The sequence below is a fragment of the Leuciscus leuciscus genome, assembly GCF_965113295.1.
Source record: "Leuciscus leuciscus genome assembly, chromosome: 16".
NCBI classification, from domain to species: Eukaryota; Metazoa; Chordata; class Actinopteri; order Cypriniformes; family Leuciscidae; genus Leuciscus; species Leuciscus leuciscus.
In genome coordinates, this window is record NC_138740.1 from 27663183 (window position 1) to 27796036 (window position 132854).

The 132854-nt window shown below is 37.3% G+C and overlaps 1 protein-coding gene and 1 long non-coding RNA gene across 2 annotated transcripts; one reads left to right on the forward strand and one right to left on the reverse strand.

The window, feature by feature from the left end:
* The first annotated feature begins 7439 nt into the window (after nt 1-7439).
* sfswap (splicing factor SWAP) lies at nt 7440-94469 on the forward strand. The gene is made up of 18 exons (XM_082140225.1): nt 7440-7796; nt 9532-9695; nt 16822-16953; nt 18987-19066; nt 21183-21408; nt 21807-21910; nt 24826-24976; nt 32975-33248; nt 33333-33506; nt 33635-33728; nt 52878-52962; nt 55091-55327; nt 59899-60083; nt 78894-79201; nt 83844-83990; nt 87107-87271; nt 89051-89123; nt 93764-94469. The coding sequence occupies exons 1-18, from the start codon at nt 7603-7605 to the stop codon at nt 93827-93829; spliced, it is 2859 nt and encodes a 952-aa protein (XP_081996351.1). The 5' UTR covers nt 7440-7602; the 3' UTR covers nt 93830-94469.
* Nucleotides 29162-98739, reverse strand: LOC309477137. Its single transcript, XR_014198542.1, has 2 exons — nt 98613-98739; nt 29162-29936 (listed from the first exon to the last, which is right to left on the reverse strand). It is a non-coding gene; the product is annotated as an uncharacterized lncRNA (long non-coding RNA).
* Between the last annotated feature and the right edge of the window lie 34115 nt (nt 98740-132854).

Below are 132854 nucleotides of genomic sequence, written 5' to 3' on the forward strand. Positions count from 1 at the left end.
CAAGATTCATGGGCTGTGTCTGCAATCTTAAAAATGCTGCATCGGAGGATGTATTGAAAGGAAGGAAGGTATCAAGGATTGTCCAAATCCAACGTTTGCTTGACTTCGTGTCTCCTGAGATACCTTAATTCACTCAAAAAAATTAACTTGGTTGGTTTTACTAAATCATTTTCTTGTTCACTTTACTTAAACACAAGTAACTGCATATAATTAATATTATTAATTATACAATTTCAACAAAAAACCTCGTCTTGTCATCTTTACTTTAGGCATTTTTGTTCAGTCAACAAATCATTGTTCAGTGAAACGCACAAATACAAGAAAACCAAAACGGGATGTCCCTTTGCACACACCGTATGCAAATGCAGCAGCGCGAAAGACAGACGAACATTGAGGAGATCTCGAAATTGGACACTTCATTTGTGAGGTTTGAATTTGCTTGAATCATTTTCCATCCTGATAAATACTGCCAATAAAAGTTTTATTACTTCGAGATGTCAGATTATGTCAGAGAATATTCGCGTTTTTCATTGTAGATGAGCTGAGCTGTGAAAGGCAAACGAACCAGATCGAATGTTTTGGCAACTTTGTAAGGTAGCCTAACTTCGTATTAATATTTTGAAATTACTTGACATCTCGATAAATGCTGTCAAAACATAATTAACTGATGTATAGAAGACCAAATAGTATTTGCACTTCAACGTTATGAGTTTTTGTCGGAGTCTGGAAATGCAGGTTAAGGTTTCTTTTTTCTTTCAGTGCATAAATGTGTGTAACTTGATTATTTTTTTTAAACTTTTGTCATTTCTTTCAGTGGATAAAATGTGTTTAAAGGGATATTTCACCTCTGGAAAGATGAATGTGTATTTAAAATGGGTCATTTATGTAGAAGAAATGTGAAATTATTTTTGAATTTGGAGCTTTCTAGACTGAGAAAAGCCAAAAAAAATATTTTTGGCTTATGTGGATGAAAGACAACAACTCCCAGAATGCACTTGCTTCGCTGCCCTAGGAGGCCACTCCCAAGCCACGCCTACCGGTAAGAGAGCACACAGTTAAACAACAACAAGGCTAGGCTACTAGTGAGTCTCCGTGGACCGTGACGAGTCTGCACGGGATTTCGAGATCGCCCAAAATGTCCGGGATTCGGCTTTTGCGTTCTACAGTCGCCATTCATTATGTTTACTGTGGCGAGCAGGACGAGGCTGAGGGGCGCGGGAGAACGGCGCGAGGCCGGTGGCGTGATTACTGAGACGCACCGATCTCGTATCTCTCACGGAGGAGCGGGAATTTTCTTAGCAATGTTAAAACGCACATCAACCGATCACTTGTTTAGCGTTCATGTAAACACTACATTCAGATTCACCAATCGGAATGAATTCAGTTAGATTGAAACAAAAGGTGTGCATGTAAACACTGAATGGTGACTGCAGAAAGCAAAAGCCAAATCCCGGACATTTTGGACGATCTCGACGGCCGGACATGTCCGGGAAAAAGAGGATGGTAACCCCTACTACTCAGCTTTCTCCACAGAACAAGAGCCTGCTAGCTTAGCTTCCAAAAAAAGATGGCTGACACTGTGTGTACATTCTGTGAGTGAGATCCCACCCTCTATGGGCGGGTTGAAAACATGCGGGACAGCCCCTCCTACTGGCTGTAGTCTTAAGCATCTGGCCAAAAAATCCTCCAATGACGCAAAATGACGATTTTTGCGTCATCGGGAGGATTTTTTTTCCAGACAAAAAATACATAAATCTCTCGTCTCAGGGGGATATCGGGGAAAGCACGGTAATTCGAAAATACTACAGGTTTTCTACTAATACAAAGCTTAATGCTAAATCCTGAAGTATCCCTTTAACTTAGTTATTTTATATATGTAAATATATGTTTATAATTTGCCGTGTCTTGTCATCTTAACTTTAGGTGTTTTTGTTCAGTCAACAAATCATTGTTCAGTGAAACGCACACACACACACACACATAAAACACCAGGATGTCCCTTTGCATACAATGTATGCAAATGCAGCAGCGCCAAAGACACACGTTGAGGAGATGACTACATTGGCGATTTTTTTTTTTGTGACATTGGCGACTTTGTTTAAATCATTTGCCATCCTAAAAAAATAAAAAGGAGTAGACTATATAGTTCCATTGCTTTAAGATGTCAGTTTATGTCATAAGCTGCGGTTACACGAAATTAATTAATTCCTAAGTGACTGTTTCCGCTCTACCTCCGCTGGTGAAGGGCCTAGAGAAGTCCATAAAGAGCACATTATTTGAGAACGCAGCTGTCAAGGCTTTCCAAGGTGTTGCTGCACAGGAGATGACATCAAGATGGGAGTGGGAAACTAAATTCAGAGATGATGGAGAAAATGTATGTATTATTGCAGCAGCCCTTGACCCCAGATTCCGCAAACTAAAATTCCTGCAAGCAGAGGACATTTTAAAAGTTCACCTCAAAGTTCAAGGTCTTGCACTGGAAGAGAAAAGAAGAGAGAGGGAGCAAACACATCAACATCAAGGTGGGGAACAGGATGACTCATCCAGTGCAGATACAACACTTTCAGAGAGGAGGCCAGTTTCTCTGCTGGACACTTTGCTCGGTTCGGATTCAGATGAGCACAGTAACGGTGAAGAAGACACTGGTCACGTCCAAGATCAAGATTCTCACAGTGAAGCAGTGAGGAATGAGATACTTGTGTACTTTGGTGAGCAGGCTATCCCAAAGGATGAAAATCCATTAAAATGGTGGAAATAAAATGAAGCAAGATTTCCACCTTGGCCATGCTGGCAAAGTGTTACTTGTCTATGCCTGCAACTTCAACCCCATCTGAACGCCTTTTCTCAGTTGCCAGCAACATTGTGACTAAAAAAAGAGCAAGCCTGACTTCAGAGCATGTAAACATGCTAACATTCCTCTATTGCAATGCTATTTGAGATCTTGCTAACGTACATTGATATGCAGAATTTTTGTTAGATTATCTGCCTCTTTTTTAATTTAAAAAAAAAAAAATCTGTTACTGAGTGAAGTTATTCAAATTAGTAAGACAGTCCCCCAATTTATTTTGCACTGTTTAGGTTGGGCAGTATTTATGTTGGACTTTGCTCCTTTAAACTAAAGGTAACATTTCAGGTGTTCTTTGCACTGTATTAGGCAGTGCTTATGTTGGACTTTGCTCCTTTAAACTACTTAATGCCTTCATATTAATGTATTTTTTGCACAGTGTTTGGCAGAATTTATGTGGCATTAATGTTGCATCATGCACTAAAGTGTTGTTTGCATTTTAATTCTTGCACTTTATTTTTTATACTGGGAAATTTCAAAGTATTTTTCAGAAAATGAATTAATAAAAGTTTGAAATACTTATGGTAGAAGTTGTACTTATTATTTATTGTAAAGTTTGGCAATGGATAAATCAGCTAATCCAAAAAAGAATCATTAGATTAATCGGAAAAATAATCGTTAGATTAGTCGACTAATCGAAGCAATAATCGATAGATTAATCGACAACAAAAATAATCGTTATATGCGGCCCTAATTCCGATCGATGATTCCGTATGTTATAGTGTTAGCATGAACGCTAAATAAAGTAAGTTAATCAAATTGATGTGCGTGTTTATGTTGCAACTAGTATCAAATCGAAAATGATATTTTCACGTGCGTAGATGGCACAAACCAATCAATCATTACAGTTTCAGAAAGCAAGCGAATTACTAATGGGTTAGAAGTAACGTTATCCATGTAAACGCAGCTAATGACAGGCTCTGCTTTTCTATTACAATATAACGTTATATGTTTATTTTATTTTATTGTAGAGCTGTTGCTGAGCTGTGAAAGGCAGATGCACCCGATTTAATAATTACTTTAGCAATTTAAGGTGATGTAGCTATTTTTAAAATCCTTTGACATCCTTATGACATATTTGACAGTGTTAGCGCAATAAGAATCAAAAGATAACTAGTCCAGTAACCAGGCGCTGTTTGACAGGCTTTTAGTGCCTGTGAGCTTTGCGTGTACGCGCTCAGAAAACCACGTTAGAACAGCGCATCAGCACGTGAATGAAGTGTTTAAAGGTGAACCAAGTAACTTTTTTACCTTAACCGAACAGCTTCGGAGTCATTGGACATATGACTTTTTTTGGGTTGAATGGTGGTCGTCTCGAATTCCCGAATTCCCGAAACTGCATAGCCCTGCTTTAACTGGCAAGGCAAATAATGAACTTTTGTGAACTGCAGTGTGTAACTCTACCTCTGTATTAACATGTGATGTGAATGTACGTCACAGTGTACAGAATGTTGGGACAGAGGCGCCAGGACTGCCACTGATAGAATGCACTGACAGTTGCATGATGCAACGATATTTCTTTAAAAGCAGATCGTGGAGACAATTAAATCGTGATATTGCACACCCCTAATGCTATTCTTTGTTCAAACCGGTAATACTTGTATTAGTGCTGGTTGGACTCTATGGGTTAATAGGTGGTGCTATTTTGTCATTTTCACTGCACAATTGCATGTACAGCATAAGGCAGTTTGATTCTAAACTTTAAGTTGTATTTTTATTTAAACTAATATTAAAATAAAACATTAAATTACACACTTAAGTTAAAATAAAACATTAAATAAAAAATTAAGTACCCGTTCAGTGTGGTGTCAGAATAAAGTGTCTGTGTGGAAAGATAGTGTTTTTCCGCATGTGTCCTGTAGTTAGAATAAACCGAACGAGTGAGCATATATGTGATCTAAAATACATATAAATAAAATATGCGCTCTCCTTTTTTTTTCTCATTTTATTCTTAATATTTAGATATTTTCATTAAGTATCACAAGCAAGTATTATTGTTCGTTATAACGACAATGTTCAATGTCCGAGCTGAAGGTGAACGACCTGAACAACCACCATTGGATGTTGGGATCCTTGATGAAGGAGTGAAAGTGCTTCAGCAGCTAGGAGATGTCACCAAGGCTTGTGCTCTCCTCTTGGCAGTAATATATAGCTTGAATCTGAGCTATCCATCTGATCTCAAGTATACCTTTGAGTTTCTTCAAAAGGTGTTAATGGAACTTGATGTAAGCAAACAAACTCGTGGAATAATTTGTCAATGTTTAGTTCTCATTCCAGTACAATGCTGCTGTTTATATTGTTTTTGTTTTTATGTATAAAAAACATGCCAGTCATAAATATTCCTTTCTATAAGGGTCAAGCTCTGTAGCACTTTGTAGAATTTATTGGGGAAAAAAAGACAAAAAATGACAAGTTTAAGACTTGGTTGAATTGCAAATAAAAAGCTATTTGTTTCTGAAAAATAGTAGTCTGATTATTTAAAGGGATAGTTCACCCAAAAATGAAAATTCTGTCATCATTTACTCACCCTCAAGTTGTTTCAAACCTGTATGAATTTCTTTTTTCTGCTGAACACAAAAGAAGATATTTTGAAAAATGTCTGTAACCAAACAGTTGATGGACACCATTGACTTCCATAGTATTTTTTTTTCCTACTATGGAAGTCATTGGGGTCCATCAACTGTTTGGCTACAGACATTTTTCAAAATATCTTCTTTTGTGTTCAGCAGAAAAAAGAAATTCATAAAGGTTTGAAACAACTTGAGGGTGAGTAAATGATGACAGAATTTTCATTTTTGGGTGAACTATCCCTTTAACGGTTTTCTTGAACACTTGTATGGCAAAGTATTGTAATTACAAAGCAACTGAAATCCTTAAATGTTTATTGCACACTAAATGTTCGTAAATTTAACATAACATTAAGTATATGTAATAGTGACTTTACCAGGATTTCTTTAATTCATACAACATAACATTATGTATATGTAATAGTGACTTTACTAGGATTTCTTTAGTCCATGCAACATTTAAATTGTCAACACAAACAATTTAGTACATGCAACTTACATTTTCTTGTTGTTATTACTGTTGTATTTAAGGAGTTTTTGTCAACTTTACACAAACTTTTTTAGTAAATTCAACTTACATTTTGTTTGTTGCAATTACTTAAAGTTTTTTTTTTTTTAAGTAACAAGTCAACAAGTCAGCTGCCCAGTTTTCAGATGCAGCGCAGCCGTGCTTATGTGGATTAGGAAGCATTTTGACTAATGCCAAGGCATTGAAAGGACAAATCAGCAGTTTCATGACTGAACTATGTATAAATATTAGATGAAAAACTTCAACTAAATAAAAATTAGAAATGTTGCCTAGCCTTGGAAAAAAACTGAAATAACCTCCTGAGACCCAGATTTTTGTTTTTTATGTAGTATTTCTTTTCATGTCATCACATTGTTTAGAGAATAAGAAACAAATTGTAAAAAAATAAATTTAAAAATTATATTTTATTCAAATGTTCTACTATGTCCTCTGGAGTGGACACGAGGACTCAGATGTTTAAAAAATAAAATCACATGAAATGACAACATGTATAGGCAAAACCAATGGGATATCTTTTCATTCACCAACCAATTTTTAGGTTGTATAAAGATGATTTTCAACTATGTTGTAAAATGTTTTAACGTAATGAATTGATAAACCATTTTATTTTATGCAATATGTGGGTAAATGGCCATAAATGGGTTTTCCCATTCAATGTATCAATAATTTGCATATTAATGTATTCTTGGGGCAACATGTAATGAAAAAAGAAGTGTACTAACAAAAGTAATAATTGGCAACATTTTAATAATAATATCTAATATTTCATAGGAATATTGATGTATAATTTCTTTACCTATTCACTTTTTGTGTCTCCCAAAGTGCCGGATAAACATGATTTAGGTCCTGGTGTCCTCTGCATTGGACATGTATGAAACATAGGTATGAAATCAATGCTCAACACTAAATTAATAGGCTTTCAGTCAGTCATTTCTAAAGACCAAGGAGAAGTTGTTGTCCTGGTGAAATCTCCAAACATTTGTAGACAAAATACAACCAGTCAGATGAAATTTAGTTTGAGCTACTGAGTTTGTCCAGCACCTCCTTTGACTGAGGATTTGTTATAAAAAAAAGTCCGTATTTTACACCCCTTTCGTTGAAAGTGTACGTTACTAAAAACAGTGCGCATGAACACACTCATTACATCATAAAGTAAACGACTCAAAAACGGTTACCTGGGCATTATTTTGGTTTTGTTGGATGCCTACTGTTTCTCTTACTTTGCTTCTTTTTTTCGACTTAGCTTCTGTGATGAGCACAAGTTTAGCGTGGGTCAAATATGCGCCTTCATTTTCACTTTAACGTTGACATTTTCGTCTTAAATGGGAATGATATCCATCTTTCCTATTTTAGCGCATACCATTAAAGATATTTAACATATACATGTTAAAATATTATAAAATAACCACATATCATATACAAATGTCTTTACAAACTAAAACGGCAGCACTTCATTCGGTTTAACGAAACAATTTAACGAATCTGCAACTCTGAAACGCAAAGTTCTTCACACGCCATATTTGTTTCAGCAGTGTGTTGATATGTGTTGGAGCAATTGCTAGCTGATATATATTATCCCACTTCTCTCACCTTTAAAGAAATGGTTATACAGTTCTAAAAGTCTATCGCTTATTTTGCGTGTCTAGCGGATATTATCTGGAATGTACCGGCGCGGGGGGAGCAAGAAGGATCATAATAAAGCGGCTAAGGAGCAGAGCGACAGTAGCAAGTATGCGGAGCTGCTGGTGTTCGGCTACGCCTGTAAGCTGTTCCGGGACGATGAGAGGGCCAGCTACCACGAGCAGGGCAAACACCTTATCCCATGGATGGGGGACAAGAACATCATGATCGATAGGTCGGTTAAACAAACCTAATGGGAATCATTACTTAACCAACTTAATGTCTTCCAAAGGGACCTTGGATGTATTGTTGTTTTGCAGCACAGGAGGAGCTGATGGCATTGTGTGATGTTTACATGGCCAAACGTGAATAAAAGGAACTTGACAATGACAGATCTAAGATAACTTGCTTGGATTGTGATTATTTTTTGTAAGCTCAATGCAATGACAGAACTGTCAAATGGATTCAACAAGAACTTTAAACCAGCCTAATATGGTTTGCTGGTCTTAACTGGTTTAAGCTGGTCTTCCAGCATGGCCAATATGGTCATTAGCTGGTCTTCTGGCCAAGCTGGTTCTCAGCTTGTCTCCCAGCCTGCCAGCTAAAAAAGTGCCCAGATGCCTTTAAAACCATCTGAGAGACCAGCTAACCAGCTTAGGCTGGTTTAAGATGTTGTTTTTTCTCTGTAGGGTTAGGAGAAATTTGAAATCCGAGGCAGAGGCCTTGCTCACCTGGCGCCCTCAATTCTATAATTTAAAATATAAAAGTCACATTGACTAGTTAAGTCTAAATGACTATCTATTTAATTATTTGGTGGTTAGAATAATTGAATTAGAAACATAATATGAACCTTTTGTACTGGTCAGGTGAAGCCTCTGCTTCTTAACACTTAGTGAATTTGCTGTGGTCACATTTGTTGCATTTATACGATTAAATGAAAATCACAGCAAATTCACATAAGATAAGCCTGCTACTGTAAATAAGTCCTTGCATTAAGGTGGTTCTCACATATGATGTGATCTATGAATGGAATCCCATTGTATGAATTCTGTCTTTGTGCATAGATCCAAATAAGTCTAACGTTGTTCTTTTGCAGGAAGTACTTTTAACAAGTAGTCAGTCAAATATTGTGTTCTTTATCTGTTTTCTCTCTTCCTCAACACTTTTTCCAGTTCAGCTGCAGACGTTTTAAAAAAAAAAAAACGTGAAAATTGGTAATGAGCCAGGAGTGTGTTGAAACGCAGCGGGTTGCATTGAGCCACCTTAATCTGCATGGATCTGTTTCTTGTTTCCAATGTGTATGTGTGTGTCTCTCTATCACGTAATGCAGAACTTATTTCCTCAGCAATTAAGGCTAAGGGGTCCCTCCAGGCCCCGATTGCCACCTCATCGCCCACTTCTCTCTTTTGCCGAAGAAACTGGAACTGAGAAGTGGAATACAGGAGCGAGCGCAGGAAAATTTCCTCCATATGGGTTCTTACGGATAGGTATTTATGTGCTCGGGCTTGTGTGGATGTACTTCTTTTGCAGTAAATGTAGGAATGATGATGGCAGTTGTCTCAATAAGTCTCAGTTGTCTGACAAGGGTACAAGTTGGAATGGTTTGTTGAACCATGTAAGGTAAGAAGAGAGTTGTTGTTTGCGTTTTATTTTTATCTATTCGCCTGTTTGCGTCTTTTTATGGTTTTAGTGAAGAATTAGATGGATTTAATAAGTTTATCATGCAAGTGCACTCACCTGTTGAGCCGTATGCCCTATGGAGTGCATCATATAGGCCATCTGCCTTTTGCTGCCCAGGCATCTCCTCATGCAAACCTTGTAAGCAAAGTAGAATTTTGAAAGAAAACCATATATGTGAATATACAAACAAAAGGCTTTACTTTTAGGGTTCTCCAGTGTGGTGAGTATTTTGTTGTATGTAATCCAATGTTAAATTCCTCTCACCTTTAACCACATGATTCGTATTGCAGGTACGATGGCCGTGGTCATTTACATGATCTTTCGGAATATGACGCAGGCTCGTGGAATCACGACTACCAGCTGTCTGAGGAGGAGGCCAGGATAGAGGCTCTGTGTGATGAGGAGAGGTACCTGGCCATGCACACCGATCTATTGGAAGAGGAGGCCAGACAAGGTAAAAGCACAGCGATCTATGAGCTCAGTCAATTTTTATGTATAATTCAAAACTGTGAAGTTCATGTCAGCTCGAGTGCAGTGTTGATTTATTTTTACACAGCTTAATGCTTTTTTGTATTTGTAAGTCAGTGGCAACTGGTTTAGGATGCGTTTGGGCATTGTTTACTGTGGTTTATTTGAAACAATCATAGTTTCCTTAAAGCATTTTTCAAAAAGATTTTAATAATTATTTTCAGGTTTCTTCAAAAATATTTTTTGTCAAGAGTATTTTTAAAATTTGAATTTATAAATAATTTATGCACGTTCCATTTAGTTTTTGTTTTATTAATTTACATTTTTTAAATCATTATTTCACGAACACATGTTTCATTAAGCAAATACTACCGGTATACTTACAGTACAAGAGATTCAGAAATTCTTTTTATTAACTCAACCTTTGAAAACTTTGAGGTTGGTAAGATTTCTTTTTATTTTTATATAATTATTTTCTCTCCAAGACTGCTTTTTTTTTTTTTTATCAAATTTGACAATTTAGTGAATGTAGTGAAATATTACTATTTAAAATAACAGTTTTCTATTTGAATATATTTTAAAATGTAATTTATTCCTGGTGGTGGCAAAGCTGTATTTTCAGCATCATTACTCCAGTCTTCAGTGTCACATGATCCTTCAGAAATCATTATAATATGCTGATTTTCTGCTCAAGAAACATTTCTTTATTACTCTGTTTTTCTATTTTTTAAAATGAAATGTGCTATTTATTATGTTTTTTGATGTGCTGAATTCAATAATGACAAATAAAACATCTGATTGACTACTGTTTCCAAAATATTCAAGTTTACATTTTACGCCTGTGTATTGTGTTGATACTATAGTACCTGTCCTGTTTATGCAACACTTTAAAAAAATAAGCAAAAGGGTTATATAAATTAAATTTATCATGAAACAAAAGGCAAAAAACTATTATGTACTAGGCTTGCTGCTGATAGTTGGTGTTACTGGTGTTAGGTTGTGTTCAACCTCACATCGATTACATCACTTGCTAATCGCGGCACCATCCCCACTGTCGTTTAGATTTTTTATAGCAATGCAAATCATTTAGTTCAGGTAGAAAACAGCCACTAAAATTAAAAACTAAACACATCTGCTCAATTCAGCGTGAGCCTGAGCACATATCAACAGAAGGAGTCGGATTTCATTTATCAGCATGGTGTATGCTGTGCTTATTCATTTTGTCAATAAAAGTTATATGTATAATATAAGCATGTTTCGTTTGTCATTGTACTGTTTTGTTGCGTTTTTCGTTAAAATGAATAATGAATCCAGCCACCATTCAAGCAATTGCAGCTAATTTGGAAACAAAGTAAAATGCGCACGGCCACACAGGCATTAATAAGTAATTTAAAAGCAAGGTGGAAAAGAGGGAAACCGAACAAGCTGTAGACCAGTGTAATCAATGTTAAAAAACAGCTGTGCTGCTTTATATTTTAGTGTAAACCGTTTTAACAGTGTAAACCATTTTTTTCAGGACCACAAACTTTGAATGGTAGTGTACACAACTGTTCAAAAGTTTGGGGTCAGTAAGTTTTTGAAAGTCATAAATATTTGCATTCAGCCTGGATGCATTATATTTATCAAAAGTGAGAGTAAAGATTTGTGTTTCAAATGAATGCTGTACTTTTGAACTTTCTATTCATCAAAGAATCCTGAAGTCCTAAATAGTATCAGGGTTTCAACAAATATTAAGCAGCACAACTGTTTTCAACATTGATTATAAGAAATGTTTCTTGAGCAGCAAATGAGTGTATTAGTATGATATCTGAAGGATCATGTGACACTGAAGACTGGAGTAATGATGCCGAAAATGCAGCTTTGTCATCACAGGAATAAATTACATTTTACAATATATAAAAATAGAAAACATTTAAATTGTAATAATATTTCATGATATTGCTGTTTTAACCATTTTTGATCAAATAAATGCAGCCTTGGTGAGACTTCTTTCAAAAACATAAAAAAACACCTTATTGACCTCAAACTTTTGTATGGTAGTATAATTATTTCATAAATATAATAAAAATGTACTCAAATGCTGATAACGGCATAAAAATAAAAAATAAAAAAAACTATTCAGTTCAATACTGAATAGCATTTTCACTAGCGGTTTCAGACTTTTGGACCCCACTTTACCCAATTAAATGCATTTTTTTGTGCTATTTTATTAACTCATAAACTATATACTTTCTCTGTTACCTCTGCAAGTTCTGAAACCATGACATCTTTTATGTTTGTCTTGTCCCTGTGAGTTTTTTTTTCCCATTGGGATGCATATAAAAGTAGAAAAGCATGAAGAGACCATTTTATAGCTGCACTTAAAAAAAAAAAAAAAACGATGACCTTTTCAGTTGGAATTAATTAATCAAACTTTTTTGGGTTAAGTGGACAACCAGCACTCTTCAGTAAATCATGCTTTTCATGGTTTTTGACTTGTGCAGTCAGACTTTAAGTGCATTCCTCTAATATCTTTTTGATTGTATTATGTTTCAAGAATAGTGAAAGGTACTTGGTTAGGATTTGTGTGAAGAGCGTTAAACTGACATGGTTTGTTTTTTAGAATAAGTCAAATAAGTTGTGTTGCAGAATGTGAAAGTGTTCTTGTTGGGTTATACTAGGTCACCAGACTGGCTCCTGGTTTTGTTTTTATGTGTGTGTTTTTTGTTCTGGAATGTTTCATATGTTCAGGAATGTTTCATATGTTCAAGAATGTTGTTCAAAATCAAGTTTGTCACTTGACTACACCCAGCAATTAAACTGTTAATTCAAGTGCATTTTTGTAACACCTAGGGTTGGCTCGATACCACAATTTTGGCTTGGGTACAATGCCAAAATCGAATACCTGGTTACCGATACTAAATCGATACCATAGGTAACAAATAACCAGCATCAAAAGAGAACTGAATTGAAAATAATCTTATTAAGAACACTGTATGACACTGTAAGCCCATTTATCGGTCTCCAATTATACGGGTGAAGGTTTTTGCATGTTACTGTCTTACTGTCTTTTTTCTCATATGTATTACCTCGTTATTTCATCTGACTCCATAAATGAAAAAGGTTTTGATGATATCTGAGATTCATTAAAAGTGAGCGAATGTTTAATTATTCTTTTGAACTCTTTAAGTATATTTTACCCGTTCCAGATTAGGAAACTATGTCACTCAGAGGTCCTTGCGTCTTCTGTTTAACGCTGGTCTCATAATCAAAAGCTTGTCAGTTTTGGTCAACGAACAAAGGTAATTGTTATATACCTGAGATCGGTCACATTCATGTTTACACAATCAAAGATACTTTGGTATAGCCCCCATAGAATTGCATACACTTGAATTTAACTTAACATTTAACTTAACGTTTACTTCAGGCAGAGGTATGGCCACTATTACAGATATAAGTTGACCAACATAACTTCTCTTATAATAGCTTTGGATTGGCCATGCCGTGGTTTCCCACTTACACTAAAGTAACATTAAATTAAAACAGAGGTAAGACACACCCAGATTTAGATTGGTCAAGCAGCACGTTTGCTGTTCTAATTGGAAATTCACTTCTTGTCTTTGCAAACCAAGTACACTTGAATCGGGGCAAAATATTAGTCTTCACTAATCTGACGCAAAACTTGCGGGAACATACAAATCCGTTTAATCTACTTGGGGAAACAATTTCAGAGTCAGTTGAAATTAAATCAAATGTAACAATTTATTATGTCAGGTAAATGTATCATGCCAATTTCATAATCAGTTTAAAGATAATAAATACAAAACATCAAATGCTCTGGAATAAAGAGAAGAGATGCGAACCTGACATTAGAAATTACATGATGCTGAGAGTCTCGGCCCATCAGCATCACAGGCTAATTTGAGCTACAAATCGCCCTGAGCCTCTTGTTGCATTTCTTTATATAGACAGAAACTTTTTTCATATGGAAACATTTGCTAACAATGGGAATATACATTCAGAGTTGACATCTTTTGGGAGCAGGATGCCATTTGCATGGAAGACACACCCTCCTCTGTGTGCGAGTTATTTCTAAACTCTTAAATACCTTATTACCTTTTGGTTTACTTCTTTGGGAATGAGACCTTTGTACCAGTCGCACTGAGACATTTCAAATTATACCAAACGTGTAATACTGAATGATAATTATTGACATTAAACCATATAGATTCTTGGGTAAATTTTGGTGATCTCACCTTGAGAGAGAAGGAATGGGGGAAGATGGAAAGAGATGTAGATTAGGATGATTTTGAGGTGAGACTGGCGTCTCGAATGGTGCACAAGAGTGAGTTCAAATGTTAATTTCCTTCGTTTTCTCAGAGAGTTGCCCTCTCTTCCAGTTCTTCCAGTTTCTCCAGTCTTACAACACTCTGCAGGAACAAATGTGATGCTTGTTTTCAAGCATAAATATAAGAACAACATAATGGCACTTCTCATTGCTCCATTCTATTAAAACTGAAGTGATACAATTAAAATAGTATTTGTTATTATTGAAGTACTATTATTGAATTGTACAAAATGTGCAATCTTCCTACAAAAAGTAGCACGTTACATATGGAACAAGTGGCAGACCTATTAGTTTGCATTTAGCTACAATCCAAGACTTGATGCTCAAATCTATATTGACATACAGTAACCGATTGTTTTCTGTCTGTTGCCATAGTTACCACTGTCAGTCATCACAGTTTCGGATTCAATCCTGCATTTTTAAATAAGGCTGTCATGTCAGAAACTTTGCAATGGGCAGTTTGCAGCATGATGCATGCATATTGCATACAAAAAGCAAGCAAAGAGGGCTCCCAGTACAATCACTGAATCTCAGTGCTCCTAAACCCCTGTTTTAATCGATGAAGCTGACAACACTGCACAGTGAATCTCTTATTTACATTGTGATGTTTTTTTTTTATGTAATGAAATGATTCACAAACTTGCTGAACTCCATGAGCTCGCTCTAAACAAATATACAACGTTTTTTATCTGATGAGCAGCTGGTTTCTCATCAGTTTGGATAACACTGTCATAAAGCGATGAACTTCGGAACAGCAGCGTATCAAGTACCAAAATGAGCAAAGTCATGATATTGTACCATTTGAAATATAATATACTGATATTTTTCAGTACCGGTATGATTAACACAAGACACATCAAATATGTGTTATGAGAAAACAATAAGCTATATATTACTTCAGGATGTACTGAAATATCATCCAAAAATATCATAAAACTTTTTGTATGTGTATGTATAAGCTATTTTCCAAGTGCTTTTCCAAGTCACTTTTTAAAGCTGGAACGATCTTTTTTTATTTTTATCACTTCTGTTGGAATGTTTATAAACATTTTAAGAATGTTGTTTGGTAACTAGTTAGTCTTCGGGCTATGCTGATGAGTCAAGTGGAGCTAATATTATAGCACATTATAATAACTTGGTATATGCATCACAAGATTCAAAAGTCAAAAGTGATGTTCCTTAGCTCAATTCGCAGTTTAACCATCTTTAAACAGAGGTGTGCAGTAAGTGGGAGTGAATTATGATGTCTTTTGCTGATGGTGTTTGCCCTTCGGGGGAGACCTAACCTCATTAAACTTTTATCGATCCGTCTACATTAACATCCTATAAACTGTAATAAAGCATTTTGATTGTTTTAATATTGGACTGTTCTTTTGCTCAATTGCAGTTTTGGTAGTTGTAATTCTGTAGTGAAATCGTTAAAGATGAGAAGAAACTGTGGCTGTTTGGATGTGCAGATTGGGTATGATTGCAGATTGGTATGTTTCTTTGTAGACTGTGTTTCCAGAAGGTCAGTTTAAGGTAAACTTTTGTTTTGGTGAGTGTATTTTAGGCTACATTAAATGCAGCAACAGAGTTGCTTTGCCACTGTCATCAGCACACACCTTGTTTTCTTTCAGCTATGCATGAGAATCAATACAGTTTCTGTGCTGCATTTGCAGTATAAAGTTGCCTATGGATCAGTCTTTCTCAACTCCAGGCCTGGGGAATGTGAAACCAGAATGTTTAGATGTCTCACTAATTAAATCACCCGAAGCAAATCAGTTTCTTTGTGTGTTGAGGGAACGTAACATGGACTGAAGACATGAAACAAAACAAAAACGTTAGGCTACATGATGTCACAAGATGCGACCCTAAAAACATATAATACGCATGCACGTGACGACTTCGTTTTCACAAATTTGCATTTTTGAAGTTTACAAAAGACAATAACAGTATTGTTTTAAAAAACTTGCACTTTAAAACCAGTTTTCAAAAGATTGCATTTTCAGACCCCCAAAACGCCGTTGTCGTGTAAAATTATTCCGTTTTAAGTTTAAAAAAGTGCAATGTAAACGGCCCCTAAATATTATAGTGATGACATTTTTTTTATATGTATAAATATTATAAACGATAGCATTATACATTTAATAAAATGGTTCAGCAAAATGAAAGAACTCATTACAATGCAAGTGAGTGAAAGTTTATTGCAAATTGCCACGTCGCAGTAAAGACGTTTTATAATGTTACAAAAGATTTCTGTTTCAAATAAATGCTGTTCTTCTGAACTTTCTATTCATCAAAAAATCCTGAAAAGAAATGATCATGGTTTTCACAAAAATATCAAGTAGCACAAAAACACACACAAATGTTTCTTGAGCAACAAAGTTGCATATTAGAATGATTTCACACTGAAGTAATGGCTGCTGAAAATTCGGCTTTGCCATCACTTGAAATAAATTAGCCTACATATAATTTTTTATAGAAAATAGTTGTTTTCAAGCCTTTGGTGAGCATAAAAGACTTATTTCAAAAGCATTAAAAATATCTTACCCAACTTTGAACAATGTAAACTAAAAAATTAGATAGCACACCTAAAGATGGAAACGTTTAACTTACTAAACTATTTTCTATCTAAATTAAGGCTAGTCAAATAATGAATTGTTGGATCAGTATTTTAGTCCCAACATTAGAATGTTCAAACTTTGAGGCAATGTGAATCAGCTGTAAAATTGTGGTGAACATTGCAATTAATTCAGAAGTTAAGTTGAGTTTTGTTCATGAGAATCTTTTGTTCTGTTTGCAGAGGAGGAGTATAAAAGGCTGAGCGAAGCTTTGGCCGATGAAGGCACCTACAGCGCAGTGGCCTTCCGTTACAGTGCGGACTACTACGACCCCTCCCAGCCCACTGAGGAAGAGGAGGCCAACAGAGAAGCAGGTGGGATCCGTACAAGTCTAGAAACCGCACAACTTCAAAAACCACATACTTACTTTGAACTGCTGCTTGAAACTGCCTAAGGAGATTCAGTTTCTGTGACAAGTTTCTGTTCTTCTCAGACATACTTTAGCCTACGAACTTCAAAATGCTCCGGGATGAAATGAGGCCATTTCCCTTAGGTCAAATAAGTATGGTTTTTGAGCCTCAAGGCACTGAAAAGCTCAGTTTTTTTAAAGAAAATGAGCATGGCAAGAAGTGGATATGCAAAGACTGTTAATGACCAGCAAGGTCCAGCGGTTCAGCACTAAAGAGTTTTAGCAACACTGCTTTATAAACACTGAAGCCTAGAATTAGTTTGAGTCCTCAAAGCTCGTCTCGAGCGGAAATTTGGTGACAAATGAGATTCTAAAACAAACCGCAATCACCCTTGATGCTTTAGTAATCCTCATTCATACCTGCTTGCAACAGTACTCTGTAGAGAACAAGACACTTGGCCTATTGGCGCACAGTCCTTATCTACGCGCACACACACACACACACACACACACACACACACACACACACACACACACACACACACACACACACACACACACACACACACACACACAGACGGTCAGCTAGTGTCATTGATTTCTCTTTCTCACTGTGACAATGAAGAATTCATCATTTTTGTTGGAGCTGAACTGGAAGCCAGACAGCATCCCCCCCCCCCCTCATCAGAGTAAGATTGTTTGCGATTGTCAGCCTCAGACATCGCGGCCCACAGTCCTTTACCGTCTTGATATTTCCCTCAAAATTGGAAAGTACTTTTTCATTGTCACAAGCTGTAATCTTATCGGCTGGCTTTACACAACTTCCAAAAATAAGGGCCCACAGGATTATTTTATTTTTTTATCAGTTCACTTGGAAATAAAGTCATGTTTACAAGGTAGTAAACAGTGCCTAGTTGCAAGACATTCTAAAGTGAAAGAAAAATGAAAAAATTATTTGTAATTGTAGTGGAAGAATATTACTAGAGGAGTTCTTAACTTAATAAAGTTTTGAGCATCTAGGTGCGGGTTTATAGAACAAGCCCTTGTGAAGGTGAAATAGAGTTGATTTGCCAGTTTAATGGCGTCTTATATTAGAAATATATTAGAATTTTTGTTTAAGGAATTTAGAAGCAAGATAACTTGATATCCATGAGCAGAGCAGTATTTTTTGTTTTGTTTTTTGAGTTATATCTATGAAATTTCCTGTGCTTGTTACTTTTGATGTACATTTTCAGCTAATTCTCCAGTGTTTTGTGTTCAAAGAAATGCCTTGTTTTAATGGCAGTTTATAATAATTATGGTATGATCTAAACATAAAAACAAAAGAAATTGTGTCCAGTCATTTACATGTCGTTCTGATGTTCTCATTGTGCGGGTGGCTCTTGGCCAAACTAATCTGCACTGTTGACCAGACCTTATGCCGTTTACTCAAAGATCTAGCTTTGTGAGACTATGTGAGATGCTTCAATTGCTAGGTTGTCTTTTGTAATCAACAACGTAAAAAAGTTAAGCCCCCATGACAACTGACTATTTGTTGGAAAGGTTTAGAAGGGCTGTTTGATTTGTTAATGTGCCACTTGTAACAACTAAATTTATCTCCCACAATATCTTTGGCTCTTGCACATTATTGCACCAGCAATGTATTTCCATCTCGAGCCTCCATTTCCTTTCACACTGAATTCAGCATAAAATTTTAATTTGGTCTTTACCTGTCCTGGCCAATTCATGGAGGCCGAGGGTTGAAGAGTGCACGGAGGCAGCAGCGGTAAACGGAGATGACGGGGTTTGTGGTCTCTCAGACAGTTTGAGTAACTCAAAATGAAACTTAAAGAGCCTCCAGTTCTTTTAAAGTGCCCTTACTTAAAGAAGCTTCATAGTTGCATCTGTGTGTTTTTTTCCTCCCCCTCTTGCACCTCTGATTATTTTTGCTTCTTCTGCCTTGTCGATCTGATTTTGTGGGTTCATTCTGTTTTTCCCTCCCCTTTGCCCTTCTCTCAGATCAAGAGCAGGCGGAGGAAGAGAGTGAGGAGCCGTTTGTGGCGCCCCCTGGCCTCCTCATCCCTCCAGATGTAGAGCTGGTAAATAAATTATGAACCATACCTATTTTGCAAAGTTTACTTGGGGATTCAGCAATATTAAAATTCTGAGACCAAAATAATTATTTTCTTGTGCCTTTAATAGAAAAATGACCTATGGCTTTTCTGTACTATTATGTCTAAATAAAGTCAAATTCAACAGTAACACCAAAAACTAAAATCAATTTTTGTTAAATGTTATAAGTGAATTTTAGCTTCACAATATTATACTGTACAGCATGAAAATGGATATTCATTTGGAGATTTGCGAAAGATTAAATTTTTTTTTTTTTTTTATGAAGTGTTTTTAAAAATGAACTTTAAGTGATTTTAAATGCTACAAGAAGTGAATTTAGGCATCACAATGTTATAACGTATAGAATGAAATGTATAGATTTGATAAATATTACATATAGTTAGTAAATTAGACATTTTTTACATTAAAATTGGGGAAATATCCAATAAAATTTAGGCTATTAAATACTCAAATTATTTATTTAATTATTTATATAATTATTAAATAATGACGATGCAGATAAATTAAGTAAAATAAAAGTCTAATATTTGCAGATAATCAATATGGAACCAATATTTTGTGCAATCCTACTTATAATCCCCATTACTTTGATTAAATATGTACTTGATTTGATTTTCTGTTGTTGGATGTCTGTTAACTTAAACCGAACGTGTAGCTTTGCACTCGGCAAGAGGCCATTTATGACTATCCAGCAAATAAAGACTTTATTCTGTTCTTTTCTATTCAGAAGATTGTGATTTGATTCGAGCTATAAAGATCTTCCTTTGTATAACCTGTGCGCATGGTGGGATGCTAACGTCTAAATGGGCTTTTATAACTGCAGGATCCCTCGTTTCAAAGCCACATGCAATCACTGATGATTTTTTTACTGTCCTTATAGCTGAAAGAAAGTTGATCCAACCAAATTATTCTTCTATAAAAGCTCTAATGCCCCTCCTTTATCCTCTTAAACCAAGGATTTGCCAGCACTTTCCCACCAAGGCCTACTGGAAACATAGCAACATATATACTTATCCATCCAGTGAGCCACTTGTTGTGAAAACAACAACCCTCACCTGCTCTTTCTTTGTTGGTGGGAGTGATATTCGTCTCAAGGTTGAAATATAAGTGGAAGCCTTCAGTTTCTTAGGCTTGAAAACCCCAATTAGTTTCAAGTCTGCAAGGTTCTTTGACGGAGCCTTGTGAATTATTAATCTTCAGCTGCTCTGATTACCTTGCTTATTGTACAGCACATAGCTTGAAGCAACAAAAGAATCCGATTTTGAAGACAAACGTTGAGTTGTTTATCTTCAAATTAGCAAGTCATTATTTGACTCTCTTGGTCTCTGGGGCTTTGAAAGCAATAGATTCTCTGTTTACCTGGACATTGGAGCCAAAATACAGCCCTTTGAAAAGTTCTCATGCAATATTCATACTTCCCTCTAATGAAGGATGTGTGTCATTTTCACAACTGTGACACTATTGGAACCATTTGTCATTTAAAATATGGCATTGCCATTAATCAGTTCAGCACATGAATATGATTTTGTCTGCAGCTTGAAAGATTTGTGACTATTTTAAATCTGTGTGTGTAGCTGGAAATGAATTAATGACGTCCCTGGTTAGATTCATGAAGCGCCGGCCCACACTCACACATCAATTGTTTGTGTGTTGAACTGCAGTATCTAGAAAATCTTGCGCCTGAAGTCATTGATGATAAATGTTCTTTACCAGTTTTTCCCTATACAAATTTTCTAATTAATCTTTATTTATATATGAAGAGTTCAGATGCAAAAGCCTCTAAATGCCATTTGAAATTTTCTTATAGAATGATAATTTTTATCAAGCATGTATATTTAAGTTCAGTAATTTCACTTAAATGATAATTAATAGGTAATCTTCATTGCCATTTAAGTTAAATTATTGAATTTAAATATACGAGCTTGATAAAAATGATCATTCTATAAGAAAATTTCAGATGGCATTTAGAGGCTTTTGCATCTGAACTCTTCATATATTGTTTTTCATAATGGCATATATTCTCTTATAAGCTTTTTCAGAATTTCAGTCTTGTTTACCCCATTTCTTTGCCATTTCTTTCAGCCTGCGACCACCAAGACGCATGCTATTATTGAGCGCACCGCCAACTTTGTATGCAAGCAAGGGGCCCAATTTGAAATTGTGCTGAAGGCAAAGCAGTCTGGGAACTCCCAGTTTGATTTCCTGCGGTTCGACCACTACCTGAACCCTTACTACAAACACATTTTACGAGCTATGAAGGAGGGGAGATACACACCGGCCTCAGAGGGCAAGCATGACCAGCAACAGGGTACGTTTTTCATGTGTTATAGTTTATTAGGTTGTCCTTTTGTTTTTAAGCATTTGTTGAAGTCAACTAGAAATTCTGACCCCTTATATTTATACACATTGTCCTTTTTTTCCCCACAATTCATTGGTGTGTATCATTATAAACAAACCAGAAAAACCTAACCAACCCCAAAATTTTGAATGGTATATATCACCATTATACAAATGAAATGGGTTGCGTATTCAGTTTGATATTGACTTAAATTAATGAATTTCATTTCTCTGGGTGCATTTCTCTCATTTTGTATATATAAAAAAAATTAACAAGAGTCAATTGTTTTTAAAATAATGAACAGATCTGAACAAATGTGACATTTAAGTCAGTTTAACAACCCAAACAATTGGTCCTTTTTAAAACAGAATCAAAGTCAGATGATTCTGATGATGATGATGGGGATGGAAACTACCTGCACCCGAGTTTGTTTGCATCCAAGAAGTGTTCTCGTCTGGAGGAAATAATCAAGGTATGACTTCAAACATTCCCAATGCTGCTTAGAAATATTAATACATGCTTTTGACATTTTCAGACTGATTATGTACCTTGCACCTTGTATCAAATATTGTAAAATGCGTGTTCATAACTAAAACAGCAATGCCATGTAATTTAGCCCTTTGCTATGCACACTGTGCTTACACACATGTATTTGCACTCAGTTAACCCAGTTAAATAGGTTACCATTATTTTCTAATTTAATTGATAAGTGTTGAAAGCCATACATTTCAAAATTAGTGTCAGATTGCTCTTAAGTTGTTGTATTTTTTGGCAGAACTGGGCCTGATATGAAAGCATCTGACATCAAAGTGTTCCCTTTTTATATATTTGTTCAAATAAGGATATCTCATCAGATGGTTATTGCTTTGAGTTCTTCATTTAATATTCTGTATGTTTAATCTGAGATGCTCTGTCATTTTTAGAGAGAGTGGCACAGAGAGACATTGGAGATAAAAGCTTGTAAAATAAACTGATGTTGTCTGATTTGGTTTCCTAATAGAAGTCTTCAGCTCTTGGTTTGATGGTATAAGTTGGCTTTTCAATCATGAACTTTAACTTTTGCAATACTTGTCTAATTTATTTAAAGGAGCTCACTTATGGTTATTACAGTCAAATACTGCCAGACTTGTCTGAAATTATAAAACTAAGTTTTCTGCTGCTAAAGGAAGAGTGACTGTTGAACATTCATCTCAGGTCTTATGCTTGAGATCCCTCGGTGTGTCATGTTTTTCTGTGGCTTAGTCAACCTGTGTGTTCTGGTTCTTCCAGAATATGGGATTAATGCCACCCACGTCCCACATGTTATGGTGGATTGATAACTTAATAGCAGCTCAGGTAACTAGTCGTCATACATTCTTAGGGGCCGTTTTCATATAAAAAAACGACACAACACCTTATTCAACTGAAAACGTATGCGTTATGGCCATTCATTTACACAACAGCGACATTTTGGGGGCCTGAAAACGCGAACTTTTGAATATTGGATTTATAGTGCAAGTTTTTGAAGACGGTACTGTTTTTGTCTCTGTGTTAACTACAAAATTGTGAATTTGTGAAAACGGTGACACCATGCGCATGCATATTACATGTTTAGTCTATAATAGTGTTTCTTTACAGAGTGGCATTGTCAACTACTGGCCTGGCAGCATAATACAGCGTTTTTTGTCGTTTTTGCGGATTCTGCATGAACAGGGATCATTTTGACAACGTTGTCGTCTGTACGCGAAAAATGCAAAGGAAAAACGTTTCTATTTTAGTACATCATTAATCACGAAAGCAGCATTATTAAGTTTGCAGGGCATTTGAAAAATAATCGATAATAAGTGATAAATTGCACACCTTGCTAAATATTGCTTACTATAATTACATTTATTTAAATGTATGAAATGAAATTACAGTTATATAGAAGTTGTTATTATGTTATATAATGTAATTCACATTAAAAGTTATAACATCTACATTTATTAGGTTTATTATGTTTTTAATTAGTAAGACATTTTACAGCTGTAATGAAATTCCAGGATAGCTATAAATTCAGAAACAGACTTGCTGGAAAAATGATGGCATATGGTGGTTTGTTTATAATTTTCACCTCATTTTAAATTATGCGTCCAAGACTATCACAAATCATTCTCACAATTTCCACAAGACCTCATTTATGTTAGCCAGCTAAATGACTTCCTTGACGTATTTAAATCATCAGAGTTTGCTCTAGGAATGTTCAATCCATCACAGCAAACCAGATGTTTAGTTTTTGTAAGGGATGAAAACATAAGATCAACAAACTTTTTGCCTTCTGTAACTTTGCCTTATAGCTTTACCTTATATATATTATTATAATTTTGCCCTTTCTCTTACATTTTTTTTAGTCTGTATGTTTGGAAATATTAAAAGGCAATTTCGTACACACCTTTTACCCAGAGAGCTCATTTATTGGAAGCTTGAAATATGAGCCTTTGAGGAATCATTTCTGCTTATGTGATCAGTATTCAAGAGCTCACACTTGTAAGATTGCACCTCTAGTGGTGAAAAGTAGTACTGCAGATTCAGCTGAATAAGCTTGTGTTGAAGGAATGGTTCAGGCAAAAATGAAAATTCTGTCATTGTTTAATCACCCTCCTGTTGTTTCTTAAAATATATGTTTGTTATTCAGTGAGCCACAGGCAAGCAAACTGGATTTTTAAGATGTTTTGTCATAGTTCGGTGCAGACATGTGTTGAGACTAGACTGAAAATGCACTGGAAGACAAAAAAGCTGTCTGTATCTGTTGAACAGTACTTAAAAGGTCACCTCCTTAGAGGACAGAAGGGATTCCAGTAAAGTGCGTGTTCAGCACTTTGTCTAAAAAGAAGTGGTCTCGCAGGGTAGGGAAAGGATCCGTTCATGCAGGACTGCAACAAGCAGAAGTGATGACAGCGTTCAAAAGTCTATAAAGCATGGAGTGACATCCAGTGGTAGGAAGTACTGAGGAGAGACGAGTGCAGACTTGAAATCTTTGGGTAATATGGACGTCCCAGTATGTTAAGACATCTTTTTCTTACATTGTTAGACTGGCTACCTTTTACACAATTGGAGCGGTGTCTCACGTGGACAAGGAAAATAATTAAATGCAGTCAAACTCTGCAAGAATTTTGAAAGGATCTGCCACAGAGCCTCCTGAAATAACTACAAAACAATGTGCTCCAGTGAATTGCTTCCAAGGGGAAACGCAAAATACTGGCTAGGTTTATAACCTGATTTGTTGACTTAACTCAAATGTATTGTTACACGCAAATAAATCTTTTCTGTTTTGTTTAAACAGCTTTACACACGTTTTCTGGGTGGGAAATATATACATATTGAGGAAAGTAGCGCACAGCCCATTGACCATGTTTTCATGTGTCATAGCCTCTGCAGGTCATTGATCCAGATCACCCGTTGGCAGCGCTCGTTCGAAAAGCCAAGCAGGAGAATAATGGTGCTGTGGCGATAGCGGCCAAAGCAGAGGAAGAGCATCCGCCGCCGGCAGTAGCAACACAGATGGAATACAGCTCCGACCGTGAGTATGGTGCCACATCAACATCTATGTGGTTAAACAAAAGGAACAGCTAGAAGTTACAAGAGCTTTTGGCTTCACAATTAATGAAAATAAATACAAAATCATGATATGCGTTTATTATGAATAATAATAACTAGGGGGTATAACAATATATCGTGTCACAATATATCGCAATACAAAAATGCAAAATGCAACAATATGTATCGTGGATGGTGACTATCTGTATTGAGTATAGTTCACCCAAAATGAAAATTACTATGTGAGGAAAAAAGTTTTAGTATAAGTACTACATTAAACTACTATATATAATGTTATATAATGTATAATAATGCAATGAGGGAATATTTGTGGTTCCTGACAATGGCAAAATGTCTTATGTTACCAGTAAAAAGTGGCCTTTACATTATTTTAAATATATCTAGTCAGTGACAGAGTGCAAGCATATTCGTTTAAAGTAATTATGTATTTTCAGCTTCAGAATCATAAATATTTTTATTCTAAAGTCATCATTTTACTAAAGTGCTTTATAAAAATATTTATCTGCCTCATATACTGTTAGTCATTTTGGTTGTTCTATTGAAAGAACTGATTTGTGTTTTAACACATGGTGAACATAAATGGGCTTGACATTTTGCAGTGTGCTTAGACTTACAATGCACCATAAAGCTTGACACAAACTGAACCTGCAGCATGATAGAGTTCTGTTTGTCTTTTTGGATGTACTTTGCATGACTCATTCTGATGAAAAAGACGTATTTCCTCTTGAGATGAGCCGTTAATGGAAGTGGACTACAATGCCAGCTCTTTAAAGATTGTGGCAAATCATTAACATCTTGAATTCATTTTAGGATGATCGATTTTCAGGGCATCCTTGAGTGAACATGGCAATGAAGCTGACCTTCCAATGCGAGCAAAGTTCATTAAATGAAGTACTAAAGCAGGCAGACTGCCCTCCTTATCTTCAGTCAATTCTAATTCAACAAATTTACAACTTTAAAGGCAGTTTTTCTTTCACCACTTGAATTGATTCTCACTACATCCTCAGATGTTTGCAGCTGTTGTGCAGTGGATCACAGACATGTCCGCTGTGCATGTGATTTCAATGGCGAAACAAAGGCACTCAAATTGGACTATAAGTTTGTCAGTAATAACATCTGCTCCTAATGAGTGAGTTTTTAAGCAGTCTGATCCACAGATGTGTGCTTTCTGTTCGCGCTGCCAAAATGAGTGCACCTGATGCTCAAAAAGCAACTTTAGAAGCAAACCAAAAAGTAATCAGTGGTCATTTGAAATATCGAATTTGCTTGATATTGCAGCACTTGCTTGCAGTGTAGTACCCGATATGCAGCAATCAAGTCAATACTATGACTTACTATTATAATAATCAACAGGGCACTGACACAAATAAGAGATTTGTGCAATGTGGATAGAATTGCTCATTATAATGGGAAAGGAACATTTTGTTGCATCTGTTTTTGCTATTTAAATCTATTAAAAAACAAATAGCTGTTTTGTTTTTGCTGTTGCCAAGAGGACAGATGTGAAGTTGAAGTTTGATTTTCTGATAAAACGGCAATAAATTAATTTAGCAACACCGTTCTCAGCTTGTTTTGAATGTGCGTGAATGAGCATGATATCAAATGTATTTGAATGTGTATTTTATTTTTATAGTATTATTTTAGTACTACTATATAGGATTGTAGTGTTTATTACTATTTTGAATTAGCTTCAATTGACATTCATTTTTAGATTTATAGTTTTAGTAATTTTTTTATGTGCTTTTGTCATTTGTATTAATATTATTATTATTGATTATTAATTATTTTATATTTAAATCAATTTATATTTATTTTTTATTATTATTATTATTATTATAAGTAATTTTTAGTACTTAAACTTATTTTATTAGTTAGTTGCCAAGGTAGTTAGTTGCCAAGTAGTTAGTTTTATTAGTTAGTTGCCAACATCTCTAATTTTCACAAAAATTTGTTATATATATAATTTGAGTGAAAATTAGAAATGTTGCCTTGGCAACTATATATATGTGTGTGTGTGTGTGTGTATGTATGTATGTATGTATGTATTTTTATTTTTTTATGACAGTTCTATTTCAATTAATTAAGTTTTAGTCGGTTTTAGTTTTAGTTAAAGGGGTAGTTCATTAATTCTTTCTTCTGCTGAACACAAAAGATGATATTTTGAAGAATGTTAGAAGCCAAACAGTTGATGTACCCCATTGACTTCCGTAGTATTTTGTTTCCATACTATGGAAGTCAGTGGGGCCCACCAACTGTTTAGTTACCCTTATTGTTCAGCAGAGGAAGGAATTTCATGCAGGTTTGGAACAACTTGAGGGTGAGTAAATGATGACAGAATATTCATTTTTGGGTGAACTATTCCTTTAACAGTATCAACACTGAATCAGGCATACTTATGTTTACAATTACTTGTGTAATGCTATTTGGTCAAATAAAGCTGCTGCTTGTCTTCGTAATTTGGCTGGGCAGTTCCCAATGTTGAACTGATTATTGGTAGTAGGACAATTATGACCAAAAAAAAAAAGTTTCCCAACTACATACCCAGAGCTTTATCCTCTCACCTGGTCGTACTAAAAAAAAACGGTAGAAACTGCACAGACATATTATGACGGCAAACACCGGCAAATTAATTTTGACCAAAGAGAATAACAGAAAGTTTTTGTCCTCCAGAGTCCCATGGCGTTTAATCTTCCATTCGCTGTTAGCTGGTTCTCTTGCTTTAACTCGCAAAGTTTTAAGGTACTATGGGGAACGAGCAATTCGCCTTTTATTGGAAATAGAAAATGTAGCGCTCAGCTGGTGAAACACTCAAGCTGGGACTTCTGATTTGTCTCAATTAGCTTGACTGAAAGAGCACCACTGGTTTCTTGAGGGAAGTGCCACAGGATTACAGTGCCCGAAGGCGATGCAGTGGGCCAGTTTCTCAAAAGAAAAGCTACTTTGACTGCAAATGTGTATTTTCTAGGATTAACAGCATTACAAAGAGGTTCAGTAGGCTTAACCACAGTCATCCTATAATATTTGTCCAAATGTGAGGGTAATTTTTCCAAGGCTTTGTATCTGAGGTTTGCCGTGTATTTGTCTTGGAGGGATGTTTGGCATTAAATTTGAAGTTTGTTTTAACATTGTTCCCTTTCTTCTCAAATCAAGTTGGAATTAGTTCCCCTGCTTGATCTATTTTAAACTGGTTGCTATCAAGGTCCAACCATGTGGTACGACAAAAGGAGAAAACGTTTTATAAAAACGGATTCCTTTGGTTAACTGGTGGTGGGATGTCATGAGACTCATGGAAGTGCACTCTCAGCGGGATTGAGAGACGTGCACGGGTGGCTGACCTCAAGCCTTCTTGGGAATCCTTATTTACGGCCAGTGGCCACAGCTTAGGCAGACTTCAGATTTATTACGTTACGCACGCCGTTCTGCTCGTTTGTCCCAGAATGCTCTGCTCATTCCCTGCGAGTCACCCTGGCGCCACATCACACGCTGTGCCAGCTTCGCCCTCCCCATTACTCCAGTAAGACATCGCTCTTCTGCTGAAAAGAGCAGGCTATTCTGTCCATTTCACACTGCTAGAACAATTACACTGTCATTTCACTAGGGTTCAGTAGACCTTGTTGTTCCACATCCATTCAGCTTGCATGATTAATGCAGTTTATTAAGTATGTTGACAGTAGGGAGGTGTGACCTTTGAACTGCTCAGTGTCTGCCAAAACTGCAATCCCAGCAGATTACGTTGTCTGTTTTATATAATGAGTCATGATGTGTTGTAAAATGAGTCTTTTTAGTGTTCAGAGTACTTTTCTTTGTGGTTTTACTGTGTCATTGTGTCGGTGGTTAGAACTTGTCAGGAGGAACTGCATAATTAGGTTAATATAGTATTGGTATAGAACACCATACTAAACTACTCTGACATTATTTCCTGTACAGCAAAGGAATTGTTTTATCTGGGTTGTGGTCGTACAGTTGAATGACTCTTCTGAGTCAGTTCTTTGAAATGAATTAAACCACTCACAAATGAGTCACAGATGAACTCACTGGTCTAAAACGGATTACTTTCTCTTTGAATCAGTTGAAATGGTTTTTGAATGAACTGTAATACTGTTTATATACAGTACTGTTCAAAATGTTTGGAGTCTGTAAGATTAAATTTTTTGAAAGATGTTTCTTATTGTCTTATTTATTTAATTAAAAATACAGTAAAAACAGTAATGTTTCCTAGATTAATATATTTCAAATGTAATGCAAATTTAAATTTATTCCTGACATGGCAAAGCTGAATTTTCAGCATCATTTCTCCAGTCATTCTCCATAATTTATCCAGTCTTCTCCAGTCTTCAGTGTCACTTGCTCAAGAATCATTTCTTGCTATTATAAATGTTGAAAACGGTTGATGTTTTTTTTTTTTTATTCACTTCAAGTGTCAGAATCGGTTTATTCTTTGCAAATCCCATCTCATCCCGTTAGGACGTGTCCGTTAACCTCTGTATTACACTACATGCTCAGTTCAATTCTTAGGATTATTCTGGGTTACGGCCTCTCTGAGGTGACTTGTGAGATTCAGAAAAGAATTAATTAAAGAGAACTCACTCAGACTTATTTGCCTGAGTAAGCATAATTTTGTTTGCGTTTGAGACGTGTTCCCTCAGGCATTGAGGATTATGTGTTGATTCTTCAGGCTAATCTTTCTCAAATAGCGCTCGAGTCAAATCCAGCAGCAGATGCCTGACTCTGGATCTTCCACAGCTCTCTACCTCTTAATCTCCACAGGGAGACGTCATAAACGATTAGATCCCATCATTGAAAATGAAGTTTGAGATGGAAGGACCTATTAGTTATGAAATGTGTGAATTCTGCTGTGGTTTAATGGGGCAGTGATGTCATTCAGTTATATGGTTGTGATATATGCCAGCAGCCATATCACCCTGTAGCCCAAGACTGGTTGCCCACTAAAGCTAAGCTGGGCTGAGCCTGGTTAGTACCTGGAAGGGAGACCTCCTGAGAAAACCAGGTTGCTGCTGGAAGAGGTGTTAGTGAGGCCAGCAGGGGGCGCTCACCCTGTGGCCTGTGTGGGTCCTAACACCCCAGTGTAGTGATGGGGACACTATACTGTCAAAGAGCACTGTCCTTTGGATGAGACGTTAAACCGAGGTCCTGACTCTCTGTGGTCATTAAAAATCCCAGGATGTCCTTCGAAAGAGTACGGGTGTAACCCTGGCATCCTGGCCAAATTTGCCCCTTGGCCTCTGTCCATCATGGCCTCCTAATCATCCCTATATACTGATTGGCTTCATCACTGTCTCCTCTTCACTAGTAAGCTGGTGTGTGTTGGGCTTTCTGGCGCAATATGGCTGCTGTCGCATCATCCAGGTGGATGCTGCACAGTGGTGGTGGTTGAGGAGATTCCCCCTTCCATTTTAAGCGCTTTGAGTACCCAGAAAAGCGCTATATAAATGTAACAAATTATTATTGTTTTAATACTCTGATGGAAATAGGCCTGTTAAAATGATTATATAATCGTCTGTGTATGATTATTTGATTTAAATGCCAAAATTTGATCAAAGCGTGACCTTCCAGTTCCAAACACGAATTGCAAAAAAAAGGATTTTTATTTTAATAATTTAAATGTTTATATATGCTTGTGTATTTATGGAAATATTATAGTAAAAAAAAAAAAATTGCAAGCTCAAATTAAGTAACGAGGATTTTGACCAGCGAATTTCAGAGAATTTAGGACCTACGTGTTTTGTCCATCATTAGAATGGCCGCATCTGAGGTAGTAAATGCATTGTGTTACATTTTCATCAACTTATGGGTTATGAAGTTCACTGTAGCTATGTGGGCACTCAGTTTTTTCTGTCATTTTGACTATTAAAGATGAAGTGCTACGCACAGTCTAATTAAATGGTTAGAAAATTCTGTCATTTACTCACCCTCATATCTTTCCAAACCCGTAAGACTTTTGTTAAACTTCGGAAAACAAATAAAGATCTTTTTGATGAAATCTGAGATTTTCTATCCCTCCATTGACAGCCTACGCAACTACCACTTTCAAGCCCCAGAAAGGTAGTACAGACCTCATTAAAGTAATCCATGTGACTACAGTGGTTTAAACTCAATTTTATGAAGCAACACGAATGCTTTGTTTGCGAAAAAACAAAAACATAATTTACCTCTATTTACAAAATTTTAATCTCCAACAACATCTGCTCTCGTCAACAACATGTATGCGTTGTGGTGCTCTCGTGAACACACGTTGAAGTGTTTTACTGACAGTTTGAGGATCCACTGGAGTTTCAAGATTTAGTCACAAGTTTAGTTACATAAAGGGTAACCAATAGTAAGGATTTATATTAATAAAAATGACGAAATCTGGATATACCAGGTTTCCGCCCGACAGCGACAACATATATATATATATATATATATATATATATATATATATATATATATATATATATATATATATTAGTTAATTTTTTACTGTACTGTGTGCTGCTCAAGGGGTATATTTTGCAATAATGACTGGCTGACTTTGCATCATCCCACTTACTACTGTCTAGCATATAAATGGAGATGAAATATGTTTTATAGTATCGTTTTGTAATATTGATCTTAAAATTGTTTCATTAAATTTTATGAGTCACATCTCAAATAAAATGTTGGAGATACATTAGCCACACACATTTCTCGCTCTCTCCTTCGTTCTCTTCTCTTCTCCAATAATCTTGTTTGCTGCTCTTTCTTTTTTCTTTCTCTTGGTCTTTCTGCTATTTTCTGTTTGACTCTTGTGCTCAGTTTCTCTTGCTCCTTTCTCCCCACACTCCCATGCACGTTCAAACATTCACAGTCAGTCATGAAGTAAATGTAGTTGTGTCCAGATTCCCAGCGCCCCTCTCCTCCCTCTCCCCTTCCTCTTTTCAGCTCACTTTGATGTGTGGCTGCAGTCAGACAGAATGCTAAACTCGCTCAAATGAGCAGGACTCTTGGTCTCTTCTAGGTCCTGTTTAGCCCTGACTTCAAGAGTACTCAGGAGATTTAGCGTTGCTTTAATTCCTTTATCTTTAAATTGTCTTTTATTGTTTCTTTTTTAGAATTTCATCGTTGTCAGAGTGCTGCAGGTTCATGTCTTTACCTTTATGAAGTCTAAACACCTCTGTGCACACTTAAAGGAATAGTTCACTCAAAAATGCAAATTTTTTTTCATTTACTTGCACTCATGTTGTTCTAAACCTGTATGAGGGTAAGTAAATAATGACAGATTTTTATTCTTGGGTGAACTAAAGCTTTAAGCCTCTAAAAAATGTGCACATAGCAGATATTTTCTGTATTTGCCTAATAGCACAGTATGGTTGTGTTGTTAACAGAGCTTGAACTCGCGGCTCTGTTTGCATTGCGTTCTTATTAAACTGCTTTGTTTAATGGTTCTTTTTTGCCACAGTAACAGTTGACTGAAGGAAAGGAGCAGCGCTTGACTGTAATTAGGCTTTATTAAGTGTTTTTCAAGAACTGTATGTCTTTACATGCTTGCCATCTCAACATGAGGACAGTCTGATCCTAATTATTTGTGGTAGAGCAGAACAAACGAATGCGATTTTTCTCTTCCGCTCGCTTTTTATCTTCTGCTTGAAAAAGAAATTTAATTATGCGGACAGTGATCTAAACGTAGATTATTTTAATACTTAATTTGCATCAGCAGTTCCCTCCGTGTACTTTCCTTGCCGTATAACCAAAGCAGAAATACTATTAATGACTAATGTTTAATGCAGGGCTCGACAAAATATCACCAAAATGAAGCTCCGTCTTTACATTGCAAATGGGGCAGAGAAAATGAGGCAGATATATAATAATGATTTTAAAAAAAATTGTGGAACTACTGTGTCTTACCGTTCAAAGGTTTAGGGACACTTATTTTACGTACATCATATTTAAGAATTCTGTGTGTTGTGTGTGTGTGTTACAGCCATGTACTATGGCTACTGTATGTTGCCTGATGGTACATATTGCCTTGCACCACCGCCACCTGGGATTGACGCCAGCGCCTATTACACCTCGCTGCCCCCTGCCATGATGTCAGCTCCTCCTGCATCTTGTCCTCCTCCTCCCCCTGGCACCACACCTTTGTTGGAGCCTGTAGCTGTAATCCCATCAGCCCCTGCTGCAGGTCCAGTCACGGTGTCAGCTCCTGCGTCTGCTCCGCTCTCCCAATCTGCTCCTGCCGTCCCTCCAACTTCCAGGTAAGCATCTGTTTTTGCTTTCTGTAGATATTGAAGTATTTAAAAAATCCTGAATGTGTCTTTATTTTTCTTTTCATCCATCAGTTCTCGGCCCCCTCAAACCACTGTCGCCCCGACGGTGGTGGCCGCTGCCGCCCCTGTTGCAGCCATCATTCCTCCGCCTCCTGACATCCAACCTGTCATTGACAAACTAGCCGAGTATGTGGCCAGAAACGGGGTGAAATTTGAGACCAGTGTGCGTGCCAAGAATGACCCACGGTAAGCAATTATGCTCCTGCTTGTTACAGTCATCCCTACAGATACGACGGTCTCACTGCTCCAATTAAATTACTGTAATATGTAATAACTATAAACCACTCTCTGTGTGTGTCTTCTTCACCCTAAAGGTTTGACTTCCTGCAGTCCTGGCACCAGTACAACTCCTATTACGAGTTTAAAAAGCACTACTTCATGCAGAAAGAAGGCCTGAGTGTGCAGGAGGTAGTTTAATCTTTCTTTTTAATTTCTCTTTCCTTTTCTCGCGCACTAGTTTTTATCTCTTTTAAATTCATTTGTAATTACATTGAAATGTATTTGTGTAGCAGATGCAGGTACATTTATTACAGCAACAGCTCCTACTAGCAAACTGTTTTGCATGTATATGCGATGCTTATAACACAATTTTGACATATTTAGCGTCTCAATAACTACTCATTTGGTTTCAGAAATTGATGTTTACCAACTTAAATAATCATGTTTCATAACCTTCAAGGTTTTTAATACTTGGTGGCTCTTCTCCAAGGCCACTTCTGTGGATTCTGCATTGCTTATTCACCCCCGTATATTTCTGTTCATTAATTTCTCACATTTTCAAGGAGAGGGCCTTGATTTGACATTTGCTGACTTGCATCAGTAGAAATATTAAGAAACATCAGTATGCAAAAATGCAGTGCATGGATTTTGAGAGAAATGTAGTGTTTTATCAACTGTTCAAGACGGTAACTTTTGTGAGTGATGGTTTATTGTGCACCGGTAGGATAAAACAATTGTAATATAGATGCAAGAAAAACCCCAGCTTAATGCAGATGAATTATTAGTCAGTGCAGTAGGCAGATTAGCACCTTATGGTCCTCTTTAGTAATGTAGAAACAGTGCGATACAATACTATAATACAATTCAGTTTAATGGTAATTCAATAAGGCAGTTTAGGACAGTGTAAAGGGTGTAATATAAGGGCAATTAGTAAACAATAGAGGGTTTCATGCAGTCAATACAGAAACAGTTTACTTTCATCCTTGCTCTAGTTTAACACTGGCATAATGTGGAAGGAGCAGGAGCAGATATATTAGAGGTTGCTAATCATTTGTTGAAGACCATTCTTTTAGCTGAATCGGTTTAATTTGACTAGATTTTCTAGAATTTTCAGTCAATTATCATTTAAATGGCCCCATTAAGGCTATTTTAAAGGATCCTAATTTTGTTTTGGAGTCTCCTACAATAGATTTACATGCATCCAATTCCAAGGTAAAAAAAACACAAAAAAACACTTAAGTTTTCTCATAATAAACTTTGCAACATCACCTCATTTCTCAAAGAGTCTGAAAACGGTTCGTTCGCTCTGAACCCCAACTTCCCGCAAGCCTACTCTGCTCTGATTGGTTAGACTGCCCTGTCTTTTTGTGATTGGTCTAGCGCATGTTGGAAACAATTTCTGCTTCTGAGGTTTCCTCATAACTTGATACACAGTGATACAAACGATGGTGTCAGTTTTTCCGTGTCAATTCCAGCGCGAGTCCTCAGCCTTTTGAAGTGCATGCAGATTAGATTCACAGCGTCTTCTCGACAACACGAACCAAACTCTTCCAGGCCTCAGCTACAGCAACAGTGTCAAAGTAGACATCATTCGCAAAGACCAATGTAGACCATTGGCTGGCATTATGTACATTTGTTACATTGTTACAAAGGTATGTAAGAGTGGAATTGCTGATGACTCATTTCAGCAGTTCAGAATTGATTCTTTTTTAAGGAGACTTTTCTTGTCTTGTGCTTTGATCTGTAAAACTTTGCAGACATTTTACCTTCACAAACAGTTATATTACACACTGCATGAAAGGTACTATTTGAAAAAGCATAATGTGGCACTTTAAATGTAATGATTAGTTGTCCATTTTTAACTAGAATTTTAATAAAAATACTTAGTATTTTCCAAATATTGCATAACGTTTTCAGAAAGTGTTTTAGTATGAACATTTAATTTAATAATATTTTTTACTGTTAATAATTGTTTAAAGCTAGTAAAACTTAATAAGCTTAATCAGTTAAACATTGAATTAATAATTTATTCATTAAAGCTGAAGTGTGTAGTTATTTCAATATTAAAATAGTCTCTCCTATCCCTGTATCTGTTTAATTTGACTTAATTTTCGAAAATGCAGTCGATTATCATTAAAAACAATTAGTTGTCCATTTTTAACTAGAATTTAAACAAAAAATACTTACGAATTTATTAGAATTTTCCTCATAATTCATTACTTTTATGTTTAATTATGTTTATCCAATAAAACATGAATCTTAATCAGTTAAGTTATTAACATTGAAGCACTCATTGATTTATCATTAAAACTAAAATGTTCAATCTTAAAATAATCACTCCTATCCCTGTTTCGTGTGCAGAGACAACCAACTAAACTATACACTAAATCAGTGGTATTATTTTGGGCCAGGGCTATTTTTTTATTTTTTTAACCAAATAATTTTTGCAAATCCATTTGCCGCAGAAATTACACACTTCTGCTGTGTGTCTTCAGGTAAATCCATCTTGATATGTTTACCAGTCAATTAGTCATGGTGATTTGAAAAAGATGTCAAGAAGGACAGAAATAATAAGGGCTCGTAATTCCGTCCTTGATTATACATTTTTTGGCCTAATTTTCTTTTCTTTTTTATTTGTTTTCATGTGTATTTTGCCTCTAATGGTGTGTGCGATGCTGTAAATCCATTATGCCAAGACTACTTGTTGTTTTCCCTGTCATTACTGATAATTAACTCACTGGTCATTCTTAATGCATCGAGAGGCAAGATAGACTTAACTGCAGCTGCGCATTATTGAATATAAAGAACGTTCCAGTGAATTGAATTAGAATAAGAGGGTTTTTATGGATACATCTGCCTGTAAGTGCTCAGAGTGGCCTCTCTGTAATTCTCCCACGCATGGCACTGGCTAATACAAATTTTGAAAGCAAGTGATAGACTGGCATAATATTTATTGTAGAAAGGAGGTTGGATTCTTCATGGTTTTGAATGGAACGCATGCATGCTTTAAGCGATCGTTGATTTCACTTGTGCTGTTTAACATTGAAGTGATCTAAATTCCCAATATATCTACTAAACAATAATAGTCTGCTTTAATTTGAAGTAATAGGGATTTGTTTACAGTTTGGTTCAGAAGCACTTGTGCTCGGTAGCTCAAACAGTAGAGCATGACTGAGGTTTTGATTCCCAGGGAAAGCATGGAACTAATGAAATGTAAACCTTGAATGCAGTGTTAGTTGCTTTAGATAAAACAGTCTGCCAAATGCATAAATGTAAATGTAAGGAGCACAGTCAAATGGTTTAAAAAGACCATAATGTTAATGTGTTCAAATTAATATTTGTTACATTGTCCAAGGGGACTACATTTCTGGGTTAAAGGAAGACATTAAAGATGCAGTAAGTGATTTCTAAGAAACGCTGTTGAAAGTGGATTGGACAGAGCAGCACAACACACTTGTAGCCAATCAGCAGTAGGGGGCGTATACACTCGTTATGGAGGAGGAGAGAGAGTGAGCAAGAGGGAGATTTGAAGAAAGACTGTATAAAGAGAGATGGCTGAGAGACATTACAAAAGAGGTCAGAGGAATATCACTGGAAATAGAAGGGTTATGATCAGGCAAGAGCTTTAGGACCCACAATCAAATTAGAAAAGCTTTCCAGCAATGTAAGCGGGAAAGCCTGAAAACGGGCGCTGAGGTCGCTTTGTTTCTGCTCCATATGTGATCAACAATGGTTTCGCTGTTTCACAGAACCAAAATAGGCTGTTGTTATAATGTAAGCTATAAAAACAGGACAGTTTTGAGTGTCATTGTGTATCTGGAGTTGGTGTGCTACTGGTTTCAAACAATGAACTCTTGCTTATATATACTCTTGTGCACTCTATGTTCATTTTTTGTTCTTCCTTGTCATTCATCATCTTCGTTTTATTTTCGCAAAGCCTTATTTTGCTTCACTTTAGCTGTGATAAAGAGATATCCGCTCTTGCATTGCGTGCCCTTGCATTTTGGGGGTGGAGCAATGAAGGGAGGGTTGTGTTTGTTTGATTTCAGATATCAACAGTGTTTCTTAAAATATGCTTAATACACCTCTAAGTATTTGCTAATCATCTGGCGAATTAAGGAATCCTTTTATTGTAAAGGCGTCGTTCATGAATATTTATTAAGTTACTTGACTCGACTCCCATGGAAGGTTGCCAAGCAACTTCTGCATGATCTAATTAATATTCGCTATACCTTGAATTCATTGGGCGTACATACATAAAAAGGTTATTTGTTTAGAAACAGCTAGATGAAGCACGACACAATGGAATAGAAAAATGGATGGAATGTAAGATGTACTTGCATATACTGTGTATTAGCAAACTTTTACATGCTGTCTGTTCAATGTGGAATGTAATTTGCATAGTTTAAGGTGTTTTTATTCTGATGGTTTTATACAAATTCATATTAAGTGTTGATTTGTTTTCATATGTCACTCTTAAGTTTACACACATTGAGTTCAGTCTGTAGCTGCTGATTTTCCACAGTGTGTGATCATGACTGAAGATCCTCCTTCCCTTAATGAGACCGTCGGCTGCGAGCTTTGGCTGTGTGTCTCTGTCGGTATGTGTTTAGGTCAGAAATGTGAGGATCAGGCTCTGATGTGTGGTTTTGTGTGTGATGCACTCCTTTCATCCAAGGCTAAGCAGAGACTATGGGAGCTCAGGTGAAATCAAATCATGGTCATGTCATAGTCATCTCTGCTAATTTGGACTGTTTGATACCTCAGTGTGTTTTTAATGGTAGATCATCTAGTTTGGTAAATTCTCTCATTGGTAGAGGTTGTACTTTTCATTCTTGCTAGGGATTTAAATGGAACGTGGTAATTTTAATATGATTAATTATTAAGTAACACGTTTAAAAAATGCACTATTAATCAAACCCCCTGATCCATACTTAAATTGTGATTATTTTATTTTTTTCCACCGTTGATGCAATTAAAGCCTGATTTAATATGATTAATTAATCAGGCATATGTAATTAATTATAATTTTTTTTTAAATGAGATTGACAGCCCTTGTTCTAACCAGTTTTCAAACCAGTTTTATTGGTTGCCTGTTTGGGCTGCACGATATACACAACATTTCGATATTTTGTTTTTCTCCAATATATATTGCGATATGAAAACAGTTTCACCAGATGGATAGCTCTATTTTATAAGAATGAATCATTCTAGTATGATTGGGTTAATTTTTTTTGGAGAGTTACACATTACAAGCATAGATAAATATAAATGAAATAAACAGTGCTTCAGTTTGTGTTTATGTCTATGTTTGTCAGGTAATTCAAACAGTATTTAGGTAATAATTATTATTTTCAAATAATATGTAATAATTAATTTAATAATATAAATTAATAATAATATAAATTAATAATAATATAAAGATAATCAAATGTAAAATAAGACTGCATAGTCTTCACTGTATAAATTCAATTTAAATTAAATATAAGCTACAGAAGTGATTTTAAGAGCCAAAGTACAGATCCAATATAATGATACGCATCCGTTTTCTTTCTCAATTGTTTACGTTTACGTAAGCCATAAGCGACTGTGTTTATTTTGAGGATACTCGCCAAGATTTTGACATAGCTTTGCATGTGTGTGTCCGTTCAAGCACAAATAGATGATAAAGGAACGGAATTTGGTGTTCGCGTTCTGTCTGCACGGCTCTGTGTGCGCACAGAAAACGGCACGTGAGTTCTGAATTGAGTTCTCTTTCGTGTTTTCTTGCACTTAAAAGGTTTAAAATCGCTTGAATGTTTAAACTGACTGGACCTAAACACAGGCAAATGATAGACTTTCACTCTGACTCTATGATGGTTAAACCTTGCAATTAATCCGAGAATCATGTGCGTTTCAAACCTGGTGCCTTGTCCGTATGGATCACATATCAACTATGATCCCTATATTTGACATCACATTCTGCGAATTGTGACTCAGCCCTAGTGTCTATGGTCAGGAATGTTTAGGTGTAGGGGCTGTTTTACATATAGTTGCAAAAAAAAAAAGGAATATTGTCTTGAATTGTTTCCTGTAGAGTTTGCATAGCTGGTACACACTTAAATATTAAGATTCTTTTTGTGAACAGTTCTTAAAAGAAAAAAATTTTTCTTAGTGTGAATAATAATCAGAGGTTTTTTTCACTATAAAGAAACTTTTATGCAATGTTAAGTTTCCATGTATGCTAAAGGTTATTTATGCCCAAAATAAGCTTTGTTTTCAAGAGTGTACCATCACTGTTTCAGAAGAGATGTTAGAGCTACAGCCTACATCTCTCAAATATAGAGTTAGGGAGTAATAAGTAACGAAAGAAAATTGGAGCTTATAACATTGAAGACAAACAGAGGAAGAAAGTGTTTTGGTGAGAAAATTAGATGAAATGTTCCACTGTCGCAATCAACTCATCAATGCCGTGTTCACAGCAGGATCTGTTGTTATTTGCTTGCCCTGCCTGTAATATCGTCTCCAGAGACAGAGCTAGGCTACGGCTTTAGCTAATTTCCTCACTTTTTCCTCACTTTTTGTATTGAAAGCTGTGCAATTTTTTTGTTTATTCATTTTGAATGTCTTCCACTCTTAATTGTACTTCCAGCTGGGTGGCGATCATTCCAGCTGCCGCATGTGCTGAACGCTTCCCAAACTCTTAAAGCTTTGGCTTTGCTTTGGGTGCATAAAATTCACCATGCATTCCCCAAATTAACTGGGTAGATCAAGTTATATACAGTGGCCCCAAGAAGTATTTGGATTCTTTTGGATGCTTAAATGGATAGTTCACTCAAAAATGAAAGTTTTGTCATCATTTAATCACTCTCATGTTGTTCCAAACCAGTATGACCTACTTTCTTCTGTGGAATACAGAATATTTTTTTTGTCCATGCAATCAAAGTAAATGTGGCTCAGTGTTGTTTGGACCCAAACATTCTTCAAAATCTCTCTTGTCATTCACAAAATAAAGTTTTATATAAGTTTTTAACAACACATGGGTGTGTAAATGATGACATTTTTCGTTTTTGGCTGAACTATCCCTTTAAATCACTCTTAAAATTATCAACTAAGTATTAACTCAAGTGGCATAAGCAAACAAATAATGCTAGAGATCTTCTGAGAACTACACTTTTCTTTTTCTTGATTTGATATATTTATTTATGTTATGTAATGGCAGCAAAATACAGTTTCATGCCCCGGTAATTTTTATGGACAGCAAATTTTCTCAAATCGAGGATGTTGTCAAGAAAAGTTTTGCACACTGAATAGTTTTTTCTGCTTAAGTAGTTTAATATCTTAAATTGTGCGTTTTATCATGTCATTAGAAGAAAACTTATAGAAAAACTGAACCATGTCTAAGCATTGTAAGATGACGTGAGTTTACAGTGCATCTGCATTCATGCACACTTAACTGCTCTTTAATTCAAGTCAGTTTGGAGGATTTTTATTTGCACGGTCAGGATAGAAATCCGGAGGTTCAGAGGAAGGACAGAGGAACCCCCAAGCCTGTGAAAATCAATTTATTCTTGTAACATTTTTGTATGCATACCTCAAGGACACCATCCCACAACCAATTGCTTTGAGTGTCACACTACACGTTAGTAGTTTATTTGGACAGTCATATTTCACTAACTAATCCCTCATTAAAACCCATGTCCTACCAAATGCCAGAAAGCCTTTTTTCTTCTTATGGGTGAATAAAAGTTATCCAATTTTATGTTCCTTTTTTGTCACTAATTCAGGATCCACAGAGGACGTTTTTGGCGTGATTCGTAAAGTTCAGCAGCCCTGTAAATTCGTCGGTCTCAGCCAGCATTTAAACTTGATCTTCTGGGATCTTCTTCAAAGCAAATGACATTTGGTTCAGATTTCTCCATCTCAGCAAAGTCTGACTGTTCTAAGTCAGCTATATGTAACCACATTTCACGTGTTTTTCCCTCTTCGTATTTTTTTTATATATATGAGGTAACTTCTGCTATATAAAGCTTTTACAAGGCAGAATTGTGTCTGGAGACTCTCAGAGACTGCTGTGGATTGACTTTTAGAGGATAATGTATTATCCTGGATGGTTCAGGGGTTTTGAATTATTTTTAAGGTCAGGTAAGAAGTTTGACCTTAAAGCTGGCAGGTTATGAAAGTCCCGATTCTTGTAATTGCGACCCAGTCTCGTATTTAAAACCGTCTGCTTTAGCCATCATCACAATTCTTGAAGTGTTCTCTTTGAAGAACATGTATTCTTGTTTAATAAGGTCTTTTAAAACATGGTAATGGTTGTGTCAGGGTCCATTGTCCTTTTTTATTTCTCCTCATCAGAAGATTTACATGTCAGTTCCATTAAAACAAGTCTAGTTTGGCACTAAATGGCAGTAAACTGTGTCTGGTGAGTTCCAGATCAACGATAGCATAAAGTTGTTGTTTTTTTGGTTTTATTAATGGTCTGATTATTAGATTTTTCAGTTTAAGCATACAACTACTCAAGTTTCTCCTCTTAAATTTATTTTGAATGAAAGTTTTGTTCTTGTGTGGCATTCTAAGAACCTTAGTGGGATTTTAATTGTTGCTTGCTTTGGTGAGGTCCTTGTTAATATTTCCCTGTGTAATAATAATCAAGGCGTTTGGCTGGTCCCTCAACTTCATAAATCATCAATGTTTTTGTGCTGCAGCCTTTGAGTTTCTCCATAAGACATAATGCTGCACCGCCAGCGGTTCCAGCTCTGAGGTTTTGGCACACTCTCATGTTTAAATGAAATGGTGGGCCTTTTTGCTGCTTTTAATGAGAAGTGGAAACATTTCCCTGCAGTTCCAGACCTCTGTATAACTGAGCTTTAACTTGAAGCCCCCCCCCCCCCCACACACACACACACACATACACACTTTGTTTGATGCATGCAATAGCAAGGACTGGTTTGATATTTTATTTGTCATAAAAGTGCATATCTATGCCATCAACAACTATATATATCCATTTTATTTTCCTTTTCCCCACAAACATGTTATTAAAAATTTGATCAAAATGTTCTTCTTTTCTCTCCACAATACTACATTTCCACCCTCTACTCTGAGCGACTTTTTTTGTACATTAGAAGGATTTCTGAACTACACAGAGTTTTCTTCTGCAACAGAGCATATCTTTTTCTCATTACACTGCTCTCTAGAGCAGAGGTTCCCAACCCTCCCGCTCGGCACAGTTTGAATTGCTGCACCCAAATTCGCATACTATCTGTCCTAAATAGTATTTGAAATTAGAATTAGTGTGTCCCAAATTGTAGTATGTTGAAAGTAGTTTATGAGTATTCCAAAGTTACCCAGTTAGTATCCGAAGGGCAGATCTATATTTCATGTTCTTTTTATTTATTTATTTGGTTCTATTATTTATTTATAATATCCTTGTAATCATGAACAAGAATAATGAACTGCCATTATCACAAAATAAACGTCAAGGTCTTACTAGACCGCTCCACTTTGCTTTGGGATCCTGTTGAGGTTTAACCAGCACTACTCTTAACATATAATCTGAGATATTTTTTAAAATAAATAATACAAAATTTTTATTTTTCCACTCTGCTCTCTTTCTCCCAGCTCTTGCCTCTACCAATATTTCATGTTTTTTCTTAGACTTAGTAAATTAAAGCTCTCGTTTTTAGAAGTGTTTAGTTTTTCTACCCTCTGGCATGGTTTTGGCATTCCCTTTCATATCCAGCAGACTGCTTTAAAAACATGAAAAGTGAAAGACAGGAATTATCTTTGTTGTGGCTTTTTAGGGCCATAGTAAGGGAAATACATTTGCATGTCTTGTGTACGCATTTCAAAATATCTAACAAATATATCATGCTGAAAATTGCATTAATATAAAAATCTTTTTGAATTAGACTTGTTTTTTGTTTAATCAAAAGAATATATTTTGATGATTAGGTGTGTTACTAAGACCTGGAGGAGGTTAAAAGAAGGTGGCTGTAATAATCTCTTCATGTTTTATTTTGGCAGACGGATATGTGCTACTCATGTCAGTGACTTTGAGAAGTGCCTCTGAGCACCAGTATCTCAGCTACGACAGCAACGCTTAAAGGCTGTCTGCACATTTTTAGCAGCATGCCATTTTACAGACCCCTCTAGGGCTCTTTTTCCACGGCTAAATCATTTTTGATCCTGTGTCCCTCTCTCTTTTTATGTACATCCAAGGCTACTGCTTCCCTTTGGTTTTTGGTGACTTAAAATACTTGAAGTAGTGAATCAAATCCACAGGCTCTTGAATATAGACTGCAGACAGTATGAGGACAGTATTATGGAGTCAATATAGGGCCATATATATCTGCAAAATAAAACAATGTTTTGCAAACAAAAAAAATGTTTTGCAAAAAAAAAAAGTTTTGCAAATAAAAATAAGAGTATTGAGAATTTTTTTTGCAAGTAAAAAAAAAATTATTGCAAAAGAAAAGTTAACCACTGAGATAAAAAATAAAGTTTAGCAAAGTAAAACTTCAGCAGCATTGACTTTGCAACACATATTTCCCTTTGCGCCGCTCCTTTAAATCCGCGTTTCAGTCATCCGTGCCTCTGCGGCGCAAGCTTTCCTTTGCGCTTCATTTTTCTTTGCGCCTCGCTTTGTGTCCCTGATTTGACGTGGGGGGAGGGGTCAAGAGGTTGGGGTGTGTACAAGGGACGAAGGCGCGTCCCTCTCGTAACGTCATCAGCGCGAGCCCCAGACTATTATTGTCAATGCCATAGTGCCCGTCACTCGCTAACTTCCCTCCGTCTCGTTCACTCGGATGTACGTCATTGCGAGTGCTCACTACTGGCGGAAACTGCAATGGGCTGAAATGGAACGTCCTAAGCCCTTGATCACTTGGAATCAGCTGTGGAGTTGATTTATTATTTACATTTTGTTTCCCTTTAAGAATTTGTTTAATGCAGCATCCAAATGTTTATAGGTGTGTTTGGGTTGTTTTAAATTAAAAATATATATATTAATATATCATAGAGTTGTCTGTTGTGGTGGTGATTAGATGAGATATGTGGTGACGTCACAATCGTACTGCATTGTGGGACATATAGGTGCCTGAAGTGTACATTGAAGCAGACTCGCTCCCTCGGTCAAAATCGAGGGAACGAGGGTCTGTCCATATAAACTTCCCTCGTCCACTTCACGAAGTGGAACGCACTTCAAAATGGCGGCAGGGATTCCTCCAAGGGGAAGTGCTTAGGGAAGTTCGCAAGTGCGTGTCTAAAAGTGGACTGGAACGCAGCACAGCATGTCTCTGCTCCGCCATTTCGATCGATCCAGTCGGTCTGGGGCTCGCGCTGATGACGTTACGAGAGGGACGCGCCTTCGTCCCTTGTACACACCCCAACCTCTTGACCCCTCCCCCCACGTCAAATCAGGGACACAAAGCGAGGCGCAAAGAAAAATGAAGCGCAAAGGAAAGCTTGCGCCGCAGAGGCACGGATGACTGAAACGCGGATTTAAAGGAGCGGCGCAAAGGGAAATATGTGTTGCAAAGTCAATGCTGCTGAAGTTTTACTTTGCTAAACTTTATTTTTTCTCTCAGTGGTTAACTTTTCTTTTGCAATAATTTTTTTTTTACTTGCAAAAAAGCAAAAAAAAATCTCAATACTCTAATTTTTATTTGCAAAACATTTTTTTTTTTGCAAAACATTTTTTTTGTTTGCAAAACATTGTTTTATTTTGCAGATATATATGGCCCTATATTGACTCCATACAGTATGACCACTCATAGAAGGATGTCGTTCTTTTTTATAAAAAGGAAGGTATTCCTTTACCAATAAGTAAATTAGCTCTTTTATAGGCATATCCTGGTCTATTTGCTTAAGAATGCAAGTGGATTAGCTAGATTATACTCATATATTGAATTATTTGAGCTAAATAATTAAATTAATACCATAGTTGTCAGATTTAATTGTTTATTTGCCATGTTTTTGTATATTTACAGTTCTTTTTAAAAAGTTTGAGTTTAAGTTCACCCAGGCGGCATTTATTTCATCAAAAATTAAAAAAACTAAACTAAAAAAACAGCAATCTTTGTGAAATATTATTACAATTTAAAGGGTAAGTTCACCCAAAAATGAAAATTCCGTCTGTAATTACTCACCCTCATGTTGTTCCAACCCTGTAAGACTATTTTTCTTCTTCGGAACACAAATTAAGATATTTTTGATGAAATCTGAGAGCTGTCTCACTCCTCCATAGGCTGCTATGTTGTTGAAACTTGCCGGCCCAGAAAAGTTAAAGACAATGTTTAAAATAGTCCAAGTGACTACAGTGGCTCAATCATAAGTTTATCTGTTTATTTATCTGTTTATTTTATTTATTATTTATTTGTGCGCAAAAAAACACAGAAATAACGACTTTATTCAACTATTCATTTTCTTCTATGTGGGCCTCTTGAGTGAGTTCACGTAGTGTAACAGTGCAGCGCTTCTGTGTTGTACGTCACACGCATCACACACATGACCGGCGTTGGCCAATAGTGAGCCTACGTTCTGACGTACAACACAGAAGCTCAAATATGTGTTAAAATGCATAGTTGGATGGACATTGTCAGACTTTTCACATTAATTTATTGTCACTCCTCACAACTTTCTCACATACAACGTGATCTCTTCACTTCCACTCCTGGCTGTGGCTCTCGCATAAGTTCACTTAAGGACCAACCGAGCTGCCTGGGTATCTGCTTTTTTTCAAACCCTAATACTCCCGTATTCTCTCTCATACATACTTTAAAAGCACAGTCTGTAATTACTGCATCTGGCTGGCCATTAGCGACGGTGTAAGAACAAACAGAAGCTCTTCCTGTTCACTTTTGTGGTGATTAAGCAGGCATATTTAAAAACCCAAACCTCTTTTTTAAGCCTATGAGCTGAGTCTTTGTCTTTGACTGTCTGCTTCATCAATTATAGATTATATCTGTAATTAGTCTCTCCACCAATCCTAGCATTTTGTGTGCAGTAACCTCGTTTATTATGTCTCTTTTAGTTGTAAAGAAAATTATCCTGTGTATTTAATCAAAGTCTTGGTGATAACAGTCTTACAGTATGAACATTCCATTATTTCAAAAGAAAGTTATTTCATCTCATCTCTCAGTTTGTAAAAATTATAAATGGGTCACAATGAACAACTAGCTTTTTAAAAACGTTATACTTATGTAAATGCTTAAAATACTTTTTTACAACATTTATTCATCTAGGTTCATTTTAATTCATAAACACACTATTGTTCATTGTTAATCATGTTTATTCATACAACTTTGTCGAATTTTAATTTATACAACTTGTGCTTTACATTGATATTAACGTTGGTTGGCACATGCTATAAAAGTAGTTTCTTGTTAGTTTCCTTGTACATAATGAATTCACTAATGTTAACAAATTGAACCTTATTGTAAAGTTACAGTTTTTCTTATATTTTCATTTGTAGTTATTTTTATGAGGCAAGACATTGCTAAAAATGCCTGTTGTTTCTAGTTGATCCACTATATTTTAAATATGATGTGTTAACATGAGCTGTGAAAGTGCTAATCTTAGCTGTGCATATCCAGTCTTTCAACTTTTTGACCATCCTCATACAACTGTAGTCACTTTATCAAACTTTGAAAATTGCCTTATTAATCTTAATCAAACTTTTTATAAAAAAATCACCTGTCAAGTTTATAATATATATTTCATCAGATTCAAATCGGACGACTACAGGGACTCATCTCAAGATCACTCATTTAACAGTTCATCTATTGCCAAAATTATGAAAAAGAAAGATCAGTAAAGAATAGAAAATTATTGAAAATGTTCAAATCAGGAATGTCACAATCAGAATGTGTAGTTTGTGCATAAAAAAAAAAAAAAGTTTGACAAAACGCTTTGAACGATGTTCACTAACCCGGCAAAGTTTTTCAATTGGATTGTCATTTATTCTCTTTTAGCTCTGCTTCTCATAAATACTACCATGTTTTATGCACATTATTTTTTGACTGACATCGATGTCGTGATATTAAAATGATGTGGATTTAAAAACAGATGGACCGTAAGGTAATAGTTATTTATTTCTTAGCCAGCTTGTATTCAGTGAAGTGATTGATGCCAAGGAGTGCGTTATGTAGATGTTTTTAGTTCTGATATTTCAACCGACCGCCAGCCTAATGTTTTGACATGCGTAATAACGTAGTAGGGTGTGAACTGTTTGATTTTTGGGTAATTATAAAATGGCCTGGAGATGTTCTAAATGCTTTTTGTGTAGTTAATTATACTCATTTTACGGAAGTTTATTTCGTGGCTTAAATAAATAGCATATTACTCAAAGTATGACATGTTTGGCTTGTCAAAATGTCAAATTCATTTTTTTTTACCGGGAAAGAAGTTGTTTGGATGCACAAAGTTGTTTTATTATCTCTTATAACAAAAATATTTTATTTAAACCCATGAAAATGCTGATCTTGTTGTAAATAATAGTGAAAAATCACATTTTAACACTGTTGTTACATTAATTATCCCTTAGCAGATTTTGACTAGAAGGGTTTTAGCTTAACATTTTTGCCTTAAGTCTAGCCCATACAGCTCCATTGGAAATGCATGTATACATGTTTTTAGTTTGTTTTTACATACAAATTGAGAGAGATCTTTCTCTTCCTCTCCCTTTCTCATTCTCTCCCTTATCTCTCACTCTCTTCAGCTACTAGCAATCCTTTTAATTGTCATTCTTAACATATCAAGATGCATTTTTATACCCCAATTAGCTCTGTGCTTGCAGCTCGGAAGGCATTGTTCTTGATTTGCGCCTGTTTTTCTTTGCTCAGTCTGCAGTACTTCAGCTCACCTTTGAAGAGGTGAAACACCAGTCACCCTGCTTTCTTTGTTTGCTTCCTTCCATTGTGTTTTCCTCTGGGGAAATGAACCTGGATTGCACCTCTCCTCCCTCAGCTCACCCTGCTGTCTCTTTTTATTCCAATTTGTATTGTGCCCTTTTTTTATCCAGTGTTGTAGTAGTGCCCTGCTGTGTCATGTCGGCAGTGGATTCGTCAGATAACCCAGCCGTCCTCGGGCCACTGCAGTGATGGCTTTATTAGTGGAAATAATCAAACTGTTCACAACACAAGACCTCCAGCAGCTCATTTAGACTGATTAACTAAAGGAACAGGGGCAGCATCTCTAAAAGAGTCACCAGTTTCTTTAAAGCAGAATATTACTGTTGATGTTGTTCTCGGTCTCTTGATTTTGTTGTCTTCCGCTGTCTGGAGAGCATTTTGGTTCTACTTTTGACTTTTCAGATAAGAAACCTACTTTTGTTGTCAAAAAAAAAAAAAGTAGCTTGTCTAAACAAAAGTTTTGTTGTTTTTGTTTTCACTTTCTGCATTCTCTGCCACCTGAAGTTTTAGTGAATCTTTACAAGTGGTTACGAAAGCAGTTTTGCCACTGCTCTGAAAAAAAAGTCTGTAAACACTGTGCTTGCAGTAAGACATTTTTACTTTGGAGTTTTCTGTCTGTTTGATGTCAAAGTTCAGTTCGGTTTACATGAAAGTTACTTTCTGAGTTAGGATGTGAGAAACCACACTGAGAAAGTCTTGAAGATGCATCTTAGAAAACATTCTGGTTTAATTTACCCAAGTGATGCTCGTCTCTGCAGAAAATGCCTTAGGTGGGCAGCTTGTATTCTTTGCATCTTGGATGCAAGACAAATGCAATAAGCATGTAGGCAAGACACAACCATTTGCTTTTGCAAAGGCACATTTTCTTACAACATGTAAATTGGCATAACTTTTATGTTTTAACACATAATTCTATCATGTTTGTTCAAATTTTTCAGCCTAAGATATGAATTGAAATGTAATGCAGTCAGTTGAAATATTGGAGCATCTTCAAATAAGAACTGTTGCATAAACATTTAACAACATTGTTTTCTTGCAGTGTTGAATAGCGGTATATACCTAATGTTAAAAAGAAAGGTGTTAAGCAGCATTTTGGTGTGTTTTTATCTTTTGTTATATTTGCTTCTTGTTAAAAGTAATTTACAGCTTTATCCCCGGTTTTTTCAAGTGTCATCTTTTCTTTAAAATGTTCTTTGAAAGGTTAACAAAAGGGATTTTTTTAAATAAAAAACCTTCACCTTCTTGCATTAAAGTCTTCTTAATTTTGTTTGTTCACTTATCACGGTGTAAAAAAAAAGGTTAACCTTTTCTGTTGTTTAACAAAAACTTTATTGAGAAAGTTAAACAATCAAATTGCATGTCATCCTTCAGCTCTTTTTTTTCTTTCTTTTTTTTGGTTCAGATTTTTTATTCAACTTATAAGTATGTAGGTTTCAGTCCTGTACCAAATAGACAAAAACATGTGTCAAGAAAAAAAGTCAAGCGAACAATATATTCCTGTTTTTATTCCTTCTCCTCCCAAGTTGTTACTTAGCAACCGAGCTAAACAGCTGTCGCTAGTATTCATGGTGGAACTGTGTTGATGGCGCAACCGCACCGCTGTTCGGAACCAATTAATACAAATGTGATGTCAGGGGATTGGGGCGGAAATGTGAACTCAGAAATCTGAAAATATTCTGAGATTTAGTACATTGTGTGTAGAGAGAAGTTTTGTTAGTGAATAGTCTGATTTAACAAGATCAACTTAAGAGTGTATTTAATTATGCGTATATCATATTTTCTTAGAGATGATGGAAGAGTTATATTTCCTATAGCATCAAAATCTCTTTGTTATCCTTCATGAGAGACACCTGTCATTTTACTCTGAATTACAGCATTCTAACTCTTCCGTAGGCACATTGCTCATCCGTGGTTTGCTATTGTAGAGCTACTTCCACATGCCATGGTCCATCAGCATGCATTTCTTCTGCTGACTTTACCCATAAACAGGATTAAGGGATTATTGCCTTTATATGAGAGAATGAAGACATTCAGTATGGCACCATCTCTGCAGGGGAGAATGTGTTTAAGAAAATCTAGGAAATGTTGCTCTGAGGGGGGAGTCTATACAACAGCCTTTGATTTGTTATTAATGTTCATTTGATATTAATTTGGTGATATAAGTTGACATCAGAGGTCTCTACCGAAGGATTCTCTGGAAACCAACAGCACACTGAAGTTCACATTTTTCGAGCAGAGCAAACAAGCGGAAACAAATACACTGCTCAGGAGAGTGCGTGTAATTCAGATCAGTTTTTTTCCTCTAGGTAGGAGTAGTGATGGGAATTTTAAGGAATTTAATGATTTTGCTTCCAATTCTGCTTAATGTTTTCGGCTCCTAAACGGCTCCACTAACAAATCTTTTTTTGACTTTTGAAGAACCATGACATAATTAATACTGAATATATTGAACCATATATAGCCCCCTCTATTTTGTATACATGTATTAATTGTTGTTGTTGTTATTATTATATACATTGCTTTTTTATTATTATTATTATTATTATTATTAATAAATTATATATTATTATTTATAAAAAGTATTATTAATCAGTAAGCAGTGAGGTTTGAGGCTCATTTGTTTTCATTTTCTTTTTCTTTTTTTTGCTATGGATTCATTAAAAAGAAATGTCTTAGAGTGATTATTTTGTGTAATGGAGATATTTCTTTCTTTCTTTCTTAAATGTATATGAATAAGGTTCTTGAAACTGGTTCTTGTTTCTCAGCACTAAGTTGGAGTACAGGCTACTCTGAAACATTCTCTCTCCCCACACAGTGTCTCTCTTTTCCACACAGTGTCTCTCTTCACTTTTTTTATCGAGTGTCTGGTCACAGATCCAATCTCCCACTTTAATTCCTTCATCATGTCTTTCATCTGTGGGTGATAGATTCTTAACTGGGTTTAATGTCCCCCTGACCCTTCATCTTACCCAGGGCTACAGTGAGGATCTACAGACACTTCTTAATAGAGCTGTAAAATATTGAAAACTTCCATTAGGGACACTAAACTTTTAGAATCTCTCTCTTTTGTCCTCTCACGTTTTTTTTTTCTTGTTACATAAAAAACCCGGCAGCAAAATTACATGGGATTATCACAGCATGTGTGATTCTCTTTATTATTTGTGTCAATACCCATTTTCGTACAGCAGTGTAGAATATTCATTTTTTACTCTTGCGCTGACTCAAACAAAATAATAAAACACAAAGATTTGGGTCAGTATGAGGAAAACAACAACTCATTAGTGTGGGAACACTGTACCTCATTAAAGTGTGGCGTTTTTCACCATAAAACAGTGTGGAGTCCAGACTTCCATGTGTATTGAGGTGGAATTAGACATTTTGAGCATGCAGTCTGCTGGCAGATGGTTGATAAACGAGAGCATCAGGCTTGCATTGCTCTCACGCCACACGACCGTGAAGGAGCTTGTCGTACTTTCCCTCTGCTGTAGAACGTTGCTGAGATTATACTCGTCCATCAGCGTTGCTTCCAGAGTGATTCTCAAACCCTGAATCTCATCCTAATTGAGCTCAGGCCAAAATCCATATAGCAAGTGGGAAATGCTCTTCTTTCTTTTCTTCATTGTTTAAAAGTGACGTAATGAAATTTCTGAGGCATACATCATAGTTGCAAAAATTATATATTTTTCCAAACAAGGCATACTTGTATTTGTTTCTGCATATTGAACTGGAAGTGAAGAATGATCTTATTGGATGAATGGATGGATGAATGGCAGGAAGAATGAAAGTTAAAATGGGAGAAAGAATGGCAGGAAGAAAGAAGGGTAAAATTGATGGAAGGATGGCAGTAAGAAAGACTGGTAAAATGAAAGGAAGGATGGTAAATGAAAGGAAGGATGGTAGGAAAGAAGGAAGGTTAAAATGGAAATAAGGATGGCAGGAAGAAGAAAGGCTCAAATGAAAGGCAAAATGGAAGGAAGGAAGGATTGCAGGAAGAAAGAAGGGTAAAATGGCAATTGGCAAAGTAGGCAGGAAAGACTGTAAAATATCAAAGGAAGGCAGGAATGAATGTAAATTGACTGGAAGCAAGGCAGCAAAGAATGTAAAAGGGTAAGGAAGGAAAGACAAAAAACAAAAGCAAGGAAGGGAAATAAAGCAGGAAGGAAAGTAAAGGAAACTAAAAGGAAGAGAAAGAAAAGATTCTCTCTCAGACTCCCCCCGTTCATCCCCTTCTTCACCTGTGAAACGGTACATTTAAGGAATTACTGGCTCAGAATTACCACATGTTCGGTACAAAGAAAGTCCTTTAAAATGCTGTCACGCTTTTTAGAGAGCCTTTGTATAAAAACTGAGAGCTCAGGATTTTCATCCTTGAGCTGTGTCTACAAAGTAAAGTAACTTTGTGTCTCTCTTCTCTGTCTCTGTTCCTGTTGTCCCGGCTTCACAGGGTTCCTTGCTTTACAACAGTAGGGGGGACAGCACAGCGGACTGCTCTTCTGACAAGCAGCAGAATGATGGCAAGCTCCTTAAAGGTAAGGCAGCTCTGCGCTCCATGATCGAGCCCCCCACCACCTGACCTCAGAACATCCTTGTCATCCACATTGACATTTCAGAATGTCCTCATGCAGCTACGTTACAACACTGTCCCATGTCTCTCCATCTTTTAATTACTCAGGCTAGGGCTGCACGACTAATCGCAATGAAACCGCACGCGATTTGGCAAAAGCTGCAATTATTTTATGCAGAGTTTGTCAGTGCAGCACGGTTGATCGGTAGTAAATGCTGCTCCATCTGAAAGCCAGAGGGCGCTCTCACGCAGACACGCCAAATATGCCCCGCTGCTGAAGTACGATAAAGCACATCATTCCAGAAAATCCCTATCAGGCATCATCACTGTAGCTGAATAAACAGAAGATTGAAACGCTTTGATTAAACATGACTAATAAACACACGACTGCCTTATACTGTGTAAGAAGCCACATCATCTCACAGAAGGATGCTCAACTGTCATTATGAAGTGATTTTGACGTAAAAGCATGTTATTAAATCAGGGTTCTCAAGTCTCACGCATTGGCCGTGAGACACACGCAATTCAACCAGTTCACACGCTCACACGCCACACCGTGTATTTCTCACGCTGAAAAGGCAATGCCAACCAAGTTGTCCTGCAAGCTTTATATATAACGTTGTAGGCGCAGGCACACAAAGTGAAGTTTCCTGCCGCCAGCACGTATCTCGGCCAGATTGCGTTAGATGCGCGAACACACGGAAGTTGACGGAACATTCTCGGCCACCGTACGTTCGTTACTAGGTAACCAACAACATCGCGCGAACACACGTCGTGATGGAGAAGGTAAGTTGGAAGAAAGCTCGTCTAACATTTTTAGGCTAGAACATGTAATATATGGCCCATCGTATACATTATTATTGATGCAGTCAAAAACTCTACAACTACTTTGCAACCAGGCCAGAAGCTTTGGCTCAGTTCGGCTAGCTTACGTTATCTGAAACTAAGGGAAATGTTAGTGGGTATGGGAATGAATGAAGATGTATTTCTTAATTTTATTTTAAATGATATATTATACTGTATTAATAGTCTTTCTAGTTACATTAAGGCTACATGTATTAAAGCAGAGTGCTCTGGGTAATATTTTATATCCTGTCAAAACATACATTAATCATTGCCATTGCATTTGTATTTTTCAAAGATGTCAGGGAAAAAGCAAAAATTTATTTGACCATTTGAGATAATAATTAGCATTGTACCAGAGTTTTTATAAGTTCAAGAAAATGATAATATTATTCATGACTCAAAAATGTATATATAAAAAAAAAAAAACTATAATAAAATATATACTACAACAAACATAAAAAAAAAAGTATGTTTAAACTAGTGCTGTCAAATTGATTAATCGCATCTAACATAAAAGTTTGTTTATATAATATGTTTTAATATATTTGTTTTTCCAAACTGTTTGGAGCAATTTGTTATATTTTTGTAATTTTTGTATATTTGTAATTTTGAAATATAGCCTAACATTAAAGAGTATATTTGATGTGATGAATTGCTCTGTCATTTATCAGATTTACCAATTGTTATAATTTCAATTTGTGCTGGTTAATTATGAACAATGGGTAAAATTGGGGGGCGGGGCCTGGCGGGGGCGGGGCTCCATTAGGGCTCCTCCCCTAACCGCATGTGATCTCACTCCAAGCTTTTGATAAAACTTGAGAACCCTGTAAATGTTGTCTTTTGTTGGACAAGAGGTTCATAAATGCTTCTCATGTTTGGAAAGATGTTTGACGTGTTGCTTTTTCAAATGCACATTATAAGTGACTCAAACTCGCAGTGCTTTCAGATGCAGCAGTGTTTACAGTGTCGTATATCAATGACAAGCTGCGCATATAAAACAATCGCAGGCTTTGCAATTTCAAAACATGCGATTACATGTAAATTGCGATTATTGGTGCAGCCCCAGCTCAGGCTGTTTCACTTAGCATTAAAAAAATACTGACCCCTCTGTCTCCACTGATGTTCATTTAGATGAGCTATTGGACTTAATGATCATGTCATGTGTTTGACCGTAATTATGCAGTAGACTTGAGGAAGGTTAAAGACATTTACTAAATAAAACTTGTCTATTATCACCCACTGCCCAGCGTCTTTTGCACCTATCTGCTTTGCCATAAAGTCAAAAGAAAACGACCTTTTACCTCTGGAGAAGAATCGTGTGCGGCTGGACGACGACTCGGATGAGGATGGGGTGAAGGGGGAGGTGCAAGAGGGAGTAGAGTTGGCCATAGGATTGGTTGAGGCAGCCAGAGAGCCGCCTCAGCCTCCATTGGCTGAGGAGAAGAAACCAGGACTGTCCTTGGAAGAGCAAGAGGCCAAACAAGGTACATCAAGTTTTTTACACACACACATGTTGATCCAAAGTCAGTGGAACTCTGAAAGGTGAAATTTGAAAGGAAGGAAGGTCAGGAACGGGGAAGGAAGGAAGATGGAACATAAAACGGGAAGAGGGAAGGAATGTTGGAAGGAAGATAAACCGTAAAACAGGATGAGGGAAGGAATTTTTGAAGGAAGATAGAACGTAAAATGAGAAGAGGGAAGGAATGTTGGAAGGAAGATAGAAAAGATAGAATGTAAAATGGGAAGAAGGAAGGAATGTTGGAAGGAAGACGGAACGTAAAACAGGAAGAGCGAAGGAATGTTGGAAGGGAGATAGGATTGAAAGAAAAAAAAAGGTAAGACAGGAGGATTGAAAAGGATGGATAAATCAAGGATGGGAAAAGGGTGGTTAGGATCAAGAAACTGGAAGATTTAAGGAAGGTATGAAGGAAGAAAGAAAGAATGAAGAACAGGTAGAGGGAGATCATGTTGGAAGGAAGAATGAATGAAGGACGGGAAGGATTAGGAAACAAAGAACAGGAAACAGAAAGAAAATGAGGAACAGGAAGAGGGAAAGAAGAAAGTATCAAGGAAGAAAGAATGAAGGACTGTAAGAGGGAAGCAAAGAGAAAGTGAAGGAAGAAGAAACAGAACTAGAAGAGGGAAATAAGGAAAAAGGAACAAGGAAGGAAGAGATAAGAAGGAAGAGATAGGAAGAAATTAAGGACAGGAAGAGGGAAGGAAGGAAAGGAAGAGGGAAAATGTAGATTTAGAACATGGCAGGAGGAAAGGAAGACAAGAAATAAAGGCAGGCAGGCAGGAAGGAACAAGTAAGTAAAGAAAAAAGAAGGGAGAATAATATTTTAATATTATAAATAAATTATTTTATATTAATATTATATTTCAATGGTGCTCTTTTTGCCATTTTTGAGCTTGAAAGTCTGAAGTTCAGAAGTTTCATAAGTAATTCCTAATTGAAATAAGCCCTTGTTTGCTGTTTTCAAGGCTGTTCTTTTATAATGTTCATACAAATTGTTCAAACAGAAGAGATGAGTCAGTTTGTGGAGTATTACAAAAATAACTCATGCTGATTTCCTTCACTGTAATTGTTGCAGCTCAAATGTAATTTCTCAATGGCCAGAAGCTTAGAAGCCAAACATATTTTACTGTAACAAGATAATAAATATTGCGAAACAAACAGTAGTTTATCTTGATCGCATTCAGCCAAGAGTTACCGGATTTCGCTCCACTTCTTGGACTTCTTTGTTCTTTTGACCCTCAGAGACTTTACATAGTGAGTGATCTGATCGCTGTCACATCACCATGACTGGCAGCGCATTCAATTATTTCGGCGAGGGCCAGGGCCGTAATGTAATAGATCTATCCATATGGACCATGCTCACCAGCGGCAGTAACTGTCTCCCATAATTAAGAGGGAGAGTTTCACACAGTTAAAACAAGCAGGACACCTCTCAATCAAAGATACCGACAGTGTCTTCACAGGAAATGAGACATGCAGGTGTGCATGAGAGATTGAAAATATGTTTTGGGCTAAAAACAGAATACACGTTGTGTTTTGTCAAGTCTCTTATGCTCACCAAAACTGCATTTATTTGATCAAAATGCAGTAAAAACAATAATATTTTGCAATATTATTACAGTTTAAAAATGTCCTATTTTAATACATTTTTAAATGTAATTTATTCACGTGATGGTAAAGCTGAATTTTCTGTAGGCATTACACCAGTCTTCAGTGTCACATGATCCTTCATATTTTTTTGTAGAAACCATAATACATTTTTTATGGATTATTTGATGAATGGAAAGTTCGAAAGAACAGCATTTATTTAAATTTGTATAATACACTAAGACTTTATGGTCACTATTAATCAGTTAAATAAATCCTTGCTTTATAGTTTTAAAATCTTATCAGCTCTTGAATGTTTTTAGTTTTCATGATATATTGCATTTAAAGGGATAGTTCACCTAAAAATGAAAGTTCTGCATCATTTTTAATCACTCTCATGCCATTCCAAACCCATTCTTCCTTATAACACAAAAGGACAAATTTTGAATAATGAATTGGCCACTGTTTTCAATATATAATGTCAATAGAGATGTCTCCAATATGACTTGTATTGCTCTAAACACATCTGATTTGATATATTATGATATAATTTGGGACTCAAATTTAAGTTAGAATTCATAGACAATCTTGCCATTTGCCATCCATATCCATTCAAACAAGTTTGAGGTCTACAGCCCCAGTACTAATTTACTCGTATTAAATGGAAAAGGGTCGAGCCAGGATATTATTCAATATTTTATGTTCTATGGAAGACAGCAAGTCAAATGAGTTTGGAACGACAATGAAGGTGAGTAAATGATGATAGAGGTTCATTTTTGTTTGAACTATTCCTTTAACAAGAGATACACATTTCGTTCTAACATGTAGGCTTTGCATTGGTTTTCATGTTCCTCATTAAAAATTAATTTGTTTAAACCTTATCAATGACACCGGACTGCACATGGCAGACTCTCCGTCCAAACGCTAAGCAGTAATGCTCCTGGAACGCAGGGGTAATTACAGTAATAAGACCAGATGCCCAGAGGAAGTTTACTGCGCGGGGGAAGTGAAATAAATGGCACTGCAGCAAAGAAGGCCTCGCTCAGTGGCAAACTAGCTTAGATTGCATGACTATCGACCCATCCGGACTGGAGGAACATAATCTGTATTGATGAGCTGTTAAAGAATCACAGATGCACAATTCAGCACGCACTCAGTCTCTTTTCATGTGTCCGTCTATTACCTTTAGTTTATTTACTGAGTGGAGTGAGTTTGTGTGATCATGAGTGAGAGTTTTATTGGGTCGACTCTCTGCCGTCTCTTCCGCTTGTGTGTTGTGAAAGCTGAGAGGCAAAGTATTTACACCCCTTGTGTTTCCCTCAGAAGCTTACCTGTTTATGTTACAAATTGTAGTTTCAAAAGGTAGCCTTATTGGATTTTGTCAATGTTATTCGCAGCCTCAATTGCTCATTGACTTCTGAAGTGTGTAGATGAGAAAATATGCGAGAGAAGGACATTTGCAGGAAAAAGCAGACAATTACTTCAGTCGTTGCTTTGAGAAATGCCGCAAGAAAATTACAGGTGTTAAGTGCTGGGGGTTGCATTGAAAGTGCTTGTCACACGTGTAACGTTATTGCAGTCTTTTATCTAGGGATGAGCACAAGCGCTCAGAAAAGATAGAATGATTAGTTATATAAAAACAAATAAACTACATGGGATGATTTGTTTGCAACTTCAATGCAACTCTTGTTATAAGAACTACTAAATGTGCCAAAATGGCTCATCATTTTTAATTCTGTACATTTTGGGGGGCAATTTAAGTGATACCTTGTGGAATAGATCACCTCTGAAGAACATATATATATATATATATATATATATATTTTTTTTTTTATATATATTATTATTTTTTTATTTTTTTTTACAGATTGAAATTAATTTTTCACTGAAATGTGGAGATCTGCCCTAGATCTCACGATAGAAGTGTCAGTGCCAAATTTGTGAATGTGCCATATCAGATCTTTTCAATGAATTTGGTGGTTCGGTTCAGCTAGCAAAATCGATTTAAATGATTCGTTCATAAATTGGTCTGATCTGGTTCTCACTGAATCAGCTAAAGACTTATATTGTAATATTGTACAATTAATATGTACAATTCTTTCATTTTCTTTCCAGAACACATCTGAAATGGTTTAAGAGTCTCTGCTCGTCATTTCATTGTGGTTTGTCTCTAAGCTCCCTCATTAAGGAGATGGCACAGTGCCGTGCATTAATAGAAGACTAGGTTAAATCATAACAGGACGTCAAGGCTGCAAGATCGTTTCAGGGTGGTGCGAATAACTTATGATTTTGAGCTTCACTGATTAAGGAACATCTCTCACAAATTCCGTTCCTAACTCTGTCTCTCGCTGCAACACTTAGTATTATTTTCTCAAAATGACGTAATGGAGATGCCTCTGTTCTCTCTCCAGTTGTGTTTGCTCCGGAGTTGTATGTGATTGTTCGTGGCAGGGGACCTATTTTTAGTGCGAATGCTGACAGGGCCCTCTACTTGTTCTTGTATAATATAATGACTTGTTTTTTTTCCCCCTCTTTTTCTTTTGTTATCACTGTTCCCATGAACAAAACTTGAAAAATTATACATGAGTACACTGCCTACTTGAACTAGATAAATTGAGACACTGTCGACTATTATACAATCAGTAGCCAGGCAGCCTTTAACACCTAAACAGAGAGTGAATGTTATTTTTATCGCGTTAAATGCGAAACATTAAAATGTGACGCATCGTTATCTTGTAGCTTTTTAAGCTCTATGCAGATTTTATGAGGCACGCAGGGCTTACAAAACCAGGTAAGTCACGAGTGACCTCATCTAGAAATACTTTGCGTTTGCGTACTCACTGCACCTCTGCATGCAAGATCACTCGCACATGCTTTTAGTTTTTAGAGCATATGGTGTGTATCAAGACAAATGTGTGTGTCTGACCTCTCTTCCCTTTTCTCTTCCAGCCAAACAGAAGCTAGAGGACCGGTTATCAGCAGCAGCGAGAGAGAAACTGGCTCAGGCCTCCAAAGAGTCAAAAGAGCGGCAGCTTCAGGCTGAGCGCAAGAGGAAAGCCGCCCTCTTCCTGCAGACCCTGCGAGGGCCGGAGGCTGAACTCAAGCGTACCGAGGAAACTGCTGCTGCGTCTGAGGTTTGTTTGTGTGTGTGTGTGTGTTTTCCAGCATTGCTCATCTACCTCCACATATACCTAGACAGCCTCAGCCTCTGAATTCCAGCACTACATCTAAAATGTGGTCGCCTACAATTGTTACTTTGAAGAGCTATTTTACCTGATTGAACCCATAAAAATGTGTTTTATTGGTATAAATTAATGTATTTAGGTTGATTTGGTGATGCTAAATAATATTTTTTTGATGATAATGAAACTAGTTTTCTTTTTTCAGAGCAATATGCACTGAATTGGAAGGTTGTTGTAGTTTAGACTAATTTCATTACCATTTAAACGGACATGTTGTAACAGACTAGTCGAACAAACCCCCAGAACACACAGTCTGTATAAGCAATCCTTTTAAAAATAGACTATTTAATCTATGAATCAAACAGTCAAATCCCATACTGAATGGCACTGAAAAATAGGTTGTACATGCACCTGTGCTTGCCTTGCATTGTGATCATTGTACATTACACGTAAGCATTCACTTAATCACCGTTAGCCAGTGTAGGCATATTTATTACAAACTCAATATCATAAACAGAATTCCTCAAATAAAAGTTAGTATTTTAAACCTTTTAAATTAAGTCAGCAAGTCAAGGTATGGTTGTTTGTTACCACGGCCACCTCTTGTACGTCCGTATTTGAATGCCCTTCTCTATAATTTGTACATATGACAGGTGGCAAAATCACAAGAAAAGCTTGTGTGTGTACCAACAACTATACATTATTTAAAGGGTTAGTTCACCTAAAAATGAAAGAATTGTCAAACCCATAAGACTTTCGTTCATCTTCGAAACACGAGATTTTAAAAGAAATCTGAGATATTTCTGTCCTTCCATTGACACTCTACGCAACTACCACTTTGACGCTTCAAAAAGTTCATAAAGAGATTTTAAAACAAATCCATATGACTCGAGTGGTTTAGTCCAAATATTCTCAAGAGACTCGACTTAAGAGACTTTATATGAGGAATGGATTTAATTTATATGACGAACAGATGTAAAAAAATATATCTATTTTTGGGTGAACTAACCCTTTAAGGGTATTCTATTTGTTAGGATATTGACATGGAATCTGTTGTTGTTAGGTGAGTTTCATTCATGTTTTCCCTTTAAAATTGTATAAAATGGTATTATCCCTCATAACTGGTAGTATAACAAGCGAATAAGCAAGCTTAATTGATATATGCCAGTTTTATATATTGCCTACACAAAACTTTAGCCAGTATTTTCGCATTTTCCCATGTTGACTTGCCGCAGCAGTATCGTTCAGTCCTGCGTATTCCTAATGTGTAGAACATACTACATCCACCATGTTGGCATTGATCTTTGACTTTTAAACAACTGCTGTTTTACCATGAAGAATGAATTTCTTGCTAACCTATAGTGCTTACGCTTGAAAAGAGCTGCCCACTCATCGTTTTCGCTTTCATTGCATTGCTTGACATGCTTGCCCAGACAAAAATGTCGATGTTCTTGCTCTGCGCTTCAGAATCATGCACCGTGTTATCACGGTTGAAGATCTGAGTGTTTTTATTTCATCAGTCAGCATCACATCAGGACTTCTGCTCAATAACGCTGCTCTGGTTTCCTCACGGTTTGTTTAGTCAAGTCCCCCTGTAAAGAAAAGCAACACAGTTTATTGATCCATCAATCTTGTCTTGAAGAAATGCTCATAACTGCACAATGTTTCCTGACAACCAGTTTTTCAGCATTCTCTGGGGGTCAAATGTAACTTTGTGTGTTGACAGAACAAATGAGATTAAATTAGAATGTATATATGTTGTTAGTTCTCTCCCAGCTGTATTTTTATGGATTTGAGGAAGGAGTAGTTCCTCATTAGTTGTGCAGATAAAGCTGGTGTCTCCCAGGAAAAACGTCTGTTTGCGTTTATCTCGTGTCAGCCCTGATGATTCCTGAATGTCATTTTCCATCGAAGCTTTGACTAAAATGATCAAAATGTCCTCTTTACTTCACCAATTATGTAACCTGCTTTTCAAAAATGTAGGCTCAGTAAGATCTTTTTGGAAAGAAATTAATACTTGTATTCAGCAAGGATGCATTAAATTGCTCAAAAAATAATTTATTATGTTGAAAAAAGATTTATATTACAAATAAATGCTGTTCTTTTGAATTTTCTGTTCATCAAAGAACTCTGAAAAAGGTATCACGGTTTCCACATTTCAACATGTATAAATGAGACATGTTAATTGAGCTCCAAATCACTCGCACGGCCCAATGTTATGATACTTACGTTATGATGCTTTTTTTGGATCTTGATAGCTACCTAGTCTCTATTTGTAGTTTGAGCAGCATTAACGTTTTTTAAAATATCTATTTTTATGTTCAACAGAAGAAAGAAAGCCATATAGGTTTGTTGAGACATAATTGACAACTTTAACATTTTTGGGTGACATATTCCTTAAGGACACAATTATCTGGGACTTGACGCTGTGGCTGTGTTTCTCTGAATATTGTGTACGCTGTCTGCTTAGTGTTTTTTTCTGCTGGTGTTTTTGAGTTCGTAACCATGATCTTCCTCCAACTTTCGCTATAATGGCCGACACTGCCTGTGTGCAGCTCATATTTCCCCTGATCTTCTCCGCATGCTGCAAACACAGTTTCTCCTCCAGAAAGTTTGTACTGTTGTGTCCACGGAGAGAGAACGAGAAAGGCAGTGTGGAGAGACACTGTTAGGAAAAGTGAGAGAGTAGGAATGTGGTAGAGACTAATCTTGCCGATTGTCTCCACAGGCGTGAGGTTCAGCTCCACATTAATGAGGCCAATGAAGCGTGAAATCAGAAGAAGCAGCTGGTGGATGCAGGACTGCTTCCTCTGGGCTTTTACCTGAGTCTCTCGCTCACATATACACAACACTGCTTGTATGTTCCCTACATCTAATTCATTATGAATGTCCCTTCTTCTTCTTGGACACCCAATTACTTGAGCGAGACGTCTTATTTAGTTTCCAACTTATTACTTTGCTTTACCCAAGGCCTGATTTTAGATGCACCTTCGAATAGCTTACAGCAGTTCTGTCATTCACCCTCGGGAAAGAAACACAGACAGTCTGGCTACTCAGGCACAATGCAAGAAAGTGACGTGCTAAAAACTTTCTCTCGTGTCTTAATCTTTTTTTTTTTTTTTTTCTAACCAGCTGTCCACAACATCTTTTGCTTGAATCTTTGTCCTAAATCTGTGAATCTATTTAGTTTTTTTTTTGCAGTCTAAACAAGAAACAATAAAATTAATTTAACGTAGTTTTTTTCTGTTCTGTGATTTTGTTGTTGTTGTTTGCTGTTTGAACATTTGGTCCAGAAAATCAGCTTTTAAAAAAGTGTGAACAAATCCTGTCACAAATTGGTGGACAAATCCTGTCTTGATCTTTTTTTTTTTTCTTTTTTTTTGGTGGCCATTTATCACTGTGAAATCTCATTGGTCCAAACTCCTGTTCCTCACAACCGTACATTAAACATCAAATATCTTCTGATTGGTTGTGGTTGTGTCACGTCATGTGTAGTAGTTTAGCATTTAGTGTGAATAGACAAATTGCTTGTTGCTGGAAACTTTGGTTCGGACAGGGTGTGATGTTATTCCTGTCTAAATGCCTGAAGTCCAAAAGCAGTGTTGTGTTTATTATTGTATTGTTATTGTCCTAAAGGCCTGATTTATGTTTATGCAGGCGTATTTGCCTGCCTGTAAATATGGATGTGTTCTCCCTTTATCTGCTGACTAGACTGTTGAACTGACTTAATGCCTCCAAGGATTTTTGCTGCGTCTTCAATGCAAATCTGTGCGATTGGTCATCGCTCATGACTGCTGTATCATCCTCGGCATTGCCTCACCGTTATCTTTTTCCGGCTTTTTTTCCGGTGACTCAGGAGTGGTAATGATTTCAGTCGATTTAAGCTTAATACCAGCTGTGATCTCTGATGGAGCCAGTTGCCAGCATTGATCTTTTCTTCCTTTACCTTTTTAGTGATAAGTAGTGATGCACCGAAGTGAAGAGTCTTGGCAGAAAGGGAAAATTCTTTGGCACTGGGTTGAAAATTGAAAATGCTTGTTTTAAATTAGCCTTTGTTTGGTAAAACTATTCAAATTATTTTATATTCAATTGGACTGTCAATTCAATAATATGGAGGCTCCAACAACTTTTTTTTTAATTAAATGTATTAATTAAATTAAATTCATTTAAAACATTAATAATGCATTGAATATTTCACAAAGTATAACATCTAAACTTTTTGCCAATTTTGTTTCATTTTCAATATTTCATGTCACTGTTGAAAATAGGGTTTTTATTTTTATGAAACATCACAGCGTGAACGTGAACTGGAACCAGCGTAATTATAATGTTTCCTTGAGACTGATTAGTTTACTAGTTGCTCAGACATTGACTAATCAATTTTGAAAATAGGCATGTTATGCAAAATAGAAACAAGTTTTGTACAACCCTAATTCCTTTCTGGATCTTTCCGCAGGTCTCTTAGATGAGAAAACGGCACAATTGAGAGACTGCACAGAGCTCCCTCTGTGCTTGCAGCTCTCACCATCCAGATATACAGCCTTCGGTGATTTACTGATTGCTATGGCAACAAAAATCAAATCTAGCCAATTCAGCATGCATCAGGTCATGTTCCCTTGCTTTTACTAAACCAAGGACGTGATACAATGTCTGTATATTCTTTTAATAACTGCAAATAGCTGCGTCCGTCTACACAGAACTCTACGGGGGCTAGGGTGGGCATACATTTTTGAGTTGTTGAACCAACAGCCGTCTCGTTTCATCCCAGCTGGCCGTGACTACAGCCCTGTTTGTTCAATAAGAGTTTTCTGTGTCTTCTGGAGACAGTGTAGAGTGCTTCTGGCAGAGCTCGTATTTGTAGCAGTTCATCTCTTGTTTGCTGGAGAACACGGTCGTGCCACAAGATCACAGAAAACAGAGAAAATAAAATAGCCTTGATCTGCACTGCTGTCGCAGGGGTTAGGAGGTTAGATTTAGTGTGACTGGCAGGAGCGCTTTATAGTGGAAATAAGACCCTGCTAATTGTTTGATGTTTAGCTATAACCTTTCATCGCACTAAATGCTGTTTGGCAGGTCTCTCTCAGAAAATGCCAAGTTGAAACGGGAAATGTGGACAGTCATCTGTGCATCCAGGTGGCACACCACAGTGAAGCCTAGCAGTGAAGCCTAGTCTCTCTGCTTCCATCAGCAACTTCTTACATATTTCTGCAATGGTTTTATTTCTTTTTTCAATTATTCAGCTCATTCTGTTTTATTTTATATATTTTTTGTATTCTATATTTGTATAATTTGTATATATTTTTAAGCAATATCATGCATAATGGAAACTAATATTAATTAAAATTAGTTAGCTAGATAAAATAATAAAGATGAATATTATTATTACATTTTGAATGATTCTTTTTTAATAATAATAAATGACTTTTATTTTTATTACCTTTTAACTAATCAAGGAAGTCACTTTCCAAGACTTTTTATTGTTCTTTCTCACACATACACTCCTGTTAATATAGGTTTTTGAATAATAGTTTATTAATAATTTAATAAGCTTCATCAGAAAGTAAGCAAGTATAATACATAATGGAAACTAAAATTGATTAGTTAGTTAGCTGAGCACAAATAATGGACGAAGAACATCTGCCTAAGCGCAGTTTATATGCAACTGTTTCTCAGTCTGTCCAAAGCTTTGGTAGGAATTAGTGAAAATATGTGTATCTGAATCGATAAAAGCTGATACAGGGATATGGTTGTCCAGTTTCAGCATTGTATGCAATTGTTCTCATATTTGCTGCTCTTAATGATTGGAATCAAAGCAGCCAAAGACATTTATTGAATTAGGATGGGAGAGAGTGAGGGAATAAGATCAGGACATTCAAACATGCATTTAGTTTGTGAGGGCTAAAGCTCAACATGTTTTTTTGCATTGACCACCATAATGTTGTGATGAATGTCAATATTCATGTTTGTTCATGATCATTGTGCGATTTTGTTCAAGGCTTCAGACACGCTGTGATTTGAAACTGTTTTCTCCTGATGGCGTCGGTTTTGTCAAATAGTCTGCTGTGTTGTTTGTGTTTGCATTTGCTCGAGTGAAGTGATTGATAATGTTTTAGCTTCTGTACAGCTGAATGAAAATGACAGACTACTTTTCGAAAATGGAAAATTCAATATTCAGGAACATTTGTTGTCGTTTCTTTTCTTTCCCCATTTTAGGTTAGCCCCTATCCAAAATGCTATTCTTTAACCACAGAATTCAGACATAGAATGTTGTCTAGACAAGCATGATTAGAAATATTATAAAATAGTGGTCAGGTATCTGTTAATATTCTGTCCTTAAATTCAGCCAAAAAGTTAAATGTTCACTTTCTGCAGTTTGCTTTGGCCTTCAGTGTTGTGCTGTAGTTCTGTTAAAGATTTGTTTTCTGTAGCTTAATATATTATTTTTTTCCCCCACATTCCTAAAAAACATTAATATAAACAATTCTAGGCTAGGTGACAACAACGACACAAGCCTACATGCTTGAAACTGTCAAAAAAGTTTGGTTCTGTTTGTGCACTGACAGTTGCATCTCTCGCTTGTTTGCTTGTTTACAATTTGCTTTATATTGAATTCCATGTTGTGGCTGATGATATGCAGTTCTCAAGGAATACAGTCTCAAGTGTCGTTAGTCCACTAAACATGTTTTTTGAAATGGACAACTAGAGTTTGAGACCCATGTTGAGTCTGGAGGCTGCCTTCAAGCACTGCCTTCATGAAAGAATTATGATATCAACCTTAGCAATTCTGTGTTCAAGATCTAAAATAAGACGAAAGACCGAACCTGTGAGTCAGCTTGCGTCTTTAGGAAGCGTCGTAGAAAGAACATGGCAGCCCTCAGAAGAGGACTGGAAGAAAGAAAAACACTAGACAAAGAAGAGCACCTGCGTCTGCATTGCTCAGCTGCTATTTGCAGTTTTACAGAAATGCACTTTCTGTGCAACAAGAAAAGCAGGTTTTTCCTGCGTTTCTGAGAGTTGTAGCCAGAGGGTTTGAAAATCAAAACAAAGTGAGCATGTCACGTCATGTATATCAAAAGAATCCGTTTGGAAATAAAACTCTAAATAGTTTTTTTTTTTTTTTTGTTATTGTATTTTATTCACTTCATTCCAATTTCTTATTTTAAATCTTGCTAATTTAACCCTCTGGTAGTGTTCGGACATTTTTTAAATTCTAGATTTTATTTGTATTTTTAAAAATATTTTTACTCCATCTGAATGGTACAGAACTTGGCAACTTTTGTCCCACTTGCTATGTGAACACACAAAATATTTTTTCAATATTGTTTAGTACCATGAAGTGCCCTCAAAATACTAAATATAAAAGCAAAAATATAGTTGCATACATGGTATTTGGTGTTTTATGACGGCAAAGCCGACAAGTGTGGCTGACAAACTCAAAATATTTGTTCAATATTGTTTAGTACCATGAAGTGCCCTCAAAATACTAAATATAAAAGCAAAAATTGAGTTGCATGCATGGTATTTGGTGTTTTATGACTGCAAAGCCGACAAGTGCAAGCCCCAAATGAACAGAACCATTGGATGTTCTGCCATTATTTTTGTAATCCTGTTGCAACAGTTTCTGTGTATAGTAGTCCAAAAAACAGTCCATTTGGGGTTTTCCCTTCAGACAAGAACAAAATACTCCAAATTAGCACTTTGGAAAAACTGCTAAATCAGTGCAGTGCTTTTCTATCCTTCACTGCCATTGAATGTTCTGCCAATAGCAGTACATCTTCAGGAAGGAAACATATGGTTTGGAGTAAGCGTCCTCTGACCACTGTTCCAGTGTCAGACATTGGCATGTTTACTGGCAAAAAAAAGCATCCAATCTAGAACAAGACAGAGATTTGTGCTTATGGATCTGTCTGTCACTATGAGAGGGGTATCAGGACAGCTAATCCTGTAGTTGCTCTATGTAGTGTCCGTGTGCAACCTCACGCCTCTGTGCTCTTTTCCTTTAAACAAATAGTTTGTCCGCAGTGTAATCCCCCACTTAACACCCACGGCCATGCGTTAGCTTAGCATTGATTGATGGACTCAAACAGATTACAGTTAAAAAGACCATAATCCTGACTGGAACAGACTAACCTTCATTGTGGCTCTCTGGTTTTCTTCTGAAGTGGGGCAGTTGCTATAAGGCAAACTAGTTTAAATAGCTCTGATTGCTACTGGACACGTGGCTTAGTGGATCGCCAATGGACCCTTTTCACAGAATGTGATTATGCATTTAAATAGTAAATCTAGCAAGTTTATATAAATATAAATATATATTAGTGCTGTCAAATCGATTAATCGCATCTAACAATAAAGTTTGTGTTTATATAATATATGTGTGTGCACACACACACATGAGATTCACAGACAGTGCGTCTGTACCGCACTTAGTTCTCTTTTGTGTCTTGTAATGCTTCAATGGTTTAAAATCATTTGCATGAGTAAGAGCGTGATCATATATGTAACGCTTGTTAAAAGATGATGGGGAAAAAAATGGATGCTGCATTTAATTAAACCGTTTAATACATTAAACTGAAAAAAAGAAAAGAAAATCGCATACATTAACAGCCCTAGTTATAATGTATCACTTTGGGATTACATTTAAGAAAACTAGTGAACGCTTCTGTGTGTGTTTTTTTAAGGGTGTGACATCTTTCTCTCTTCTGACCACTGTAATCAATCGTTCTCTTTTTTTACTTTCTTGGAAAGTCAAATAAATGCTATGGATTTTTATTTTGCTATTGGAGAAAATGGTATCTCAAAAATTATATTTGTTGTAGTTTCCATTCAGCACTATAGATGTTTACCCAAGTATGACGACTCCCGCTTCTGAGAACCCTGGAGATGTGAAATGCGTCTATTGTCTGTGACTCGTCGAGCTTGTGAAGCCATGTTGGTTTGAGTTGGAAATGAAGTAAAAATAATTTACAAAAATAAGAATAACTCTTAATTGTACTGCAGCATTCTTAAAAAAAAAAATTACTTAACACTTTTTTGTTTGTTTTATTGTGTGACTTTTTTAGAAGTCAAAATTGAATATAGGCCGGCGACTAATAAAAACAGACAGTGACGGACGTAAAAACCTACAATGAAATGGAGGGTCTTTTTTCAGTTCAGGCAAATAATTTACTGGAGCCATCCTTTTCCCTGCTCATAGTCACAAGACAGAATTAAAAAGGGGAATGGAATCGATAGACCCAGAGGAACTGAAGCGATCTGAAACTGTTGAGGCTCTCTGCAACTGTGCCTGTACTCGCTCTAATTAGTTTATACATAAATCCATGGCAAAGATTAAAGAGCCCACTATAACTTTTATCCTGACCTAAATGGAGTAAATTGGCTACGGATTAGCTCTCAGCAAAAAGAAGAATTTTTACCTCTGCAAAGACCTTGTTTTTACCAGTGGACCGTTTGTCACAAATCCCAAATGTCATTCAAAAGCGAGAAACTTCTTTTTAAAGGGATAGTTTACCCATAACTGGAAAGCCATTCATCATTTACATCCCCTTTTTAAACTTGTTCGACTCAAAAAAGGAGTTATACACTCCTAAAATAAAAATTATTTATTGGCATCAATGATTCCATAAAGAACCTTTTACATTCATGGAACCTTTCCATTGCACAAAAGGCTTTTTACAGTGGAAAAAGGTTACCGTAATTAAAATGTTTTTACATATTTAAAAAATGGAAAACAAGGTTCTGTTTCTATAGAATGAAAGTGAATGGTGACCATTGCTGCTTTTCAATGTAAGATTTTTAATGAGTAACAATGTAAATTTCCATCTGTTGTTTATACAAAGACTTCAGAAGACTCCGAATATAGCACAAGAGTCCCATGGACTACTTTTATGATACTTTTGTGTAAATTTTTTCTGCACCTTTGGTCCCCATCCACTTCCACTGTATGGGAAAGAGCAGCTCAGGCATTCTGCTAAATACCGCTCCACTGAAGAAAGGAAGTCATGCGGCTTTTGGATTGACGATGAGTAAATGCTAATTTTATAGCGTTTCTACTCACTTTTTCTCTCTCTCCCATTCTTGTATGGTTCATTGAAGGGCTCAAATTGTGCATGTGCAGATGATGTCAAAGAGAGATTGCGTCAGTCCCTGGTGTGCTGGCATTTTAACACTGAGCTCTTAAGACTCAATAGCAATATCAGCATGGCTGCGTTTGTGTTTGCATGTGTCAATGCTTTTGTATTTGTTTATCTGGAAAACTATATATTTGCTATCCAGTCTTAAAATTTCCACCTCCTGGCTCGCTGGACAGGAAAATTTAGATGTGTCTCAGGTTTTCACTCAGTATGATTTTGAGAATTATTCTGGGTGAATAAATAAACAGGTGGCATGTAATCATTAAAGCCATATTTTTCACCTTGAGTGTATTCGGATTAATTAGGAAATGTTCCAGCTTGCAGAAAATCTTTGTGCCAGCTGGTCGTTCTGCCGTCTTTCTTTGTCGAACGCACCGTAAATTGTTCATGGTGGACTGCCAAATCTCCAGCGACCCTTGTGTCATCAGTCTTAGGTTGACTGGTTTATTGCTGTGGCTTTTACTTTAATCCTGTTTCTTATTATTGACCTTTCATTATTAAATGGAACACACTGGAATAGAGGCGCTTACAGGATGCCGTATCTTTCCGTTCTTTTTGAAGGAGAAGAACATCAGATGTGACAATATGACCACCTTGTTGACCTTCACTTTTGATTTAGTGTATTCGTTTTTCGTTCTGTGCGTGCCGTTTGAGTCAACCGCAAACTGTCACTGTTTAAGAAAGAACAATACCCAGAAGCCACTGCAGATCTCACAACGGCTGAAATAGAAACCAGGCCAGTTCCCACCTCCCTTATTATGTGTTTCTTGTCTTTATTTTAAGATTCCAATTGGTTTTATTTACAGCATTGCTGCCTTTTCCCTTTGAAGGGGAAGGTTGTGTGCTTGGTGTGAGGGTTTTCAACTTGGTGCCCATGGTGAAATATAGAAAACAGAAGTCAACTTGGTGTCCGTGGTGAGATATAGAAAACTGAACTTTACAGCATTTAGTAATCTAGGTTAATGTACATTTTTGGAGATTAAAAAAAAATAATGTATGTCCATAATGCAACCTTATAGGTTTTCTTGCATTTAAAATACCTTTATGGGTTCTCTTGTATATAAATATTACATCATTACAATGAACTAATATTTAGTATTTGTTATTAAAATATCTATATTTTAGTATTTGACTCTAATCTAATAAATTACACTATCATGCAAAAGTTTGGGGTTGGTAATTTTTTTATATATATGTTTTAAAAGAAGTCTCTTATGTTCCCCAAGGCTGCATATATTTGATCATTAACGCAGTTAAAGCAGTAATATTGTGAAATAATATCAAGATAACTGATCATCTTAATATATTTTAAAATATAATGTATTCTTCTGAGCTTTAATGTGCTTTAACATGGTATTTTTTTCAACACTGCTTTATAATGGTATATACTTTACACTCTCCAAAGTCATGTATAGCTGGACTAAAACAACCAACCACAGTTTGGTTTGTTTTTTTACATCCATTTAGGAGTGCGTTTATGTCTAAATGCCCCCCAAAATCTGTTAATATCTTTAAATGATTTGATTCCACTAACTTGGCAAGCTTTGGCAAATCCAGTGAGTATTACATCCTCACAAGCATTGTTAGATCAGCCCAGTACCTTGTAAACATGACTTTGTTTTATTTTTAGGCAAACTGATAAACAAAAATCAATTAAATGGTAAATCCCCCCCCAAAAAATACTTGTGTGCTGTTACAGTTCTTGCCAAGTCAGCCAATCAGATTATCCCCCCCAAAAAAATACTTGTGTGCTGTTACAGTTCTTGCCAAGTCAGCCAATCAGATTAGAGCTTGCCAGTTTAATAAAGTGCTTTCCGTTTTTAAACCAGTATTTATCAGACAATGAGTATATGGGCAGCGGACATCTGACACTAAGACTAAGGTCCACCCTAATGTCACATTTGCACTCTCTTTCTTGTGTGAAAGTTTTTAACCTGGATGTGAAGCTGTCAGGACCCGTTTGATGTGCCCTTGGTGTGTCTGTGTTTTTGAGCATGTTCACACTCCCAGTTGCACACACTTTTGCCCCAGGGCTGTGGCGCTTCTCTTCCTCTGATGTGTGATTTACCATTTAATTGATTGGTCTCTTTGTATCTGAGCTGTTCTTTAAAAAAAAAAAAAGGCTCTCATGAGAGAGGTGTTTCCGACAGGTACTGCTTTAACAAGACAGTCGGCACTCAAGAGGAAACTCTCTTCTGATTAGTGACAAAAGCAGGGGTGCAGAGGTGATACTCAGTGCTGTCGCACCTCTCTTTTGTCCGTGCAAAGCGAGAATGCAAGGATTGAAGGTGTGTTACTGAAGCGTGTAGTGTGTATCATGGCTGATATAAAGATTTCTGAAGCTGTTGGTGTAAACTCTTTGCTTAGTTGACAATCTGAAAATTTGTAGGCTGTTCCTCAATTAGTTGTTTTCAGTTTTCCCTCCTATCCTAGCTTTATATGCAGAGAAATCAATAAGCCATTCATAAACTGCGTGCTTGTGGTGCTTTCAAAACATAGCTTTGTTCGTCTGAGAATCCCGACCAGCCCAACACGGCAACAAGGAGTCAACCAATGGTGTGATTTTGGGGGCGGGCTAACTATTTGTTCTGACCAATGGCAGAAGAGGAGTGTTTCTTTCAAAAATGAAAATTGTCTTAATTTTCTCCCTCATATCGTTCCAAGCCTGTAGGACTTTATTTATTCTTTGGAACACATCTGACCTCGACGGACTGAACAGGCCAAATGAAAGAAGGCAGAACCTCATAGCACACCTACCCATTACGGAATCGCCACGGATCTATGGTTGTACAAAGGTGTTTACCAGCCATAGCTAACTTTTCCGGAAAGCTGTTTCAAACTGCCAAAACTAACTGCAAACAAAGTTCATTTTGGCCTGATTTTGTTCGAAATGACTTCACATCAGTTTGTTCTTCAATTTAGCGTGAAGTATATCGGGCCGGCCTTTAGACTGTAAAATACACACAAAGTAATTTTAAAATGTTTATTCACATAAACAACACAGTCAGTTATGTTTCACCTGAACAGTTGGGAAATCTGATAAATATACTGGATCCATTCATTAGGTTTCTGTAGTATTTCTTCAGTTAGACCGATCTACCTGAAAAATTTAAAGCACTCTTTATTTCATTTTTGTCTTTGTTCTATTGTAATTATTTGTCCTTTTTCTTGTAATTAGTTTCTTTGTTCATATTTTATTACTTACTGTTTATTTGCCTTTAATAAGCTTGAGAACATTTTACTTATATTAGTTAGGCTAGTATTAGTGTTTGCTGTTGTATCAAAATTGGTATTGAGAATTGTGAAATTTCAATGTAGAATTTTGTCATCGTAACAATCTTATTTCCAGCAAAAATAGTTATATTGTGGCATATAGTTATCATAAAAATTAAATGACTAATTTCACCCCTTTTTGGACCTCATTGACTTTCATTGTATGGACAAAAACACTTATTGAAACATCTTTTTTTGTGTTACACAGAAGACAGTCATACAGGTTTGGAACGACATGAAGGAATAAATGAGGACAGAATTTTCATTATTGTAATAACCGTCCCTAAAAAAAAAAAAAAAAATGTGTTAGTTTTGTTCGTTTTAGAATGGCTGATAATTTAGTTTTCGTCCATATAATTTCATGTAATTGCAACAAGTCACCAGGTATAGTTTTTCCAACAAATTAGCTTTTCAGCGATGTCATAGGGTTCACAAAGAACCCCTTGTGCTGCCGTTACTTTACCAGGCAGGAAGCTTCTGACAGATGTCCATTCATCATATTGGCATACTGCAGAAAAACAAGCCAATTATTTGGACTTAAAAGCGGTATTTCTAACCCTCTGAAGATAAGAGCTCCACCAGCATTGAAACATTCATAGATTGACATTCATAATGACTAGCCAGTTTTTAGATTATTCATTGTTTACTTGATTAATGTGAACACATCCGTCATTCACTGCTCATCCACCAGTATTGATCAGAAGACGGGACTGAATTCAGCCATTTGTTGAAACTTGTTGAAATGCAGCCATTTCCATTTAAAGTGCAGATGTTCAGTATATCCATATTCGGTGGGAATTAGTAACTTGTTATCACTCACTTTTAAAACCTTATTATTATTATTATTATTATTATTATTTAGGATGAAGACTTGATGTCATACAGTTACTGATGTGCATACAGTATGTGCACCTTTCACATTTATCTGGATATCTGCATAAATAGGAATTATATTCAATAGACAAACACATTCTCTTACATATAACTCACAAGAGATGATATATATTTTTGCCTTTATTGAGCACACTGTTTACAGCACAGGGTGGAAAATGTATTCAAACCATTAGATTTAATAACATGTTGATCCTCGTTTGAAAGCAAAATCTTGCAATTGATGATGAAATGTGCACAAATGTCGAGCAATATTTCAATTGCTTTTTACTAATCTTTTTCAGTTCAGCAGTATTCTTTTAATGTCTTGTATAAAACTCTCTCTTGAAGGACACATTCAAGCATCTCAATCAGGTTGTGGTCAATAATCTTCTGTTGAAGGCTTTCCGTTTTACTCCTGTGCTTTGGGCTTCGGTTGGCGGTCAGATGACCTTACATTCTCTTACAATATGTCCTGATAAACTTGGGAATTAATTTTTCCATTGATGATAGCAAGCTGTTCGGACCCTGATGCATAAAAGCAGCCCATATCCATGATGGCCCCTCCACTGCTGTGCTGTGCCTTTTTTCTCCCCACAGTGTTTTTATTTTATTTTTTAACCAACTCAACTAGAGTTTTATCTATCCACTGAATATTTTGCACAGTTAGCGGTAGAACATCCAGGTGCCGTTTTGCACATTTGCGGGTGTTATTTTCGAAAGACAATTTGTCTTACCCAAGACTGGTCAACAACAAGGCTTTTAGAGACCCCTTTCAGCTTTATTTAGGTCAACAGTTCTCAATCTTAGATGTTCGCAGCATTCTTTTGGCTGTGGTATGGTTCACATAAGGTAGTGCAAACCCCAAATTCCCTTTTAAGGACACGGCGACTGACCTCCGATATTGACTTATTAATTAAACTCAAGGTTAGCTGACTCCTGTGAAGTCATTAACCTACTGTAGGTGTTCACATACGTTTTTCTCCCTGCAATGTGAACTGTGTTCACAAAAATGTTTATTTGTGTGTTATTTGTTAAAACAGACTGTGTTTGCCTATTATTATGACTTCAAAAATCCAGTTAAATCCAAAGGGTTCACATACTTGTCCATGCATCTCTGTTATTAAAGACAGGAGGCTGCATCACTCAGATGATTGAATCGAAAATTGGGACCAGCTTGCATTGTTTGCACGGACTAAGGGAATTTACTCTGAACTGGCCTCTCTGTCATTTTTTTCCCTATAATCCCTCATTTGCCATCCAACATGATCCAATAGCTTTACCGCTTCCTTTCAGTTGCTTACTACTTCTCTACCCGTCCAACTCTCATAAATCTACAAATCATCAAATCATTCTCCCAGCAGCATTTACCGGTACTTAGTTTTGCATTTTCACTGTCCAGTGGATGTCAAGCGATTTGGCAGGTACTCAACCGTGTGCACGGCGGCTTTCAGAATCTTTAAAATCCTTTCATCGTTAGCTGACCTCAATCAGAGATCCCGTGAGAGGAAAGTGTCCTAATGCTCCAAACGAATGCCGAGATTAAAGCTTTCTCATGGTCCCTAAGACCACCACAACAATCCTTTTAGTGGAGTCCCAGGTTATAAACAATGTTAAAAATGCTTCAAACATTTACTACCATGGTTTAGAGATCATGCATATCAAAATGATGAATTTGTGTTTTAGAGGAAAAACTTTTTCCTTGTCGGCAAAGAAAATTCTGGAATTAAATATGAAGACCATTCTTTCGTAATTACGAAGATAATAGCTTTTTAGACTCCCATTAGATGTGACATATTGTGTGCAGAGAGAAATCGTAAATAAACTCTACTCCCCTTTCCCTGAAGTGCCTTTGGAGCAATTGTCCTAAACTCCAAAATCACCAGCTGCTCCTTAGAAAATTAGAATAACAATAGCCTTTCGTTTAGAGCAGCTAAAGCGAATCATAAATAATGGTTCATTCCAGGAAGCCCAAGCTAATTAGCGTAGCGCTGAGTGTCAGCTCGATGTCTTTGCCAGAGTCGCTGTGCCTCAGTATCCGAGGAGTCCCGGGAGAGCGAAGTAAACTGTGGCGAAGATCAAAGAGACTCATTCTAGGTGTCATTATTTGAATGAAAAAGGGTGTCTGAACTTTTGCTGGCTATAGGAGAGAAGGAGAGAGAGAGGCTGACTATCCAGAGTGTTGTGCCACTGCTCATTCATTTAAATGGCTCTCATAACACATGCCAAATATGCCTTGTGCAGTCAGTCTTTGGGGAAAATCCGTATGATTGAGGTGATCATGTCAAAAGTTGAGGAAGATAGATCTACTGACTCTCCTCTGATGATGCTTACCTGCCTTTTGTGGCCTGGAGTGTATGCTTACTGTGAAACATATATACAAAAAAATGGCTGCTGGCTGTAATTGCACACGACCACACGAGGCACTTCCTCTATGACTTTTCTCCCAGCTGTCAGTCTGAACACTTGTGATCCAGTAGAAATGGTTTTAAAAGCGCTAAAGAAAAACTACTGTGGTCAAAACTTTGGTTTCTGGCAGTGTCTCTAAAGAATGTGAACTAAATAGCGGCAATTTCCCCCACTTACGTTTGTTTTTCTCGGCAAGTGTGAGGAACAGATGGATTAAATATGCTGCGCACTTCTCACTGCAGACGGAGCAGATGATTTTAGCACCGGGTTTTAATGACTGTATATTTGCTCTTCAGTTTTTCTAGGTATCACCTCATTCCATTTACTTGTCACAACCCCTGAGCAGCTTCTATTATGTCCTCTGATAGAATGCCTTATTCTCTATACATATATGTATGTATATGTATATATGGGTTTGTGATTTTGTACCATGTTTGTGTGTGAAGCACCTAAATAAAAACGTTTAAGAAAGAAATGAAAGTGATAGACCTTGCTGTTTGCCTTGCCACTCAATCTTTCTTGCTCTCTCCCTTTCACTTGGACTTAATTGAGTTCCAATAGCTGAACAGCAGCTGGTTTTCATACTGTAGGGATTTAGATGAGCACTTTCCCCTTATTAACTTGTGCAATGACTAAGCTCTCTAACTTTGCTGACCTGGCATTCTCTGCTCCTCTTCCTGAGTGTGTATTAGTGGTACTTAATAAGGAAGGCATCACTATCGCTCATACATTGAGCTATGGATCACAACAAACCCCTGACCCTAATTGTTAAACTTCTTAAGTCATCCTATGCAACTTGTCTTATGAAGTTTGTGCTCACATCATATCGCATGTTGTGCTATTATTTTTATAAGAAATAAGAAACATGTTAGACAATAAAATAGTCGAAAAATTCCATACATTTGCATTGGAGGTGGCACCCAAGCCAGTAACCCTTGAGACTTGAGGCTTTCCTCCTTTGCCCTAGCAACTGCATAGCAATGCTCTAGCAACCAAATGTTCTTCATTAAATGTAAAAATATACACGTCTGATTACGTGGACTCTAGCAAACATGATATTTCAGAGGGCACATTGTCCCTATCTCTTGAAACCAGACATGAGAGACCAGGCACTCGTGCCACGCTTTGGGCATTATCTAGCCAAATGTCAACCCTTAAAATCAAACCCAACCCTGCGTCCCATTATGTAACTCCAGCTAGAGAGTTATCAAATTGAATACACTTTGTAATCTCCCATCTACACCACCTACTTCAACACCCTTTTGCCCTGAGCAGCGCTATCTTTTACATAAGAGACCTTCCCATCCGAGATAGAAAGAGAAGAACACTATTTCGAGATTAATTGGGGCACATTTAAAAATACTTTAGGATGATATTGTGTCCTGGTTCAGTGCTCCAGAGCTGTTTTTTATGACCTGTAGCCCTTTCAATTTTGAGCCTGACTTGACTGAGCACAGCACATGCTGTCGTCTCTCGTCTTTTCTGCCTTGTGATAAAACAGACTTTTTATTTCCTTGCGTGTGATGAACCGAGACCCGCAGATGTGGTTTCGACGGCTTGAGCTTCAATGTTGATTGATGAAATTCCATTTCTGATGTGAATCCAACAGCAGAAGGGATCACATTTAACCAGACAGACACATATTAAAGTTATTATGATTGAAGAGAATGGCCAATTATGTTTCTTTCAGGCCCTTAATATACCGCGAAACACCCAGTATTTTTAATTAGTGCTATTTCTGGGGTGGAAGGAGTGAAGAGTAGCTATTAGACTCAGGCACTGCTCTAGGGAGCCGTCCACATACTAACACTGCTTCCTTTCACATGGAGACATACACTGATGGCGAAAACCTTTCTAAATTGGATATGGTCCCCGAGACCACTCAAAGCCAGTTGTGGCTCTATTGATTGGGGCAGATGCGCAAATTTAGAAAGCCAGTGGGACCACCTTTCATCTCATATGTGCCATATTTTTGTCCATAGAAAGCAGTCTGATTGGATTTTGCTCATTAAAATGTCAGTTTTCTTTCATGTGCCCGTCTCGTTTGTCTAATCCCTCTTCCTTTGTTGTGTCTCTACAGCCATTGGTGTCAACCCTTCCCATGAGCGGTATCCCTCAACATGCTTCTCGTATACCAGGCTTTGACTATCAGCCCCTGGAAAACGCACTATCGAAGAGCGCTAACACCCCTGCTCCACATGTGACCACCTCTTCTGCCTCGTCTTCCTCTCGTGGGCCTGAAAGGGACCGGGATAAGGATCGAGAACGGGACAAGAGGAAGAAGAAACACAAGAGAAGGTCTCGGTCCAGGTCCCGTTCACGCTCCAGATCCAAATCCAAAACCAAGCACTCTTTGCCCAGTGCCTACCGCTCCTTCAGGAGATCCAGGTATACGCTCTAGAGTTGTAACATGTTTCCAGGAACGATTTAAACTGTTAAAAAGAGCTTGCTAATTGCAATGCCTCTGGCCACATTTACTGAAATGTAATTATGTTTTTAAACTGCCTTTTCCATCTTTTTATCCATCCAAAAATGTGTTAATCTAATTGGCCTTTTAAGTTAAATGTAAAATGTGGTTTTAGGGCTTAAAAGTTGGAATGAATTATTGAAAATTCACTTATTAAACTTAGAAATACAGGAAAAGGTATGTGAACCCTGGTGTTTACTGTGGGTTTCTGCATAAATTGGCCCTAAAATGTGATCTGATCTTGTCACAACTATAGACAAACACAATCTGCTTAAATAAAACACAAACCATGAGACATTTTTTATTGAACATACCAAAATGTTTAATTCTGGTATCATTTATTCACCCTCATGTTGTTCCAAACCTGACTTTTTTTTCTTCTTCTGAACACAAAAGAAGATATTTTGAATAAAACTTGTAACCAAGCTGTTTTGATTACCATTGACTTCCATTTTATGGCCACAGAGAAAAACACTGAGAAATTTCTCAAAATATCTTATTTTATGTTCATCAGAAGATAAAGTCATACTGGTTTGGAACAATATGAGGATGAGTAAATATGGTTTTGCTAAATGTACATCATTTTCATTTTTGGGTGAACTATCACTACATTTAGGGTCTCGTGTTCACCAAACGATTCCTGTAATTGCAGATCAGATTTTCAGATAGGAATTCAGGAAGAATTTAGGAGGGATTTTGTCTAAAAACAAATGACCAGTATATGTAGAAATCATAGGTAAAGCCAAGGGTTCACATACTTTTTCCTGCATCTGTAAATAATAAAAACATATGGGGAGAGTGGCTTGTCAAAAGTTTTGTAGCCCACCTCTAAACTTTTGTTCACCCCTCAGCCGCTCTCATTTTTTGTCCTCTTTGATGGAAATCAAGACTGATTTGTCATTATCCAATGCTGAAGTTCAAGTAATTACAGTCCCCTCATCACGACTGTCCTGACATGCCATAATTTAATTTCTGGAGATGAAATCATTTCGGCCCCAGGATTTAAATCACTTAGAAGCTGTAAAAAGTTTTCTGGCTCTTTTGCTTGGTTATATTTCCATTCAAACTTGCCAAACAAGGTTAAAAAGTGTTGCTATAACTCAGATCAACCTCCTAGTTTAAATAATTGGAAGGAGTAAAACCACTTCCTCTAATACCAGATAAGGAATGGTCTCTCTCTCTCTCTCTCTCTCTCTCTCTCTCTCTCTCTCTCTCTCTCTCTCTCTCTCTCTCTCTATTATATACATATAAAATTATTATTTTATTTTAGAATTAATCTTGTGTCTGTGCAAGTGAGAGATTGAGATGGTTTTGGGCAGAAGTTCTTCTTAGACTGCTAATCTAGTTTGGCTGAGCCCCTGTGGTTCTCTGTAGATATCGCCTTGGCCTAAGCCATGTTCTCCAGCTAAGAGCTGTATGAGAAATCTTCCTATCCCTGATGGTTTTCTTATTCCTCTGTTATTGAACTGCAGTTCATCCGCTTACTTCATAGGCTTCGCACTGTTGCGCAGACTGCAGCGTCTGCATTAAGATGACAATCCCATCTTCTTCTAATCCAGATCGTCCCACATCCATGTTAATTTCTCATCGGGTATGGCTCCATCATGGCTTTCCAGTGTTGCCCTTTCCCATTAATCCTCAGATGACCTGAGATAATGAAAGTGTCTGTAGTGGCACTACACCTTGGTCCACACTCACCCTGTCTGTCAACTCCCTCCACAACCATGTCATTAGCAGGCCTGGACGCATACGTTTCTTAAGCCAGACACGTGACCTTGTGGTTTTGACCTTGTTCCCTGATTGCTGTCAAGTGTTGGAGGGGCTTCAGACCACAAGTGTTTGTTTTACAGCAGGTCAGCTCGTGTTTGCTTTGGACTGAGTCCTGGTCAAGTGTGTCTGTGTCTGTGAGCATCGCCACTTCAGCAAAGAAAATGACTATTGAATGTGTTCAGCCATCACCTTTTGTACTCTTCGCCAGTAATTGCCATTCTTTGTGAGCTTATTTTTAGCTTGAGAGGAATTTAATAAACTATTTTTCATGTAGGCATGAGAATATTGAGGTAAAAAGCTAAAGTGCATGTCAAGTTTTCAAATGCTTTGTAGCAGGTTTTTTTTAGACTATTTTTAGGTCTAGATCGGATTTTCTTCTGATTCACTTTAAGTAATAATTTCTTCAGTCAGTTCAGGCCAAAGCACTTCAGTTCAGGCCAAAGCACTTAATGTACAGACTCAAATAAAAATTTGTTCTATAGATTGTGAAAATCACCGACAGTGAATTATGAATCTAATCGACAGTGATGGCATCATTGTAATATTTACATTCTTAATTGTAATTAATTGTAATTGGTTTAAATTGTAATTCTCTTACATATTAGGGATGCACGTGTGTGTGTGTGTGTGTGTGTTCATTTATTTTTTAATATTAGTTTGCCAGTAAGATTGAAATAGAAACATTATTATTGTCTTTACTGTCACTTTTGCTCATTTTAATGCATCTTTGCTGAATTAAAATATATATATATATAAAAAAACTGGCTTACCTCAAACTTTTGAATCTATGTCTATATAAATCTGTGTATATACAACTGCTCAGTTTTAATTATTTTAATTTTACCATATGCAAATCAATGCAAGAGAAAAGTAACATTAACTAGATTGTTTGTACTGTACATAAATGTCAAAACAATTTCCTAGTAAGATTACAGTAAAATGGCTGTTTTAATCACCATTTTATCTTTTTAATAGTGAATTTTGCATCAGTTTACCTCATTTAGTGAAGTATCTAGCCTTTATTTCGTCAATAATTATAACACTACAAAGAAACCAGAAAACCACTTATTTGGATAGCTTTATACTTGTAGTGGTTTAAAACAAACATTAACACAAACCTGAGCCTGTTGTGTCTGTTTTTTGTATTGTAGCTTATATTAATAAGAAGCCCATATCTCAGTCGGTGACTCTGAAACTGAACATGGACATTCAATTTGTAATACTAGGGCCAGAAGTAATTATAAATCTCCTGTTTTCAGACATCAAACATGGCCAGTGTTGTGCCTCTAATTTTTGTTAGAGCTAATAATAATGGTGTCAGTGTTTAAGCTACTCACTCAATTTTATTTGCTTCCTCCTGACACCTGACATTTCTTGTTTCCAGACGGCACATCAACACCAGAGACCAGGTTAACATTTATCCTTAATGAGTATATCTGTCCAGTGTAGCGGAAAAAGAATAGAAAAATTAAATTCATCCTGGTCACAATTATAATAAATAGATACAAATGTATTATGGGGGGGGGGGGGGGGGGATTGTTTCCTCTAAATCAAATAATATCTTTGACAACCCTGCAGCAGATTAATAATTAGATTTAATGTCTGTTTTTCTTCTTCCTGTCTGTATATAATATATTTTTTCTCTCTGTTTCTGATTCATTGCTTTTCTACTTTTCACTATGTTCTTAGTTTCAAGTGTGTGTGTGTGCATACAGTACAAGGTATTTATTTTAATTCACATTATCCTTCTGCGTGGGTGTATACATTTATGATTACATTTCAACCCACGCACACCTGTTAATAACGGCCTATCCATTTTGTTACAGAAATGTGTTCGTCAACATTAGATTGAATTTTCCAAGGTTCAGTGAGGCTCATTTTGTACTGTTATTGAATGTTAAAAGTATGATGTGATTAAATTAGCGTTTTTAATATGCATCACTTTTTTTAATCACAATTTTTTATTTATATAGAAGATTTTGAATTGAGATCGAAGAACCCACTAGATTGCAATATGCAGTTGTGATGTATTGTCAGTAGTCGAAGACGAGCGATATAAAACAACACACTGTTCCATGAACCGTAAACAAAGCAGCAAATTATTATCATGTTTGATTTGGTTCTTGTTCTAAACTTTGCAAACGCTACTTTTCTTCTTCTATCCTTCTGAGCGAATGTCCTGTAAATGTCATGACTCAGTTCTGCCCTCTGACATCTTGTAGAGTATAGAAAAGCATTGTACTGCTCATCGTGTCAAACCTCGTCCATTTTCTTTAAGGCCTTAATGCACTCCTTGCTGTCAGTGAAATCTACTATAAATGTGCCACTTGCGTCTTCATTGTAAGCTGTAAATTGTAACTACCGTCACTCTTGGCATTTAAGATTTGCCATTTGAGATCAGTCTCAGACGGCTTGCACTGGATATTTGCCCACATTTTCGTGGTCCACAGCATTTCTTCAGTGTCTTGCAGTATTTACAGTGATTACTTCTGTGTATTTCTACTGTTAGTCTATAGATTGTCAAAGATAAAAGTGTGATTTATCACCACACCTATTTCACACACTTATTTTTAAGAGCTCAACTACTTGTTTTTTTTAGAACTCTCTTCATCTCTCAAAAAGGTTTTGAAGAGATAATGGAGAGCAGAGAACCATCATCATCTATCACTTAACTTAACAGCATCGATGAGTCTAATGTGTGGGATGATTTCTTGAGCAGAAGTCAGTTCTAACTTGACCATGTTTTTTCTTTGCCTTCTCTTTCTTTCCTTCTAATCTCTCCTCCTCTCTCAGGTCTCAGTCTCGTTCCCCCGGCCGCAGAGACCGACGAGCTCGCTCTTCGGAGAGAAAGCGTGACGAGAGGGAGAAGGAGAGCTACGGTCCAAGCACCTACCGCCTTGGCAGCAACCCAGCGCTTGGCAGGAAGCGCTCTAGATCAAGGTGGGTCTGGCACTTACGCCACATCAGACCTCAAAAGGACAATTTTTTTGGATCACTGTTTTGTTTTAGTTTTTTTGACCTGCTCTGCCATTTTAGTAATGCATTTGTTTAAATGTATTTTATAGACATTTAAGCAAATATTGTTTTTTTTTATGTAGAAGTTTGGGGGTCAGTAAGATCATTTTTATTTTATTTTTTAAAAGAAAATTGTACTTTTAATCAGCAAAGATGCATTCAGTTGATCAAAAGTGACAGTAAAGACTTTTACATTGTTACAAAAGATTTCTGTTCAAATAAATGTTCTTTTGAACTTTCTATTCATCAGAGAACGCTGAAAAAAATGTATCGTGAAAATATTAATCAGCACAAACGTTTTCAACATAAACAGAATAAAAGTTTCTTGAGCAGCATATCAGCATGATATATGATTATATCATATAGAATGATTTCTGAAGGGTCATGTGACACTGAAGACTGAAGTAATGATGCTAAAAATTCAGCTTTGCCATCACAGGAATAAATAACATTTTAAAATATATTAAAATAGAAAATTATTTTAAACGGTAATATTTCACTGTTCCTGTTTTTACTGTATTTTTGATCAAATAAATGCAGCCTTGGTGAGCATAAGATACTACTTTGAAAAATTGGACAAAATCCCACCAACTCCAGGTGTGAAATAATTTTTCTGTGTTTTATTATTATTTTAATACTAAATATTTACTCTGTTTACACTGGCACATGCTGTGAATACAAAATCTAATGACAGCAGGAAGAACATGTGTTTGTATTAACAGCAGCTGTGATAAGGCCTCCTTTTAAATGCTCTAGTTGTATGTCATCACAAGGAGAAGTTTGTCTGATTGTCAGCATGCGTGCCACTGTTCACAGTTGGTAGAAAGTGCTTTCCTGGTGTTTCCCCAGAGTCTGCACCAAGCGTGATCTTTTTCATTCGCTGTAATCCTTCTATTGAAGAGTCCTGTGAGACTACACTCCATGACACTGCTATCATCACCCTTCCCTCTCTCTCATTTCCTCTACATCACCATTATTTTCTTACCGACACCTATAAGGCGCTAAAGCACCGCAGAAAGAGGTGGTCGTGACGACTTCTTAGATCTCAACTGGCTTTTGTGTCACTGGTCTTTATCTGGGCGGCCCACTCTCTCCAGTACTTTTATGGCTTAGCTGAGACGTTTCTCCATATTCTGCTGCCGTGGAGGATGCAGGAAGCGTGGACAAGCTTTTTAAACATTCCCTTCAAAGGGATAAAAAAGCTCAGCATCTTGACCCTTTTTGAACCAAGAGAGGAATTGAGGATAAGAGATAGATGGTTAGATCACTTGCAGGGTTTCAGTGAGGTTTGTTTTGTTAGAGTGATGATAGAAGCATCTCGGATGTAAAACCTCACTTTACTGTACATGCAAGCAGAGGACATTTGAGTCTCTCAGTGCCTGCCTTTGGCCCAGCAGCAACTGCTGTTGTCTTGGAAATATAACATAACAGTTGGGGTACGGAAGTATAATATAATTTATTTTCTTCGTAGAATCGTATATTGTTAGCAAAATATGTAAACCTTTCAAGGCAGACCAGCCACAAGCTCTGAGGTTAAGCACTAGTGACTGAGATTTTAACTGCAAAAAAGAAAGGTATTTATAGCCGAGTTCCTTGTAAAGAACTGGACTACCCATGATTTTGAAGAGAGATTCACAAGCTAGAAAAATCCTAATCCTATGCATTTAATATATCTGATTATTGTACTGTAAATATACACACATAAAGTGCAATGATTCAATTCAAATAATAGAATATATATAACACCATCAATTATGATTGTCATTTGCCACTGTTTATGAAATGAGTAGTTTGTTCCTTCATAAAGATGTTAAGTTCACAGTATTGTACCTTTGTCTTTTTTATGATTTTTATTTATGGCTTAGATTGTGTTTTCCATGGTTTACTGAGGCTCATTTCGTATCGTTATTGCGTTATCATAACGTTAAAAATAAGTATGATGTGGTCGTTCCCTGCAATTAATTCAACACATAATTCTTAGTTAGAATTAGATTAAAATTGCATGAAATTAATATTTATAAAATATTTCATCAACATCTCAGAGTCAGAGCTGAATGGCTTTATTTATATCTTAAATAATTATTTTCAAACGTTTTGGAGAAAAAATAATGCAGAAAAATACTTCTAGAAGTCACTGTTGTACTCCATACTTCTCCTTTGTACAATAAACTAATAGATAATCTTAACCTTGCCATTCAGATACAGTAAGTGAGAGAGGTATTATGTGTTTTTGTTTATTTTAGATTAACTTAGATCCGTTTTCCTGTATTGATTCAATAAGTCACAATACACTATTGTGGAATTCTTGGCACGTCTGCAGGAGTGCATTTTTAACCTTGTGTCCACTCTCCAAACAGATCTTGTCATTTTGCTACATTGCCACATATAATTAGAGGTCACTATGTCCATTAACTAAAGTCTAGTGCTCCTTTAGAAATGTATTTTTCCCACTAAAGGACATACCCAATGTATTCAAATAAAATATTCATAAAGGACAGCCTTGGAGATAAAGGCCCCTTGATTTGGTCTTTTCTCTCTGGAGAGAGAGTATGTGCGGATGGCCTATTTGAGTCCCCTCGCTGATGCAGTGGTGGATCAGCAGGGGTCTCTGTAAAGGGACATGTGGATGTTTTAAGACTCCACATTGTGCCACAGTGTTACCTCCTGTCACACAGTGACTCTCACATCACTGCACCGTCCCCAGAGCCACAAGAAAAAAGTTCTATCATATGAACTTAAAGGAATAGCTCATGAAAAGTGACACTATTTTGTTTTATTTATTTATTGTTGTTTTAAACCCATAAGACTTTCTGTCCTCTGTGGAGCATGAAAAGGAAAAAAGCACCATAAAAGTGGTCCATATATCTTGTGTGCAATATTCCAAATCTTCTGAAGCCATAACTTTGTGTTAGAAAGGCAAAGCAAGGCAAGGTTATTTATATAGTACATTTCATACACAGAGGTGTAACCAAACATAATGCAACAAATATGAATGTGCATGTTTTGGGTTGATCTATTACTTCAATATATCTCGTTTACAGATCGCCTCATGAAAAGAAGAAGAGGAAGAGTTCAAAGTCATCACACCGTTTTAAGGGTTCCTCCATTTCGCCCTCGGCATCCCCTGACAGAAGCGGAGCCGTGGCCAGAGTCTCTGCAAGCCCCTCCCCTGCCACAAGCCCCGCCTCCAGCTTGGGGAGGTCCAGGTAAAGGGCACAATCACTTCCTTTAGTGAACAATCAGTCAGCATGAACCTCACAAGAGAGTCACCCACTCTCTGAAGCTCAGTCTGCTTCAGTCAGAATCGTAGATTTCAACCATATTTTTTCCCACTTTGTTGCAATATTAATTTAAGCTTTGCCAGGAGCACTGTGTGTGAGACACAAAGACGGTCTGCACTCTAGCTTTTTGATTTGAAAGATATTATGGTTTTAGGTATTACTTGACAACTTGAGTAATTGTTGAACGAAGCATGAATGTCTCAGACACTCAAAATCAGGCATTATGACATTTTAATTAAATGGTTTGACAGCATAATCTGTATGAATTGCGCAAGGAACGCCATAGATTTTCTACATTATGGATAGGTTTTGATTCAAAAACTGGGGAGAACACTGCACAGGGTTATTGGATACAGGGACTGACTTTCCTCACAACTTCTCAAGTTTCATCAAAAAAGTTGCTTTAAACTCCCTCGGCCTTCAGTTGTTTTTTGCTGCTTTTTCTTTTACCTCCCTCTGTGCGTCTCTCTCTAAACTTTGTTTCATTTGTGCAGTTGTTTTGTCTCTTCCGGCATTGGGTGAATATTTCATGACCTTCTCCTGGTCGCTCAGTTTCAGCCTGAGATGTCTGTGGTGGTTACATACTCACCAGTCATCATGAATACTGTATTGCGGTGTTTTTCACAAACCTGGCCAATTGGCAGATCTCTGTCTTTCTGTCACCGTCTCACTGTCTCTTTCTTTTTTACTTTTGTTGTAGCGTTTTTGCTGGGTTACCAAAGAGGTCTATTAAAGGGTTAGTTCACCCAAAAATGAAAATTCTGTCAGTAATTACTCACCCTCATGTTGTTCCAACCCCGTAAGACTTTCGTTCATCTTCGGAACACAAATTAAGATATTTTTTATGAAATCTGAGAGCTGGTTCACTCCTTCATAGGCTGCTAGGTTATCGATATCTGCCATCCCAGAAAAGTTAGTAGTAGTTAAAATAGTTCAAGTGACTACAGTTTACAACCTTAAGTTTATCAAGCGACTTTATTCAACTATTCATTTTCTTCTGTGTGGGCCTCTGAGTGAGTTCACGTAGTGTAACAGCACAGCGCTTCTGGGTTGTAGGTCAGAACGTTGGCTCACTATTGGCCGACTCTGGTCATGCGTGTGATGCTGGCCAATAGTGAGCCTACGTTCTGACCTATAACCCAGAAGCGCTGTGCTGTTACACTACGTGAACTCACTCAGAGGCCCACACAGAAGAAAATGAATAGTTGAGTAAAGTCGTTATTTTTGTTTTTGCGCACAAAAAGTATTCTTGTGTATTCAAGTATTCATTTTGTCAGATGGTAGATATCGATTACCTAGCAGCCTATGAAGGAGTGAACCAGCTCTCAGATTTCATCAAAAATATCTTAATTTGTGTTCCGAAGATGACAAAAGTCTTACGGGGTTGGAACAACATGAGGGTGAGTAATTACTGACAGAATTTTCATTTTTGGGTGAACTAACCCTTTAAAAACTTACAAAAGAATTCTGATTGCAGATGCATTGTTGAATAAATACGCTATGAACATCCAATATTGACTTGTTGGTTGTATTAAAAACACGGCTAAAAATTTATGAGTCAGCCTTTAGTCATTTCGGCCCCAATGAATTCTATTATTTTCTTTTCTGTGAATGCACACATGTATTTCTCTTCTGTGAAACACTTTGTAAACACTTTTTAAAAGGTGCTATATAAATAAAGCTTTACTTTTGTTTGTTAAACAGGGATGGCTCTCAGGAGAAAGACAAGCAAGTGTCCTCCACTATTGTCTCTTCAGTGCAAACCAAAATCACTCAGGTATGTCATTAAGAAATTATAAATTTTCATATAACAACACTTTTGTGTAAACTAGGGCTTTTAATTGATTAAAATATGTAATTGAATTAATTACACAATATGCCACTTTAATTCACTCACAATTTCATACATCAGTATTAGAAATACCATCACAGAGATATTTGTTAAGATGGAATTTTTTATTTTTATTTTTTAATTCTTTCCTTTTTATAATGTAGGATATAGGAGATTTATCAGAACTACTTTTTGACCAAATAACATGGAAGTTTTTTCTGGACGGTCAAGATTGACCATTGTGTCATCTTGCTGAGCACTTTTTCAGCATCTCACTACATTGAAAGTTAAAATAAATAAGTTATTTTTAAGAATGTGTCTCAACACCCTAGATTCTTTTTCCATTCCACAGCATCTTGGGTTTTATTGTAAGAACACATTCATGTGAACGCCCTCTCGGACTGATATTTTTTTACTAAAAGCTTGATTGCAATTTGTACTTTAAAGCAGTTTCGGGCTGAATTAATTTGTAGGGTTGTGGATTTAGAATAAACCTCTGACCAGAATGCTTGAGGAATATCAATACAGTGTTGGCTTGCAAACACTGTAATAAACTAGAAAAAAACAAAAAACTTTCGCTACCTCTCTCAGTATAATTCAGCGCCTAAGGGGAAAACAGACTGAAATTGTGTAGCAGAGCTGATGAAACCCTTAGACGCTTAGTAAGGCTTTAATATATGTAATTTAGAGCCCGACGCTCTCAGTGGTCTGTGTTTGCTGAGCCTTACGTGCTGAAACTGAGAAATACGTTGATTTGGTTGCATGACCCTGTCACCAGGCGTGGGTATGTAGGTGTGTTTGTGAGTATGTGTAGAGAAAGGGAGCTTGTCGCTATCGCATTTTGATTCAATGCAGCCGTCAATCTGCAGCTCTGTTATGATCTCTGGCCTTTTGCAGTAAGGATGAAACGCAGAGTGCGCTCTCTTTCCTTCCCTTTGCTTATTGTTATACAGAGCAGACGAAAGGTAGCTACTGTATGTAAAAAAAAAGTCAGTTGTGTCAAAGAGAAAAGGATGCGAGAAATGCATAAAAAGATAAACAATGTACACTGCACTGCGTTTCACTCGCAACCATCTGATCCTCAACAAAAAGAAGTCAGCTGCATAAGTCTTTTTGTTTTAGCCCTCTATGTTCTAAAAAAGTCTACGGTCTTGACATGGTTTCAGATCTTTTGGAAACCTGATTCACTTCCCTTTTCTCCCGGCATAGGAAATCAATTCTGACACCTCAGAACTGGGGCAGGACTTCCAGGGGGCAACTTCTTGCAAAAACGAGTCGGCTCTTATTAAAACCAGCAACTGCTGCTCGAATCAATAGAAGCATGGTTCACCTTGACAAATAACTACCGGCAGGAACTTCTGCAGGCCTGTGAATGCTTACATTTCAGTTGCGTGAGGAAGTCCCTCCGTCCCCAGTTGCCCCCTCTAGCCCAGGCAATGAAAGCTCCGGGCCGCACAGACCACCCGTAGATCCTGTGGTAGGGAAGCAGGTTTCAGCTCAGCTCAGTTTGATCCTTTGCCTGCAGCCCTACCTCACGCATCTATGATCGGATCCTCCAGAGGAGAATGTTCCAGCTCTGACATGCACATCCTGACTATTGATAGAGGAAGAAGTGCTCTCATGAGACGCTCCGGTGGAGACTGGTGGGGATTTTTACAACCGGCAAATGAAAAGCTGTAACATTAAAGGCTGGGGAAGCGCGTTCTCGATCTTAGCACCACTCCCCTGGGTTTTTTACGAACCCTCTGTGTGCCTGTCAGCCGAACAACAAGGGAGGCTGGTTTATTGTTCTCCCTAAGGAACAGAATAGTCTCTTTTTCTTTTCTTGTGCTCTGTGCTGTCCTCCTCCATCCTTAACATTATCTTCTTATTTTCCACTGATTAGCATGGGTGGCATGTTAAGGGTGGCAGGTGACTGATGGTTTGATCTGGAGGCGTTTATGGTTTGCGAAATGCACCCTGGCAGGTTATTGAGTGCATTACTGTTGTCGTGCGTAAGATAAAACACTGTGATCCAAACTACTGTGACTCTGGGGGGAAAAAGACATCTTGTACTAACTGACTGAGTCAGAATGTTGTCTTTTCATGCCTTTACTGAATAGGACAGTATGCAGATCAGACAGGAAGGCATGGAGACCTCAAGCCAGGAGTCGAACTCAGGTCAACCGGAGGCACAGTTGCATTATATTTCGGAGTGCTGCCCACAAGGGTATTGGCTCAGACAGACCATTGTTTAAAAAAAAGAAGAAGTTTTTGAGTGAGTTCAGAGTGATATTGAGTGTGAGATTTCAAAATTGCTTTTAAATGGCCTGGGCCTGTGATTGAACTGCCACCTCTTTGAACTCGAAGTGGGGCGATTCTCTGGACTCTGAAAATGCAGGTACGATTGTGGGTTATCTCTCAATTTGCTTGGAGGTCTGGACCCAAATAGCTACAGAGAAACCAACTGCAAAAAGCAGTTTTCAGCCACAATTACAACTAACTCTTGTTTGGTCGTTTAAAGTCAGAAAGCAACAATGCAAATATTTCCATTGTGCGAGAGTTGAGTTCCGTATTCTCAGATATCCTCACACTTCAGCCAGCTGTGGTCTCATAATGAGCTCTAATCATACTGAAGTTATCCTCCATTCATTGCAGTAATCTGCTCGGGTCAGCTGGAAGCTCAGAGAGCCTTTTTATCCCAGCTTAGTCCTGTCACTCTAATGTACTGGATCAACACACTATGATCAAGAGAGACATATTTTTACTGGTTCTTCTTTTTTTTTTTCTTTTTTTTTTTTTTGCATGTACATGGATTCAAGTACTGGTATATGTGTTTTGTTGTCATGCATTTCGATAACAATACACATTTTGGGGTGCAATTACTGCTTGCATGCTTATCTAGACCAGCATTAAGCAAAATTAAGATTTGGCTCCCTTTATAATAATGAGTTGGAATTTGAATGAAATTAGCCAAGATAGACAGACCACAAACCTTGTTTTCAAAAACTGTCTTTTTTCCCAAAACTTTCAAAGCAAACAGGTTTTTTTCCCAAACAAACGTGTATCCTGACAGACTTTGCTTTTCTAACAAAATAAAAAAAACATTTATATTAATTTCTTTTTAAGATTTTAAGTTTTTATTTGTACTTCCTTAAATTCAAGGAAAATTAAATTTTAATCGTACTTTCATATTCAATAATTGATCTGGCAATTGAAAAGGCATTTTAAATTATATTCTGAATGGCACACAATCCTGCTGTGTGGTGCATGTCTCCAACCCAGACCTTGATTTTGTCCTTTTTGATCACAGTCGTCAGCCTCTGTACACTATTTAATGCGATCCATGTAAATCTTTGTTTTCACTCCCCTAAAATGACTTTCATAATGATTTCACTGTGTGAAGGACAACAGCAAACCCTTCTCTCCACAGGCACATTGGTCCTTGCCTGTGGTGTTTGTGCTTTTCTTGACCACTTGTTTGTTTAATGATTAATTCTACAGGGGCTTTATTGGAAATTCAGGGTTAATAACTTTCCTTCGACTGGGTGAGGGGGTGGAAAGCAGCGGTGTCTTTAATTCTGCAAACGTCAATGAGCAAACCTTGCTCCTATGACAACCGTGCAATTCAGCCATGTGCTTCGAAAGATCATTTGACTGATTTGATATATAATGGCAAGTTATGCTGAAGTAAAGAACCTTGAAGTAAATGTATGCTGGCAGAGAAAGGCGTAATTGCCAGAAAACTGTAGCTTATTAACTGATATGTTCTTGCTCGTAATATTACATTTTATAGGAATATTCCGGGTTCAGTACAGGTGAGCTCAATCTCTGATGTTGATTACCACAAAAATGATTCCTACTTGACCCTTTTCTTTAACACACACAAAAAAAACATTATTTTAGTGTTAATAATTTGCTTACTAAACTATTCTATATTCCATTTTACAATTTCATTGTCATGTCACCTAAAACCCTAAAACAACCGTAAAAAATAAGAACTACTTGACAGCTCAAGTAATACAGGTTCTAACAGAAGAATTAATGTACAGTAAGTGCTTTTATAAAATTATTCCATTTTCAAACGAGGGATATTTTTGTGGTATCCAACATTATTGAGCTTAACTTCTATTATTCCTTTTAGGGTTTTTTCTTTGGAGTTTCTTTGATGTTAATTCCATTTGTATGAAATCACTGACACTAGTTAATGTGCATATTCATTAAGCAAATGTTTATTCAAGTGCCAAGCCACGGCACGTCTCTGGTGTCACATTCTCCCTATGGACTCTTAGCATGCAAAAAGCCTTGGGTAACGTAACCTGAGCCACATTGAATGAAGAGAGGCATTTGAAGAGCAGGAATCCAGTTTGCCAATGGCCTTCTTTTCTATAGAACGCCACTAGACATCCGGATCCATATTTAGCACGTAGGATTCTCATACATACAAAGCCAAAAGCCAATCTGAATTTCAAATTGCGCAAAGTTGTCTGCAAGCTTATGAATTCATGTTTCTGTTTTCTTGTCCTGTGTTTATGCTATTATTAGTTTCTCTCGCAAACTCTCCCTTGTGAATTGTGAACATTTTCTCCATTTCTCCTTTCTTGTAGGACCTCATGGCGAAAGTGCGAGCCATGCTTGCTGCCTCCAAAGGCCTTCAGCCGAACTCCTCCTGAGAGAGTTCCACAACATCCAGACAGGATCAGTCTACATCTCGCACGGCAGCAACAGCCTTCCGGGCGACTACTGGACTGCTGTTCGCCTGATAAGCTGCACAATGCTGGGCGCTTTTATCCCTTTATGTATGCCTGGTTTGGACCTTGCGTTAGTTAGATGTTTTTATTTCGCCTCCAGATAAGCATTAGGCATGGAGATCTTCTTTATTTTGAAGATGCAGGTGGAACCCTAAGCAGGTGTAGGAAGACACAATACCAGCAGCAGATGGTGGAGCCTCGGTGTGTGTTTTAGCTGTAAGGCAACAACAAGAAAGAAGTATTAAAGGCGTAATTCCTTGGATGCAACTAAAAACAAATTTAAATTACGTTCTGATGACTGAGCTTTTTCCTTTGTAATATTGTGTCTTGCAGAGGGACACAGTTATATCCTTCTGTGAAGGATAATACTGTTTATTTTCTCACCTATCTCCTTTTTTCCTCTCTCTGTCTGAGCTCCTTCCGATATGAAGTCGTCGGCTTTCTTGCTTCTGTTTTTTTTTTTTTTTTTAATATGTGGCCTTCGGTTTTTCATTTCTAAGTTTGTACGGGCCTAATTTTGAAGCTACTTTGTAAAACCCTCAATAAAGTATGAATTATCCAACGCGAGTGTGGTTGCTTTACTTTCCTCGAGTGACATCTCGTCATGTTCGGTTTTGTCTGTTTTTCATTTCCTGCACCTGAGAGCTTTGGCCTTTCGACCATCGGTGCATGTACTGCATCCCAACATGCACTCCGCATGATAATTAGACCCCATGTTCTGCTGAAGTGCCATGTTCTGCCCCATGTTCTTGCCCCCAGGAATGAGAGCATGAGCGAATGGTGGGAATCATGGTCTATTTTAAGTGAGCCTTTAATCTCATGGCAGTTCAGCCCGCAGAGGTGATGCAGCGAGTCTCATTTGGTCCTGCAAGAGAGCAAATTGCACTGGTAAGAGATCCCTGGAGCAGATCGGTCCCATCCAAACCCATATTTACGCTCACTCCCAAACTCTCTTGACTCAATGCTTTCCCATGTTCAGATCATGTTGAGTCTGATTCAAGTGGCGTTTTCTTGGGAAAATTGGCACAGAGGAAGTGTTTTGTGCCAAAGAATAAATGTTAGATGTCCATCTGGAGTGCATTTTATTGATCATCTGGGTTTTCATTGTTCACTCTGTCCTGCATGTTCAGCAAACCCTGCACAGTCTAATCAGGGCACTTAATTTACTCGTCATTTTTTATACGGAGTGTCTATTTACAAAACTACTTAAAATACTGCTATTTTTAGTGTAAATAGAATCTATCGCTATGTTCGCTTGTGACTAGTGTAAATGGCATATTGTTAAGAAAAATGTTGCCATTTTCACCTAGTGTAAATGGCATATATCGTTAAGAAAATATGCTACTTTCACTGTGTGAATTGAATCTAGTTGCTATTTGCACTTGGCATCTATTGCTATTTGCACTTAGTGCAAATGGCCACTGTCTTTTTTATTTGCATTTATATAATAGAATGTTCCCTTTAGTAAATTGATGCTTAATGTTCCATAATTGCACAAATCATAATAATTGTAATGCCATGTGCTTTTGAAAAGGGCAGCTTTGAACTACACTTAATAATAGACCCTGCATTAGTCTTCTCATTACACAGTTGTTTGGGTATATATGCAAAACAATCACTCACTACCAGTCAGATGTTTGTAAAAAGTAAGAGGTTTTGCTCATTTATTACCTTAATTTTTAATTTTTATTTTTTTGCATTGTAACATTCTTCATTGTTACACGATCCTTCAGAAATAATTCTAATATCCTGATTTGGTGCTCAAGAAACATTTTTGTTTCAAATAAATGCTGTTCTTTTGAACTTTCTATTCCTCAAAGAATAATGGGAAAAATGTTTTTTTATAATCCGTTCACTTTAAAAACAGACTCTGACAAAATTCCTGATGGCAGTTGTCCCTTCTAGTTTTTCAATATCCTTGAAATAGTTTATCCCATTTTTATTCTTTTATCGAATTCACTTGCTCTTATCACTACATACTAAGTCTTGGAAATGAAAGGCTTTGCTCGACTTCCCATTTCGTTTGTCGCTGTTTGCTGAAGTACAATATTTCAGTGTGACACGGTTGTTCAGGGCAATTTTCAGGCCAAGTCTTTATAGGCAATTAACTAATTATAATCATAAAATGGAACCGTATTAGCTGGATTGAAAATGAAGACGCCATCTCTGGAGGCTTGTTTTTTTGCAGTTGACATTGACCTGCTGTCAGAGCCGGTACACAGAAGATGGGTCGAGTATAAGGCACCTTTCTCTTTCTCGCACGAGAGCCTCTGTTCATCATTACACAGCAGCAATCTGCTCAGTCATTGCGAGTAAACACAACTCATTTTTTGCCAAGGCTTCACTCATTCCATGCTTATAATGGCCGCAATATTCCCTCCAATAAATGGATTGCCTCGTATAACATTAAATAATGGATTTATATGCAATTAAATGCACCTCACAACATCATTGATTTGATTCTCAAGGGCTGCATTCAAGGTTTCGCCCATTCACGCTGTCTGAGTTTTTGTGTATCACAAATTAAATGGCTGTGTGGTATCCAAGTCACTCACAGAGTGGAATGAGGTGGCCGATAAGGTGATTTGTTAACTTTGAGATTGAAGAATTACCGACTTCAATCTGGTCCAGCCAGTGACAATGAAAAACTGGAAGGAACAGCCTATAGGCAGAAAGTTTGTTGGCTTGTCAATTCAAAGGAAAATACATGCAAAATTTACCATCAAAATCCAAATGACCTTGGGTTGGGTTGAGAATGAAGTTTCATGGCTTGTTTTAAAGTTTTATGTTCCTTCGCTTCCCACCGCAGTGGAAACCCCGCTAAAATGAAAGGAGCCGTGTGGCGACACATTGGAAATCCAAGCTGGACCCAATTGAGTATGTAAAATTAAAAATCCAGAAGCGTGTGTTTGATTCTCTTGATGTGGTTATTCAGCAAAGGGTTGTTGCGCTTTTCAAAGTTGTGGCATTGAACTCCTTTAACAGCTTTGCTGAATTTCCCCCCCCAAAAAAAACTCTCAGCCAGCTGTGATATATCCTGAATATTATGAAATAGAAAGGCCTTTTTTGCTGCAAGAATACGCATGAAAAACCTAATCCTCAAAGGCATCGTTTTATGTGATGTGTTACGGTTTAAGCTAAAAACTTTTATGTGGTAATAATAGAGATGTTTTCTCTCCCTATAGGCCTTCCTACAAATATGGGAGGAGGAATTTGTGATGTGCAGAGATGGAAGTTTCTCAATGTACTTCTTTTATAGCCCAAAACAAATGTATGACATTAGAAAGAGTGGAATGGATGCATTAGCATGACTGACCAAATCCCTATTCATTCAGTGTTCTTTTAATCCAGTGCCACTGTTAGTCCTCATCAGTGTCTTCTGTTCGTTGTCATATTTAAGGTGTCCTGATTAAAGTGCTGCAGACTGTCTTGAGTCTCACTCTAGTCCTTCAAGTATCAATTCTATCCCACACAGCCTCAGGAAATGGGTTGCAGTATCTCTCCAGTGGCGATACCATGTGATCACTCTAGCTGCAGATGTGAGAGATTTGTGAGATGATATCACCAGCTTCCAGTAAGGTCACAGTTAAATGTAGTTTTGTTACATTAATACTTAACTTTTTTTTTGTTCACACATACAATCAAAAATGCTGAGTTGTGCCAACCCATGTTTGAGTCCAATATGGACAAACCCAAACATTGGTTTAAATTTAATTGATTTGTCCATATCTGCAACCCAGCATTTTTTAGAGTATAGCCTACTTATTGAGTGAATAAAGTATAGCGTTATTTGTCTTCAGTTAAAAACAATTAACTTGTGTTATACCATGGTCTGGGTGAATACTCGATTCTGATTGGCTGCAGGGTGTCCGTTAAAAAGTGATAATGTACACCTAGGAATATGGCCTACTGCCATTGCCTGTCTTTCTGTCTTGCTTGCTTTCCTTTCAACACGTGAGTGAATGGTTGACAATATTTGCTGTAGGCCTAATAAAAACGATTTAGGAAACTATCTGTGAGTTTTGACTCTTTGAAACAAAGTTTCGCATCGCTGCGGTCGGGTCGCTGTGGCCACGTTGCTTGGCAACGCCTGTATACGGGAGATATTAAATAGTGCGCTCGACTTAATAAATAAAAACCCTCACGATTTTTACTCTAAAACACAATAAAGTATTATTAATTGATTAAATATTTCTTTCTTTCGTAAGTGACCATGGTATAAGCGGGTTAATGCCCTTCGAGGTGTCCATTGTCAGGTATTAATGGACTTCGGCGGAGGCAACCGTCCTCCGCTGCGCGTCGGACGGTTCACGCCTCGCCGTCGTCCATTAATACCTGATAATGGACACCTCGTCGGGCATTAACCCTTACTTAACATAGATGCATTCAATTATTCAAAATCGCGCAGAAAGCCTATCTCTATAAATGTACAGTACTTAATTTAAAGAGCACTTGTTTCCTCAGTTTCAAGCGATAGTCTGAGACGACCTCTGTCACTAGGCCTATTATTAGTCATTATGATTATTAAAATTCATAATCAGTGTATTAAGTTTTCATTACCACATTGGTGCATTTATATTCCATATTATGAGTAAAAAACCTTAATCTGGGTGTGCAAGCTGACGTACAGTAGGTGTTCGTTTATGGATGACAAATGTCAAAATTTACAAATGAATCTCATAATATATGCCAGCAGCTATATCACCCTGTAGCCCAAGACTGGTTGCCCACTGAAGCTAAGCTGGGCTGAGCCTGGTTAGTACCTGGATGGGACACCTCCTGAGAAAAACTAGGTTGCTGCTGGAAGTGGTGTTAGTGAGGCCAGCAGGGGGCGCTCACCCTGTGGCCTGTGTGGGTCCTTACACCCCAGTGTAGTGATGGGAACACTATACTGTCAAAGAGCCCCGTCATGACACTTTAAACCGAGGTCCTGACTCTCTGTGGTCATTAAAAATCTCAGGATGTCCTTCGAAAGAGTACGGGTTTAACCCCGACAACCTTGGCCAAATTTGCCCATTGGCCTCTGTCCATCATGGCCTCCTTATACTGTGTGGCTTCAAATCTCCTCTCCACCAATGACCTGGCGTTCTGGCGCAATATGGCTGCCGTCGCATCATTCAGGTGGATGCTGCCATAGATATCATATAATAAAGGCTAGATGTCTCGTGCGCGCTGCTGGCCAATGGAGCTCGACGTCCGCACACGGCGGCCATCTTACCACAGGGTGCTCGCTCACTCGTAACATGGTGCATGTACTTTTAAATAACCATAACTTGCTTAATTTTCTACCGATTTTCAAACGGTTTGGTTTGTTATAAACGTCAGAGATGTAGTTATGACACTGCATTCATATGAATAATTATAACAATGGACTTCCATATGAAAGAATTATAGCCACGTTAATAATGTTTGTAAGAACCCAAACCGTTTGTAAATCCGTCAAGATTTCAGCGAGATAAGAGGATTTGTGTGCGTGCTGATCACTCACCTTAATTCACAGCTTCCCTGTGGCAAGATGGACGCCGGTGATGCCGGAAGTGACTCCGCCTTAAGACATTATTATATGATATCTATGGATGCTGCACACACTCAAAAAAATGAAACCTTGACTTTAATTTTTTCTTACCAACAGGTTCCACTTAATTTAATTATGAAAGTTGAAAACAAATAATTAATTTGATCTAACTTAATGTGGTTGTTTAAGGGATTGACTCAAGCCAACTATAATCAAAAAATTTTGCTCAACAACAGACGTTTGAGTTTAACTAACTAAAGTCAGTTAAATTATGGACTAACAAAATTTGTGAATCCAACTTATTTAATATTCCATTCATTTTAGTGACACATAATTAAATTGATAGACTATAAATAGCTATCAGCTATCAGTAACACATATTAGCATCTTAAATGCTGAGATTTACATGTTCCTTCAACCAAAGCATTAGAAATTAACTAAATCAGTCCACAGCCAAAGAAAATGCTCCACTCTTCTCCACAATGGTAACCCACTGTAATTAAAATGGTTCTAATAATTCCAATGTAATTGAACATTACACAAAATCAAGTCTTCCCCTTTTCTCATTTTCTCAAAAAAACCCCCCCCCATAAAATAACACTTAATTTTAACATTTATTCTCTCTTAATTCAAACATATGCAAAGCATGCTGGGAACTAACAAGCACCGCCAAGTTTCAGTTAATGCAACACAAATCATTCAAGTAATCCAACACAAACGGATTAAGTAAACTTAAATTTCTAATATAAGCAGATTGAACACAATCAAATTAAGTTAGGGCAAAATGGCAGTTGGCTTCGCACTATACTGCCACCATCTGGATGTAAGAATTATTTACTTAACATAAATGGTTTGTGTTTAGACAATGTGTTAGGATTTTGTACTGTTAAGTTGAGACATAATTACGTGGACCTTAATAGAAAAAAACATTTCAAGTCAACAAACACAATTATTATAAGTAAACTAAATATAAATATATTATGTAAAGTGCACAACCTTCCTCGTTCATTTTTTTGAGTGTATGGTGTCATAAATATATATATATATTTTTTTTTTCACAGGAAAAGCGCTTAAATGTGTCATTTTGGTGATCAAAGATAAGTTTTAAGGGATACAATATTGACTAGCCTACTGACAGGGGACAACATTTTAGTTCATTTTGCTATACAGATTTAGTGATCTTGTACAAAGTAAGCGTATCTTATGTATAATCAGGTGCGTAACAACCATTATAATCATTGTCTGCATTTTGATTTCGAAAAAAAAAAAAACTTGGGAAAACGAATACAAATGATTAAAATCGTTCATGAATTTTGAAGCTTCGCGAGCGAACACGTGACGTAAGCAAGTTTGCGGAACGCAGCGCGCTAATAACGCGCACAGACAGCAATGGAGGACGTCGAGATTTTGCTGTACTTTTTTTTATTTAATTTTTTTATATCAGGTTTGGCTGCTGGCATTTTAAACCAAAACCGCCTGGACCACGTATAATGCAGTGAGTATGGCACAATGACTTATAATATCTTTAGGCCTAATATGTATATGGCTCATTAGTATTCAGCTGCTGGCTAAAAAATGTATGTAACTTAGTTCATTGAGCGTTCAATTATTAAAAATAAATATGCCCACCCCTATATTTCTACATTATGGTGGGTTTTCTGAAAACCTGAGATGCATTGCAGCAGCTGTGTTAATAATGTCCCTTGAGTGTTAACTGGTTTGATACATGAGTTTCTGCCTTTAGTAGCATCTCAGTTTCTTGCGTAAGGCCAATTTAAATAGGCTCCCTGTAACCTGCTAAGTCAAGCCGGCTTGTCTTTTGTGGTGTTAAGACAGTGGTTTGTGGGGTCGAGGGAGAACAAATGGAATATTTTATCAAAGGCATTCTGACTGAAATGTTTCAGTGGACATTTGCAAGTCAAATACTCTGTGGGATCAAGGGGCTTGACTAGTGCATGCGTCTTGGGAAATGTTTGACGGCTTTATTCTGATGCTTTATACCTCGACCTCACATTATATCAATGACTTTGGTTTGATGCATCAATTAGAGAGTAAGTTATTTATAAAAAGCCCAAATGAAGCCTTGATTCTTATCCTTGGCATTGTGTTTGAGGAAGTGTGTCCCCAAGGTCCTTCAACTCATAAAGGGTTGATTGAAGTGGGGAGGCTTCATAAATCCTTGTAAATCCATTCCTGGCGCTGAGACTTTCCTCTCATTTTTATAAACACCTGAAGCATTGTTATTTTAGCCACTGGATTAAGTAGCCTAGCTCTCCTCTAAGTGCTCCATTTCTTCTCTCCTCTGTCTTGTTTATAGAAGTGCTATTCGTCTGTTGCTAGTCCCTGTCTGGAAAGCCTCATTTGTTTAGTGCTAATCTTGAAGAGGGAGATTTTGTTGAGAATTATAGACTTGTATATGAGTCTTATCACACAGCTCAAGGACTCTGGCTGTAAAATGTCAACAGACTACCCAGTTGGCTGCACTACCTCACATCCATTAAAAGGACAGTACACCCAAAAATGAAATTCTGTCATTTACTCAACCTATTGTCAGAAATTAATGAGGTGTTGTTTGGAGAAAAAATGCCCCCCAAATTCAAGCTAAGCTACACAATTTTGTTAATTCTATTATGGCTGTCGCATTTGAAGTCAAATGTACAAATGAATTAAAGGTTTTACACATTTACAGTATTGACCATTAACCAGTCACACACGTTTATGTTGAGCTAATGAATGAATGGCATAAATATGACATGCGTTTCTCCACAGTTTTTTTTATTATTTTTTTATTCTATTAATAATTCCGGACCCCCTAAGGGGTCTTAACAGTATACCGTTCTCTTGCAAATGTTTTGCGTTTCCCCAAGAAACTTTGCGCTTGCAAAAACGTTTGTGTTCACTCGCAAAACTTTCATGTTCTTTGTGAGTTGAACGCAAACATTTTGTGAGAGAACGCAAGTTTTTCAGGGGAACGCAAAACATGCGCGAGAACGCAAAGTTTCTTGGGGGAACGCAAAACATTTGTGAGAGAATGCAAAAGCTTTGCCAAATAATAATTTTTCCCCCATCTCATATTTTTTTCTTCAACATGTCCCTTTAGGGGCTCTGTAAATAATCATAGTATGCAATTGTAATGTAAATACATGTGTGCCATCTTTGCGCTGCATTAAACATAACTGCAATGCCAGATGCTGCTTCTATTTCACCTTTGAAGTTTAAAGATGGCTTTTTTGGATGTTGATAATTTTATTGGTAATTAGGCTATTTTTTTATTGAAGTGATTGGTTAAAAGTAAATGACAAAATACAACACATAGCCTATACATTTAGTTAAGTAGAAAAATGGCCATTATAAATGTCCCTGGAAATCAGACTTTTTTCTTCTTCTGCAAAACACAAAATATTGAAAAACAATGCCACAATTTTTCTGTAAAATGGCTAAAATATTAGGTTGGTTTTCACTAAAACCAAGAAAATGACTTTGAAAAAGGACATTTTGCTTATACTTGTGAGTGCTTTATTAAGTGCTAAAGTCATTTATGATGCACTGGTGTTGTACTGAATTAAACTTGTTTTGGAATCACATGAGGGTGAGTAAATTATGGCAGGATTTCCATTTTTTGGGGGTGAACTGTCCCTTTAAACATGGGTGTCTGCAAAAGTGAAGGTTAATGATGGCTACTGGCACTGCCCACCTCACTAGATTGAGGACTCAATCAAATGCCCCCCTCCAAACTCCATACTCGTAAATTTTTCTAGCCAGGGTGTCCAGCATGCTGCTAAATGTCATTTTAACTTATGACCTTGCGGTAGAGGACCATGTAATGTAAGAGGGGAGAATGCGAGGCTCTAGACACCTGTGAAACAAGCCGCCTGGTCACCCAGCAAAAAATATAATCCCAATCACAGAAAAATCACTTTCAGTTTGCGCCTGTCTAATTATCCTCTTATTAACACGAACAAGTGCTTTCCTCTCCAGGGTGTGCAGATTCACAGGGAGGTGGAATATCTCGCTTTTCTTTTGATTTCGTTGTTTCTGTCATTAACTTCCCACAGCGTCCTGAGAGGATGTTTTCAATCTTGTACTCTTTGTGTTTCTTGTGTAATGAGAGAAAAGAGCATTTAACAGGGTTCGATCACATTCTTGAGCTCGAGCTGCTTAAGCTCTGATTTCACTCCCTCTTCAGCGCTGCATGTTCAGACGGATTGAATTCGGAGAGAGTGAACGAGTTCCTCAAGCTTTATTGCACCTTCTTTCAAAGCCCTATAGGCAGATGCTCACTGGAGAAGGTGACCCATGAGATTTCATTGGCTCTTTTCATTCTCCGTTTAATAGAACTGACTGGATGAGAGACTTTTTTAAAAGTAATATCACTCTCCATTTCTCACATGTCTCCCACTTTGGAGTAGGCCTATACAGTACAGTGCATGGATAAAGGGAAGCCCTGTTCCAAATGGCATTTTTAATGTGGGCTTGTTGTCTCGTGGTTTTCGCTAACATTCAGTCCTGAGACCGCTGATGTAGAGTCAAGTCTTTGACGTGAGTTCAAGTCAAGTTCTGAGACTTGACTTGAACTTATCATTGAAAGACTCAAGTTTTTTGCTATTTAGAATAATTTCTATTAGGGATTACAAGATTACATTTCTTGGCAATATTGATAAGCTGACAGTTGTTTTTATGTTGGCTGATAACTGATAAATGACTGATATTACAATTCTATATATTTTGTCCAAACAATGAATAAATAAAACACTAAAAACTAGAATCAATTAGACCATAACATTATAATGTATAGTATGAAAAACGGTTATTAACCCTTAAACGCATACCTCGCGTCAATGTCAATACACAAAGGCAATGTCTGATACACAATGATGAAGTGACGTTTCACTCATAGGGCCCTATCATACACCCGGCGCCAGGCGCGACACAGGTGTTTTTTGTTAGTTTGCACCACTACTTTGCGTCCTGCGCCACGTTGTTTAAATAACAAATGCATTTGCACCCATGGCAATGGCTGGTCTGAAAAATCGCTGGTGTTCAGGCGCATTGTTGGCGCATTGCTATTTTGAAGCAACTAAAATAGACTGCGCCATTGACCAACAAAAACCTGGTCTAAAGTCAATGGCGCAGTATTTTATTATTTAAAGAGTGCGTTAGTAATATGTTCTTGTTACACACACACAGGGACGTGCAGCAGCACACAAACTGGCTTTTAAAGGGATTGGGAGATGAGACTCTGATTGGTTTATTGCACGTCACACCTAAAACACACCCATTACTCATTAAGAGAATAGGGACAACTCTTTTAGACCATGCGCCAGCAAAACTTGGAATGGCCCAGTGATTTACTGCAGAGCAAGTACTGAACACAATCAAATAATGGTGAAGAAGCTGTCAGCGATCAAAATATAGATTTTTTTAAAATGATTGTTTTGAGAATATGTTTGAGATCTCGAATGAGCTCTCGGATGAGCCAGATGCTGAATGTAATGGGAAATGAGCTCAGCTGAGGACAGTGATGATGGTATAAAACATCTGCTTGGAAATGTCTTTGCAGCAATATACTGTTAACGAACATCCTGACACCTTACAGGCTGCTGAGAGCGAGATGAACATGTCAATATGTGCTGAGTGCTTTCCTCTTAATAACAAAATAAACGCACAACAAAAATGACGACAGTGAGAAAGCAGCAGTTTAAAGCTTTATCCTGAATGTTGTATAAGCATTCGTTTCATGTGTGGCAGAGAAAAAAAAAAACCCCACCAGAGTCCTTCATCAGTCTGCAGGCTTTCATAGACAACCTAGGAAGTACATTAAGAATGACATTATTTTACACCAAAAATGATTATGCATCCAAGTGCGAAGCTAACCTGAATGTAAAAATAGAGTAAATGAGCCTTCACAATTAAATCTCCATCAAAGAACGATACCATGGAATTCTTCTTGAAATCATCTATGATTAGCAATATGGTTTCAATATACAGTAGGCTACTCTACCATTCAAAAGTTTGGGGTCAGTAAGAAGTCTCATGCTCACCAAGGCTACAGTACATTTATTTGATAAAAAAATACAGTAAAACAAATTATTACTGTGAGATATTAAAATTTTGAAAGAAATGTTTTCTATTTTAATATGTAAATTTTTTTTCTGTGATTGCAAAGCTGAATTTTTTTTTAACGTTTTTTTTTTTTTTTTTTTGTAGGAGACAAGGTGGGAGAAAAAAGTGCATTGTGTGGTCTTTACAATATTAATGTGCATAAATGACCATGATGAATATATTATTTATTGCAGGGCTTGAATTTCGGCGCGGGATTGCGGGTATTGCGCATCATTTTAATAATTCCCGCAGGTCTCCCACTTATAATGCGGGAAATTCCCGCAAATATTGATTCACTTTAGCCTGTAGGTTGTATTAGTAAATTAATCCACACAGATTATAAAATCAAATCGGTCATTTTAAAACTGTCTGCGAGACGCGATTTCACAAACAGCGTGAGTGATTCAGCGGTGCTGCGTCTTCTATCAGCTCGTTAAGCGCTGCAGGCGGCGATAACACTCGCGTTTCGGGAGTCGTGATAGACGGAATTGTGACTTGCATGATCGGGCCAACATTGCATCATGAGTAACTAAAGTTTACCATTTGCACGTCTTTTTAAGTCTTACCAGTTTAAACATTCACGCGATTTTAAACTATTCGGCACTTGCGCGCTTTCTGAGAGATGTTTTTCTCTGCACACAATGACACATACATAGAGTAAAGCCGCCTCACACACAGCTCGCGGGTAACAAAAGTTATTTTTCGTGGATTATATATTGCTTTAACAGTCAAAAACAAGCGAAAATTATGTCATTTTCGGTCTTGGTGAGTATCCTCTAAACACAGTCGGTTATGTCTTAAGCATAAATCGCACGTGGCCGTATAATGAACACAGGATCCGTGCACTAGCTCTTAAAGGGACAGCAGCCATATGTGTCTGTCATTAATTTGGTTGTCAAAACAACAAACCATAGCTTTCATTTTAAGGAATCAGGATTAATAGCCTATGTATTTAATTTAGTCAGGACTAAAATCTACCCAGTGTTATTTTACATTTGATTACTTTATTCAGTCTCTGTAGTATTTCTGAATACTAGTGTTAGACCTAAGCAAACACTTTTCTCTTTTATTTCTATTTATTGGTATCTCTATTCTATTGTATTTATTTGTGCTACTTTTTTCAATTTAATTCAAAGATTGAAATCAAGCTTCCTTGTGTTGTGTAAATTCTTAAGAACAAAATTACCCCATTGTAAAAATGCGATGAGTGAGTATACATTTAGGTAGGGGTGGGAAAAAAAATCGATATTGCAATATATTGTTGTGCTCTCTGTCGCAATAAATAATCGATACACTAACGCCCAATATCGATATTTTATTACAACACAAAATGATTAATTTACCCGTTGTCAGTGTCACTGTCACTACCCAATATCTACCATTCTGTTTGCGGGGGGCGCTGTTCGAGTAAATAGGGGTAAAGTGGCGCAAACAGCGGCCGGTGAAGAACACAAGTTAACTAACAACAACAGAGAATTGCAGAAAAAAAGAGAAGCGAGAAGAATGGCGGAAAACAATAAAAAACTAATCAAAGACCCACCCGCTAGTTTCCACTCTAAAGTGTGGAGACACTTCGGGTTTTACGAGACAGTCGACGGAAAGGCACTGGATAAAGACTATGCAATCTGCAAGAACTGCTTTGCAAAGATAAAATATAACAGCAACACTACGAATCTGCAAATGCACCTCGTTCGCTATCACGGTGAACTACTCTCAGGTGATAATGAGGGCGACTTGGTTGATGTGTCCACTGTTTACAGTAACTTACTACTGACGTTTCAGTATTATGGTTTACACATGTTAATGTTCATGTTGTTTTGTAATGTTCATGCACTTTTATCTGTCTAGATGTACAGTGTTTACATTTAAGACCAGGAGGCAGTGAGTTATTATGCAAATGCATATTTCTTTGCACAATGTTGGAAATGTTGGCATTAATAAATGCATAAAATTTCCTTATTCCTTCTTTTTCTTTTCAGTCACATATATCGTGATATATCGTTGATGAAATTTCTTCCAATATATTGAATATCGTAGATATCGCGAATCGTGATATTATCATATCGTGGACCACATATCGCCACAGAATTGAATCGTGAGGTACCTGTATCGTCCCACCCCTACATTTAGGCGAGATAAATGTAATTTAAAAAAAAGTCTATACTCCCCCCCTCAAATAAAAAATTCCCCCCCATAAGAATCACCTAAGGGGGGATTTCCCCCCCATTTTCCAAAATGAAATTCAGGCCCTGTTATTGATTTTGTATGATCAGTTTCCTGTACTGTGATTTGTGCGCGTTATTGCAAGTCGTTTCTGCAATGTAAGAAGAGACATCATTACTGCGCAGATGCAATCATGTCAAGCTCAAAAGGCACAAAACCTTCACAAAATACAAATGCTCTTGTTTTATTTCCCAAGACAATGAGACTATTGCATTTTATATGAGCTCAGCTGGTCTGGGTTTTGTACGTGTAGTAAAAATGAAGTAAGAGAGACGTCGTTGCTGAGGTTACGTAGGTGAATCCTTGACATCTTAACCTCAAAGCGTCTGGTTCTGATTTTGCAGTAGAAGTCCTCTGTTTTCACACAGACCTGAATAACAGTCCACTCACTTTGACCACTCTTTACAAATCTTCTGGTGTTAAAAGACACCAAAGCTGCTTATGAAACAGAAAAACTAGAGTAAACCATTTGATCAGTGGGGCAAAGTGATCTCTCAAGCGAACTGTAGTTTTTGAGACGAGACGTGATTGCAACATGATTACAATGCGGCGAGGAGCGTAATTTACCTGCAGAGTGTGCCATTGTGTTTGTCCTGTGGCATACACCCACCCTTTATCAGGGAGAATAATGGCCTCATCAGTTTTCTCGTCTTTCTTGCCTCTGCACAAGCGTGAATGTGCCTTACTCTATGGGGTGGAGAACTGGGGAAGATGCGGTATCATTTCACTCAGAGAGAGGCGTTTTGTTAGGGCATGTGATGAGGCATGTTCGATGTCTCGAAATCATGCATCTCCCCCATGAGATTGCATTGAGCTCACCTTCGGGCGCTGCCACTATCAGAAATAGTTTTCCTTTATCTTCCTAACATAGGGAAGCTGATGTATCCATGTTCCAAACTGAATATAACAACCTAATTGGCTTCCGCATACATGCTGAAGGGAACTTAGATACATAATCATTTTTGTGAGTAATGTTTCCTGTTATGTTTTCCCTTTCATTTTCTTTTTCTCTTACACCCCTGTCAGCTTTCTCTCCTGTTCCCTCTCGGTATCTTTTTCTCACTCATACACAAATAAGCACAAATGTGCGGTCGGATTTCAGATGTTCTCAGCGTCCCTCGTGGACATCAGGGTCCATATGGCTGATCCATCATCTCCGTGGACGCCTGAGAGAAAGCAAACTGGTGTGGTCAGAATCCACTTCATTTAATTGCTCATTGTGTTTTGTTTCGTAGTATTTGAGTGTTTATTCGAGTGGATTTTCCCTCTAGGACTCAGCTGGACTCGTGGCTTTTTGTTTGAAATGTCTTATTTTTTTTATATTTTTTTAAAGCATCGGAAGAGGAGGACCGTAGGGGCTTAGCCTGATTACGTGTTAGGGGCCGTATTTGACCATGTCTTTGCAGTTGTTTGCTAGCTGTGGAGAGAAAAGTGGCTTCAAAAGACTAACTTTTCTGTGGGGAATAACATAATGCAGGTTTCTGCCTCCTGTGGCTCTGTAAACAGACACTGCTAAGTGCTTTGATTTTTTATACCCCACTTTTTGTGCTCGAGACCAAGACTGTTAATATGTTAGGCCTCATATGCATAAATGCCGCTTACTTATTTCAGTGTGGATTGGTGAAAATGAAATGGAGGGATTTGTGAAGAAAAAAAGAGCTATCTGCTCTGCAAAGACAGATCAACAGAAACCAGCCACACATAAGTGGATTACTGCGGTTGAATTTAATTGTGACATTAGTGAAGAAGGGACACTATCTGATCATATAATGTTCTGTCTGAAGCTATATGGTTTAATTTGGTCTAATTATGTTGTAGTGCTGAACCTTATGGGTGTCTGGAGAGTCTGGAATGTCAATGTAATATTGATCCTTTGTCCTTATTGCCTTGTGTTTTCCATTCATACTGGACATCCCTGTGTAATCCCCACTCCAAGATCTGAACGCTAAAGTTTAACAAAGTGTAGACATTATGTAAATAAGAGATTCATTGTGTAGTAACTAGTCAGCTTCATTGATTAATATAACTTTGAGATCGCGATGAAAGTTTTTAGTGATAATAAAAGAGCTCTTTGCATGCTGTCTAGGCAATAATAATTAATATAATACATTCAGAATTTGAATAAAACTTTTGTTTTCCATGCTTGACAAGTGGCCACGTGTGTATAAATAGGCCAATCCACATATAAATGCGGGATTCACTCTTGAAATTGCGATGATCGACTAACCATATAGCAAAGGAAAAGACAAAAATAACGTATCTTGTCTTGAAACTGTTTAATGGAAATCTAATGGAAATCTGGTTGGGCAACTGTGGTTTGGTGTTTTTTTTGGATACAATCCGGGTTAGTACCTAGACATCCCTTTCAGACAGCTTCCTCTTGTTTCTACTGTTACTGCAGAATTAAATGCACACCTTGACTCAGCTGTTTCCACCAAAACTGTTTGTCGGTTGCTCCATTAAGTCAATGTTCCTGGTCGGGCTGCTATAGCCAAACCTTTGGTCACTCGTGCCAATGCCAAATGTCATTTTCAATGGTGCTAACAGTGCAAATCGTGGCCTGTGGACAATGTAAAACATGTTTTGTTCTCTGAGTCTACCTTCACTGTCTTTCCGTGGGAGTTGTGGTGTGGAGAAGCCCCAGAGAGGCTTCACACCCAGACTGTTGCTGCCCAGTGTGAAGCACAGTGGTGGATCAGTGATGGTTTGGGCTGCAATATCATGGCATTCCCTACTGTGCTTGATGGTCGCCTCACTGCCAAAAACTACCAGATCAGTCTGGAGGACTCTCTGTGCACCTATTGGTTCAAACGTTGTACCCTGAAGGGGGTGCCATGAATCAGCATGGTAATGCACCAATACACAGCCAGACTTGTGACAGAATGGTTTGATGAACATGAAAGTGAATTTGAACTTCTCCCATGACCTGCACAGTCACCAGATTTAAATATTATTTTAGCCACTTTGGGGAATTTTTGAGAAGCAAGTCAGAAAACTTTTTCCTCCACCAGCATCACAGTGACTTAGCTACTGTTCTGGAAGATGATTGGCTCAAAATCCCTCTGGCCACTGAAGGACTTGTATCTGTCATTCCCAAGACAAATTGATGTTGTATTGGCAGCAAAAGGAGGCCCTTCACCATACTAATAAATTATTGTGGTCTAAAACATTCCCCAACAATGTCACAGGGACTTCTTTGAATGAACTTTTACTGTTTTTATTTTTCATTTCATGGAAATGTATTTATTTTATTTTATTTTGTTAGTTTTTATTTTAAGTTAAACTAAAAGTTATCAATTTGTTTTACTTGTTAGTTTTCATTAAAAGTTTATTTTCAAGTTTACATACATTTTTTTTACAAAAAATAGTGCTTTTTAGTTTATGTTTTTTACTCTCCTCTTTCACAGAAGAAAGGAATCCTAATGGGGTTGAAACGACAAAGTAAACGATGACAGAATTTCCATTTTTGGTTGAACAAATCCTTTAACAGCATTTCATTCCTGTGAGGAGACTACTCCAGCATACCAAAGCAAACCTCCCCCTGAGCATACATTGACTCTAACCTTCATTTTGTTCTAATATTTCCTCTCAAGCCCAAGCTTTACTTTAAATAAATAAATAAATACTAAGGGTCAGGACTTTGTGTTGACTGGCAGGGCTAATCAGCACCGCTGCCTCTCTGCCAGTCAACCCTGTATCGAATTTGTAACAGCATAATCCGTTTTACGTTAATGCAAAGGATAACAGGGGAAAATAGCTGTGATATTGAAGCCAGACAGGCTCTTGTTTTCACAGTATTACTGGCACCGAGTCGAGGTTTCATTCATAATGCTTCATTGTGTGACGGCAGTTTTGAAATGTGCCCTCCTAGCGACAGTTAAAACGGATAGGGCAATGAGAAACATTTCAGGAGCTGTTCATAAGTTAAGGAGGGGAACCAGTGAAGCAGAGTGAAACTGAAATGAATGTTCCCCTGCAGAGGGGCTGCCAAGGCCACATCAGCGCAGGAAGGGCCTGTCGTTTAACAGGCCTCGGTGTCTTTAATTAGAATCTGCCCTAAACATACTGCCGGCGGATCTAAGCATGAAACTTTGATCCAGCCCAGACTTTCCTGTGGTGCGTTTGCATTCAGAGAGAAGTTTCTCTGGCATGTGCTGTGGACGTTTTTGGAGGCATGTAGACGCGTGTGAACGGGTATTAAGTGCAGCTAAGAATTTGCCACGAATGAACCTTAACACCTGTCTCACAGTCCGGACAATCGAAAGATTTGAATACAAGTGTGATGCAGTGGCATGTATATGCATCATGCATGTTCTGATTTGCGTATTTAGCTTTTTATATAATTAATACTAATATTAATAGATGGTTATTTACATATTAAGCTTTTAATTTAATGAATACTAATATTATTAGATGTATATTGTTCTATTTTATTTGTTTGTTATTAATTGTATGTTAAAATTATATATATATATATATATATTATTCATTTATAAATAATAATTTACAATATGATGTTATATAATAAAAAAAATTAATCTGCAATGTGGATAAAGCATGCAAAAAAGATGATGTAGCTACATTCTGCATTTTAAGCACCATTTTAATCATCTTTCATTGTTGCCGTTACCTCAGTATCTGACTTCCTGCTCTGGATGTTTTTTCTAAAGGTGTTTTGGCATCAACTCGGCCACTTTTGGTCGTTTCTAGTTTCTAACGGTTGGCACACTGGATGGAATGGACTCCAGTAGGCAGAGAAATTGATCTGATTTTCTTTCCTCACAAAAACAGTAGCTTTGAGATGCATTGGGACTCTGGGACTGACCATTGTTTAACGCTTTTTACAGAGTAGCTTGTGAGCGGCTTTGCTGCCCCGCCATTCAGCAAAATAAACTCTACAGCCGTCTCTCTGCGGCCGACGTCCCACAAACCAGCCCCATTGTTCACCGCATTCTAAACCTGTACCTCTCCCAAAAGGAAATTGCATTTTGCTCTGTGGATGAAGCATGTGAAGCCACTTGTGACTTTTTTAAACCAGGCTTAGATGGATCAGCTCTCTCTATAAAAAACCCAGCTAACAGCATATTACTCTCCAACACACATGCACATGACTCATCTGAAGAGTCTGAAACTCTCAAACTTGTTGTTGTACTTTTATCTTACAGAAAGTGAGTTGTCAGTGGAAAAATATAATTCCATTAAGCCCAGTTTCATTCAGCATTCAACTCAAACAACAAAAGCTCCATCTTTTCATAGTTCTCTGCTGTACAATTGTGTTGTTGTTTGCTGGGTCTAATTAACGCAAGTGGGCTTGTAGTTTTTGTGGATTATTTTTGCCTTTGAAATCTAACCCTTAGGTTTTTGTTAGACTGAATACAAGCCTTAACATGAATGTTTAACATCTATGTAGCAGAAGAACCACACATTAAAATTAAGGTGGTTTCAATCTCTCTTTGTGAAGTTTTTTTGGCTACCATCCCCAGATACTTAGGAACTCTCTTTAGGCCTGTCAGCCTTTGAGAGAATCGCTGTCTTCTGTCTTACACGCCACACTTGAACGCATTTTGGATCTTTGCTCCCTTAAGAGGAAAGAGTAAAGGATGCAGCGATTGGGCATAAATACTCTTCCTCAGTGCTCAAAGAACGGCCCAGTTTAAGTGCTCTATCATGGGACTGATGCCTTGTGCTCTACTTCCCCAATGATTCAGGTACCTGAAGGCATCAGCAGACTTCAAGGCCCGAATGAGACAAATGCCTATGCAAAATGTTGCAATTGTTACATCCTTTTTAATCATCAATATGATGCTATTTCAATATTGACATAATCATAAGACAACTGGCTTAAATTACCGGTGAAAAGAGTTGACGTAAAACTGCTTGAACTGCATGCATGTGTATCAAAGCTGTAAAACTGTGAATGACATCCTGTACCCGTCTCCAAAGACCTGTCTGCATTATCCTCCTTCCCTTCCTCTTTCAAAAGTCTGGTAGTCTGAAGGCACTTGGAAATAGAAAGACATTTCATTTCAAATAATATCATAAAGAACTTCCCATGACACTCACATGCACATTATGCACATGCACTTGAAATATGGCATTTGCTGTCATCATCACCTTTTCCAGTGTTAAGCAATGGACTTTTTTGTTTTATTTCTATTTCAATTGCTAATGCAATCAAAACATAATGGGCAGAATGTGAGTATTGGCATGAGCTTATTGCCTCTTTCAGTCCTGAGAGAACAGAGGCTATTAAACTGGTTCTGAAAGAGAGCTGATGTGCCAGTAATATATATCAGTTTTGGTAACGGATAGATGGATATTGGCCATAAGGGGAGAGAGTTGTAGTGATTATTTCTGGCAGCATTATTGGCAATTCTCAAGTCACTCGATGTACTTCATCCATGCATTTGATTAAGTTTTTAAATGATGGCTCAAGATTCAGATGGCTGTCATTGGAGGTTCTGCAGGAATGCAATTAGCCATTGTCAGGCATGCTGTGGTTGGATTTCATACACTTATTTTCAGGCTCAGGCAAATGTTAGCATGTTTACCCAGACACATTGCATTTGAAAAATAATCCCATTTATTATAAAGCAAAAGGGCATTGTGTTATCAGCTTCTTTGAATTCTTGGGAGACATTATGACAATGACAAGTAATCAATCCTCTCTTTCACACTCGGTAATGATAGTCCTCAGCTGCATTGGATTTAAGCCAGATCCTCTCATCTGATCCTATTGATTTACCAGACTGCTTTAATTGTGGAGGTAGTTTTAAAATCAGAGAGCAAATAGCTTTTATATTGCATCTTATTCTTTTATTTTCTTTCTTGAAATTGATGGCTAAGCTTTCTGTTCTTTTTCCACCTGTGCAATGACATTCCACGAGCTAAAAAGTCAATTCAGTAATTGGAACTATGCCCTTTTGTTGTAAATCAGATTTTTGTTTACTTTGATTGTAGTTATGTAGTAAAATGAGTTTGGTTAAATATGTCCTGGTGTTTACTACAGTAGTGATTATTACTCTTGAGTGCTCCTCTCTCAAGTTGATGAATGTGAAGAGCAGCAAGGCTTTTCGCTGTCAGATGAAGAGCACTACACTTTGAGGACCATCGAGCTGCATTATTAAAACTGCACAATTAGAAAATATGATTTCAATTGAGAAAATGTTGGTTGCTTTGCAGATCTATGATTTAGCAATGTTAATTCCTCGGCCCCACCCAGATTATCTCTTTGAGTTTTGATCATGTTTTTGTTCAGCATGGTCAAGTCACCATCATTTTTCTGTGCTTTTTCCGCTGCGTCACTGTTCCTTAATTTGATGTATAGCTGCTCTTGACAAAGCTGCCAGCATAATCCTATTCACCGACCACACGGCCCATTCTCCAAATTGTTCATCATTAATTTGCTGGATATGGCTCAATGGCCCCTTGCCTTTGGGTGCAGATTAAAAGATATCCGTCCAAGAAAATGTCAGTAGATTCCCTTTTGATTAAGGTGGGTGGTTTTCATTCACTTCAAAAGAAGTGCTCCCTGTCCTTTGTGTATGATATTAATGGGTCAATTTGGCCCCCTAGGTTTTTATTACACCACTGAAATATGAAATTTTTCATGGATCAGATTTTCTGCTTATTTTTTCTTGTTGTTCTCCTCTTGTTGTTTATTTATTTTTCTTTATTATACTTTTGGGTGGAATATATTTTGTATTTGCTCATCGTATCATCATATATTAATACGCACATTTATTATGTAAACAAATACAATTTATATGAATACATAGATTCCATTCCATATACATTCCATTGCTATTATTAAAATTGTTTTGTCAAGATTGCGAACAAAAGAATAATAATAATGGCCTCCATATGTTTTAAGATATGGTTCTGATCTCCTGAATTAATCTGCGCTGCACATTTATCAATATGATTTGACAAAGCTTCAGTTTCAAAAAGTTATTACACATGCGCTTGGATTTAATTTGAAATGATGCCATTCTTTTAGCTCTGATTCAAAAAAGCATTTCCCCATCCCATGTTTTAATTTACAATTTTTTTTCATATCTGTGCAGGGGCAACATCAGAAGTGTGCGGCCGGGCAGAGTAACATTGCTCATATTCAGCACAGTGATGTTTTCAATTGGACCACTTCTCAAGAATGCTTGTTTATGAAACCATCATTAAATATGCCACTGAAGCCATCTGTTTGCATCCCATGGCGCTCTGATGAAAATGATCAAATTAGAGCTCAGTGAGTAACAATACTGGCATGTGTGACTCTAGTGGCTGTGCCAGACGCTAACCTTCTCTTTATGAGTGTCATGGAAGCCTGTTTAAAGAGAGTACATTATAACAGAAATAAACCTGCAAAAGGCATAAGTCAAATGCAGCTGTCTTGTTAGGCATCTGGTTCAAGAAAACCCGCTGGACTGTGTGTGAACATGTGATGTCACAATGAGAATTGGAAAGTGCTGCAAATGAGAAGCTTGGATAACCAATCTGGATGATTGATTCACAAACATTTTTGGTTTTTGTCAGACAGATTTCTTGTCATTCTGAAGTTGTATGATGACTTCTTTGGGATGGCATTACTTAATATCCCATCTTTGTACTCTTAAAATAACATATGGGAAGGAATGCCTCATCTAAAACTAGGCGCCTGGCAAGGGAATATCTGTAGCTGCTCTCTCTTTTCATGTGGAAAATTACATGGCATCTCAAATGGTACAGTCAGAGTCTGAGGAAAGCGCTTGCCAAGCGTTGACAGATCTTCTGCTTCTCTTCATTTCACATTGGTGTTATCTCACTACACACAAAATCTGGGGCGGAACCGAGCACCACATGTGGCATGTTTAATTCAGGGCACCATGTTCCTGTATATGTGTGGTGGGTTAAAGAAATGTGAAACTGGTTCTCATTTATTAATAATTGCATACAAGTTGCATACTTTTTATGTAACTTTGAAATTGCTCTTCCTAAATACAATCTGGTGATTGTGCAGGCCATGGGAGAAGTTAAACTTCACTTAATTGTTCTTCAAACCATTCTGTCACAAGTTTTTCTGTGGTGACTTATCATATTGATACATGGCACCCCCTTCAGGGTACAAAGATTGAACCATTCTGTGCACATGATCCTCCAGAATGATTCGGTAGTCTTTGGCAGTGAGGCGACCATCAAGCACAGTAGGGAATGCCATGATATTGCAGCCCAAACCATCACTGATCCACCCTTGTTCTTCACTCTGGGCAGCAACAGTCTGGGTGTGAAGCCTCTCTGGGGCTTCTCCAAACCACAACTCCCATGGATATGGGAAAGACAGTGAAGGTGGACTTAAGACGCATTTCCACCAAAATTACCCGGAACAATTTGTCCCACGAACTTTTTTACCAGGAACTTTTTTCCCCCCAGACCTGTTGCTAGCCGCGTTTCCACCGCGGTCTAAAGTACCGTGAAGATTAGGCAAATAGTCTGGTGACGTAGGACTGCGCGCGACTTTACAGTTCCCGCTGGATTTCATCCTCTGAATTTAAGCTTAATAAAGCCTGAACCTCGTCGTCGGTCCATCGGTCATATTTTTTAAACTCCATTGTTGATTCGAATAGCAGACGACTGTTACTGCACGCACCGCAACAGATGGTGGTTGAATAAAATGCTGCGTGGAGTCAACCAATCAAAATGTGGCATGAACTCAACCAATCAGCATGTTCTGCCCCAAGTCCCACCCCTGAAACTCCCACTCCTGAACTTTGAAAAAGTACTACCTTGCGAGCAGGGACTTTCGGAGGGGGAAATATTTACCCGGAACTTCATTTAGACCCTGGTTCCTGCGGTGTAAACAGACTGAGTACCACCCGAAAGTTAATAGTTCCTGGGGAAAGTTCCTGCGGTGGAAACGCGGCTTTAGATAACAAAACATGTTTCACATTGTCCACAGCCCAAGATTTGTGCTTTTAGCACCATTGAAAATGACATTTGTTATTGACACGATTGACCAAAGGTTTGGCTATAGCACCCCAACTATGAATATCGACTCTGTCGAATTGTTTTGGTGGAAACAGTTGAGTCAAGGTGGGCATTTAATTCTGCAGTGAGTTGTGCAGCTGTGGTTTTATGTTTTTTGGAAACAATCCAGGCTAGTACCCAGACATCCCTTTCAGACATCTTCCTCTTGCATCGACAGTCACTTCTGTTGGATGTGATTCGTCCTTCGTGTTGGTATGCTGACTTTACCCTGGATACCATAGCTCTCAATACACCACAAAGATTTGCTGTCTTGGTAACATATGAGCCAGTGAGACACGCACCAACAGTTTGTCCCCTTTTAAACTCTGATATGTCTCCCATTGAGTTGTGTGGATTGCAATATTTTATGTACAGCTGTGCTATTGCTCTGCTAATTCAACCTTCACACTCTGCTCTTACTGATGGAATGTAAAGTCAGTTTTATGTTGCTGCCTTATGTTAAACTACTTTAAACTACTTTTTTTATACTCTATACATCATAATGACAAAGCATAAAAAAAGATTTGTGATAAGTGCAAATCTGCAACAACAACAAAAAAACACTAATAATTACATTGCATATGTACCATACCCTTTTCTGGAACACTTGAAATTTAGCTCAGGGAGCATTCCAATTAGTAAATTGGAGTTAACCTGTTGCAAATTCAATTGAATGGGTATGATTTGGAAAGGCACACATCTCAATAAAAGGTATAACAGCTGAAAATGCAAATCAGAGCAAAAACCAAGCCATGAGGTCGAAAGAACTGCCTGTAGAACTCTGGTTGAGCTCCATGAACATAATGGAAATGGGCGTATAACCTTTCTCAGATTGATGGCAGCAACAGTTGCTTCTTTAAGATCATTGCTGATGTCTTTCCTCCTTGGCATTGTGTTAACACTCACCTGAATGCTGTGTATATATATACAACCATAGAATTCAATAGGGTTTCCTTTCTTTTTCACATGACTGTGTATATATAACTATGTACAAGTTAAAAACTATATTAAGGACTAAAGTCCTTTTGGTGTTTTATTCCACAACATTTCTACTTCAAAGGCTAGCAGTAGTGTTTTTTTCTTACAAATGGCTTTATGGTTTTATAAAAATAAAACATATGGTTTTATTTTACACTCTAAATTTAAACTTGTCATTGAATCATGCTTTTTGTGTTTCCACACAGGTTTTATGCACAAACATGGACATGCCAAACGGATTGTAGGACATGGGGGCTTGCTAAAGATGAGAAAGACTCGAGGCCCTTTTCCCTTCGCCTGTTTTTTAATCACGAATGAGACAGTGACTCAGTAATCAAGGGAAAAGCACCAAGCCCCTTTCCTGCAAAGATCCAGTGGCTAATTAATGGAGTACTTTGAAAGGGTTAGCTGTTAGCCCATAGGGATCCATAAATCAGAATTCCCTCCTGCATGCTTTCCTTATAGATCCAATGTCAGTATGGATGCAAAGAGGCTGGCGCACCCTAAACTTGTCACTCATTCACATAGAACTACGCATGAGACGCATTTGAGCCCAAACCCATTAGCAAAATGGATTTAGGGAGAAAACGAAGGACGTCTCGACACAAGGAAAAGAAAGCCCAGAGGAGCTGAGAAGACTCCCGAGAGGACAGTTATGCTCTCTCAGGCCTCTATTACTCAGGGAAGGTCAGCAAAGTGTTTCTGACACTGAAGGGGGGGGTGGGAAGAAACTGAAAAAGTCCAATGTACTGTACAGCGCTGGAGTGGTGGCCTCAGCAAGTCATTGAAGCAAGAGAGATAATCCAGTTAAAATGAGAAATGTGAATGTCAATGTCTCTCCATTTGTCTACATTAATCCATCGGTAGATCCATGTGCACTAATGGTTAAAGTGATTAGGATTGATATTTTTAAAGCTCCAGTAAAGCCACCAGATGCACTTGCGATATCGACAGAATGTTTTATCTCTTTGCCTAAACCGGTAACCCTTTTGAAACCCTTTAAAAATAGGAAGGGTCATGTGCTCATCGTTGACTAAGTATAGGTGCATATTTCATACCTAGAGTGTTATCCACTGGGTGCTGAATGGGAAAGCTCACTAATCTGGCACGGTGACTGGCCTTTGTCTAGTTTCACACAACCGGGGCATGGCATGTTGAGAGCTTCCCACTGAGGGATCTTTCAACCTTTCAACTCTATATACCACCCACACTGAGACTCTGTTGCCCTTTTTCCACAACAAGAGCACCAGATCATTCCATGCACTTCCACCCAGGGTTGTGCACAGAACTGAACTGAAAATGCATGTTAATTTGAAATAAGGGGACAGGATGCAGAATTGAACATTTCAATGTAAGGAAGTAGAATTACAATAAATTGAAATAAAAAAAATAAAAAAAATCTGTCAAAACGTAACTTTTAACTGGAAAAGCCACATACAGACACTGAATTTTGCCTTGACAAAGTATTGTTTTGTACTTGTGTGTGTGTGTGTGTGTGTGTGTGTGTGTGTGTGTGTGTGTGTGTGTGTGTGTGTATATATACATATATGTATATTTATATAAATCTTTCTTGAGTAAATGCAGTTCTTTTGTTCTTTCTATTCATCAAAAAATCCTGAAAAAATGTATCACAGTTTCCACAAAAAATATTAAGCAACACAACTTAAGCAGCTTTAACACTAATAATTAGAAATGTTTCTTGAGCATATACAAATTTGTTCTTGAGCCAGGTTCATGTGACACTGAAGACTGTAAAGTGTTGCTGAAAATAATGGTGGCTGAAAATTCGGCTTTGTCATCACAGCAATAAATCACATTTATTAATATAATTATTATTTAATAATATATATATATCATATATTAAAATAAAGTTATTAAAAGTATTTTTGAATTATTTGAAATTGAACAATATTACTGATTTTACTTTATTTTTGATCAAACAAATGCAGTCTTTGTGAGCATAATAGACTCTTTTTCTTTTTAACCTTAAAAAACCTAACCCCAAACTTTTGAACAGTAGTGTGAATGAATGTTGGAATGGGTTCTCAAAATATATATGGTGTATTTATTTGTGGGCAGGTTAAGTGGTAACAGTCATCATTATGTCAGTGGTAACACTGGTTGGTTTTGTAAACCAGCACTCTTGGAATGGAAAGGGGGTACCTGAGACCCATATTACTTTAAAAATTGTTATGTCCCGCAGGCAGAGCTCAGCCTACTAAATTACAGACCTGTATGTTGCCCTCTACTATAAGAATAAGCCTCACTGAATGAAAAATAGTGACACCATCGACGCGCTTGAAGTTAAAATCTCCAACTTTGATGTGTGGCTGATGTCCCTAAATTGTGAGTGTCACTTCTGGCAAGGTGTGAGATTAGAAACCTGAGATGATTTGCAGAAATATCTGTCTCTTTTGCTGGTTGTGGCTCTAAAAGGGCAGGATGGAGCGTGCCGTAAATCTGCCCCTCTCGCTTACACCCCGGCCCTCCCTGGGACATAATCTTCTTTAGAGAAGTGCACTGCTAAACACCCTTCTTAAGAGGAAATGGGCAGCAGTTGTAACAACACCAAATCATAAAAAAATTATTCTTGTAGTCACGTGACTTTCCAAGGTTGCCTGGGATGGATTTGAACACTACTGGAACGAAATCATCTCTGTTCCACGCTACAAGTGTACTACTAAAACATCTTTGTCTGTATTTCTTTCTGGCTCTCTCACTTTTGTTGTCTTAATCTTTTCTCTTTCATTTCAGCTGGTGAAAGTTGACCATTCACATTCTCATTCATCTATGATGGTTGATCAGCTCCGGACATGCGATTTGAGATCTGCCATCCTTTTTTCTGGAAGCGTTCAGTTCCACATCCAGGTTTGTTTTTAAGCCAATCACCTGAGCTGTAAATGCCATGTGACTAATGAATCTTGAGTTGTAGGAAATGAAAATGCAGATTAATGGCACCACAAGAACACACAATCCCCAATCCCTTCATTGGCGACAATGTTGAGCCTCCAAAAAATCAAGATCTGGTAAAACATTTATCATAATGTATTAAAAAATATTTGCCATTCATATATTTTTTGCCACTACTTTTTAATTGGGCATGTTTTTGGGGTCTATATGGTGTAGATACAGCATCTGCCTGCCAAACCTTGACCTCTTCTCTTTTTCTTTTTCTTGAGTCTTTGATTTGTAAATTTATCATAGCATTTTTTTTGTGGAAAAGATTTCTTTTTTGTATCTTCTGTATTTTTATTTATTCGTGTTACAAAGAATGAAACAGGTTTTGTTCTTTAACATTTAACATTGTTCTTAACAATGGAGTTTCAAATGATTGAAGTAATGCGGAGTGAGTAAGAAAGTAGTTTGTAGTTTCTAAATGGTTGTCACACTGAGGAGAGAAAAGGTCTTGAAAGAGCATCTTTCAGCCATCTTTTGCATTGCCTTTGACATTTAAGTTCAGATTTATTTCTGTGAACTTCAAATATTGTGGTTTTACTCACTGTCACTGTCCGTGAAACACACTTTTATGGTGCCATTTCTAAAAGGTTGATTTGTCCGGCGAAAGGTTTTGGGGACAGGGCAATGGTTTGTATTTGTTAAAAGAAATTGTGTGTCAAAATGTCCAGAAGCCCAATTCCCTACAGTTGGACACCACAATGTTCCATGTCTTGTGAATTAGCGGAAAGTTTTTTATGGGTAGAGAGCTTTAATAGGACATTTTAAACTAGAGCTTATCTGTCCAAAACTCGTCTTCATGGTGCTAGGCTGTTCCATTTAGTTGCCAGGGCATTGCTATGTGGTTGCTAATGTATTCTAAATGGTTGTTAGAGCATTGCTGTATATTTTGTAGGGTGTTTTGAGTGGTTGCTGGAAGTTGCTTACTAGCACAAGTCAAAAGAGCCAACCCTCAGGTCGCTTTGTTAATATACGAGTTTTTGCTTATTTAATCATCGGCCAGATGCTAAAAACCCTAAATCCAATTACTTATAAAAGTAATAGTATAGCTTTCTTCAATAAGCTACACGATTTGAGGTATTCATGTCTGTAGTACAAACGGTGCAGGGTGAGTTGCGTGCCAATATTTTAAACTTGTAAAAACATTGTTTGACACCTCTATATTGATGTAATTCATTTCGGAGCAATTTTCCAGATGTGCTGTTGGACGTAAAGAGGACACACTTGTATACTGAGTCTCTGAGTGGAGCCTAAAAAGGCACTAGTGGCCTCTGTTTGTTTATACACACTTGCCACCAATATGGAGAGTTAGCCAAAAATGTGACATCATGATAAACACAGATGATTCTAGACCCAGCTGAGTGACCCACATTTCAAGCCAATGAATTTCACTCTATTACATGAGCCAGAATTTTGTTTTTATAATGAGAATATCTCAGTTTTCTGCGCTGCCTGATATCTCTAAGCTCCCGCTCACTGACACTGTAATTGTTTTGTTAAACTGCAACAGGAGACTGGCGCAAGTCTCCCTTGAAGAAAACCATGAAATTCAGTCTCTGCGACTGGGAGCTTTGATCAGCCGGCCGTTCTACCATGTCTTCAAAGCCTCAGACTTGCGAAACCTCTCTCTGCAGGAGAGTTTCTGCTATTACAAGCTCATCAGCATATTTAGCCTGGACTGAAACATATCTTCATTTGTGCCTATTTGGGATTCTGTCACCATAGATAGTGTTGGTGCTTCACTGCTTCTAATGTTTCCAGACTTTGAAAGGAAGCTCTTTGGTTCCCAGGAAACATCTGTAGCTAAAGTCTGTTTTGTAGTTCAGACCCTCAGGGAATGAAATCAGACTGTTTATACATGAAGTCATTCAGTTCAAATGGTAAAGGCGAATTAAGTTGAAGTCTCTTGTTGTGTTGGTTGCTTTGTGAACGCAATAATTTGGTCATGGCATGCAGGGTTAGCTCACTATTACTATTTAGCTGAATATTTTATGTGCTTTTATACATTTGCATAAAACATTTTATACATCTATCTATCTTGACCACCACTTTGTTAGGAAAGCTGGATTTGGATCATACTAATCTCAGGGATTGCATAAGATGCAATCTGAGATTGATACAGTTTGATACTGTTTTTTAATTGAGACTCCTGGGGTTAGCGGTAATTACTGTATCTATTCAACAGGAAAAAAAGTACACACTGCTCTTTTATATTCGCTATTTTCAAACGAAGCGACAGACAACACTGGTCAGACATCTTAATTTGTGCAATGTTCCGTATGACTTTAACTGGAAAACTTCTAATTAATTGAAACCGTTGTACACTGAAGTTTTAATTAGGATGGCCAGTATGTGGCAGTGATATAATAAATGTAGCTCCAGCCGCTGGTTCATTATTGAAAATAATTGTATCACTTCAAGAGCACTGTGACCAGAGCCAGCCAGCCTGCCTTTCTAAATGTGTAACTCGCAGGACAAAAAAAGAGGTGTTAGGATGGTAACAAACGGTCCCAGATGCTTTGTCTGCAGAGTGGGACGAGCACCGCACCAGCACAGTATAAGATGGGGGTCGGCACACTGCCAATGATCCTGTCACCCTCACACAGCACCGGGAATAAAATAATCCGTAAGCAAGTGACAGGGCCAGTGCTGTTTTAACGAGCTTAGAGCAACCTTACAGAAGCAGGTTGATGGCTAGCATATAAAAGAAATGTGAACGGCAACGGCAAGGAGGAAGAAGGTAATAATGGTTTGAATTAGTAGATGTTCCTTCCTTCTTCCAGACTCTTTGCCAAAACTGATATAATTAGCCACCTCCTCACCCATCTCCTCCCAGCGCCCACCTCCCCGCTTGCTTTTTCCTCGATTTTTATGCACCTTCTTCTGATTAGTGTCACACTAAGGAGGCTATATAGCAGCAATTAGTCAAGCCGCTAAAATGCTTTTAACCCCACAAGCTTTCCCAAAGCATTAGGCCTAATATTAGATTAGGTTAATTGGTGTGCTATTAATTATTATTAATTAATGCTGTTCGCTTTGTGGCCGCATTCTAACCCCCGGGCCTTTATGTTCACTGGAAAAGGAATGTGTGCGAAACGAATGCAAATGTATTTCGTCATGTATTTATGTCTCACTCACAGGCATCGCCCCGCTGATGAGTTCTGGTAATGATGCGACATCAGCGGCTGAAATTGCGGCATGTGTTTCGGGATGTGGGGTGGTGAATGGCGAGGACTTTACCATTAATTCCTAAGACGCATTGGTTTCACGCATTCCCTGTGGCGAGCCTGTTTGTTACATCTCATGCTTGTAACACCCTCTTGCTTCTGTAGAGCCAGAGCACAGTTAGGCACCACACATTCGATGCACATGCATACAAATCTCACAGTATACTGAAGATGGAAACAATCTGTGCTTATCCCATAAGAATCCTATGAGGAATTGTAGCGTGCGCCCAGAATGCGATTACACCTCCACTCGATGACTCTGGCTGAAGTGGCAGCTAAAGATATTACACTAGACTAGATGAGAAAAGGGCCTCTTGGTTGCTTTTCTTGATGTCCCACTGTTTTAAATATTCAAACGCATCACATATGCAAAATATGGACATCCAATTTGCATGTCTGCGATCTCAAATCACTGCGGCTTATCAGATATCAGTATGCAGTATTGTCTCCAAAATTGCCCTGCAGTTTAATCAGATAACCAGTCGTTTTGTTTCACAAGATTGTACTGGTCAACATTTTATGAGCCACAAGTCCAAAAAACCCCCCAAAAAAACAAACAATTGTATATATATATATAATACATTCAGATCGAAGAGCAACTCTCTTGAACGGACCCTGAGAATAATTTGCAGTTTTATAGATTAATACGAGCCTCAGGTTTTCCTCAAAAAGTGGAACTGAATCTGTGGTCATAGCACATTGCCTCTCCATTCATCATTCTTAATGTTCACAATTTAACAAATATGCCTGCAGTTTAATATGATTAATTAGATAATTAATCAACGGCAATCAAAAGCTTCATTTAGCGGATTGAATTAATCTTTCAAACAATTAGCTTTTCACACAATCAATGTAAAGCTTGCTTAATGCAGGTAATATAATTTTTTATATCCTATTTTTTATATTCAAGCTGATTTTTTTCAATCAGAGGTCTGAAGCAGATAAAGTCTGCAATAAATTGGATGTGTTATTGTGTGAGTCTGAGTCATAATTGAACTTTTTCATAATTATTAGGGATCTTTGCTAGTATAATAATAGCTTATGCATCAAGGAAATTTAAAGATACAATAATTGTGATTTTTTTTATTTCCATTCTTTATTTTTGATTATGAAAATGCAGCTTATTTTTCAGTTCTGCATGTTGTTTGAGAGAAAATCACTTATGTCAGAGGAAGACCTGGGCATCAGACAGCAGCAGTCTTGATGTTGACTTAAAAGTGACACAGTAAGAGGGGTCAAATACCAGCTAGCATTATAATGGCATCTTTGACCCCATGTGTCCTGTTCTCCTGACCTCTAGCGCAGATCTGAACATTTCAGTATTGATTTTATGACTTCCATGTCGCTTGCCATTTAAAAAGCTACTTACAATACACTAACCACAGTCTCCCTGCTATCATGCTAGGTATCCTTCCCGCTTTGAACAATTGTTTCAGATGTAATGTACTAGCCTCTAGGCCTGTTATCAGAGGTGAGCTACAGGGTGACATATAGAGGAAAATGGAAGAGGTCCAAGCAACCATAAATCAGGAGGCTGTCTGACACCACCTCCCCCCATCATCTCTAAGCCGGTGTTGCGAAGACAAACGTGTCTGATCGAATCTTCTTCAAGCTGACATGCTCAAGCCATTTTAATTTCCTTTCTTTGATTGAAATACACAATCTCATCAAGATAGGAGCAGCATGAAAAGGGCTCATAAATGACAGCAATTAAGGTAAAATGCTCTGTATCCAAAATGACTCGGTTAAACATTGAGGTGTGGTCTGTGTTTTGTTCTTTCTGAATTGTAATGAGTTTTATAGTTAATGTTGTATAAAAACTAGGGTAGAAAGTCATTTAGTTGCACTTTTATTAATAAAATTAGGTTTGTGGTAAACTTTGGCTTTGGCGTTTTGTTCTGCCACTTAAATTACACATTATTCCCAACCTCAGTCTTGTTGTGTCTGGTCCATTGTCATGAGGTATTTTCTTCCTTTACTGCCAGTATGTCTTCTTTCGCCATTCTCTCTCTTAGTAACATTAGAAGTGTCACTAAACTGAAAAAAGCCTTGACAGGTTGATAACAATACTTTCTTTCAAACTGCTATGTGTCCAAAAGAAATCGAATTGAAAGGACGAGAGCGAGGGGTTTTAAGATAAGGTGTTTAAAAAAAACATCACTGGACAAAATGTGAATGGCAGAAGAGATGTTTTGCGGTTGAAAAAATGCCAATCCAACCATAGCATCCTGGGGGTTTTAGTCTCAAACTTTTTAATTTGAGTCCGATGTAGGTTCACAAAGTGGTGGAGACAACATCATCTGTTAAAAAAGGCATTTCAGTTCTTCCAAGTCAATAGGAATGTTCACAGCCTGTTTCACTGCTATAATGTGGTGTATTTCATGAATATTTTATCCATCAGCAATCGATTAGATTGTTAAAAGTGATATGTGACTTGTTTGGAGAAGAGAAGTTAAAGGAAAAGGGATTGGTGATGTCATCCAAACAGGAAAGTCATTTCATTTGCAGTTTGCAAAAAAAATAAATTCATCGAAAAAAGGGTACTATTTATATAACCAGTTTTTGTAGAGATTGTTTTTATTTATTTCATTTAGACTTCCAAACATAATTGTTATATCTAGATAAAAGTACAGTCCTATTAATGTAGATAAGCATACATTATCTACATTAATAGGACTGTACTTTTATCTAGATACATTTAAATGTGTTTAATAGAGGTTTTGGCAAGATGGTCTCCAGATAAGGGTCAGCTGAAGTTAAAAACAGAATTAGTGCAGTACTTCAAAACCTTAAACCTTATAAAATCACTTTTCTAACCCCTTGACTTTATGGGGCACATGATGAAGTATCTCCCAGTAATATAATAAAGAAGCAATTTCTTTGTATATGTGATGCTTATCTTCTGAATTATCTAAAATGATGCAGTTTTCTCATTTGTTGACATGGGCAGAGTGGCCATATTATTGATCAATGAGGTAGACGAGCTGTCTCTAAGTTTTTATTGTGGTTGTTTTTTACTTTCATAGGGCAGTTTCGATTTATTTTCTATGCCACAAAACATCCCTTTGTCCTTAAGCTGTTTGCTTTAGCACTCGATTCTCTTTTACTCTCTCCATCTCAACGCCCATTCGGCCACAGGAAGAGATTAATTAATGCCCAGCTGACATTTCTGTCTGTTTGTTTGTGTTTTTTACACTGTAATCTTAACCTGTCCAATGGGAATGCCCATTAGGCCTCTACTGCAGCTGCGGATTTGGCTCTCTGTGCTTCAGGATGAAAATGTTGTGCATGGAAAATATGAAACGAACCAAGATGAGTTTCTGAAAATATGTGTGATGTGCTGCATTCAAAGCTCAGATTTAGAATTTTATATTAGGATAGATGTATATCTAATATAAGATGGATTCTAGACTGTTTCCCCAGGAGCAACGGGATTTAGATTCAAATGAATATGACTGCTTTGTCATTGATTTGTTGCCTGGAATTTCACATTGCAGCTGAAGAATCCACACGGTGTGTCCTCCTGTTTGATGTCCTCTTTTGCTATTCAGTCTTTATGTGCAACTGTTCAGTTTCTGTAAGCTTTTGCTGTTATCTATGCAACCTTTTTGTCTTACTAAAGAACACAGATTGAACATGGTCTCTCTCTTTCCCTTTCTCTCCGCAACCAAATCAAACTCCAGCAGTGCATAACATTAAGAAACTTTCAGAAAGGTCTCTGACTATGCATTTTAAGTCCTGAGTATTGCTTGCACCAAGAAATTAATCTTTCTTTGGAATAGAAAAGTGTTATTTTTCTTCTGTATCTTCCACTGAAGAAGTCACATGATTGTCAAGTCTGTGTTTAACTTACCTCTGATTAAAATATTGCTAACATGTAGCAATGGCTATTTTGTAGTTCCCTGTGTGATTCATTTGACAATGTTTGTTTATCCAAGCTATTGTTTGTATTTATATTTTGGTTTAATTATTAGCAAGGACAGCCGCCAAGCAGATGGAGCAATTGCTAGTCATCTGTTGCTGTGACATTTCTCCATCACAAGGCCTAGCCCAGCTTGTCATGAACAAATATAAACCCTTCTCATTCACTATCCTAGATTTTATTCATGAGAAAGTTTAAAATGCATTTATTTAAGCTATTAAATTTAGCTTTTTTTTTATAGCTTAAAGGGATACTTCAGGATTTAGCATTAAGCTTTGTATTAGTAGAAAACCTGTAGTATTTTCGAATTACCGTGCTTTCTACACTCATATCTCTCTGAGATGAGAGATTTATATATTTTTTGTCTGGAAAAAATCCTCCGATGACGCAAAAATCGTCATTTTTCGTCATCGGAGGATTTTTTGGCCAGAGGCTAAAGACTACAGCCAGTAGGAGGAGCTGTCCCGCATGTTTTCAGCCCGCCCATAGAGGGTGGGATCTCACTCACAGAATGTACACAGTATCAGTCGTCTTTCTTTGGAAGCTAAGCTAGCAGGCTCTTGTTCTTTGGAGAAAACTGAGTAGTAGGAGAAAGCTGAGTAGTAGGGGTTACCATACTCTTTTTCCCGGACATGTCCGGCTGTCGAGATCGTCCAAAATGTCCGGAATTCGGCTTTTGCTTTCTGCAGTCGCCATTCATTGTTTACATGCACACCTTTTGTTTCAATCTAACTGAATTCATTCCGATTGGTGAATCTGAATGTAGTGTTTACATGAACACTAAAAAAGTGATCGGTCGATGTGCGTTTTAACATTGCTAAGAAAATTCCCGCTCCTCCGTGAGAGATCGGCGCGTCTCAGTAATGACGCCACCGGCCTCGCGCCGTTCTCCCGCGGCCCTCAGCCTCGTCCTGCTCGCCACAGTAAACATAATGAATGGCGACTGGAGAACGCAAAAGCCGAATCCCGGACATTTTGGGCTATCTCTAAATACTGGGCAAACTCGTCACGGAGTCTCACTAGTAGCCTAGCCGCCTTGTTTTCACCTGCGCTCTCTAACCGGTAGGCGTGGCTTGGGAGTGGCCTCCTAGGGCAGCGAAGCAAGTGCATTCTGGGAGTTGTTGTCTTTCATCCACATATGCCAAAAATACATTTTCTGACTTTTCTCTGTCTAGAAAGCTCCAAATTCAAAAATAGTTTCACATTTCTTCTACATTAATGACCTATTTTAAATACACATTCATCTTTCCAGAGGTGAAGTATCCCTTTAAATTCTCAGTCCAAGAAACTGAAAAAATGGAGGATAGAGATTTGTTTAGTTCGTGAACGAATCGAATCGTATGAGTGAATGATTCAATGACTCACTCATAAAGACAGTAATTTGATTTGTTCAGTGAATCACTGATTTGAGTTAATCAGTGTTTTTGAACGAATCGGTTGACTAATTGTTTCGGTGACTCACTCATAAAGCAAGTAATTTGTCGACACCTAATGGCGTAATGATGTAACCTACGAAAGAGTTACTACTAGTTTGTCTGGAACATTCACATACTGTATATATAAAGAGAGAGAGAGATCTGTAGACATGCCCTTTTAATAAATAGCTCTTTTGATTGTTAACGATTCAGCATTCTGTTGAGTGCTTGTTGATCTGAAGATTCAATGACTCACTAGTAATGCAGAAAGACATTCACTGGTTGGGTATAACAACTGAAAATAACAAACTGTTTTGGTTAACAGAATTAAAAGGTTCAAGTCACTGTTATGAATCAAAATAACCACCACAAAAAGCGTGCATGGATCCATTGTTCTCATTATAATGGGGCACATCTCTTGTTTATTCCTCTGCAGATTTGAAAGCTACAACAAAGTAGTTTTTCATTTGCCTTTTGTGCAAAGTGTACAACAATTATACAGTATTTAAGGCGTGAGATAGACATGTTGAATTGTAAGTACTTTAGATTAGTACAGTTGTGGTGATCATGCTTTTGAAACGCTGATGTGCTTGTTATGCTGTCTTTTGAAATTTAATTATAATGAGCTTGGGTGGAAAAAAAACAGCTTATATTTTAGAGGTACAGGCTTTGCAGTCCAAGGAGTTTGCTTCTGGCAAAATTATAGTCTATGTATGTTTAATAAGCTGTCAATGTGCTCCTCTGAATGAACACTAGTGCAATCTGATCCTGTTGCTCTTTAAAGACAAGGGCAATCAAATGTATTCCCGCGCTTCTCAACAAACTTATTGGTTGATTACATTGATTGGTTGGCTGATTGAATTATTGATAGATAGTATATTGATTGACTGATTTTGCATGTTTAGTTAGAGTAGCAATAGCTTTTTTGCATCAACATTCTTTGATATTAAATACTTTGAAGTATAAATTCTAATCTTTGCATTCAACTTGTATCCATCCTCAACCTTACATGTATCATGAATGTTGATTAGTTTCTTTTCTCATGACAGCAGGCTAAAAGGCTCTTGTAGAATGGTAATGATCCTATTAAGCAGTGAAGACAGTTGTGGCCCCTCTTTGAAAAGAGAACCTGATCTAACCCATCCATTGGCATCATGAAAAGCAAAATGTAATTTATTACACAACTCAGAAAGACAATTATGTATTCTACATTTAAATTGTGAAAAATCAGTTATGTCCAATGCTGTTTCTCTCTTTGTAAGCTATATACATGCAGGGTGCTGTTAAGACGTTTCATTAAAGCTGATGTTAACAGAATTAAGTATGCTAAGTTAACTTTTTCCCTAAAGTGTTGGCTCAGCAGTCTTTTCAAAACGTCAAGTCTAAAGCGGTAATCATTGGACACCTGCATAAAGGGAAGTTATTTATCTGACTTAAAACCGTTGATAATCTTCACATTGATGCCTCTGGATTTTTCTTGACAGATGTTTCATTTGTGGCTCAACTGCGCATTTGATTATCCACATGCGAATGAGAAACTGTCACGTGCTTGACACCAGCAATCCTCTTTCTCTCTCTCTCTCTCTCTCTCTCTCTCTCTCTCTCTCTCTCTCTCCCTCTCTCTAAGTCCTCTTCCCCCACACAATCTCCATTAATAATATTCCGCCTTCAAACCACTGTCTCCCTTTTTGCATCACGTCCCCGCATGCCAGTCTCTGTTACATGGTGTTTTTCAGTCAACAGATTTGCTCCACCGCTCCTGTCCTTCATTACCTGAGGCCAGTGCCTAATATTTCATATGTCTTTGCATTACATTTCAGGGTTGTGTCCCTTGAAATGTGCATTAAGCTTAAAGCCATAACTCTATAATGTGCAGGCTCGTGATTAAGTGATAAGAGCTCTTACGGTCTGTCAGGTGTGCCATTCCCTATGATGCATGTTTTACCCTCAGCTCCCTTTAGATTATTCACTCATGTAGAGATTTTTGGGCGGCACTGTTCTTTGTACACTACAAAAAGTTTTGAACTTTAAACACTCGCATATTGTGATATTTAGAGAAGGCACAAAAAGGTTTAAGAATTGAAAAGGATTAAAGGTCACACTTACAGTATTACTGACTTCTGTGCTGACTGAGTACTGCTTGTATTTTCTGTGTAACTAGATTTCGTTTCAGATGTTAGGGTGTTGTAGAAGGTTTCCACTGTGTTTTTTTTAACATTTTCATGGGGCATTGCTACAGTAGGTGGTGTAGCTACTGTATGTGCTTACTTGTTAGGTTGTTGCTTATTGGCCTTTAAGCATTATTTACAGTGGGAACATTAGACACGGCCAATGTTGTTTATAAAATAGCTTGCGGCAGGGATGTCTCCTAAGTTCAAGAACTTAGAATTTTAAACACTCGAATTTCATCAATATATCATTTGTGTTCTGAAGATGAACAAAGGTCTTAACGTTTTGGAACAACATGAGGGTGAGTAATTAATGACAGAATTTTCAATTTTGGGTGAACTATCCCTTTAAATGCTTTTAATTATGAATTCTAATCTTTGGATTCAACTTGTATCTATCCTCAACTCACATGTATCATGAAAGTTGATTACTTTCTTTTCTC

Coding starts and splice junctions, on each gene's coding strand:
- sfswap (XM_082140225.1), top strand. CDS start 7,603: ATGTACCGGCGCGGGGGGAGCAAGAAGGATCATAATAAAGCGGCTAAG. Junction 52,963..55,090: donor TGATGGCAAGCTCCTTAAAG/GTAAGGCAGCTC, acceptor CCCACTGCCCAG/CGTCTTTTGCACCTATCTGC. Junction 87,272..89,050: donor TCCAGCTTGGGGAGGTCCAG/GTAAAGGGCACA, acceptor TTTGTTAAACAG/GGATGGCTCTCAGGAGAAAG.